The following is a 141213-nucleotide window of genomic DNA, read 5'->3' on the forward strand; positions in this document are numbered from 1 at the left end:
ACTAGCAGTGTGGGTATGCTGGGGTTGTCCAACTACAGTCAGCAGATGAGGGCTGAGCTTCCAGTTGTGGTCCCTGTATAGAGAATGTCAGGGGATCCTGCTGCCAGTGAGAGGGTCCAAAGAGCCCCCAGGGTGATCTCTGTGGCTAATTATCCAAAACAAACAAACAAACAAATAAACAAACAAACAAGGTTTCATACCGCTCAGGCTGGTCTCAAACTTCTGATGACTTTGAACCCATAACCCTGCTGTTTCTACTAGAGTTACAGGTGTGCGCCACCACACCCGTTTCTGTGGTCCTGGGGACGGAAGTCAGGGTTGTGTACTTGCTCCACCGACTGAGTGACATCCTCAGCCTAACGTGTCTGGTCTTTGGGGCCTTCGATAGCTTGATACCCAGATCTCTAGTTGATCGGAACTGTATGTCTAGTTTTACCCATCAAGTGGCATGCCCAACGTCAGGGTGACATCCCCTGGTGCTTCCTTAGATGGTGGCACTTTCTGTCCATCAGAGGCCCTGGATAGTGCATGGACACAGCCCCCAGTCCCACCCTGCATACCCACAGAGGACACATGGCACTTGCAAACTTTCCACTCTACTTGCTTTATTGTGGTCGCATACATATAACACAAACATCACCGTTTTTAAGTGTACCAGTGCATCCCACACCACCCGTCTCGGGAAGGCTTTCGTATTTCAGGATGAAGCTCTAGCAGTGATACCCTCACTTGCCATTCTCCCCATTCAGGCCCAGGTAGGTAGCCAGGATTCTACTTTGCCTGCACAGATTTGGCTCTTCCAGGTACCTCGTGTAAACAGGACCATGCAGCATGTGCGTCTGTGACCGGCTTATTTCACTCAGCATGATGTCCTCAAGGTTTCGCCCATGCTGAAGCACAGGTCAGAATTTCCTCTTCAAGCCTCAAAACTATCCCGGTTGTATATACAACATGATTACCCATTCATCTATTTGCGGGCGGACAGGTTTGCGGATTCGGGTTGCTCCTGTTTTGTGGCTACTGAAAATAGTCATAAACACTGGTATACCGACACTCCACGTCTCTGCTTTTAATCCTGTTTGTTTGAGACAGGTCTCCCTGTGTAGCTCTGGCTACCCTGGAACTCACTATGTAGATCAGATTGACTTCAAATTGTCAGCCATCCTCCTGCCTCTGCTTCTAGAGTACTGGCATTAGGGACATGTGCCACCACACCTGGCTTGCTTTCAGTTCTTTTGGACATACAGCTAACAGTGGAATTTCGGAGTCGCACGGTTACCCTGCATTTAACTTTTTGAGGAGTCACCAAACTGTCATAGAACTTGGTGGTTTTAAGTCACAGAGATTTGGGGGTGTCTGGTATTATAGGGATAACCTTTTCTATTGGAAGCAGTGCTGCATCTTAACCCAGAATGTCGAGGACCAAAGCAGTGTGTTCACTGCTTTTCTGTTGTGATGAATACCTCACAGAAGCATCCTAGAGGAGGAAAGCTGGACTTTGGTTCACGGTTTCTGAGGGTTCAGTCTGTGCACGTGGGCCAACTGCGGGCTAAACACTATGGTGGCAGGTGCAGGTGGCAGAGAAGGCTGCCTGTCTCATAGCAGCCGGGACACAAGGCAAGAGCCAGACTGCGGCCAGGGCAAGATGTAACTTCCAAGGACGTGCCCTCAGTGACCTACTTCCTCCAGCCAGGCCTCATGTCCTGCAGGTTCCAGAACCTCTCAAAACAGCACCACCAAGCTGGGTGTGGTGGAGCACACCTTTAGTCTTAGCACTCAGGAGGCAGAAGCAGGCAGATCTCTGTGAGTTTGAGGCCAGCCTGGTCTACATGGGGAGCTCCAGGTTAGTCAGATCTGCATAATGTCTCAAACATAACCAAACAAAAAAACCCAACAGCACCTGCAGAGGACCAACCCTTTAACGTACAAGCCTTTATGGAGGGACACTTCATATTCAAACTATAACAGAGCCTAAAGGCTACACCTATTTGAGCTGAACCTAGTTGTAGCGTGAAGAGGGTCATCCAGCATTGATGTGCTACCTCTCTGGACCAAAGACATCAGCGCTGGCATCTAGAATCAACAGCAGAGCTGCGTGACCGCTTCTCACTGGTCACAACTCCCCTACCTTGGTTACTGTGGGTCTCATGACACTAGCAACCCAGGCATCCAAGGCCACACGCTTTTAAGGCTCCCAGTGGCATCACCATTGGTACTGAACACAGACTTCACATTTGGCCCTCTTGGTGAATTTTGGCTTCTTGGGGGGCAACTGTGATATGCCAACCTGAGTCAAACAAACCCGGCCTTAACTCTTACTCTGCCAGGCTTAAAAAAGATGGGGGCTGGAGAGGTGGCTCAGCGGTTAAGAGCACTGGCTGCTCTTCCAAAGGACTCGAGTTCAATTCCGTGCACCCACATGGCAGCTCACAACTGTCTGTAACTCCAGTTTCCAGGGGATTCAGTGCTCTCATGCAGACATATATGCAGGCAAAAACACCAATGCAAATGAAGTAAAAAATAAATAAATCATTAAAAAAAAAGATGATGTGTATGGATGCTTTACCTGCACCCATGTCTGTGGACCATGTGGCATGCAGCGTCATCAGAAGCAAGGTGTCGAACATTCCCTGGAACTGGAGTTAATAAACAATTGTGGGCTGCCGTGTGGCTGCTGGGAATTGAACCCAGGTCCTCTGGAAGAGCAGACCTCTTAACTGCTGAGCCATCTCTCCAGCCTCAGGCTGGGCTTTTTGTTTGTAGTATTGAAGACTGAACCTAAGACCTGGCGATTACCAGGCAAATTCTCTACCACCAAGTTTCACCCCCAAGTCTAGGCATGGGCTTCTTCACTGGGAAGCAGGGACAATACAAACCACTTGACAGGGTGGCATGGACAAGGGAGAGGTGTCGTGTCTGCTGGGCTGCTCTTTGGGGGTAGTGCCATGTAACTCTTGAGGACGTTAAAGCCTTTCTCTAAAACAGCCTTGTCCTTAGTCAAGCCGGAAGCACCATTTGGAGGGGCTGTGGATTTGGATTTGGATGAAGGGGGCCTGCAGTTCATACTGTCATTCAACCAACATTTATGAGGACATAGCATGTACAGGTGCTACACCGATGACAAATGGTGTCCTTGTCGTCACAGGGCATGGCGAGTCTTAGCACCGGCCAGGTGAAAGACCATGTGTAGAAGAAAGGATTAGCTTGGGGGTGGGCATGGGGCAAGAGGTAGGGTGACATTAGGAAAGGTTAGGACAGTTGCCTGGGTGTGGTGAAGACTGGAGAGAAAGGTGCCCTGCAATAAGGAAGGTGGTTCTGCGTCCCAAGGAATTAGGCAACTGTCCCCGTGACCCTCAGTGGGGTGTGTGGTGTGGGGACCTGCTTCAGCATTGAGGGTCTGCACATAAGTGTGACGCTAAGTGTGGGAGACGCAGCCCGGGACACTGGGGCACAGCTGAAGGTCTGGATGGATGGGGCTGTCCAGTGGCAGGAGGGAGGAGCCAGACGAGGAGGCTGGGAGTCAGGGGATCCAGCGCCAAGCTCCAGTGATGGTAGCTGGAGGAGATGTAAGCACTACAGACCCGGAGCCCTGAGAGCACCCCCACCTTGAGGGATCCAGGTCTAGGGCAGGTCTGCGGAGAATCTGGCCGCTGGAAGAGGTCTTCAATGTCATTTAGTTCAACCTCCCACCTCTTCAGATCTTTCCAGAGCCCACCTGAGGGCATCCAACTCTTCTCGGGCACATCAAGGTACGGGAAGCTCGCTCCCTTCTAGGCAGCCCACCCCCACGGCGGTGCCCGAGCCCCTAGGGTGGCCTCGAGGCGCCAGGCGCTCCGACCTTGGCCGTGTGCAGCCGTCTGGCCACCGCGGCACCTGGCTGGGGGTGGCGACGCGGCTGGGCAGGCGCTGCTGTCCCCAGCCCCAGTGCTGAGGCGCGCAGAGCGCAGTGGGCTCTGGTGGAGGTCGGGAGAACTGCAGGGCGAAGGCCGCCGGGGGCTCCGCGGGCGGCAGGGGGGAGGCACTTGACACCGGCCGGGGAGAGGAGGGGCCGCTGTCCCTGCGGCCAGTGCTGGATGCGGGGACCCAGCGCAGAAGCTGCGCCAGGTAGAGGGGCGTCGCGCGGTGGGGAGGCTGAGGCCAGGCGGCGACTCGAGGGGCATCGGGCAACCCGGAGCTCAGCCCCGGCGGGGTGCCTGGCCCGGAGCGCTACGGCCGGGGCGCGGCGGGGTCCCGAACCCGTTCCTCCCGCCGGGGGCGCTAGGACCGCCCGCCGCCCGGGCCGCTCCCGCCGCGGCGCCCCGGGGGCCCCCGGTGCTGCCTCCCGGGCGGCTCCGCAGCGCCGGGGCCGGAGCCAGCGCGGCCACGGGGGGCGAGCGGCGGGCGGAGGCCTGGGCGGCGGGCGGCCGGAGGGAGGGAAGGAGGAAGGCGGAGAGAAGGGGCGGGCGGGGGGGACCCGGCGGAGGAGGCGGAGAGAGGGAGCGCGACAGCGACGGAGGGAGGGAGCGCGGCAGGCAGCGGGCGGGCCGGGAGGCGGCGCGGGCGGCGGCGCGAGCAGAGGACGAGCCGGGACGCGGCGCCGCGGCAGCAGGGCGAGCCGGGCCGCCCGACCCGCCGGGCCACACGGTAACCAGCGCAGCCCGCGGCCCCGGAGCTGGGAGGGCGGGCGGGCGGGTGGGCGCAGCGGGGCGGTGGGGAGCGCGGCTCGGACCCTGCAACTCGGTGCGCGGCGCGCGGGGCCGGCGCTGCGGGCGCGGACGGCCCGGGCCGAGGGTTTGTTTATGTCCCCCCTCGGCTCGCCCGCCGCCCCTCTCCTGCGCGCCGCCTCCACCGCGGACGCCCCTCGGCGCCCCCGCCCGGCCCGGGCTCAAGTTCAAGTCCGTACAATGCCGCGGGGGGCCTCCGCCGGCCTGCGCGCTGCCGCAGGGCCCCGCCGCCTCCGCCTTCCGGGCTCTGCCCCCGCCCCGGGCCCTGGCAGGGCCTGGGGCCGTGCGCTGCGGGGCGCGGACCCGATCCGGAATCGGGAGGCGGGAGGAGAGGGGGGGGAGGAGGGGGAGGGGGCGCGGGCGAGCGGGCAGGCGGGCGGCCGGCCGGGGAGCGCCGTGGCCACGGCAGAAAATGGCAGCCTGGCACGACCCGGGCCCCGCGCCCCGCCCCGCCCCTCCCCCGGCCTGGAGGCCCCGCGCGGCGGGGGGACCCTGGAGGCCCCCGGCAGGGCCGAGGGGACGGTCGGGGCCCGCGCCGGGGAGCGCGGCGTCGCGATCTTCCCGCGGCCACCTGTGGCTTGGGGGGTGCGGGGCGCCGGCGGGCCTGGGAGGGGCGCGCGCGCGTGGGGGAGCGTGCCCGTGCGGGGGGCGCACGCTCCCGCGGAGGCCAGGCGGCACGGCGTGGGGGGGCGTCGAGCCCGGCTCCTCCCTGCCCCCGCTGCGGGCCGTGGGAGCGGGGTGGCGGCGGTGGCGGCGGTGGCGGCGGCGGCGGCGCCGCAGTGTGGGGGCGGGGCGGGAGTGGGCGAGGATCCCCGGGCCCCGGGGCCGCGGAGGACTGGAAGGTGCGGGGGCGGGAGCGGCAAGGCTGGAAATGACTGCGGTGGGGATGCCGGGGTCGCCCCCCCCTGCAGCAGACGCCCCCTCCCTGCACACACTCACACGCACCCCCGCCGGGCCGGTGTAGACGTGTCCTTGAAAGCTTCGCATCTGCACAGTGAAGGACGAGGCCTCGCGGAGGCTGCGGATCGGGGGGTCGCCGTCCCCACGTTGCCCCACACCTCAGGAGACCCCCCGAGCCTCCGAGCGGCGCCGGCCGCGGTCCGTGTCCCGCCCTCACCCGGGCTCCCCACTCCAGGCCGTCATGCCCTCCCTCCTCGTTGGCGCGGACCGAGCTGGCATGCGTCCAGGGCCCGCCCCCGGCCTCCCCCCCAGCCCCTCTTCGCGGGGCCCGCGGCCCTATGGCTGCCAAACTTCATTTTGCTTTCCTGGAGCCTGTCTTCTTGGGGGCACCCTCTCCCTACGCTCCCCCCCCCCACCCTCGGTGGCTTCCCCCTGTCTCTGCATCCCCTCCTCTCCTCTTCTCCTGCAGAGCCAGCTGAGTAGGTGTGGGCGCCCTGGGTGGGAGAAGGTTCCCACTAGGTCTTAGGGCTCCCTTCCCGGGCTCCCCAAGGGGAGCCCTCTGTGGCTGCACCTTGACCCAAGATGGCGTCTTCTTGCACCCAGCTGGGCAGTTCTGGCCTTCGGAGGGCTGGGGATGAAGGGAGGGCTGGGGGGAACCTCACGACTGCACCCTCTCGAACTAGAGGGGACAGGAGCCTTCGGGGAGGAGTATCCTCCGCCGGGTGACCCAGCTTGCCCCTCGATGCCGTGCCCAGAGACTGCCATCAGCATCCCCTGGGGACAGGTCGGTCTTCATGTTTCACCCGGGGCTGCCAGCGGCTGAACCTCCTCCTGGGCAGGCGGGCGGGCGGGCGGGCAAGCTGCGCAGGGATTCTGGGATCAGGTGCTGCTCCGCTGTGCCTCCTCCTCCTCCCTCCCAGGCAGATGTGACAGCTGCAGCCTGGGGAAGCTGTTCTTGCGTTGCTGGGGTGTTAGGGCTGGCCTGGGGGATTCGGGAAGCCCAGCTGCCAGGCAGACCCTCTTTGCACTGTCCCTAGGTTGGCGGGGGTGGGAGGGTGGCATTTGCAGGTAGTTAGGGCAGTCGCTTGCCTTTGGCTGGTTGGGTTGTGGAAGCTCCTGTGGGCTTTGGGGGGCGGGGGCAAGCTGACTAGTCTCCTCTGCCTCTGGGGTCCATGAAAGGCCCAGGCGGAGCTGTTGACAGGTAATCCTGTCGAAGTGTGCGTTTGTGTGTGTGTGGGGGGGCCAGGGGTAGGTAGAGGCCCCAGGCCAAATTGTGTCATAGATCTGACACCTGCCTGCTTACCTTCTTACAGCCCCCTTCTCCTCCAGGCCCTGGTGCCTTAATCTTCTACTCCCTTCTCCACTCCCACCCACCCCCATCAGATCTGCAGCTCCTGATTTCCTGGGCTCAGGATGGCCCAGGCTTCTCCTTGTTACCTGGCCCAGGCTCTCTGGTGCTTGCCTGGAGCCTAACCTGAGGGAAGGTGACTCCCCCCCTTCAGACTCAAGGAATGAGCATCCCAAATGCAAGGGCCGCCTTCCTTCCGCACTAGAGGAGACTAGAGAGACGCCAGTGGCCATCTGTCAGTCTGTCTGCAGGCGGGATTCCTCTGTGGCTGGGGTTTGAAGGCCCGTGCCACCTTTGAAATGCTATGGCTCCAGTTTTCCTGGTGGAGTTTCAGACCTAGACTGGGGATAGGGTGCTCTGTGTGTCCCGCCACCACGGTAGTGGTGATGGAGGAGGTGGGAGAGAGTAAGGGCCTGCCAGGGGGTGGGCCTCGGCGGAGAGGGGAGGGATGCTGTGTTGGTGTAAAACACAGGTTCCATGCAGCCTTCACACTTGGGGCTCTCCTGAAGGTGTGTGTGTGTGTGTGTGTGGAAATCTGTGTGTGGGTAATTTGCAAGGGTCTTTCCCCGGCCGATCTGTTACAAGTCCCCCAGGCCTTAAGGATATGTCACTATCGTTTTTTTGAAACCAGCGAGGGACAAGATGAGCCGAAGGCTCCTTGTCCAGCATCTCTGGGTGGGAGGAATTGAGGATGATCTGCCCTCTGGGGAATTCTGGGTGTTCTGTTGGACATTTAGTGGGGCTCCCATGAGGGGGTAGCTTGATCAGGTTCCCCACTCTCCCAGGATGTTGCTCTCTGTCTCAGTCCCGTGGCCATTATCTGTGTATAGGCCACCTGGAGAGGTCACATCTCCCAAGTTCTTTCCCAGATCCCCCCAGGACTCCCGTTTTAGGGAGCCAGATAGAAAGGGGGAGGAGTCTCAGCACAGCCTTGCCTGTCAGAGGTGGGGACCCCCTTCTAAGATGTTACCATTAAGGCTCCAGCCCTCGGGATTGTGGCTGGGCAGAGAGAGCTGAGGGCGTCTAAGAGCCGGGGGTGGGGGGGCTTTGTGGGAGAGGGCAAGCCCAGGTCCTCACAAGGTTGGCCCTGCTTCCCCCGGGGCCTGAGGCAGAAGGGCCCCTGGGCACGCACTTACGGCCTCCTCCTCCAGTTTGCTGGCCGAGGGTCTCCCCCACCTCCTTCCCACTGATGGCTGAGTGCGTCTGGCTTGTACAAGTGCGAGCTTCAGTGTGGTCTTTGGGGGAGCTGCGTCTACCTCCATTTTAGTATCTGGTGGGTACCAGAAGCCACCCGCGTTCTCAGCAAGGCTGGGTTTCCGCAAGGGCTTTGATGCTCTGGACCAGGGCTCTGATAGTAAATTTAAAAGGTGCCAGGTTCCTTTCCACGCCCCCCCCCCCCCCCCCCCCCCCGCTGCCTGCCCCCCTCGGAGATCAGGTCTTGCTGTGTAGTCCAGGCTGGCCTGGAATTGATCTTCCAGCCTCCGCCTCCCAAGTGTTGGTATTATAAGGAGGTTACTTTGTAAACTTTAAAGGCTTGTTTGGGGTCATTTGTCTTGTTTGTTTTATTTTTGAAATCACTCTTAACCCATACTGGTCCTAAGTCCTGCACTCAGCCTCCCCCCCCCCCCCCACCTTGGGTCTGGCCTCATTTGTCTTGTTGTTTATAGTATTTTTCCCCTAAGACTTGAAGTTGAGTTCCAAAAAAATGCGGCCCTTTCCCTGGGATCTGTGTGGTGTCCGAGCTGCCTCCCTCTGGCTAATTGTGTGGGTGAGATGGGGTCCGTGCCGTGTGCATGTCTGCATACTTGTGCAGATGTGTGTGGACTGACAGGCTTGCTTTTCCTGAGCCTGTGTTCTGCACAGTGTAAGCAAGGGTATCGGAGTTAGGAGGAGGAGGAGGTATCTGTTGACTCGGCCTAGCGGCAGGACTCCCAGGATGTGTGGAAGAGTCACCACCTTAGCCAGGGGTCGGTGAACGTGGGTGTGGGTTGCTGTCTCTGCCCTCTGCATGTGGGTCTGCGAGTGGGGGGGGGGCGTGCATTTGAGGAGCCCCACCCACTTTCCTGCCTCTTTTTACAAAACCTTGGTTGGGTGAGGAGGACAGTGCTGACGACGACGACGCTTGAAAATCTTGGCAGTCTGTCCCCAAGTCTCACAAATGGCTTTGTCAACAGGTTGTCCAAGCACCTCCAAGTCCCTGGAGTTAGTTCCAACAGTTTTCTTCTTACTCTGCCTCCTTGAGTCCGGTAGCATTTTAGTTTCCCTCTGGGTTGGCTTCCTCTTGTCTGAGATTTTATTTGCAGGGTATTTCCTGTGAGCAGGGCCCTGTGCCCGCTTGGAGGGGAAGCTGTATTGTGGAGTACCCAACTAATTAAAACTGCAGGCTGCTGGAGAGGGAGGCCACTGCCAACTGAGGGGTCAGGCTTCTAGGAGGAAGGGGCAGGACCGAGTGGTCCCAGAGCCCAGGAGTGGCGCACGGGGGGGGGGGGGCGAGGGGGGGGGAGGATGCAGATCATCTGGGGCAGCTGCAGTGTGGTGGACCTGGCCTGGGAGGTGCTGGAATCTTGGCTAAGGCTTCCCGGTAGTTTGGAGAGAGGGTCCCTGCACTTGGTAACTGCTGTGTGTGCTCATGGTGAAATGCCCTAAACCTCCTGTGGGGGGGGGGGTTGGAGGGAGGGGGAGGCAGTCTGGGCCAGCTGAGCCCAGGTGGTACAGGATCTGTAGACTGGGGCTTAAGAGCTCAGACGTGGGACAGGAAAGCAAGAGTTCAGGTTGCCTAGCCCCAGGGGGTCTTGGCAACAAAGGGCAGGCCAAGCCAAGGCCCCCCAATGCTGCCACTGATGGCAACAGCCGTGTGGATTGCAGGCAGAAGTCCCTGTTCTGGTGCCCCAGAGGTCTCCACGTGCCCTGTTGCCCATCTCCAGGCAGAGACCCTCCAGCAGGTTTTAACTCTAGAGTTCTGCCTTGTCCTCCCCTCCCTTCCCTATACCACGGAGATGTCTAGACAGGTCCGGGTGCTGCCCCTCAGTCAGTAGGGGCCCACAGCCCCACCCCAAACCAGATCTCCTTGCTGACCACAGCAGGCCACCAGCCTGACTGGATGACAGGAGGAAGTGTGGATACTGGGCCTTTCCTAGCTGAACTGACTATCGTGTGATCCTTTTTCAATAGTGGCTGTTGCTCTGTACTGCCCTCTGTCCTTCTGTGGTCCTCTCTGACCCCCTAAGGCTTCCCAGCCTTATTCAAACACTGGACCAGCTTCCCATTTTCTCTCGCCTGTGGTCATCCCTATTGATCCTGCCTCTGTGTTTCAAACGTCAAGGTCATTTTTAATTCTGAGCCTGTTAACCGGCCCATCTGGGTACCCAGATGGGATGAACAGGTGGCCGGCCATCTTACAGCCAGTGATGGGACTGCGGTTGGGGTCTCCTGAATCTTAACCCAGTGTTCCCTTTTGGTTTGGTTTGGGTGTTTGAGGCCATGTCTCACTGTATCCGAGGCCAGTGCCGTACTCACAGCCATCTTCCCACTGTGGCCCGTAGAGTGCTGGGATTGCAGATGTGAACCTCTGTACGCGGCCCCAGTGCTCTCCTTACCCTGGATGGGGGGAGGCTGGTGCAGAAGACCGTTCAGACCTGACAGGTCAGCGAGTTCCAGTAACCATTCTGAAAAATGACATGAAATACTTAGAGTGCTGACAGAGAGACCGAGGGGTCAGGCTTGTGGGCTGAGCTGTTGGCTGGATGTGGACTGCATCATTGAGACTGTCTGTGGGTGGCCATGACCTTGAAGCATGCCTTCTCTGTTTCCCAAAGGACTCTGGGAAAGTGCCAGTGTGCGCTGCCCATGCCAGGCGGAGACATCCTCTAACATTCCAGCAGGCAGAAGCTTGGAGAGGAGGCTTGCCAATGGTGTGGGCCTGTGTGGTTAGTACAGTGTCTGAAAGGATGAACTTACAAATACAGAGATCTGCGTAGCCCTGTGAGCACGGGAGGGTGTCTGTTCTGATTGGTCGAGTGTCTGTGAGGTGCTGTTGGGTTACCCCAAATTGCAATGTGCTTAGTGTAATCGCTTGCCTATTGTAGACCAAGCTAACTTGGACCTCTCCGTCCTTCTCTGCTTTCCAAGGGCTAGACGTATAACTCACTGTTTAAAACTCTTTAAAATTTTATTTTATTAGATTTGGAGTATGTGTGTGTGTGGTAGACACACGCATGACAAGCGTGTGGAGGTCAAAGGTCAACTCTGGGAGTCTTCCTCCTACCATGTGGGTCAAGTTTAATAAAGAAAAGAAAAGCCGGTGTAGTGGTACACATCTTTAATCCCAGCATTCAAGGGTCAAGGCAGGCAAATCTCTTGTGAGTTCAAGGCCAGCCAGGACTACAGTGACACCATATCTCAAAGAAAAAAAAATTAATTATTCACACTTATAGGTTAGTGGATGCATAGAAAAGATTGCCCTCTAAGTTTACACACCAGCCTGTGGAGAATATGGGTTTTTTTTTCTTATTTCATATTCATGTTTTTATTGTTTGAAAAATGTCAATGAATTTATAATGACAACAAGAAGAAAATAAACTCAGACTTGAAAGGAGGTGGGGTAGGAAAGAGTCCGCCGTGTAGAGGGCTTCGTGCTCCGTAAGCTGGGACCGAGGGGAATCCAGGCCTAGGGGCATGGCTGGAGGCAAGGGGTAAAAATAACTAACGGAAGCCAAGCATCGAGGCCCAAGCCCGTGACCTCGGCACTCACGAGGCTGAAGCAGGAAAGCGGCTGAGAGTCTAGGGCCAGCCTGGGCTCCAGAGTGAGACCCTATCTCCAAACAAAACCAAAAGCTGGACTTTGTAGTGCACACATTTGGGGGGCAGAGGCAGGAGGATCGGGAGTTCAAGGGCATCCTCTTCTACATGGTGAATTTGAGGGCAGCCTGGGCTATGTGATACTGTTGAAAAGCAGGTCCCTGAAAGGAACCCTCAGACGTGGGGCTTTTGCAGAGCAGGTTTCATAGGAGTCCCGTTGAAGGCAGGCCAGGGGCAGTGGATGAGATTTTGAGAGGTCTGCCAACAAAGGAAAATCATACTTGAAAACTTGTGGATAGAATATGGAGCAGGGTAGTGGTGGTGCACACCTTTAATCCCAGCACTCAGGAGGCAGAGGCAGGTGGATCTCTGTGAGTTCGAGGACAACCTGGTCTGCAGAGTGAGTTCCAGGATAGCCAGGGCTACACAGAGAAACCCTGTCTCAAAAAACAAACAAACAAATAATATGGAAACAACAATAACAAAATAAAAGCCAGAGAGAAAGCCAGGTGGTGGCGCACACCTTTGATCCCAGCCCTCGGGAGGCAGAGGCAGGAGGATCTCTGTGAGTTCTGGGCCAGCCTGGGCTACAGAGTAAGAGCTCCAGGAAAGGCTCCAAAGCTACACAGAGAAACCCTGTCTCATCGGGGGGGGGGGGGGGGGGGGGGGCTCAGTGGGAAAACATGCGTGCAAGACAAGCCTGATGATCAGGGTTTAATCCCCAGGAACCCACATAAAGGGGAGTGTGTGCCTTTAATCCTAGCACTTGGGAAACAGAGACAGGAAGATCTGTATGAGTTCGAGTCCAGCCAAGTCTACATAAACGATTTCAAATAAACAAAACAAAATTACAAATAAATAAATGGTAAGAAATGGCTTAGGGCTGGAGAGATGGCCCAGCCATTAAAGGCTAGGCTCACAACCAAAAATATAAGAAATGACTTAAAGACTGGGGGTCAGGTGACTCAGTGTGTGCAGGAAGAGGCCCAGATCAGGAAGGGCTGGGTGCAGGGGAGCTGCTTGTACTCGGATTCCAGGGACAGTGAACAGGCGAGCTTTGTAGGACTATGACTGGACCAGGATGGGGGGTGGGGGCGGGGGAATCATTGAAATGCTCCGAAAGGCATCACTGCAGTGGAGTACTGTCCCCAGATTGTCCCCTGGGAGTGGAAGACATAACTAAAGATCCAGCCAGAGGTGGAGGGCTTGTCTCCCAGCCCAAGTCCGTACAGAGCACCCGGAGAGGCCACACTCAAGCAGGAGACAGTGGCCTTGCCACTTCAGAAGGCCTTGCCATAGAAAGCAGTATCTGTAGAGTTCACCTGGTATGTGGGCTCAAGCTGTGTCCAGCTCTGGTCCAGGAAGTCCTGAGGAGCTAGGTGACAGTCAGCTGGGTGACCGCAGAGAAAGAAAGGGGTAAGGAAGGGAACATAAAAATTCCTCTTCCTGGTCACCTTGCTGTCCTGGGAAGCTCAGGGCCAGCTGTTGAGCAATGGTACCGTACCCACCTTGCCTTCCTCAGCCCCTTTCCCAGCACTGGTCATGGCTGCCTCTTGGATCCATGTCCCTGTTGGAGACATGGCTGGAATAGATAAGGCAGGGAGAAAAAAAGAACCCAGCATGGAGATAAGCCCAGGGCCTGTCCATCTGCTGATCAGACCCTTAGTTCCAGGCTCTTGGTGACAGATGTGCAGGATAAAAAGGGAACTGGGGAGGGGGAATCAGGCAGCCCCCCTACGGGAGGGGGGGGTGTTAGCATCTCAGCTGCTAAGACTCATTGGCTGCCTGGCTGCCAGCAGCTTTGAGTTGCAGGCTTTCTCTGTAAACTGTCTAAGGACAGAGTCCCTATCTTATAACTGCACATAGTGGGTACCCAGAAAGGAGGCGCCCCTTTTCTGAAAGTGGGGGTCATTATACAATGGTCCATGAATAAGGAGGGCGCTCATGAAGGCCTTGTGGTGTGAGAGCCTACAAAATGCCTGTCTCATCACCCTGAGGATGAAGGGAAAGGGTCACTTTGGTCATTGTATATCTGGATGGAGAGAGAGAGAGAGAGAGGCAGGCACATGTGTGGAGGTCAGGAGAACCTGCTGTGAGGTATCTATTCTCTCCTTCCCCCATGTGGGTCCTGGGCATCAAACTCCAGTGACTGGGTTTGGCAGCAGACACCTCCATTTCCTGAGCTACCTTGATGGCCTCTGGGAATTGGCTGTAGAGGCTCCCGCCCAAGTGGTATGGCACGAGGCCTGCCCCTGAGCTCCCTCCCTGCCCCCTGGTCTCCTGTACGTTCTGGTCTTGCTGGCACTCCTGGCCTTGCCCATAGCCTAGAGCATGGGAGGGTCCAGACCATAATAAGCAGCTTGGCAACCGGCATCGCAATGGCTTCTAATGGTTTTATCGCCAGCAACCGTGTGGCTGGCGCCTGTTGCCATCCAGAGGCCTGTGGTTCCCAGCCTGGCTGGTGGTCGTGGTGGCCGGAGGGCCCTGCCTGCCCCTGGAAACTCATCTCAAAGCCCAGTGGGGCTGGGCAGTGCCTCTATATTTTTCTCCCTCCCAGTCGCCTGGCGTCTGAAACCCGGGCCTCAAGGTGGCTAGTCTCGCAGCCTTTCGGCTTTCTCTCTGGAGGTCCCTTGCTCCAGGTGCATAGTGCCCCTATTCACCTCTGAAACACCTCCAGGGTGTCACGTGTTGGTGACTCAGATGAAGACCCAAGGACCCTGCAGCTTCAGGTGGAGCTGGGTAACGAGAAAACAACAACAACAAAAACCCGGAAGGGGGCTCCTGTCTTTACTGGGGTTAGATAAGGGAAACCTAGTCACTAGGAGGGAATGTCCTGAAGGGATTTCTGCCGGATGTGCCGCCTAAGCTGAGGGGAAGGGCACAGAGTAGTTAGTTAGCTACGGTGTCAAGGGCATTTTCAACTCAAGGGGGCTAGAGGGTGGGGCCTGGCCAGGCTGTGGAGAGCTGCGATGTTATCCCCAGATGAGGGTGAGTGTTAGTTAGACTTGGAGTCCGAGGCACCCCCCGGGGACATCCGAGAAAGGTTATTCTGGGCCACCAAAGAAGAGAGATGCAGGTAGAGAGCCAGTGTAGACATGTAGGGGACAGCCGCGCAGCGGAGGAGGGTCTGTACCGAGGGTCTGTGTGCTGAAGGGAGCGAGGGGCGGAATAGTGACCCTCTCCTCTCTCTACATGCGCAGGACAGCCCATGAGGGCTGTGGAGCGTTGCCTCCTGGGAGGCACTGGAGCTGTGGCTCACGTTGATTTCCTTGGGAGAGCCTGGGCCCGGGCCAGGCCCGCAGAAGGAGGCGAGAGCATGCGTCAGAGGGCCTGAAGGGGGCGTCCGTAGGATGGGTGACAAAGCATGGCCATTGCTTTCATCGGTGCTAGGCGGCCCTGCAGATGTGTGAGGGAGTTGGTGACTTCACCAGGCGTGTGCCACAGGCATCCGCGATGCTGGTGCTTGGGATTGGAACTGGGATGTCTGCTTCTTGGTAAACCCTCCCCTACCCCACCAGAGATGAGCTGCCAGGCCTAGCCCTCCACTCCCAGGCTGCTCCACTTGGGTAAGTATCATTGAGAATGTCCTTGGACTTGAGTGAAGCTGTCTTCTCTATGGGGGGTGGGGGTGGGGTGGGGGCACAGGTCTGCCCAAGTAGGAGGGAGCAAGCCGGGCCCAGCCTTTTTGGTAAGAGAACAAGAAAAGGAACAAGACCCAAAGGAGTCTCCAGTGTTTCACGAGGTAGACTCAGAAGGCTGTTCCCAAAGAATTCTGGGATAAGGACATGAACCGTGTTGGTCTTGCTGAACTCAGGCAGAGGCGGTGTGGCAGCGTGCCACGGCCACCAGACTTGGCACCGGGCGGATGGGGGTTTGACCTTGGCTCTGCTACTTCCTTGGCGTGTGTCCTTGAGCGGGTCACCCAGCCTCTGCCCACCTTGGTGTTACCATCTGCAGAGTGGATGTATACGGTCAGGCTCTCTCACACTGTTTGTCTGTCTGCCTTGTGTGTGCCTCTTGCTCCAAGCCTGGCTATTCTCTTTCCCTCGTCGCTTCAAAGACTCCTTAGGCAGTTGGCTTCACAGGTGTTGGAGGATTTAAATCCAGCCATGTGTGTTCCTGGTTTGGCACAGGGAAAGCGCGTCCGCACATGCCTGCTTCCCCTTCCGTCTTGGGAGCTGAGCAGCCGACTCCGCACCTCCCGCTCTCTGTAGCTGTGACGGTCTCAATCAGGTGCCAGAGACTTCCTTGTGGCTAGGTCTTTGCCACCAGCCTGGGTCACCCCAGTACACTTGAGAGGCTACTGAGTGTGGGAACTGAGGGGATCAGAGAGGGGGAGGGAGGTGACCGTCATGGAGGTGATGAGGTCTGGACCTGGGTGGGCTGCCCTTCTTGCAGAGCCAGAGCTCTGGAGACAAGTGAGTCCAGGTTCCCATGGGGGCATTTGACTGTGTTGTGAGCCTGGGACCCTCGCCTACGGCCTCTGGTAGACATTTGAAGATCCTTTGTATCCCTTTGGCTTTGGCCAAAGATGGCTTCTCATCAGGGATGCATGCTGATGATGTTGGCCAGAAGGGCCAGGCAAGCCTTAGGCTGTCCCTGGCCAGCAGCAGTAAGACTGGGTGTGGCTTGCTATGGATCTGCTCCGGAACCTTGCAAGGAAGGGCCTTGACCCTGGCCTGGCCCTGGGGAGGCTGGGCCTCTGTGAACTCAGGGTGTGGAGGTGTAATCACATGAAACATACAGCATAATTAATCCTGTATGCTCTTAATGATATGCATAATTGTGCTGCATGGTAATTAGGTGTAAATGGTAAGCAGTTCACATAAATGTTTTTGTAATTGGTATTAATTTTGCAGAGGCAAACCAAGTTTATGTGGTTTTCTTCCTCCTTCTTGCTCTGTTAGTTTTCTGGTACAGACAATTCCCAGCTTTTGGAGGGTTCTATTGCAAGTGTTTGTTTCTAGGGCAATGGTTTATATTTTCTTGCAGAACAATGTTGTGAATGGTTATGAGCTTCCCAAGCTGGTTTCCAAATGCCTCTTTGGCCCACACAGTAGGTGAAATGTGCAAACTGCCATCTGTGTGGGGGTGGCTTCGGGTCCCCTGTTCCAGGTGTCCCCCCGGGGTCTACAGCTCCTGGAGGGCCCATGCCTGTGGGTCACCGTTAGAACCTTCCTGTGTCTGGGTCTGTGTGCTCATCTGTGACTGTTTATGTGACTCTGTGCATCCATCTGGGTGTCTCTGTGTGCATGTCTGTATCTTTCATGTGGGTGTCATTATCTCTATGTCTGGGTGCCTCTGTATGTGTATCTGTGTTAGTAGGGATGTGTTTGTGAGCCTGTGTGTGAATCTGCGTGTATACATCCACGTCTCTGTGTGGCTCTGTGCATGCTTGTGATGGTGTCTGTGTATTTGTGTTTTGTGTTTCTCTCTGTGCATGTGAGCGTGTGTGTGTGTGTGTGTGTGTGTGTGTGTGTGTGTGTGTGTGTGCGCGTGCGCACGCATCTGAGTTTTTGTGTGTGTTTGGCCTTTGTGTGTGCATTTGTTGGTGTGCATACATCTGGGCCTGTGTGACTAACAGATATTTCTAAGGCCACCCTGGAAGGAAGGAAGTTGTGACCCTGAGTCAGGCTGCAGCAGACACCTAGGAGTGTGGGCTAGCGCTTCTGAGTGGGACTTAGCATACAGTCGAGGTGACCTGGCCCTTTATCCTGAGTCACAGAATAGTTTTTAAAATGACCATCTGCTGAACTTCTCCCATATACGCCGGGCACCGCGACACACATCTGACTCAGATGTTCTCATAGCTCGAGATACAGGCTGGGGGTTCTCATTCATCCCACTTGACTGATTAGGGAGCTGTGCCCCACACCTCTACGGGGTCTGAGATATGGTCTGGTGAGCCACTGAAGCTGGGCTTCTGTGGAGGGGCTGGGGGTTCTGGGACGTGGGCTTCCTTCTGTTCTCCTCAACCCTTTCCACCCATGATGAGGGTAGGGAGACAGAGCAGACGCACCAGGTGTTAGAACTGCCCCTTTCTGTCTTGTGGTCTGAGGAGAAGTTGACTCCACCCCACACCTCCCAGGTCCTGGAGACCCTAGGGCAGTTCCCACTTCTGACCTAGGAGGGGTCAGCTCCGTAGTTATTGGCATGCTTGGTGGAGAAAGGGGAGGATAGAGTAGGCCTGGGGGAAGCTTGGCTGTGGACACTGTCTGTGGTCAAGAGGAGTTGCAGGCAGCCAGTTTCCAAGGGTCCCAAGGGGTGGGAGGCCTGCCCCTTTCTGGACTCCTTGTGATCCCCTCACCTGGGCATCAGGGGACAGGAAGACCTGCAGGACCCATGGCAGGTGTCACTTTTGGCCTGGGGATGGTGGACTAGAGCCTCAGCTCCATGTGACCTTTCCATGTCTTCCAAGCGACCCCTAGAACGAGGATGGGGGGGGTCACTAGGCAGTGCCCCACTGTGCCGGGGATGCTGCAGCTGCCTGGGAGTGACTTCCCACAGTCCTCTCTACTCAAGGGTCACCTAGAACAGGGCAGAGGCCAGCCCCAGCTGTGGGCTGGGCGGCCGGATAGGAAAGAACAAGACGTGAACCTTGACCTCCTATGTTTGGGCAAACTAGACACATCTATATACATGTGCAGTGTGACATGACCACCCACAGGCACTGTTAAAGCCCCTGGGTAGGAGGTCAGGGGAGGATGAAGGAAGGAGATATGTCAGCCTGAAGGATGGGGTGAGGGGATGTCAGGGGGCTTGGGAGGGGCTCCCCTTTCAGAGGAGATTGGTGTGAACAGACTGTGGAGACAGCGTATTAGCTGAGGACATGACCAGACATGGAGTGATGGGGTCAGCTGGGAGAGGGGAGGGGAGGTCAGAGCAAGCATCGAAGTGGTGTGTGGCCAGCTGTCAGGGTGAGATCGGATCAGTGAGGTTTTATCACGTGTGGAAACCGTGGGCACCTCGCAGCTGGGGGAGTCCGCTTTAGCAAGATGGAATTTGCATTCTGTACAGTCCACCCTTGTAAAGTGTACAGTGGGATTGTCGTAAATACCCCCCCAGGACTGCGTCCATCACCGCAGTCGTAAACTTCTCGTAGGCATCAGGTTTGGCTCGAGGGAAGCCTATGTGGACATTCTGCTGAGAAAAAAAAAAAAGCAAAACTCCAGTGAATACAGAAGTAGCGGCTATGAGAACAGCTAATGCCCCTGTAGTCGCCAGAGTACCAGGGAAGACGCTGCCCTGGATGGAGAGGGTGTGGCCATGGTTCCCTAAATGGCAGAGGCGTCACGAGTGCCGTGTGGATGAATCTTAGCAGAAGTCTGCATCCTGGACTATCTGGGTCTAGAGGAGGCATCTTCCTTCGAGGTTCGTTCGCTGCTCAGCTCCCCAGGGGATTGCTGGGAAGCTGCTGGCTGCCGCCCTTGTGCCCTGCTGGAGCCAGAGAAGCTGTAACAGAACCGAGTGCTGGGAAGTCTGGGCTGCTATGAGAGCTTGATGCTAGAAAGCGTCCATTCTGAGAGCCGGATGCTGAAGAAGTTCTGTATGGTAAAGGAACCTTCAAGACAGCACACTGGTCCAGGAAGGTCAGCTTCCCCCTTGAGTGTCTCTCTCCAGAGCTGCCGCAGCCTCTTCCTCCTCCCACTATGGTTTTTTTTTTTTTTTTTGAGACAGGATTTCTCGGTGTAGCGCTGGCTGTCCTAGAACTCGCTCTGTAGACCAGGCTGGCCTCGAACTCAGAGATCCACTCTGCTTCCTGAGTGCTGGGATTAAAGGGCTCGCCGGTGCCTTCTAAGTTTTACATTGTGCCAGCCAGCAAAGGAGAAATAAAGGGCCCATCTGTCCTTTCACAGAAGGCGGCGGTAAAGGGCGCTAGCACCTGGTACAGTTTAGCCCTTCAGTTACATGGCTTCCGAGTGAACCTCTCTTACCCATCTGACCTCCCACGCAGCAGCAGAATAACTGGGCACCTGTCTACCTGTCCAGACTTATCCTTGCAAAGTTCTTAATCCTGGCTAATCATGGTGGCACGGATCTGTAACCTCAGCATTTGAGAGGTAGAGGCTAGAGATCAAGAATTCAAGGTCAGGCGCCGGAGAGATGGCTCAGCAGTTGAGAGCACTTGCTGCTCTTCTGGAGGACCCGAGTTCGGTTCTTAGCGCACACACACATCAGCTGGCCCACGATTGCCTGTAACCCAAGTTACGGAAACCCCACAAGAGTCCTGGTTTCTGCGTTTGTTCACATTTTTGATCTCGTTAACCAGTTCTGTTTTAACCCTGCTCACAGCCTGGTGAGCCTCGGCAGGTCCTGCTTCACTAGTGAACCTGACGGAGCCAAATCCTCCACGGCCCTCACTTGGGAGCATGGAAATTCTAGGATCCCCTGGAGGGATTTCTCTCCCTTCTAATCTGGTCTTCCTGGGGTCCTGCACACCAGCAATGCTTACTAAGAGGACCAGTCATTCCAGACATTGTAGTAACTGTTTGCAGACAGTTGAGTCAGTGGCCCCGGGGGCCCAAAAGAGCCAGGCAGATGTCTCACCTCCTTACAGACCCATTTGGAGGTCTGCTGGTGAAAGCTTTCTTTGGGGATTAAGTGTGTCTCCGGTGACTAGAAAGGTATGTGTGGGGAGGGGAGCAGGAGCCAGATGAACTGGGTAGAGAAGGGACTAAAGAGACCTTGCAGTTGGCAAGTGTGGCCCGTTCTTGAGAGAAATACCCAGCTCTGGTTCAGGGGCCACCTCCTCAAGAGGGTAGGAGCTGCCACAGAGCTCCTCAGGGACCTTCAAGCTTGGCCCACCCCGTAGTCCTTACTCAGACCCTGGCAAGTTGGTTGCCACAACGCACAGCCTGAGGAGATGGCCTTTTGTGCCCCACACCCCGCAACGGGCGCTCCTTTATGGGAGTCTGTGGCGGCTCCCGTTGACTCCCGAGAACAATCCCAGCTCTTTCGCGGCATCTATTTTGGGCACAGACCTTTTATTCTCTCTGCTTTAGGGGCTGTGTCATGGTAACCATTAGCGCAAGCAAAGGAGTGTATGATTCAGACCCCTCCCCTCCCCGGTGGCTGCCATGGTGGCGGGAGGTGCGTGTGTGGATGCTTCTGATGGTGGAGCTATGGTTTCTGGGGAGTCTGAGATCCTTCCATGATGACTCCTGAGTCAGCTGGGCTCAGAAGTGAGGACAGCATGGTAGGACTGTTGGTCTTCTGTGGGCAGCTGGTGGGCTGGGTGAAAGTGACGCTCCGGAAGGTGGGAGCCAATGGGACGATGATGTCACCTTACCCAAAAGTGGAACCAAGACCTCCTCCGGTCCCTTCTACCCAGCCTCAGCCTTATGACCCAGGGAGGCTTTTGGTAGGAGGTGGGGGAACCCCTGATGTCCCACTCAGCTTTCTGCTTGGACCACTCTCGTGGATGATGGGGTGATGTGAGTGGGGGACAGGCCCACCCTCCACAGGAGTCCCCTCTACCTCTTTCCCACCTCAGATAGGAAACTCAGCCATGTGGCCATTGTGCAGGAGCTAGGGTCCCCGGGGTCACTGGCTTTGACACTGGGGTCTAGGCTTAGCATGCCCTGCTGGGTGCCTCCCTGTTTCCAGGGCTGTGGAGTAGGCTGGACCTGGATCCGTGATCCTGCCCTGGACTGCCACAGCTCCTTAGGATCCTCCGTTCTTCCAAAACATGGAGAGCCACCGGACCTGCTTAGGTTTGTTAGAAGGACTGAGTGCAGCAGTTTACACACCCTCAAGCACAGTGCTTGTCATGTGACAGGCGTGCAGCAAAGAGCTGAATGAATAAGTGAACTCCTCCATCGGGCACAGCACTACAGTAGAAGACTGTGGTGTGTCCCACCACGACCAGCCCCCCAAACTGAACCAGGAGTCAGAGGGGCTGGAAACTGTTTCCTGGCCTGCCTGTGCCCTAGGTGAATATAGCTGCAGAAGTCCCGAGCTAAGTACAAGAGATGGTGATGGACAGGACGGCCTTTGAGCCGTGGTCCTCCGACTATGACCTTGGGGCAGTTTGGGAACCTGCCCAGACTTCATTTTCCTCATCTGGGAAATGGGGATAAAAATAGTTCTTCACTCCAGATGGTGGGGGTGCTGTGTGAGAGTTAATGAGATGTTGACATCGTAAAGCTCTATTCACAAGCGTGGCGTGGCGTAGGAGCTTAATACACACAGCTTCTGGTTGAGCGACGTCCACTTGTGGGCACTCCAGGGATTTTGAGAAAGGAGAGAATCTGTGGGTGGATGAGTCAGACTAATAATTGTGAAGATTTATCGATGTTTTTCTCAGTGCCAGGCACTCTAGGAAACATTTTTAATTCATTACTTTTTGAGTCTCTCCACAGTTGTGAGAGGCAAGTTCTGTTACTCCCTCTATTTACAGCTGAGGAACCCGGGGCCAACCTGATTCAAAGGGAAAAGGTCAAGGTTTGGACCAGCCTGGCTTCCTGGAGGGCTTCCCAGAGCTGGAGACCAGCTCCTGAGTCAGGCTGCCTCCTATCAGCCTCCTCCGACTCACTCACACAGTACAGGAAGTTCCCTCACCTCAGGTGGGCCAGTGCCCTGGCCAGACAATTATTACCTTTGATTCCTTCTCTACATCCATTGGCTCTTTGTTCTGGGCCCTACTCATCCCATGTGGCCTCCAGACAGTGGCTGGCAGCCCCCTGACTCACTTTCGGCTTATCTCATCTTTCTGTAGTATCAGTTAAAAAAAAATTCCAGGTAACGCCTCTGATTGGCTCTGTCGGGTCACATGGTCACGCTGCACCAGGGTGGGTCTGGGAGGCGGGGGCGGCAGAATGCAAGCACAATCCAAACTTTCAGAAATCTCCAGAAGACTGGAGGTGAGGCGGGAGGGACTTTGGGGCTCTGACCTTGGGACTGTTCAGGTAGGACAAGGATTCGGGTCTGTGGGTGCTGATGGGGTTATTTTGGTAAGTGGGAGCACAAGAGGAGCTGAGACCCAAGGCATCCTTCTGAGCTGTTGAGGAGGTTGAGGCTGGACAGGAAGGTGGAGATGGTGTCGGGGACAGTGGGTGGGACCCAACTTGAGGCCCCAGAAGGAGGCTGGATTGTGGGGCTTTGATCTGACGTGTCTGGCTGTGGTTGGGATGTGTTCAGCATCGACACCCCCAGTTTTGGGAGTGACGAAAATGAGGTGATATCATGGGCTGAAGGACTGGATACTTCATGAAGGACAGGGTGCATGCTGGGAGGGAGGTGGCTGGTGACGGAACTGTGTAGGTGTGACAAGCTGAGGTTGGTGGCTCTGTGGGACGTGATGATTTCACCAATCAGCCGGAGGGGAATGGCTCCTCTCCTGTTTCTGGAGGAGAGACTGAGGCCACACACCATCAGTGGCCGAGGTGGAGTTGAAGGCCTTTTCCCCACGCCGGGTCCCTCCTGGTAAATCATCTCTCCTAACGGTCTAGGAAGCAGAATACCAACGATGAGGCAGGTGGCCTTTGCCTGGTCCTCTGCCTTCTGAGGGGCAGCTACTATTGATCCTTTTAGATGTGTCCACCAGCCATCTTTATTTACTTCTGCACATAATAATCCCTCTCTATAGATACTTTTCATTGATTTTCTGTTCAATAGATTCTCTTGAATCATTATTACATCGTATTGTGTGTGTGTTGAGGGGGTACACACACCCTGGCATGTGTGTAGAGGTCATCTTGCAGGGGTCACTTTTCCCCCCTCAATGGTATTAAACTCAGGTCATCAGGCTTGGTGGCAAGCCCCTTTATCCACTGAATCACCCTAAATAATTTGTAGTAGGCTTACTATTAACAATACCCTTCCAATAGTCATTCAGAAATGTCTATGCTTATGTTCACATATGTAGTTGCCTGCTTCTAACAGGCGTAATAAAAATGGCCATGTTCTAATTCCCTGAACCTATGGATATGTTACCTCACGTGATCAAAGAGACTCGGCAGATGTGATTAAATTAAAGACCTTGAAAATGGAGAGATTATCCTGGATTATCTGAATCCATCATTGTAACCATGAGGGCCCTTAGAAATGAACCAAGAAGGCAGGAACAGAGTGTCAAAACATGATGAGAGGGACCGATGACCACAGATAGCTTTGGAGATGGAAGGGGCTGTGAGCCCAGGAGAGGAGTCAACCTCTAGAAGCTGGGACAAGTGGGGAAGCAGATGCTCCCTAGAATCTGTAGGAAGGGAATGCAGCCCTGCCAGCACCTTGACCTTAGCGTTAGGGGGAACCACTGTGACTTCTAATGTGCAGGGTTGCTAGGTAAGAAATCTGTTGTTGTAGGCCGCTAATTTTGTGTTACATAAAATGTTTGTGCCATGTGTGTAGATGTGTGTGTGTGTGTGTGTGTGTGTGTAAGCACCTTTGTTAAACCAACATAATATTTGCGTTATTGTGTCAATGTAACTTATTCACAGCTGAGCCTTTTTATTTTCCCTGTAGTTAGTGGTTGCCTTGTGTTTTGCTTGCCTTGTCTTTTTTCTTTCCTTCCTTCTTTCCTTCTTCTCTCTCTCTCTTTCTGGTTTTAAGAGACGGGGTTTCTCTGTTTAGCCTTGGCCATCCTGGAACCGTCTCTGTAGACTAAGTTGACCTCAAACTCAGAGATTTCCCCCTGCCTCTGCCTCCCGGTGCTGGGATTAAAGGCGTGCGCCACCACCCACCGTCCGGCTAGCCACGTTTTCTTTGTACCTGTTGCTAATTCCTTCTGCTCTCCTGAGAACCTTTAGGATGGTTTGCATCGAGACAGTAACAGTGGGTTGAAAATATCTCTGGCCACTTTTTGGGGTCTGTACTCCTGCTGGGTCCACGAGGCAGGTGGCTGTGGTGGGTGACATTCCTGATGGTCCTTTGTGGTGATCCTTGGAACTCTTTCTCTCTACCTGTGGGTTGTGACTGCTTTTGTGCCCTCTTGCTCAGTTCACTCCCCTGGTTGGAGCATGTCCTCTAGGACAGGTGACGGAGTATCCAAATCCAGATAGCACCTGGGTTCTGGCCATAGACTGGGACTAGAAGATGTCCCCGCCACTTGTCAGGTCCAGCAGCAGATGGCAGGGCCTGGCAGGCCTGTACCATGAGTCAGGGCGTCACTGCATAGACGCTTTTCAGCTTCACAACAAAGATCCCTTTCCCTCGTCTCATGGGCTGTATTATAGATATTATAATAGATTATAGATGTGCTGGATTATAGGTATTTTCCCCAGCTTCCTACCAATAGAGTGTGAGATCTTGTGTGCCTGAAAGTGTCTTTATTCTAGTCTCACATTTAAAGGACAATGTGACGGGGTAAAGCACCCTGCCAGGAGAGGTGAGGTCTGTTTCCTTTTGTCCCCAGTTAGTATCTTACCACATAGTCTTGACTGACCTGAAATTTGCTGTATAGACCAGGCTGCTTTTAAACTCATAGCAAGCCTCCTGTCTCAGCCTCCCAAGTAGCTGGGATGACAGTTTCACGCATAATCATGTCCATCTTTTTTTTCTTTTAAACAAAACACTTCTATTAATTTTTTAATAGAAATTTTAATAAAATATTAATTTTTCTACTATATGCAGGTTTTGGTGCACATTGTCAGGTATTTTTGCAAGTGGGTGCACGTGGGTACATGGTTTTGTGTGTGTGCGTGAGTGTATGTTTGAGTGTGTATGTGTGCGTGTGTGTGAGTGTACACATGTGCGTGTGCGTGCGTGCGTGCGTGCGTGCGTGCGTGTGCGTGTGTGTGTGTGTGTGTGTGTGTAACACTACTCTATCTGACCAGCAGGCGTCTGGTGGTTCTCTGGTCTCCATCTGCATCTTCCAGGATGTGAGTGAGTGGGGATTACAGACTTGTGTATTCCGGCACCTGCCCAGCTTTTTTGTGGATTCTTGGGATCTGAACTCTCTGCTGTGCCTGTACAACAAGTAGACACACACGCACGCACGCACGCACGCACGCACGCACGCACGCACGCATGCACACAGTCCCTCTCCTGCCTGCACTTGGTATTTCAGTACTTCTGTGTATCATGCTCATCAGGGTGTTAGGGGAACCCTTACTCAAATGTCAATCATTTCTTTGTGTTAGGAACAAACTCCTCTTCATTGCTCTCCTGGGCTGCAGAGCATGAAAGTTACTCCTTCAGGAAGTTGGAAAGATGGCTCAGCAATTGCAGAGGGCCTGAGTTCTGTTCCCAGCACCCATAGGTGCCCTGGGATCCATTTCCTGGGGATACAGCGCCCCCCTCTGGCCTCTGAGGGAACCCACACATGTGATACACACAGTCACATACATACAATACACATTTTAAAAAAAGAACTTTAAAAAAAAGTTATTACGTGTACCTAGCTGTGCCCCTGTACCCATTAACCATCTTTTCTCACCCTCTCACCCTCTCACATCCCTTCCCTTCCTCTGGTAACTGCCAGTCTATACTTTTTTTTCTGTGAGACCGACATGTAAAACAGCTTTCTCCTCCTCCTCTTCCCTGAGGCAGGGTCTCACTCTGTAGCTCTGGCAGGCTTGGAACTTGCTCCATAGACCAGACTGTCCTTAAACTCACAGATCTGCCGGTCTCTGCCTCCCAAATGCTGGGAGACGTGTGCCACCATCCCTGGCCAAACTTTTATATGTAAATAAAGTCATGTGATGTTTGTCTTCCCATGCCTGCTTTCTTTTTCTTTCTTTGGTTGTTTTGTTTGTTTTTGATACAGGGTTTCTCTGTCTAACAGCTCTGGCTGTCCTGGATCTTGCTCTGTAGACCAGGCTGGCCTTGAACTCACAGAAATCCATCTATCTCTGCCTCCCAAATGCTAGGATTAAAGATGTGTGCCACCACTGCCCGGTGACTTATTTCTTAATCTAAGGTGCTCCCAGCCCCTCCCTGTGGCTGCAAATGGCAGTTTCTTGGTTTTGTAACTGAACAATACTTGATTGGGCATACATCCCATCTTCTCTTTATTTGGTCGTCTGTTGGTGGATTCCCTGTCGCAAACAGCACCTCAGTAAATAAGTACAGATGTCTCTTTGACATCTTTCAACTCTTTTGGATATGTGTTGGTATGATAGTGGGCTAATGAGATCCTGGATCATATGATAAATCATTTTATTTCTAGTTAGCCACCGAGTTTTGTATTTCTACAACCATGATTTTGTAGTTCTACAAGTTCCTTTTTTTTTTAAAAAAAAAAAAAAAAAAGATGCATTTATGTTTTAGCGATGTGTATGCCTGCCTGTCTGTGTATATGAATGTAGATACACAAGAATCCAGAGGTGTCACATTCCCAGAAACTAGAGTTACAGGTGATTATAAGCCAGTTGATGTGAGTGCTGTGTGGGTGGGGTTTTCTGTCCTGCCAGCCTGCTCCCAAATAACCACACAGGGACTTATTATTAATTATAAATGCTCGGCCAATAGCTTAGGTTTGTTACTAACTAGCTCGTTCAACTTAAATCAACCATATTTCTTATCTTCACTCTACTGCAGGGTGGTACCTTTTTCAGCACGGCACATTCATCTCCTGTTTCCTGTGCATCTGGCTGGTGACTCCGCCCTTCTTCTTCCCAGCCTCTCTTTTTGTCCGCAAGTCCCGCCTAACCTCTACCTGCCTAGCTATTAGCCATTTATTAAACAATGAGAGCAGGGCTGAAGAGATGGCTCAGAGGTTAAGAGCACTGGCTGCTCTTCCAGAGGTCCTGAGTTCAATTCCCAGCAACCACATGGTGACTCACAGCCATCTGTCATGAGATCTGGTGCCCTCTTCTGGCGGGCAGGGATACATGCAGACAGGACATTATATATAGTGTGTAATAAATAAATTTAAAAAGGAAAAAACAAGGGCTGGAGAGATGGCTCAGAGGTTAAGAGCACTGGCTGCTCTTCCAGAGGTCCTGAGTTCAATTCCCAGCAACCACATGGTGGCTCACAACCATCTGTAATGAGATCTGGTGCCCTCTTCTATATACATAATAAATAAATAAATACCCTCTTCTGTATACATAGTAAATAAATAAATAAATCAACAACAACAACTACATGAAGAAACCCTGTCTTGAAAAAAATAATAAAATAAAAAATAAAAAAAAATTATTTAAAAAAAAAAAAGAAGAAAAAACAAAAAGACAATGAGAGCAACAGATATTCACAGTGTACCAAAAGGTTGTCGCACAACATGCCGGGAGCTGGATTCTGTCCTTAAGAGCGGTGTGCACTCTTAGCCCCCATGCGTCTCTCCAGTCCCCAGAAGTTCTTTCCTGTTCTCTAACTTTTCTTTTTCAGTAGCATCACGTTCTTGTTTTGCGGCTATAGAAACATCTTCTCTGTATCTAGCGTTTGTTTCGCCAACTTCCTGTTACCATCCTTGTGCTTTGTCCCAGTTGGTTTGATGTTATTTATTCTGGTCCCTGTCTTCCAAGTTAGACGCTTTCCTTTAAAAACATCTATTGGCCCTTGGTTGACCTTTCTAGACTAAGAACAGGGGATTGCAGGACGCAGAAGCAGGCAGAGCTCTGAGTTATAAGCCAGCCTGGTCTATGTAGCAAGTTCTAGGCCAGCCAGGGCTACGTAGTGAGATCCTTTCTCTAAATAAATAAGTAAGCAATGAATGGGGGACTGGCCAGGTGTGATGATTCATGCCGGAAATCACCGCTCACATGGTAGAAGCAGGAAAATCTTTAGTTTGAGGTCATCCTAGGCTACACGGAAAGTTCCACGCCATCCTGGGTGCTATAATAAGATCCTGTCTCAGAAAATAAACAAACAAACAAAAAAAAAAACAAAACAAACAACTGAAACCAACTAACCCAGAGAAGTTGTTTGGAAGCCCTCGGCCTGAAGGCTCAGATCCACACTGGTGGACCAGACAGGCAGTCCTGGCCCCGTTGTGGTGCTGATGTGCGTGCTGCCTCCTTAGGCCTTTGCTCTAGAGGAAATCTGGGCCTGGCTGCCACGGTTTCCCAGTCCAGTGGGGAAAGAACTCACATCAGCACTGAAACGGACTGCCTGGCTGGGCTGTGGCCCCTCTCCCCCAGCCATCTTGCCCTCCAGAGAACCCGAAGTTGTGACTTGAGGAGAAGCAGGTGTCGGGAGGGTTCTCCAGCCAGCCTCTTTATCCTCACATGTGTGTCCTCTTCAGTCTAGTCCCACAGGTGCCTGGTGCCGTGGAGACAAGTGTCTGTTAAGGACTGGGCGTTGTAATCAGCTTTTCTATGCCGGCCTCTGATTTGGCTGTTGCTTTCCCAATCTTGAAATTTTGTTGGTAATGTCTTTTCCCTTGTTCAGCCCATTCCTGTCACTTCACATCTTCTTTAAAAAAAAAACCTGTCTGGAGGGTGAAGGTGGTACAATGTGGAGACTAGATGGTATTGCACCTTTCATGAGGCGTGGTGGCACATGCCTGTAATCTCGGCTCGTGGCAGGTGGAGGCAGGGGGATCAGGAATTCAAGTTCTCAGCTCTATAGCAAGTGTGTGGGCAGCCTGGTCTGTGAGACCCTCGCAGGAAACCAAAGTCAACAAAAGCGGCTGTCGGGGTGGTTCACTTAGTGGGGTTCTTGGCAAACACGAGGCCCTGGGGTTCATCCCCAGCACCACAGAGGTCAGGCGCGGTGGACACGCTGATAAATCCCAGTCCGCAGAAGGCAGAGGCAGGAGGATCAGGAGTTCAAGGATGAGCATTTCCTCACTAAAGATGACTTTTTATTGTGTGTGTGTGTGTGTGTGTGCATGTGTGTGTGTGTGTGTGTGTGTGTGTGTGCGCGCGCGCGCGCATGCATGTGTGTGTATGTGTGTGAGCGTGTACCATATGTGTGCCAGTGCCTGTGGAGGCCAGAAGAGGATGTCAAATCTGGAGCTAGAGTGGCGGTTAGGAGCCAGGGTCCTCTGGAAGAGCAGCAAGCACTCTTAACCAGTGAGCCATCTCTCCAGCCCTAAGTTTGTTTGTTTTCGAGACAGAGTTTCTCTGTGTAGCTTTTCGCCTTTCCTGGAACTTGCTCTGTAGACCAGGCTGCCCTGGAACTCACAGAGATCCGCCTGCCTCTGCCTCCACCTCCACCTCCTGAGTGCTGGGATTAAAGGCATGAGCCACCACTGCCCAGCTCAAGGATGGACATTTTTATGCTGTTCTTACACACATTATTCAGGGTGACTATGGACATGAAGAATTATTGAGGAGAAGATAAAAACATGGCTGGGCTCGTGGTGAGGATTCCGGTTATGCAGCCTTGGCCTCAGTGAGGAGGATGCTGTTAGTGCTGGGGTCTGCTGGATCCTGAGGTGGGCTCTGTGCCGGCTGCCAGCTTGGGAATGTGCTCCAGGATCTCACTGCTCCCTGTAGCCAGGGTAGCTTGAGAGAAGAATGTGGCTCTCCAGAGCAGGTGGGCAGTGCTATGCCCAGGCTTGGGGCCTTGGCCACTGAGTGGAACCTTGTCTGGTCACATACTGATGATTTCAGGTAATGCTAAGCAGTTTTGAAGTCTCTGGACAAACACAAAGGGACCTAGGTTTGACCCAGGACCGCTGTTTTCCGTGACGACCTTTCATGAAGCTCACGTGTCAGGGACGTGGGTGGCCCGAGACACATTCCTTCATTTCCATTTCCTGGGTGCCCTCTGCCGTCCTGTTTTTCCTGCCCACTCAGGTCAGAGGCTCCTCTCCCAGAACCCCAATACAGGTTCCCCTGGGTCTCTCTGGACTGTGGCGCAGACAAATTCCCATTGCTTGCTCTGTGCCTGGTCTGTGTCCATTGGAGGACACTCGAAGGTACCTCCTTAGCCTGCTGGCAGCCTCCTCCTGTTGCCTGTGAGACCCCAACTGTGGGGCAGGTGGAGCCAGGTGACATCCTGGCTGGCGATCAGCTGACCCTGTCGGGACCTTATCTGTTGGCTCTGGGTCCAACTTTTTTCTTCTACCAGCTGCGCCTCAGCGCTATCACCCACTTTTCAATCTTTGATGTGGGGTGATTGGAGACGACCGTGGTCACGAAGGGAGAGCTGGGATTTGGGAGGAATCATCACCGATAGCAGCGGGGAAGCCTCTTGGAGGACTGGGTTGGATCACTTTTCCCCTTGTGCTGTGGGGAGCAGTTTCTGTGGGCTTGGGGATAAGGAGGACTTAGCTTCCAAGAGCACACGGGGGCCCCTCAGAGTTCAGTCATGAGATCTGGCTCACACCTCAGACATGTCCCAACTGTCTGAGCCCCAGCCTTAACGGTAAACTGAGAAAGTGTTTGAGCTTTCCAGATGAGATGCGGGGTTCCTGTGTGGAGCCGTGGAGCCTCTGCCTCAGGTATTGGGCGGCCAGCCTTCACAGAACCCAGCACCTCGCCAAGCTAGGGGCTGTAGGGAGTAAGGGGCCTCCTACCCGGAGCGCCCCTTAGATAGGGTGCCCCTGTTGGGCAGAGCCTCTTCAGCGGGCCTTGGTTGTTTAACTTGGGAGGCCCTTTCTCTCCTGACTCCGCCATGGCCCCCTCCAGCTCCGGCTTCCTTTCCGCCGCTGCCAGATCCCAATCTGGGGCACCCACCTCCCAGGCTGTCACCTCCCTGGGGAAGGAACGGGGGCCCCATGGGCAACCCAAGCTAGGCAGTCTCCCGCTCCTGGTTTTCCAGGGAGCCCTGGCAGAGGGGGGCTGGGAGGAAAGGCCCAACTGGGAGGGGAGCTGGGAAGCCGAACAGGGAACTGGAAGGGGAAGGGTGTGGGTGGGCTCCGATCCAGCCTACCTCCTACTCGTCCTCTGCTGCCAATCCCCTCCCGGGCAGGCACACACTCAAGGCAGGGGCTTGGCGCTGTCTCTGGGTGGGGGGAGCAGGGACCGCTGTGTGTCTCTCTCTGGGGGGGGGGAGCGAAGGAGGGTTGATCTGTCGCAGTAACACACCCACCCTGAGCTGTGGCCTGAGGCTCGGGCTTTGTTATTTCACTGGCTTGCGGCCCACACCTGGAGGAGGAAGAAAAACCCCGAGACTTACAGCTGTGTGTGCGCGCGCGTTCGGAAGGGCTCAAGCCCCCCCAGTCCTGACGGCAAATGGGGCCAGGAGAGCGCCTTGCATGCATGCCCGTTCAGTGAGGCCATGGCCTCGGGCCTCACCCCTGGTACCCAGAGAGTCCAGCACACCCGCCTCCCAGCACAGCCTGGGTTAGGGCCGCAGCGTTGTTAGTGGGGTGCGTGCTGGTCCTGGGCAGGCCCAGCAAAGTGACATTCATTTCACTACATCCTGCGGGCGGCTGCTCACTTCCTCCTCCACTGGAGGAGCGGGGTGGGGGTGGGGGTTGGGGGGTCGGGTGAGGACAGATTAGAAGGAAAATGTAGCTGTGCTGGGGGCCCCTGGTGGTGGCTGGGGTTTCCCAGGGACGGGCTCGGGTGGGAGGGAGGGGTTGCGGAAGTGTTCAGAGGGAAGAAAAGCAGAGGAGGGAGGAGCAGGAGGCCTCTGGAAGTCCCAAAAGTGGCGCACACTGTACTACACACCTTTGAGTTCCTGAAAGGGATTGTCACGGCCTCCGGGCTCTCGGAGGCGGTGGGGAGGCTGCCTCAGTTTCTCCCACTCTGGTGCGCTGGCGAGACCGGGAGAAGAGAGGTCAGAGGCCAGGCTGGCCCTGGGCTGGAGACTAGTCCTGGGAGGGAGTGGATTGCGCCCCCCGCTGACCAACTTCTCTTCCCCCCAGGCAGAGCCACCCGAGGGCCAGCACTGGGGCAGCAGAACTCTTCCGAGGGCTTGACATCAAGATCTATGTGTAAGCTTTAACTCTTGCTCACGAAGACCACAGTAACTCCGTCTCTGAAGGCCAGCAGCCCCCCCCAGAGCCCTCGAAGCCCAGACTGCCTCCTACTGCCCAGCTGCCAGCCATGCCCTCCAGCGGCCCCGGGGACACCAGCAGCTCCGCTCTGGAGCGGGAGGATGATCGGAAGGTAAGCAGCCCCGCTTGGCTCTTTAGGGGACCCTGTGGCTGGTATCCGGGGAGGGAGAGGGGCCTGTCGCCACCAGAGGTTAAATTCTGAGGTGACATAGGACTCTGAACCCAGGTAGTCTGGTTCCAGGACCTTCGTTCTAACCTCTGGGTCTTTTCGAGCACAGGCTCCAACTCTAGGCCCTGTAGCTTTGAAGGGTCCTGCTTGCAGGGGAGTCCCCAAAACCCGGATTTCTTTTTGGATCTGTCCTGTACGATCTGTGAGACGTCGGGTGAGCCACTGTATCTCTGTTGGAGCGGCTTCTGCTTCTCTCTTGTATTCAGTAGCTTTCTGGAGCACTCTAGACATGAGGTGAGGAGCCCACGCAGACATTCACACACACGTGGCTGTGTTCAGATGTTCAGGAGCAAGTGACATCATCGACCTTTGGAGATAATGATGTCACCACCCACCCAGGCTCCAAAAGGGAGTGTCACTGGGTAACTTTTGATGTGGCTCTAGGCCGTGGAACCAGTGACTGCTGTTTTTCAGAGTCCCGTGAGAGGTGACTTCCCCCCCACCTTTACTGAACTCCAAGTCCGGATTAAGTTAGTAAAAGGGGATTTCATCAGATGGGTGGGAATCCCAAAAGTCACCTTGGAGTTGTGGCCACACACGCCAATGCTGGCCTCTGTGTCCACACTGCTGGTATGTGAACATCACTGTCCCACCTTTCTCAGCCAATGGGAGAGGTGCGAAGTCTGTTCTTCTGACAAGGGACGGCCACGTGGCTCAGGTGTGGGGCCCTTGAGTCCGCTGAGCAAGGGCAGCAGCTGGGAGCCCTTGTCACCCACACTTGGCTCCTTCCTGCCTCATCCATTCTTTTTTTTTTCTTTCTGGAGCTGAGGACCGAACCCAGGGCCTTGCGCTTGCTAGGCAAGCGCTCTACCACTGAGCTCAATCCCCAACCCATCATCCAGTCTTAATGTGCGTTTCTGTGTACTCAGTGTGTTCCGACCATTGTGCCTTTTGTCCTGGTGACAACCCTTGAAACACGTGAGGTTAAGGCAGGTGGCCCTGGTTTACAGAAGGAGAGGATCCTGAGCTCGGTGGTAAGCCCAGATCGGGGGTCTGGTCTCTTGCCTCCCGGATCTTACCTTCCCATAACCACCCACAGTCTTGATGTAGACAAGGGTCCCACCCCCAGGATACATAGGTGTGCCTACAGGAAGTCCAGGGGCCCAGCCTGGAACCCTGCACAGTGCTCTGTGTGTGTGTGTGTGTGTGTGTGTGTGTGTGTGTGTGTGTGTGTGTGTGTGTTCGTATGACAAGGTGGGAGTCAGGTGTGCCCCCGGACTGGGTTCTTAAGCTCTCAGTTCACCCCCTTCCCCTTTTGGATATGGTCTCATGTAGCCCAGGCTGGCCTTAAATGCCCTATGCAGCAAAGCATAACCTTGAACTTCAGATCCTCCCACCTCCACCTCCTGAGTGCTGGGCCCGGCTTGTGCCACCCCGACTGGCTTATGCAGTGTTCGAACCCAGCCTAGTGTGTGCTCGGCAAACACTGCTCACTGGGCTACATCCCCGGCCCTCCAGCCTCTCCCTTCTGATCCCATGGGAAATGACTCGACAGTCCAAGTTCCCTGTAGGCCTTCTGAATTCTCTTGCTCTGAACTCCAGCAGTGCACAGACCCTGGCCATAGGGCTGAGGATGCACACGGTCTCCTGAATTCTGCCAAGGCCTGGCTCTGTTTCTCTGCTAGACTGGGTGACCCTGAGCCTCCTCTGCCCTGGCTCCATGCTCTGACGGATGCTGACACCCCATCACATACACTTCAGACCGCCCCCTCAGGTGGGGCAGGCTCCTGGGGTCGGCCTGTGCACCCCATCCTGCCCAGCAGCAAGGCAGGCGATCTCTGCATCGTGATAGTTCCGTATGGAGGAGCAGAGGAAGAAACGCTGTACAAGGAGTCAGAAGTCCCCAGGCCCCAGCCCTGGGGCTGCTACGCATGGGGGATGTGACTTCAGGCCATTGGGGCTTGTGTTTGCTCAGCTGGAAAATGGGGATAGTGACTCTCGCCGTGCCTGTCCTATGACAGGGCGCCCGTGGAAGTCAGATGAGGTCACGGGCAGGGAAGTGCCCTGCAGACAGCAAAGTCTGGTCCAATTATGAGGGATTACGATTGCTATTATTATCTACCCATAGTAACTACGCTGGCTCGGGTGGTAACAAACACACACACACACACACACCCAGCCCTAGATCCCGGGACTGATAGAGCAAGCACACTCACATGCTGGCATGGGCCATTATAACCAAAAGATGACAGCGATCTGGAGAGACAAAGGCTGGGGCCTGGCCGGGCCTCCTTTCTAACCACTCACTCCCACAGCACACAGGCTGGCTCACCTGGCATCCTTCCCTGGCACCCATGGACTGGCTCCAGCAGCACCCCAGAGCCACCTGGTAAAGGCAGGTAGAGACACTGACAGTTGCCGTAATGGTCCTTAAAAAGCCAGCCTGGGGCCCAGACATTGTGGAGCTGCCTGTGAGGGACACGGACTTTGCTCTCTAGTCGAAGAGCCTGCTGAGGTGCCACAGACACCTGGCACAATGGAGCCATCTGCTGAGCCTGAGGGAAGGGGTGAGGCTCCTGCTGGCCCCTTTCATTCACCAGCCCCGCCTGCCTGTCTAGCCTTATCCCTGCCGCCTCCAGATACCATTTGAGCCCTGCCTGGGTTTAGGCCTTGTTTTGGCCTCCCCTGTCCTGATGCCTACGTCCTTGATCACCCTCCACTCTGGGAAAGCCCTGGCCGCACGCTCGTGGGTTCCAGTGTGCAGGAGACCAGTGTGACTCGGCTGTGACTCCCAAACCAACCACATCAGCATCCCCCTGCCAACGTGTGGGAACTGCAAGGTGCAAGCCCCTGCCTGACCTACGGAGTTGAGAGAGCTCTGGGGAAGGGACCCTGGGGGTCCGTCGTCACCCACAGCCCAGGAGTGGGGGGTCTACAACCCCTCTCTTACACATACTTCCCCGGGGTCTGCGGTGGCATGAAGTGAGAAGAATGCCATGGAGAGGAGCCAAAAGGCATCAAACTCCACCAGGGTGCCGGGGGCCAGGCAGGTGTGGCAGCATGTAGTTAGAGCGACACTCACAAGGAGCCGTGCTCGCCTCTGAGCGTACACAGAGGGGTCTATGGAACTGAGCTCCATTCTTGCGTCCCGCCATCCATGAGCTAGCTGGGCAGGGGTTGCTGCTTGGGGGGGGGGGGGGGCGAACACAGATGGCTGGTGGGGGGGTTGGGGGCAGTGCTTTGGTAAGTGAGTCTACAGCACAGGGTTGAGGCTCAGAGAGACAAGGAACTCGGGAAATGTAAGTCCGTGCCATCCCTATGGAGGGGAAGGGAGCAGGAACATTCAGGGGCTTCCTCAGGCCCCCACATATGAATTGGAGCCAGCAGGGGTCTGGGCCCCAGGCTATATCCATGACCTTCATGACACCCTTTCCTCTGGCTTCAGATACTTTGTGGCCGAGATGCGTTGAGCGTTGACTGTTTGCTAGACACTCTGCAGTGCATCATTTTATTTCGTATAGTTGTCCCAAAGGCACTGATAGTCTTTTTTTTTTTTTTTTTTTAAGATTTATTTATTTATTATGTATACAGCATGCATGACTGCAGGCCAGAAGAGGGCACCAGATCTCATTACAGATGGTTGTGAGCCACCATGTGGTTGCTGGGAATTGAACTCAGGACCTCTGGAAGAGCAGTCAGTGCTCTTAACCTCTGAGCCATCTCTCCAGCCCGGCACTGATATTCTTACGATGCTCTCTTATTGAGGACTAAATTGAAGCTTGGAGATGCTAAGTCACTGGTCTGAAGTCTCCCAGGGTGTTGTTCCGGGTCCTCCCAGGTGAAGGGGGTGGGGTTAAGGGGGTGGGGTGAAGGGGGTGGGGTGAACAGTGGCTTCCAGCTGTGCCGCCCTGAAGCATTGCCCAGAGTTTCTCCTGCTGCAGACCCAAAGGTTGTTTATTTAGAATGAAAATGGAGGTTTTTGTGGAGCTCTTCCCTTGTGGATGTCGAAGGCACTTCTGATCCAGCAGGAATGCGTGTGTGTGTGTGTGTGTGTGTGTGTGTGTGTGTGTGTGTGTGTGTGTATGCGTGCACATACAGAGTTAAATCTTCCTCATTGAAAACACTACTGTGGGCATCTCACTTCTCTCCACCCCTCACTCTTTGGAAGCACTGTTCTTTTTCTAACCCTGTCTTTCTCCAGACTTCCCCACCTTTTTTGGGGGGGGGGGCTCTCACACAGCTCAGTCCCACAGTCTGCAGGATGAACCAAATGGTCCTGGAGGGCTAGTGAAGGACTCGGGTAGAAGGGTAAGGCCATGCCATGTCATGTCGGTTGGGCTGGTCCTCGGGCAGCATACCCCTCCTGCCCTTCCCGTTGTGGGGTGGAGGAGACTGCAGTAGTGCAGATTTGTGCAGGAGAGCTCAAAAGTGTGTGCGTGTATGGTGTGTGTGTATGTGTGTGTGTGCGCGCATAAATGTAGACTAAGATTGGGGCTCTTTCCTTTCCTCCGTCCTTCAGGTCCAGCCCCGAGGCCTGGCAAGTACAGGTTTCCCTTGGCACTGAGCTCTTCCTCGGTGTGGTACACAGTTCAAGGGCATCCTTGGGTGAGCCCCACCAGCCTCAAGTCCCGGTGCTTTGTTTGAAGAACCACAGGTCTGCAGGAGACAGAGCCTTCTGGGGGTTCTGCCTTTATTGTACTCAGATTTCTCTCCATGCTCACTTAAGGCTGGCAGGTCATTAGGGGCTCCTCTGAAGAATATCTCCAGAGGAACCTTTGTTTGTTTGTTTGTTTATTTTTGGTGTTTTGCTTGCATGTATGTCTTTGTGAGAGCATTGGATCCCTTGGAACTGGAGTTACAGACAGTTGTGAGCTGCTATATGGGTGCTGGGAATTGAACCCAGGTCCTCTGGGAGAGCAGCTAGTGTTCTTAACCACTGAGCCATCTCTCCAGCCCCATTTATTTAAAAATTTTAAAAATCATTTATTTTAAACGTGTGTGTGTGTGTGTGTGTGTGTGTGTGTGTGTGTGTGTGTGTGTGTCTGTGGAGGCTAGAGGTGCCAGGTGCTCTGGAGCTGTACTTACACCTGGGTGTGAGTTGCCGATGTGGGTGCTGGCAATAAAACTCAGGTCCTCTGAAAAAGCAATGCACACTTTTAACCACTGAGCCCTCTCTCGCCAGTCCCTCACCCCCAGTCCCTCACCCCCATCCCTATAGGATTTTCAAATAGAGAAAAGCTGTTTTTTTTTTTTTTTTCCCTTTCCACATGGTAATGACATGTACGTTTCTACTTAGTGGAGTAATTGAATGCTTGGCGCTTGCGGCAGGCTTCTGATGGACATGGCCCACTAGAGCTGACCAGGACCCAGGCTTGGGCTTATGTTGTCTAAAATTCTTTAAAGTTAGATGCTGTGAACCGTCAAGTTTAGCCATGCTGTCAGAACGGCTGTGGGTGGGGCCGACCAGGCTCTAGACACAGACCTGGATTTGCATCAGGGCTTTTCTGCATGACTCAGCGGCCGAGACAGCACCCTGTCTGCCTGGGATGTGTGTGTGAGTGATTGATTAACTTAGGGACCTGCTACATAGTAAGCTAGCCTCATTAATCTAGATTTTGTTTTGTTTTCTGAGACAGGGTTTCTTTGTGTAACAATCCTAACTATCCTGGAACTCACTTTGTAGACCAGGCTGGCCTCGAACTCACAGAGGTCCACTTGCTTCTGCCTCCCCAGTGCTGGGAATCAAAGGCATGCACCACTGCCGCTCGGCTTAATCTAGATTTTGGATAACTATCACTTATCCCTCTGCTTATTTGCCTGCCTGCCTCCCAAACCTACCAGTCTGCCTGCCCCTCTCTGGGGATGGGCCACTAGGGGCTATGAGGGAAGGGAGCCAGGATGGGGTGTGTTGAATGCGGCCTTGAGTCCTCTCTGAGCCAGGAGGCCTGTGAAGAGAAGCTCTTCTCCAGGTCTTCAGGCCCCAAAGGCCTGAGGGACAGAAGGGAAACCAAGTCAGATGGCAGTGAGATCTTCTGCCTGCTGTGGCTAGCGCCAGGAGCCTGCACAGAGCCTAAAGCCAGGACTACGGTCTCTTGGGTCCTTCCTGCTGTAAATGATAAGGTGAGGATCGGAGCTCAGCCCTGTTAGGAAAGCAGGTTCCCTAGCTAGGGTAAGTGTAGGGAAGACTGGACTCAACAATGTAGAGGAGACATGGAGAGCTGAGTTTAGCATCCCAGGACAGGAAATGACCTCTTCTGCCCTGGTACCTGGCCTGGGCCCAGGAGGCCTGGTTGTGCCTGTGGCCACCTTTGCAGAACCACGGGACAGTTAAGGTGTCAGCCATAGGTTGTATTGTGTGGCAGGTTACTCAGGCATCTCTCGATGCACAGTTGTTCCAGGTGACCTGGGAGATGCCCACTCCCTTTATCCCCATTCCACAGGTGGGAACCAAAGGAGGCTAGGGACCTTGGCATAGGTCAGGTGGCTGCAAAGTGGTTTCATCTAGCCTCACTCCTTCTGTACATCAGGGCAAGCCCAGAGCCATGATGGCTGATGCGCTGCCGAGGGAGCAGCAGGAGTGGGTGGGCTTGGTGCCCACGGGGTTGGCCGCCAGCAGAGCACTGGGAACATTCCACTCTGGCCCTCAAGACTGAGTTCCATTTGTGTCCCGTACACAGTAGGTACCCAGTGGATATTTTCATCATAACCCTGTTGCCTGGCCTGCTGGTGGGGGGTGAGGTCCAGCACACTGGGCTTGCGTTGTGTTTTGTTTTTTCTTTGTTTGTTTGTTTTTGGTTTTTCGAGACAGGGTTTCTCTGTGTAGCTTTGCGCCTTTCCTGGAACTCCCCTCTGTAGTCCAGGCTGGCCTCGAACTCACAGAGATCTGCCTGCCTCTGCCTCCCAAGTGCTGGGATTAAAGGTGTGCACCACCTGTGCTTGTGTTTGTTCCGGGAGTAGGTGAGGCAGGCAGCTTGTGGAGGCAGCCTGGATGCCCTGGCAGGCAGAACTATTTCTAATCCTTTAACATGTATGAAGCACCTGCTACGTACAAATACCATGATCTGCAGGGGACCCCAAAGGGACACTAGGACATGGCTCCTGTCTCTGGGGATGTGGCCTTTGGCTAGGAGGGATGATTTCCATCAGTAATTGCCCTATGAAGCCACCGGATGTTTGCCCACCACTGTTGAATTACTGAAATGAAGGTGACTGTTGGAGTATCCCCAGCAATTCTTGGGTCCTCAGCCTTTGTCCCTGGCTGTGTGGCAAGAACTACCTCTGCAGGGGGACGAGGCATGTCTGCATGTGGGAGCTGTGCATGTTTTGAACTGGTCTGAGATGCCCTGTGATAGGGTGCTCTGACAGCCCCGGGCAGGGCTTCGCCTCCTGCAGAGGGCAGTTCTTTCATCAAATGCCCCGGCCACAGACAGTCCCTGGGAGACCAGCCAGCTGGCAAAGGCTGTACATGCTTATTGTCCTAGGAGGCCTGGGCAGGTAGATGGCTGGATCTGGCAAGTTCATCCCCTTGACTCAAACACCAACTTGAGGCGTCTGATCAGCAGATTCTGGGTCAGTGGCTTCTGGTCTAAAGCACTGACAGGAACATGGATGTCTTTCTGTTTTGAGAAAGGGCTTCAGGCAAAATATCTGTTTGTGGGGCAAGGATGCCTACATCTAGGGATGGAGAGGGAAGTGTAAGTGCGTATGTGTGCCAGTGAATGTCAGGTGTGCTCTCAGTGTGCATTGCTTGTGTGTAGAACATGGCATGGGGGGTGGAGAATAGAGGCAGCTGCATTGGAAAGACCCACAGGCTGGGAATGAGACGGTGGAACTGTTTGAAGGCCTCCTCGCCTGCCTCCACCTTCCAAGAGTTTCATAGTCTCTTTGAACTTCAGTCTGCTACCTGTGTCGTGGGAAAACATGACACTACTCTGGTGTCTGTAAATCAGAAGATTAAAATTAAATAGAGCCTGACATGGTAGCTCGGGCCTATAATCCCAGCGCTCAGGGGGTAGAGGAAAGGGGATCAGAGGTTCAAGGCCAGCCTCGAGTTCTTAAGAGCCTATTTCAAAACCCAACCACCAAAAGGAGTATATGGAAATGCTTTCTTGATTCTGCTGTGCTGTTCAAACGCGAGCGGTTATTGTTGCCATAGCCAAGCTTGTCAGAAGGCAACGTTGTGTGTGGCTTAAAATAATCCATCCAGTGAGCTGTGCTAAAATGTAGGTCAACTCATAGCCTCCAAAGTTTAGAGAGAGGCTGATGGGGACCACTGAATCTAGCAGCCCCCCTCCCCAGCTTCAGGTGCCCACAGAGCTGTAAAGACTTCCAGAAATGGAAAGTGGCAATGGTGTAGAAGATATATTTTAGGTTGGGGGTTGTGGCGCATGCCTGTAATCCTGACACTTGGGAGTTGAAGGCGGGACCACCATGAACTCATGGACAGCCTGAGTCACACAGTGAGGGCCTCCCTCAACAAACAATAACAGAAGAAAAAGAACACAGGTGTGGTGGCTCATGTCCATTATCAGCACACAAGAGGGCAAGGCAGGAGGATTATTGTAGTTGGAGCCAGCCCAGGCTACATAGTGAGTTTTAGACCAGGCTGGGCTAAAACCATCATACTCCTGTTTGTGACTGTGGAGACATAATGATCTGTGTGACTCTGGAGTCCTGTGCACTGTGTATTTGCACAGGTTTGTAAGTGTGTCTCATTTGCATATGTGGCCTCTATTCTTTACTGAGTGTCCACTGGGTGATAGTCACTCATTTAAGGGTTTTCCAGTGTCTGTCTTGTGCCGGGTACATCAGTCCAGGCTTTTATTCTTTTTTGTTTTGGGGTTTTGAAGGCTCTCAAGTACTCTAAGCTAGCCTAGAACTTCTGATCCTCCTGCCTCCCCCTCCCAAGAAGTCCCTATTGGCCAAGCACAGTAGTACATGTCTGTAATCCTAGCACTGGGAGGCTGAGGCAGGAGGATTGCAAGTTTGAGACCAGCCTGAAATTCATAGTGAGCCTTTGCCTCCAAAAACAAAAATAAACAACAGCCCTGGTCGCTTCCTTCAGGAAGCTCATAGCCTAGTCAGCATGATGCCCAAGGCTGGACTCCTGGGTGGTAGGCATCACAGGGAGGGTGTCTATCAGGATCTACCCATTCAGTTAGGCAGAAGACAAGAAAAGGAGGACCCGGGAAGCAAGCCCAGGACCCAAGGCTGGGAAGCCTTCAGGAGAGGTGGGCTAGGCAGGGGAATGGCTGTGCCTAGATGCCTGGGAAGCAGCTGCTCTTGCACCTGCTGCATGCCTATGTCGGGGCCCTGGGATGCAAAGGAGGCACAGGCATTCCAGCAAGAGGCCAGGGAACCTTTGCATGAACCAGGAGCTGGGTTGGATCCTGCAGGCCCCCGGGCTTCCCCTCAGAGAAGGTTGAAGCTCTGTAGAAGGACATAATCCACCAGGCGATTTGGAGAAGTCGGGGAGCCCAGCATCCGCATAGCTCACCATAGCAACGGCAGCGGCCAGATGTTGGGATCTGTCTGCTGGTGAGTGATGGCTGCACATGGAAGGGAGAGAGCTGGGATTTGCTGGAGGCCAGGAGGGGTGGGGGCGGGGTGCTGGGGATGCTGGCCTGTGTGAAACATTCTAGTCAGGCTGTATGGAGGCAGGAGGAAGTGAGCAGTTCCCCGGTGACTGTCACATGTTCATCTGTCCCCTTACTTATTTCTCATGCTGTCACTGTGAAGTAAGCATGGTCCCCGTGTTATGGATGAGGGAAGCAAGCTGCAGAGAAGATATAGTGAGTTTGAAGTGATGAGTAAATATAGAGCACAGCGGAAGTCCGCGCTCACCCCAGCCCTGCGCTTTCTAACCCCCTGTCTATAATGTCTGCCCCCCCCCACAGATCTTTTTTTGTAAAACATAAAAACAGGTTATCATTCCAAAGTCCAGGGTTATTTGAAACTGGAAAGTATTTTCTCTGTAGAAAGTAGTAAAAATGATAACATTTCCCAATAAGCCCTTTTAAGCCAAATAATAGCTGAATTGTACACATAAATATTGATTAGATTCTGGGATACAGAGGAAACCTATCTTCATCTGTTCAGAGAGCTATGTTTTACTTAAGTTGTGTAAGTGAGATTCCTATTCATCTTCCCCTTCACTGTTTGATTTATGGCAGACATTTTTCTGTAGGCTAATCCATAATCTAAAAAGATTTTAGCCTCCCCTCCTGAAAGTACAGCCAGCATATCCTTTCATCAGCTTAATAGAGTACAAATTCTTATCCTAATAGTGAAATGTTTCACTAAAGCTTGCCCAGTGATTGGGCAAAACCAAAACTTATTATAAGCCACAGTCATCCTAAGGTTCTCCCTGCTAGGTAGCCTCCCAGGATCTGCCCCACAGCTCTTGAAGTGACTGACTGAGTCTCCTAACTTGACAGATGAAGAGGCCCGCCTGGACTCTAATCTGTTCCCATTAAATGTGTTGCTGTTTCCACATGCTCAGGTTACTGCAGCTCAAATCCTTGCATTTCAGATGCCCCTTCATTCAGTGCTGCTTGCAGACTTGAGAAGCAATAACCCACATTCCTTTGCATAACCCATGAGCACAGACCCAGCGTAAAACAGGCCCCTGACAGATGCAAGCATAAGCCACTTGATACACTTCCCTGGAGTCACTGAGGGCATGGCCCAGACCATCTGTTCCCCCGACTCAGTGTATCAGCCCCCTGCCCGGCAGCATGAACCACGGGCGGGCCCAGAGCGGAATGCATGCCCTCCATTTTAGAATGATATGTTGACAACTTGCTTTCCATAAAGCTGTCCTTCTGAGCCACATGGGAAGGTGGAAGCCAAACCTACCTGAAGACCGGGAGGTCTGCACATACCTTGCTTCATGCTGGGCGTGGGTTTGAGCCTGGCACATAGCTGCCTGCCTGGTACTCTCCATGTTGGGGAGAGGTGGCCCCTTCTTCCTGGGCTGGGTTACCTTGAATTGAATCTAGCAGGGACAGAAGTGTGTTGAGTGTGTGTAGCATGCCTGGACAGCTTGCATGGGGGTAAAGCAAGGGACCACAACCATATGGCATAGTGTTTTACGGTCAGAGACGCTCTCCCATGGGATTCATGAGAACGGGGGCTTGTCTGTACTGAAAGTGTCTTTGGTTTGGGTCATCCTTTTCTGTTTTGGTCAAGGCCTCCGGTGGTTTTGAACCCTCCATTTAGTCATGAGTAACCTTCAATTTAAGATCTCCCGTTTCTGCCCTCCGTGTGCCGGGATTATGGGCTGCCATGCCTGGTTTGTGCTGCTGGGGTTCTAGGGCAAATTCAAGCACGCTAGGTAAGACTTCTACCAATCTAGCACAAGAGGCTTTGTTTTTCTGTCGTTGATATGTGGTGGCCATCTTTTCTTCCTGATTAAAGACCAGATTGGCTTTCACCCTTTGATTTTTCCAAATGAAATCTAGAAGGTCAAACCCCAAACAAGTAACTAATCAGTATAGTTTGCTAAAGAAATAGTTCAAATCCCAGGTAGTGTAGTTCTTACAGGATCCACCCTAGGCTCTGAGGTAGAAACAGGGAACAAATCAGACAACAGACCTGCCATTTGTTTACTTTAGAAACCTGAAAGGCTCCGTCCGGGTGGTGGTGGTGGTGGTGGTGGTGGTGGTGGTGGTGGTGGTGGTGCACACCTTTAATCCCAGCACTCCCAGAGGCCAGCCTGGTCTACAGAGTGAGTTCCAGGACAGCCAGAGCTGTTACACAGAGAAGCCCTGTCTCAACTGCTCCCCCCCCCTCCCCGCAAAGAAACCCGAGAGGCAGGCGGAATGGCCATGTTCTTACCTCATCTCGTGAATGAAGGAACCTGAGGCTCAGAGAGGTGGATTCCATGATGAGAAACAGGAGCTCTGGATGTGCTTTCGTCAACTACAGGTCCTGTGCCATCTCTACGACCTCTTCATAGTTTTATGAATATGGTAGAATCAAGTCAACAGCAATACCTCACTCCCAAAGTTGCTATCCTATAACGACCTTCACACTCTGAGCTGCGTGGGTCAGATTTGGTCTGTGTGTCCCCGGTAGTCCTTTCTTGCAGGGGCATCCTTAGAACCTTGGGAGACAGCTCTGAGCCAACAGCCTGGCTCCCTTGGGCATGTGTCCTTGGGCTACCCATGGCAGGTCCTTTGAGGTATTCCCCACCCAGTCCCCTTTCTGATGCCTGTCTCCCCGGAGCCTTCTATCACCTCTTCTTCATCAGCCTCCCCTAAAAGGAGCCCCCACACCGGAGCCTCCTCTGCACGATGGCTCCACCTTTATGGCTTACACGGTCCTCTCCAGCCCTTCTCCAACCCCTTGTCCTCAGGCCATTGTGTGTTGCCCAGTGGCAGTGCCCTCCGAAGCCAGCTCTGATGACCCCTAGCCAAGTCTCCTTGACCTCACTGCATCTGCTCTCTTGCCTAGCAAACGTCCTTCCTTGTTCCTGCAATGCACCTGAGACCTCGTCTGTACCTCTGTCTATTCTGTCTCCTTTGCAAGCTGGACTGCCCCCACCCATGGGTGTCACCTCCACTCACTGTCTCTTCAGAGGCCTCTTAGAACTGGAGCTGTGATTGTCTGCTTCCCAGACACGCCTTGAGTAGATGGATGGATGGGCAGACGGACAAAAAGGTCAAGGATGCTCTTACTGGCTGTCAGATGTCTGTGATTGGTCACAGTAGGTCTTCACTGCATGCCCTACCAGTACCTGAAAATTAATGTGGTGAACCACAGACTATTTTGAAATCACAGAAAATGAAAGCTGAGTGGGATGTGGGGGACCATCTCAAATCTCCAGGAAACCTGAGCACCCTCGCCTTCTCTGTCCATGGTACCGGTGTCTCTGCAGCTTGGCTCCTCCAGTGAGATCTGTGAAGCCAATTTCAGCTCCCAATATCAGGTGGGGCTTGGGGGCCAGCCTGCCACCCTTGAGCTGGGTCCAGGGCACTTTCCCCTTCCCCAACATGGTTTCTGCCACTGGTTAGTCATGCTGGAGTCTGCTGAGTCAAAAGAGACTTGTGGGTGGTTTGTGGCCGGGCTGGAGCAGTGAAGCAGGACTTTCTAGGCATGCGACTCTGCCCCAGGAGTAAAGCCCAGAGGTCTCAGCCCTAGGTGGGTTTTGATGAACAGGAACAAAGCAAACAGAACTCTGGGAGTGAGAAGGATCTAGGGGTGCCATGGTCCCCAAGACACTTCTATGGAGCCATGGCACATCCGAGCCAGAGCCACATGGACCAGGCTCCAGGGTAGAGGTGTTTGCAGCCTGAATGAAATTCCTGCATTCTGCACAGAGGCCTGCATTTCAAATATGGCATGCATTTTAAACAACATCACTAATTGACCATTTCTCTTCATGTTATTTTGTTGTCGATAAAGATTCATTAACTTATTCCTTGAATGTTTGTTTCTGTATAGATTTTTTTTTTCTTCGTATAAATAAAACTTACTGTGGTCTGGGATGATGGCTCCGTGGTGGAGCATGTCCACAGCACGTGGGAAACCCTGGGTCCCAAACCAAAGAGACTCAGAAATAGATCCATTACCAGAGCCTTGTGTTACGGTCTTGTAGTTAGGAAAATATGAGGGCTGGAGAGATGACTCGGTGGGTAGAGTTCTTGCTATGCAAGCATGAACACCCAAGGTCAGATTCCCCAGCACCCATGTAACTGCTGGGTGAGGGGGTGCATCTCTGGAACACCAGTGCTGGGGTGACAGAGTCAGGAAGACCCTGGGACTTGCCAGCCACTTTAGCTAAGCCATTGAGTTCAGTGAGAAGACCCTGTCTCAGAAGATAAGGTTCAGGGTTGGTGATACGCAGAGTTCAGTGGATAAAGTCACTTGGCCCAAAGCCTGACCACCTGAGTTCAACTCCCAAGACCCACAAGGTAGAGAGAATTGACTGAGAGGTCTCTGACCTTTTCGTGTGTACTGTGGTACATGTGTGTGCATGCACATATCCACAAATGATATGTGTAATAACTTTTCTGTTGTTTGTTTTTCAAGACAGGGTTTCTCTGTGTAGCTTTGTGCCTTTCCTGGATCTCCCTCTGTAGACCAGGTTGACCTCAAACTCACAGAGATCCGCCTGCCTCTGCCTCCCAAGTGCTGGGATTAAAGGCATGTACCACCACCACCTGGCCCTATATGTAATAACCCTTAAATTATTTCTTAAAAGGTGGAGAGCAATTGAAGAAAACACTCAAGATCTCCACATGTACACATGCACCCATACACACAGAAAGAAAAAGAGTGTGGTTAAAGCCAAGTATGGTGGCTCATGCCCAGCACCCAGAGATGGAGGTAGTAGTTCAACGTCATCCTTGGCCACATCAGGAGTTTGAGCCTACTCTGAGCTAAATGAGATCTTGTCTTAAAAATCAAAAGAGAAGCCAGGTGGTAATGGCATACGCTTTTAATCCCAGCACTTGGGAAGCACAGAGAGGATGATCTCTGCGTTTTGAGGGTCCAGCCTGGTCTACACGCCAGCCAGGGCTACACAGAGAAACCCTGTTAAAGAAAAGAAAAAAAAATCAAAAAGAAGCTTAGTGTGGGGCAAGCACCTTTAATCCTGGCACTCAGGAGGCAGAAGTAGATGGTTTCTTTTGAGGCCTGGTCTACATAGCAAGTTCAAGGTCATCTAGGGTTATATCGTGAGACCTATCTAAAAATAAATAAAACGCACACTCAATGTAGTCATCAGAGGGTGTAATACCTGCTGGAAGAGTGGGGTCCCGCCGGGCAGTGGTGGCGCATGCCTTTAATCCCAGCACTCGGGAGGCAGAGCCAGTCGGATCTCTGTGAGTTCGAGGCCAGCCTGAGCTACCAAGTGAGTCCCAGGAAAGGCGCAAAGCTACACAGAGAAACCCTGTCTCGAAAAACCAAAAAAAAAAAAAAAAAAAAAAGAGTGGGGTCCCTGCTGGGGGAGTGGGGTCCCTGCTGGGGAATTGGGGTCCCTGCTGGAGGAGTGGGGTCCCCGCTGGAAGAGTGGGGTCCCTGCTGGGGGAGTGGGGTCCCTGCTGGGGGAGTGAGGTCCCTGCTGGGGGAGTGGGGTCCCTGAAGGCCCTTTAGGACTTAGGTAACCAACTTTTTTTATTTGGTCAGTGCTGGGGGCTGAGCCTAGGGTCTTGTGCCTGCCAGGCAAATGCTGTCACTGAAGCTGCACCCCAGCCCTCCGGATGTATTCAGATGGGGCTCAGCTTTACCATACAGGAAGGGTGGGGACGGCATGGCACGGCCCTGGACGTGTGACTTGTGGAAGTAGGGCAGGAGGAGGCCAATGCCGGTCCCGCTAGCCTGGAACACAGTGAGTGCCTCTTGGGTCAGCCCTGGCTTACAGGGTGTGTCTGTGCCCACAGGAAGGAGAGGAACAGGAGGAGAATCGTGGCAAAGAGGAGCGCCAGGAGCCCAGCACCACGGCCCGGAAGGTGGGGAGGCCTGGCCGGAAGCGCAAGCACCCACCGGTGAGTGTCCTCTCGCACAGGACCCGTGCCTGTGCCCGTACCGTGGACAGCAGTGATGTGTGTCTAAGGCCTTGGGGAGATTAAGGCCAGCTGCGAGACTTTGCTAGATTCTCCATTCTTTGAGTTCCCTTTCCCTGTTCGCTCCAGTTTTGAACTAGAGGCCAGGGAACTTGGCTGGTGGCTGTGGGAGCCGAGATTTCCACCCGGCTCTGACCCCTGGCTTCCCTCCGGAAGGGCACTAAGAGAGCTGGCCAGACTCTCCAGCTGGACTGAGAGCCTCTGAGTCTGGCCATGCGGGCCGCTGCCACAGAGTCTTACACTAGCCATGAGTCCTCTGCTCCCGGGAGGGGAGACTTTCAGGAAAGGACCTGAGGCCAGAGCCTGATTCCAGAGAAAGGAAGACATGCCGAGCTTCTGCAAGGGAGGTGCAGGTCCTGCGGACCGCCTGCAAGATGGAGGCCGGCGGGGCAGCTGGCCCCCAAGCTCCTTCTCCGGGGAGCCATGCTGCGGAGGTCTTGGGGAGCTCTGGGTCTGCTCAAGATGGAGAGAGCTGGGGGTGTGGCGAGGCTGTGGGCTGGAAGAGCCTGCCTGCCTTCCTCCCGCCTAATTATTTCCCAGCAGAGGGCCAGCTGGTTCTTTTCTCTTAGCCCTTCCAGAAGAGAACGGTGAACTTGGAGCAGGAGCCCTGCATTGGTAACTCAGACGTGCATGGCAGCTGGGCAGGGAGCGGCAGCTTTTGCACAGCCCGGGGAAGGGAGGTGGGTCCAGAGAGGCCTGGGAACCTGGTGGGCGCTAACCCGCGTCCGATTGGCTTGCTGTGGAGGGAAGAGCGGAAGTCAGCTAACTAGCTGGTAAGTCACGGAGGGCGTTTTAATAATAAAGCACACATGGATATTTTATGGCCTGCAATGAAAAATGCACTTGACAATGGAGGGATGAAATGAGAGTTCAGAAGAATTTCCGCTTTGGAGCGGGCTGCACTGGCAGATTCCGCCCCCCCCCCCGGGGGGGGGGCTCCTGCCCCACGTTCACCTAAGAGCACCTTGAGGGGTGAAGGGGGAGCTGGCCCCGTTTGCCTGCAGCATATCCCTGCCCCCTGAGGCCCCTCAGCCTGTAATCTGCCGAGCAAATTTCTCCACTCCGGTTGCTAAGGACCCAGAGTCACCACCTGTAACAAATAAAGAGTCAGTGACCCTTTGACTCCAATTTGTCGGTCTGAAATCAAAAGGAAGGCAGAGCCCTGAGAGAGGGTGAGAGTCTGGGGTCAGAGGGTAAATATAAGGAAACAACCTGCGGAATTGGGGCTGGGAGGGAGCCGTTCAGCCCTGGCCTGGATTCCCACTTCGGGGCAGGAAGAAAAAAACCTGTCTTTGGAGTCCAGCAGACCTGGGTTCAAATACCAGCTTCACCATTCACCATCTTTCTGAGCTTGAACAAGTCACTGACAACCACAGCTTCCCTCTAGAGTGCTGTGACAGGGTGGATTCGGTCTCTACCAGCTGGTGCTGAGCAAGCGCACCACAGTTTGACGGGAGAAAACTCCTGTGTTTGATGCTCCCGCGCTGTGTGACGGGGCAGTTGTGGGACGGGGCAGTTATTTAGCCCCGTGAACACCCGCGAATGACTCCTGGGGTGCTTGCAAACAGCACAGGGGAGCCCAGATGGGCAGTGCTGGCCAGATTATAAACTTGCGTAATTTCAGTGGCCAGTGGCCACAGACCGGAGTGCAGGCCTTTGGGGTGGGGTCCAACCCTGACCTCCGAGCAGCCCCCATGGGAGGCAGTGGACGTCATGCAAAGAGCATCATGTGGATATGGTCCAGCTGTGTCCTGGGTGACATGTCAGCCACCTGGATGCGGAGGAGGGACCTTTGGAGAGCTGGCGCGGTCTGAGGAGTCTGGGGTGTGAGGTGTTAGAAGGAAGCCTTGTGGTCCAGGAATGTGCCTTGGTTGGTAGAGTACTTGCCTTGCATGCACGAATCCCTGGGTTTGAATACCATATAATACTGAGTATGGCACCACACATCTGTATTCTTAGCACTTGAGTGTGGAAGCAGGAGGATTAGAAGTTCAAGGTCATCCTCAGCTAAATAGTGAGTTCGAAGCCAGCCAGTGAGACCCTGACTAGAAAATTAGGTTAAAAACTTTTTCTTTTTCTTTTTCTTTTTTTTTTTTTTTTGGTAAGGGGCTAGAGAGTTGGTTTAGCAGTTTGGAGCACTTGTTGCTCTTACAGAGGGTCTGGGGTTTGACTCCCAGTAACTAACTATCTGATGGCTCACAACCATACATAACTCCAGTTCCAGGAAATCCGATGCTCTCTTTCTGACCTCTAAGGGCACCAGGCATGAATGTGGAACCCAGACACACAAGCAGGTGATACACTCATACATTTAAATACACACACACACACACACACACACACAAACACACACACATTGGAGGAAATAGAGAAAATCAGCTCAGAAAATGCGGTTTTTTCTGGGAGACCGCCTGGGCATGCTGCTTCCGGTTGTTACTGCGGGGCAGCCGGCAGCCTCAGGCTAGGTTTTTTGCTCTTGTGGGGCAGGTGTGGGCCGGGCTTCCTCTTCTCTCCTGGGGTCTCTATCTCCTTCTCAGCAGGAGCTCTGCCGGCTTCTCTGGGATCTGCAGTGCCTGGGGCTAGATTCCCTCGGAGCATTAGAGACCCAGTTTGTCTCCTGGCTAGCCTGTGGAGGGCGGGGAGGGAGAGGAGAGGAGGCCGGGGACTTCCTTCAGGAAGGTTTGACTCTGCAGGGCTCACTGCACAGGGAGGTTCAAGTACCCCAAGTGCTCCTCCTCCCCAGCCCCCCCATGGCTTCCTCCTCAGTTTGTCCCCAGGCCTTTCTTGCTTTGTCATCCTCAGATATCTGTCCTTGGGTGCTGCTGTGTTAGCCTCCTCCATCCCACCAGCCAGGGATGCCCAGGCTAGCTCACTTTGCAGACAACCCGCCCCCCCCCCATTCCCTCTGGCCCTTCACATGGGAAGAAGCAATTTATCTTCCAATCTAGTATACTGTAGAGGAGAGGTGTAAGTCACAGTAATATACTGCTTGGCAGGTCTCTGTTCTTGAGACTGTTGAGGGCAGCAGTTCCCAACCTTCCTCCCGCTTCGACCTTTTCATCCAGTTCCTCATGCTGTGGTGACCGCCCCCCACAACCATAAAATGGTTTTATATATATATATATTTACGTTGGTATCTTGCTTATATGTTTGTCTGTGTGAGAGTGTCAGATCCCCTGGATTTGTGTTACAGAGCTGTGAGCTGCCATGTGGGTGCTGGGAATTGAACCCGGGTCCTTTGGAAAAGCAGCCATCTCTCCAGCCCCCCAAAACTGTTTTCATTGCCACTTCATAATTGTAATTTTGCGACTGTTGTGAATCTTAATGTAAATATCTGTGTTTTCCAGTGGTCATAGGAAATCCCTGTGAAACCGTCAGTCGATCCCCGAGGGGGCCGCAACCCACAGGTTGAGAACCACTGCTTGAGGACCTCCCTTCTCCCCCACCCCACCCCCCTTTTTTGTTGTTGTTTTGTTTTTTTGAGACAGGGTTTCTCTGTGTAGTTTTGGTGCCTGTCCTGGATCTCACTCTGTAGACCAGGCTGGCCTCGAACTCACAGAGACCCACCTGGCTCTGCCTGGGATTAAAGACGTGCGCCATGCACTGCCCGGTCCCCTTTTCTGTCACAGGGCCTCACTCTGTAGCCCTGGCTGACCTGGAACTCACTGTATAAACCAGGTTGGCCTTCTGGAGCCCTGGGATTAAAGGTGTGTGGTGTGTGCCACCCCACGGAGCCCAGCGGGCGTGAGCTGCTGTGTGGGTTCTGGGAATCTGGGACCTGGGTCCTCTGGAAGAGCAGCCAGTGCTCTGAATGGTTGAAGCATCTCTGCAGCCCCAGGGCTCCGTTTCTTATAAGACAAGATCCAGAACATTGTACCTGACGCTCCAGCACCTTACCATGTCACTTTCCTCCCAACCCCCCCGGCCCCCCCCACTTGCCCCTCTTGGACAGAAGAACCTCCTCTTCCTGCTGCTCCACAGAACACCTCAGGCTCATTTTCCACTTGTGCTCAAAGCCCTACTTGCCTTCTCCCTTGGAGCCGCATCCCCATCAAGCCTTGCTTGAAGACCTAGGGCCAGGGAGGTGGTTCAGCAAGCAAAGGTACCTGGACTCCCTGCACATAGCTGGCAGCCTGCGTTCAGTCCCCAGAACCCGTGAAAGGGAAGACCAAGAGGACCGGCCCTACGACGTTGTCCTGGGACCTCCACACCCACGCTGTGGCGTGTGCACTCCCCCATGTAACACACACACACACACACACACACACACACACACATACACACAGAGTTACATTTTAACTAAAAATTAAAATAAGAAAAAAAATTAAGAACCCAGTTTGGCCCCTTGAGATAGTCAAGTCCCTTCTTGACCTGGTTGTAAAACCAATCCTGGTGAAGAATTAAGAAACCAGATGAGCTGGGGGGGGGGGGGATGCACACCTTTAATCCCAGCACTCAGGAGACAGAGCCAGGCGGATCTCTGTGAGTTCCAGGCCAGCCTGGTCTATAGAGATCTAGGACAGGCACCAAAACAACACAGAGAAACCCTGTCTCGAAAAAAGCAAAAACCAGATGAACTGCAGGCCTCACTTCCAAAAACATGGTTGCTGCTTGTCCTCAGAGAGCTCCAGAATCAGTGTCTAGGAGCTTGAGGTTTTTGAAACTGCAATTTAATTTATTTACTTATTTACATACTTACTCAGGGGTACTTAAACCTAGTCTATACATCTTCTGCAAGTGCTCAGCCCCTGAGCCACGCCCCCAGCCCTGGCCTGAGCCACGCCCCCAGCCCTGGGATCATCCATCCTCATCCTCCTCATCCTCCTCCTCCCTACCCCCTCCTCCCACCTCTTCTTTAATTGAGTTAGATTATCGCGTCCAGGTGCCTGTTTTTGTTTTTATAATGATACGGTTTCTTAGTAAATAGAGAACTTAAAATCCAGCCCCATCTCAGCGCCCCCAATCCACACCCCAAATCTTGGATTGGCCTTTAATCCCGGATGAGGAGAGAGCCTGTCCCTGCAGTGGTCTAGTTTTGGTTTAGTTTGGGGGTTGGGGGTTTTGTTTGGCTGTGGTGGTAGGGAACCTGCTAAGCATCTGAGGTGGCCCTAGTCTACCGATTCTCCTGCCTCCACCATGTCTCGGGTACTGGGATGACAGGCGTGAACTCCCACCACACACCTAGCTGGTTTGGGGTGTGTGTTGGCTGATTGTTTTTTGAGACAGTCTCACTTTGTGGCCCTGGCTGTCCTTGAACTTGCCACAATCCCCTTGCCTCTTGACTCCATTAGTTTGACCCTTGGTACCATCTCCTTGGCATGACTGCCAAGGGGAGCTCATTCCATTCCCCACCACCGAGGACCGAGACCAAGAGTAACAGCCAGGAGCACAGGCCTTGTTGCCTACAAAGGCCCCTTTAAAGGCTTACCTCAGGCTAGGGAGATGGCGTAGGTGAAAGCCTGAAGAATCCACAGGGAATGGAAACAACCAGCTCCCAAGAGGTGTCCTCTGACCCTGACAAGAGTGCCATGAACACACACACGCACGCACGCACACATGCACACACGCATGCACGCACGCACGCAGGCACGCATGCATGCACGCACATGCACGCACACACCCCACACTTGCGCGCGCGCACCCCAATCACAGTAATTAATTAGAAGCTTCACCACTTGGATTCCCTGTGAAACCCTGTGCTTCCCTTCTCACTAATGTATACTAGGCCTGGGAGCCTGGGTCCCCAAAGACTCTTACTTAAGTTAATATATGAATGCAGGGCCGTTTGAAAACGTGTGCAAACCGTTTCAGAAAACATACGAAGAAAACTGAAGTCTGGGGGTGTGGCTCAGTGGGTAGAGTGCCTGCCATGCGTGCACCAGCACTGGGTTTGAGTCTCAGCCCTGCATAAACATGCCTGTGTAATGGCAGCACCTGGGATATGGAGGATCGGAAGTTCAAGGTCATCCTTAGCTAGAATTCAAAGCTAGCCTTGGTCGTAGGAGACCCTGACTCAAAATAATAATAATAATAATAATAATAATAATAATAATAATAATAAAAACTAAAAAGAAAAGAACTATAATTGAGGGAGGGGTTTGATGCAGGTCTCGGGGATGCAGGTATTACTGGGGGAGCCGGAGTGGTCCACGGACTGGGAAGCGAGCCGGCTTCCGAGTAGGCATTGGCGTGCTTCGCTGGCAGCTTTGCGACGGTGAGAGCCAAGATAGCTCCGGCAACAGGAAACAGGAAGCCAGCTGCGGGGCTAGGAGGGGCTTAGGAAGGGAGCTGGCACCTGGGCCAGGGCCTGTGGGGTTGCCCAGTGCCCATGCAGGGGAGGAGACCAGCATGGGAAATCAGGCCTGTGCGTGTATCCCCGGGGGTGAAAGAAAAGGCCGTTTCCCCGTCCACCAGCCCCTGAAGACATTGCAGTGTGACAAGTAGGGCTGTGTAAGGCTGGTTCCTGCCTGGTCACAAGCCCAGACCGTTCTGCAAAGGTCTTTGTTCTTTGTGGGTGGTTCCAGCCGGGGCATCAGAGGGACAGTTTCTGCCTCGGCCCACCAGACCCTGGGGTTGGGGTGAGAGGGTGGCGGCGACCTGTCCTGCAAGGGTCTACACCACCGTGTGCTAGCTGCATGCATATCAGTGGGGATTTATACCCACCAACTTCCTCCAGGGTTATTTTTGCTTGGAGGGAGCATTCTGAGGTCACTCTTGCTAAGAATAACCCAGCAAGGGCGGGAGGAGGAGTGGGTGGGAGCTGGCGCTGAGCTCAGCGGAGCCAGGCTGGGCTCCTTACTCCTTAGCAGCCTCCTGCACAGCCAGGAGGCAGTGGGTTCCAGAGGGCAGCAATGCAGGGCGGAAGGGCAGAGGCTAGGGGAAGCCAGGGAGCTTCGGGGCCGACTCTCAGCAGGCTGGGCAGTTTTACTCAGCTCCGAGGGCTTCGGAGTGTTGATTCTTCTCCAACAGAATACCCTCCTTGTCTCCGGACCAGAACTGCTCTTTGCTAGCTCTTTAACCCCAGCAAGCAGGAGGAAGATAGAGCTGTGATAGGGGATGCTGAGCTCCAGGCATTTAACCCTTCCCTGAAGATTTGTCCTCCTGAGCACTCACGTAAACTCTGAGGGAGTCCACTGCGGAGGGGCCTGGTCAGTTGTAGGGACCTCGAGGGTCATGGAAGCCAGGGAAAACTTGCTGGGACATGTGGGCCTTGCCTGGCCCTTCAAGGGGGGAAGGGACCAGCCAAGGGGAAAGTGGCAGGCTCTGCTGAGGCCTTGCGAGCAGGTGTGTTGTGCAGAGACTAAGAGGCAGGTCCTGAGCCTACCAGCCTGTCTGTGGACTAGGGTTTCATTAAAAACGGGTCTTACCTGGGCTGGAAAGGTAGTGTGCAGGTAGCCTAAGGGGTTTTATTCTTTTTTATTTTTGAGTGAGAGTGTCCTGAAATTCACTGTGTAGACCAGGCTAGCCTCAAACTCACAGAGTTCCACCTGCCTCTGCCTCCCAAGTATAGGGATTATAAAGGCGTGCGCCACCACACCCAGCTTCTTTTATTTTTGAGACAGGGTCATATTGTGTATCCCAGACTTGTCTCCAACTGGCAATCCTCCTGCCTCAGCCTCCAAAGTGCTGGGTTTATAGGCATGCACAATCATCACCTGGTGTTTTCACTCTGTGTCCTTTGAGACATGGGGAGAGAGGGAGCATGGGGCAAGAAGCAAGAGCCTGGTGAGAGTGGAAAAAAACAGTGCTGGCCCCTGATCAGATGAAGGGGCAAAAGGAGATGCCACAGGCCCCACAGTGGTACAGGGGGAAAATGTCAGGAGATGCCACAGACCCCACAGTGGTACGGGGGACAGTGTCAGGAGATGCCACAGGCCCCACAATGGTACAGGGGGACAGTGTCAGGAGATGCCACAGACCCCACAGTGGTATGGGGGACAGTGTCAGGAGATGCCACAGACCCCACAGTGGTACAGCAGGACAGTGTCGGGAGATGTCACAGGCCCCACAGTGGTACGGGGGACAGTGTCAGGAGATGCCACAGACCCCACAGTGGTACAGGGGGACAGTGTCAGGAGATGCCACAGGCCCCACAGTGGTACAGGGGGACAGTGTCAGGAGATGCCACAGGCCCCACAGTGGTACGGGGGACAGTGTCAGGAGATGCCACAGACCCCACAGTGGTACAGCGGGACAGTGTCAGGAGATGCCACAGGCCCCACAGTGGTACAGGGGACAGTGTCAGGAGATGCCACAGACCCCACAGTGGTACGGGGGACAGTGTCAGGAGATGCCACAGACCCCACAGTGGTACAGGGGGACAGTGTCAGGAGATGCCACAGACCCCACAGTGGTACAGGGGGACAGTGTCAGGAGATGCCACAGACCCCACAGTGGTACAGCGGGAAAATGTCAGGAGATGCCACAGACCCCACAATGGTACAGGGGGACAGTGTCAGGAGATGCCACAGGCCCCACAGTGGTACAGGGGGACAGTGTCAGGAGATGCCACAGGTTCCCACAATGGCACAACAGGGACAATATCAGGGCCGTTGTCGGAGACCAAGGCTTCTGAAACAGAGTCAGTAGAGATTGCTGTCAATAGCTGGTCATAGCATTGGAGGTGTAGTTCAGTGGTGAGCACTTGTCAAGCATGCTGGGTTCCACACCAACATTGGGGGACATTAAAAAAATGGTGGGAGGCTATCCGGTATTATTGGGGGGACTTTCCAGTGAATTTAAAAGAATAACAAAAACCCACCTGCCTTCGTGCCCCGTCTTGACTCCTCCCCGGAATCACACGTTTTAGGACCACTTCCGATAAGCATCTCACGTGCATCGGTCTCAGTTGCTGGGCCCTCCCCGAGGTCCAGTCACACCAGCCTCTCTCCCACCATGCCGCAATGGCCAGCGCATGGATCCCAGGGGAGCCGAGGACCTGAGTCTCCTTTCCTCCACCTCACCCGTGGTGTTGTGTGCATGTGATGCTTCACATTGACCGCCAACTTGACGAGATCGAGACTCACCCAAGAGACAGACCTCTGGGTACGTCTGTGGGGAGAGGCGCTAGTTCGGGTTCACTGAATGTAGGAGGTGCCATTCCACGGGCTGAGATCCTGACCTCGGTGAAAAGGAGAAAGCCAGCTGAGCAGCAGGGTTCATTGCTGCTTCCTGAACTGTGGGGCAGTGTGAGCAGCTGCCCGCCCCTCCCACTGCTATGATGGACGGCATCCTGGAACAAAACTTTCCTTTCTTAAGTCGGCTCTGTCGGGTTTTGTTTTGTTTTTTTAATTTTTATTTTTTAGTAAGAAAAGCAACAGATGGCAGCTCTTTCCACCCCAGGAAAGACATCAGCAAGCTGGGACGCCTGGGAAGGGCAGCGAGTGACCAGGGGGAGGTGACAGCACTAAGCTGGTTATGGCTTCCCAGAGAGTGACAGAGACTCTGTGAGCTGGGGTATGATGGAGGCTCTGGAGTCATGCTAGGTGCAGTAGGATGAACACAGCGCTAAGATTGAGGGGGGACCCGAGACGCCACTTCCTAGGGTGGCAGTGCCTTTCCCAGCTCACCACCTGTGGGCTAGCAGAGGGGGGAGAGTCGATGCTGTGATTTCTCAGTGTTATTGACTTTAGGTGTATGGGTGTTTTACCTGTGTGTGTGTCTGCATCACGTGCGTTCCTGGTGCCTTCAGATACCAGGAGAGAGCATCAGATCCCCCCCGGACTAGAGTTAAGATGGTTGTGAACCACCATGTGAGTCTGGGAATTGAACTGGTTCCTGTGGAAGAACAGCTAACGTTCTTTACTGCTGAGCCGTCTTTCAATCCCTCAGAAGTGGCTCTAAGGGGACTTCCTTTCTTATGTGACTGTCCTATATACAATGCTTCCTTCAAAGAACCTTCCAGTTCCCCTGGAGCCTTTTCAAAAATTTGCCCATAGCCAAGCGGCGGTGGCGCACGCCTTTAATCGCAGCACTTGGGAGGCAGAGGCAGGAGGATCTCTGTGAGTTTGAGGTCTGGCCTACAGAGTGAGTTCCAAGACAGCCATGACTGTTACACAGAGAAACCCTGTCTTGGGGCGAGGGGAGAAAAAAGCTTTGGGGTGTGTGTGTGTGTTTTGCCTGCATATATGTCTGTGTACCACATGTGTGCCTAGTGCTCAGAGGTACCAGAAAAGGGCACTGGATACCCTGGGACTGGAGTTATAGATGGTTGTGAGCCCCACCATATGGGAACTGAACCCGGGTCCTTTGCGAGAGGAGCAAGTGCTCGTAACCACTTCGCCACGTCTCCAGCCCCACCCCAAACCCTTTGCAGCTGTCCTTCAAAGAGCCCAGCTAGGCCCCCATGCAGGTGGACAGGTATCCCTGCTGGACTGGTATGTCACCGGATTGGCTATCACTGGACATGCCTGTCCTCAGACCCCGTTGGCATGGCTTGGGATAGCCTAGTAGTTACTTCTTGGCTGAGTCCACACAAGGAACGGCCTCGGGGGAAGCAGCAGAGCCGGGCAGAAGTCATGAGGAGAACCTGGAAGGCCTTGAGGTGGGCAATAGCCAGGCCTGGGCCGGGGATTCTAGAATAACCCTCCTTGTTCACCGTCCTGCCGGCCCTGTCCACACCGATGACGCTTTTAGCTAGTCTACTGGGTAGGAGACAGTCGGAGGAGACCTGGTTCTAAAGCCATGGCATGTGGCTGTTCCAGGAAGGCCGAGCAAGGGGACCTGGGGAGCCTCTTATGGAAGAGCATGGGGTGTGGCCTCCCTGGCCCTCCTGCTACCATAGGCTTCTTAGGAGCTGCAAACAGTAGGGGGCTGTCAGGGAAAGGGCTGGGGGGAGGCAGTCATGGCCCAGGGCCAGCCCTTCCCCGGGCAGCTGCCCTCCTACTCAGACATCCAACTGATTCCTAAAACTAGAGTCAACCTGGGAAAACCCAGGCTAGGCCTGCACTGTCGGGACGAGTTAGGAAAGGGGCCGAGCTGACACACTTCTGTTCCCATCACCCCTTGCATCCGAGGGATCCAGCCACCGCTGAGGTAGTTAGTTGGCCAGCGACTGCTCTGCCTTGCTGGGGTGAACCCGTGTCTGTGCGGACGTACGTAACTGTCAAGAGCCCATGACGGACCAGGGTTCCTAGATGGCCCGGCACTGCCAAGGCCTTGAAGGCCTTCAAGGCACAACAGCAGGCACTAAGAATGCAAAGGGGTCTTGGTGGCTCCCAGTGGAAGGGGCTAGGGAGGAAACGGAAGGGAGCTAGCTGCCTTGCCTCTCCCTCCCCCTCCCCACCCCGGTGAACACCGTGGGCACTTGGGCTCCATTTCTCCCATGTCTTCGCCCACTCCTCCTGTAAACCTGGTTGGGGGCTTTTAACTAGAAACATAGTTATAACAAAGAATTTTAATAAACTGTGTCCCCCATGGGGATTGTGACGTGTCACTTTCTGTTTGAGAGCCACGGCCCTCACCTGGGGCAGGGCCCGTCAGAGTGACGCTGTAGCGGAGTTCACTAGAGAGGAAGGGTGGGTGACAGGGGACTCCAGACGGGTTGGAGTCTGGCCAGGCCCCTGCGGAAGGCTCCTCGGTTGACCCCTGGTTCCTCCTTGAGCGGGCAGCTGCCCTTCTTTTCACTGTAAAGCTATTTTCCTGTACGGGAGACTCCGCCAGGAAGGTGGCTGTCCTTCAGAAGCCCCTCGTGTCCTTGAGGCAACCCGGGAGCTTTGCTGAGGAGTACGAGGATGTGTGCGAGCCGGGGCCAGCCTGGGAGCCGTCTTCCTCAGACAAGCTCGGACTCCACCTACTGCCCCAGGATCCTCGGGATGATTAAGTTTATTGGTTTTATAAGTGAATGGAGGCCAGGTCCTTTGCTGGGTGCTGGGGAGCTGGGGTTAGAGAGAAAGGAAAAGATCACTGAGGCACAGTCCAGAAGGGAGGCATACAATAAACAAGCCATTAGGCCCAGCATGGGGAATACTCAAATGAGAGAGTGGGATCTCTGTAAACAGTGTGGCCTGCCATGGGACGGAGGAGGGAAGGGCACAGTGGACTCCACCAGTCCTCAGGGCGAGGCTGGGCCCAGCAGCTGTCCACATCTGCCATCTACATGCGGAGGACTGTGGAGCTGTGCATAGGCTGAGGGTTCCGAAGATCACAGATCACGGCCTATCCCAAGACCTCCCGGGGCATCCGCGGTGTCCCTTAGATGAACAGTGATTATTGGGCGGAGGGAGTTACTGTTTCGGGGTACAGAGCTGTGTGGGATGATGGTGATGGTCACAGAACATGAACATAGTTGATGTATACTTGAAAATGGTTAAAATGGCAAAGTTTGTATATACTTTATCATAGATTTGGGGGGATTGTTTTATTTATTTTTGAGACAGGGTCTCCCTGTATAGCCCAGACCAGCCTTGAAGGTGTATCAATCCTCTTGTGTCCATTTCCCAAGTGCTGGGATTACAAGGTATGGATCACCACAGCCCCAGCTACCACAGAGTTTTTGTTGTTGTTATGTATTTTTTTTTAAATGTATCCCTTAAGACCAGACGTGGTTGATGGTGAGGTATGCAGCCGCATCCTTGACCTGTATCCACCAGCTGCCAGCATGTGACATGTGACACTAAAATGAACTCCAGCCACATTGCCAAATGTCCTGAGGGGACCAGTAGTGTTTCCCTAGCCAGAAACCACTGGTGAACTCTGCTCAGAATGTGTTGCCCCAAGCAGAGGCCGAGGGGGGTGCTGGGTGGCGAGGAAGCAGGGGAAAGTTGTCTTGAGACAGGGATAGATAGGGTCTTGTCAGGCAGGGGGACAAAGGCCAGCAAACTCTGAGAACTTGTAGAGGTGAGTGCCTCAGTGGACCCCACCGGTCCCCAGGATGAGGTTGGGCCCAGCAGCTGTCCACATCTGCCATCTATGTGACGAGGGCTTTGGGAGCTGGGCCTAGGCTGTGGGCGGGGCTTACAGACCCAGAATGGGGCATGCTGGGTGGAGGAGACGGGCCATGGCAAAGGGACCCAGTTTGACTGAAATCTGGGGTCTCAGTGTCACCATTTCCAGAGTGCTCCCTCCCCAGTTCTGCAGGGAAGGAGAAGGGGGACTCCATGCTGCTGTTGCCGCTCTGGGCAGTGCCTCCCGAGGTGGCCAGCAGTGACCAGTGGAATGTCCGTCTCAGGGGCCGCGCTGTCTTCTTCTGCGGCACTGTCGAACGAAAGCAAACAGAAACAGCTGGTGTGACATTTGCATCTGACGTGGCAGCCCAGGGGCCAGAGCTCCCTCTGGGCTCACAAGGAGCTGTGCCTTTGCCCTTTTAACCTGGTCTTTGCCATTCATGAAGCGATTGGGAGTATTTATGGAGCGCTGTTGGGGTCCTGCTCCGTGTCCAACTGGCTCAAACCAAGTCCCCGGGGGTGGGGGTGGGGGCTGATAGGAACAGAGGAAGGAAGGAAGCTCAGGCCAGATAAGCAGGTCTGGCTCTTAAAAATGCCCCTTTTCGTGAGCCCCTAGCTCCCCCCAGAAACTGGACACCTACTTCAGTTCATTGACCTGATTCCTTCCTCTGGGTAGTTCCTGTAGGTGGATTTCCCTGCCCAGTTACCCAGGTCCCAAGAGCCCAGGGTTCTGGTGGGTAAGGAGAAGCAGGGGTTTGCTACGATGTGTAGGAGTCATGCGTTCACTTGAATCCAGGTCGGTGGCTGAGTGATCACCCATCAGAACCGGAAAAGGAAAAGAAGTGATCTGGGGACATAGCTCAGTGGGTAGTGCTGGCCTAGCGTGCCCGAAGCCCTGGGGTCCCCCCCCCCAGCGTTGCATAAACTAAGCACGCTTGTCACCTCAGCACTCAATAGGGTGGGTGGCGGGGGAGGTAAGGATCAGGAGTTCAAAACTAGCCTGGACTAAGTGAAACCAATCTCAAGAACAAAACAAAACAAAACCAAGATAGGAGCCAAAGAGTCGAACCATTAGAGGGTAGAGTGGTTAGGAAGAGAGCTTTGGGGGCGGGAATGGGGCTGGAGATATGGCTCCTTGGCGGCATTTGCCTAATACATGCAAGGAAGACTCTGGGCTTAATCCCGGCGGGGTGGAGGGGTGTGGACCGAGAGGAAGAAGTAGACCCTCAGCCACTGAGCTGATCCTAGGCTTACAGCTGTGTGGTAGGTTCCCACTTCTGGGTATATCTGATACTACTCCCGAAGAGGGTCCTTAGGGCAGGGCTGGTGGAGAAGTACCAATGTGGGGTGATTGAAAGATTGTGTGGCCAGGCAGAGAACCCCCTTGGGCTAGGCTGGGTCCCAGAGCTGGCACTCCTGGCTTCCTAGGCCATGGAGCTGGCAGCAACCGGAAGTGAGTCCTTGGGGGAGGAGGCCACGTGGTTCCCCAGGCAGGAAGTAAGCCTCTGTGGGATGATCTCACACAGCTCCGTAGGGCAGCAAGGAGCTCAAAGAGAGAGAGCAACCCTGAGAGACTGGCTCTATTCAAGTGTGCCCCGTGCCCACCTCCCTGTAGCGCGCGTTGGCCTTGTGGTACCCGGCACCACTGGTTCCTAGAAAGTGTCTACGGGGGCAGCGAGGCATGGCCTTCTCTCATGCATGACTCCGCCTCGCAGGGGGACAGACTGACACAAGGTGCAGTCTCAGCCCTGGGGTGGGTCAGACACGTGGCATGGGGGCTTAAGTCAGTGGGTGGTCATCTGTTGGCTGGCTCCCCTTTCCTTCCTATAGCTGCCCAGCAGCTGAGCGGCCTGGCAAGGCCAGTGGAGGCCTTCTCCTTCCCACCAAGGCACTTCCTCTTCCGGAACTCCCAGCTGCTGAGGCCTGCAGTAATGAAGCTCCTCACCACTTTCTCTTTCCCAGATGAAGAGCCCGCAGCAGAGCCTGGGAGACCAGGGGAAAAGGCAGCCACGGGGCCAGCTGCCGGGCTCCTCAGAGGGGTGGCCTAGTCAGGGGACACTGGGTTTGCTGTTCTTTCCCAAGGCTTTGGTCGCTGTTATCACCTCAGGTTTCTCACCAGGTGGCTCACCGTTCCCATCCTAGACCCAAAAGGGAGGCTGTGAGGCACAGTTCCCATCCTAGGGAGGCTGTGAGGTTAGGGGCCAGCAGTTGGTGCCTCTCGGGCTATGTGCGGGTGCTGTAGCCTTTTGGAATTTTGGAGTTTGGCGTTTCTCTCTATACTGAGCCCAGCCAATCCTCTGGGGACTGCCCTGCAGAGAGGCTTGGCTATGGAGAACTGGAAGTAACTCACTGTAGCTCACTACAGCAGGAAACGGATCAGCCCCAGTACCGACGACGGCTGGCGTGAGTCACAGAGCATCCGCCAAGCAGGAGGCAGAGCCATATGCACGGTTGTGGAGAGATGCCACTGTACTTATCAGGGGAGAAGGGAGCTGTGGAACATTACGGGGCAGCATGATAAAACACGGTCTCGGATCTCGTTATGTGTGGGACTCTGTGGATAAATGCGTAACTTACATGTGACTGCGAAAAGTCTAAAAAGGAAGTCCAGCCCTTTGGCACATGCCTGTAATCCCAGCACTTGGCATGCGAAAGCAAGAAGATCAGGAGTTCAAGGCCAGCCTCAGATACATAGTTTGTTTGAAGCCAGCCTAGCCTACATGAAACCTTGTTATAGTTCATTCTTAAAATTATTTTATGTATATGAGTGCTTTTGCTGGCCTGTGTGTTTGATCACCATGTACATGCCTGGTGCTTGTGGATGCCAGAAGAGAGACTAGACCCCCTGGGACTGGAGTTACGGTTGTAAGCCACCATGTGGTTGTTAGCAATAGAACCTAGGTCCTCTGCAAGAACCGTTAGCCGCTGAGCCATCTCTCCAGCCTGTGAATGAAACAGAAAACCTAAAAAGGCCGAGCAGGCTCCCATACACTAAACCTGGTACTCAGGAAGTGAAGGCACATGGATCTCTGAGTTCCAGGTCATCCAGAGCTCCATGGTTTTCTCTGTTTTCTGGAGGGTGGGGATGAGGACTGAAAAGGACATCTGCCAAGCTGCTAATAATGATTCTCAGGGAGGAAGTAACTTGGGGTGTTAATATCGGAGTTCTAACTTTTTGCTTGTTTTTTTGTTTTTCAAGACTGTGAAGCTCTGGCTATCCTGGAACTCGATTTGTAGACCAGGCTGGCTTCGAACTCACAGAGATCCACCTGCCTCTGCCTCCCAAGTGCTGGGACTAAAGGCGTGCACCACCATGCCTGGCTGGGGTTTTAACCTTAAAACTATTTTCTTTAAAATTTTTTGTTTACATTTATTTATTTGGTTTGTGCGTGCGTGCGTGCGTGCGTGCGTGCGTGCGATATGGGGAGAGGGACAGAGGAAGAGAGAAACTGACTGACTTGTGTGGAGGTCAGAGGACAACTTGCAGGAGTTGGTTCTCCCCTTCCATCTTGTGGGTCCTGGACATCAAACTCGGGCCGTTAGGCTTGGCAGCAATCGAGTTATCTGCTGAGCCATCTTGCCAGCTCAGGTTTTCTCTTTTGACATTTTGGTTTGTGCAATTCAAATTTTTATGGGGCTGGGATTTTGGATTAGCGGGTAGAGCACTTGTCTAGAAGTACAAGGCCCTGGGTTCACTTTCCAACACCACGTAAACTGGGTGTGTTGGCACATGCCTAGAACCCTCCATTCCTCAGAGGGAGGCAGGAAGATCGGAGTTCAAGGTGATCCTTACCTACATAGCAAGTTTGAGGCCAGCCTGGGATAAACGTCTTTCTTTCTCTCTCTCTCTCTCTCTCTCTCTCTCTCTCTCTCTCTCTCTCTTTCTCTCTCTCACACACACAACTGTGTGATGTATGTCTGATTTTTTATTTCTAATTAAATTTATAAATTTATTTTTGTTTTGTTGAGAGACTCTCATTATGTTGTCCGGGCTGACCTAGCACTCAAGAAATCTGCTTGCATTCGGGCAGTGGTGGCGCACGCCTTTAATCCCAGCACTTGGGAGGCAGAGGCAGGCGGATCTCTGTGAGTTCTTTTGAGGCCAGCCTTGTCTACAGAGCGAGATCCAGGAAAAACGCAAAACTACACAGAGAAACCCTGTCTCAAAAAACAAACAAATCTGCTTGCCTCTGTCTCTGTGCCACCATGCCTGACCCATTACTTTTATAATAGAAAAAAAAAAAATCCAGGCAAGGTGACGCATGCCTGTCAAGTGCACCACACAGGAGGCAAAGACAGCATGGTCAGGCGTGCAGGGTCAGCCTTACCTCTATAATGAGTTCAAGGCCAGCCTGGACCACGTGAAGCCAAGAACAGCAAAGCCTCGGGTGAAGTATTCATTGATCAGCTGTAATCACCTTACCTGACAGGAGAGGAGGGGAGCCTTCTTTTGGTTTGATTGCTTTGGGTTTTTGAGACTGAGTCTCCTGTACCGAGGTTGGCCTCAAACTCACTCTGTAGCTAAGGGTGACCTCGAACTCCTGATCCTTTTGTCTCTACCTCCCAGATGCTGGGCTTCCTGGCATGGCCACCATGCTTGGCTCAGGTCTCACCTGGGGCTTGCTGAGCCGATTCTACCCCTGCTCTGCACATCCTGGCCCTGAGCAGTTTCTAACTGTAGGGTTGCTGAGCACACCTTAGCCTGAGAAGGTAGCAGTGTCTGCCTGAGACAGGGACCCTGAGCCAAGCACCTCCAGTCTGCCAAGATCTCCTGACCTCTTGCCTCCTGATGAGCAAGAACAGAGAGCGCGCGCGCGCGCGCGCGCGCACACACACACACACACACACACACACACACACACACACACACACACACACCCTACCCTTGTACAGGGACATGTGAGGACAGCCCGAGTGAGTGAATCTTGATTTGATTTCCACCAATTGGAGCCTCAGCAGGTTCTGACCTCAGGCCCCAGGGGATGAAGCAGTCTGCTGCCTTTCCAGGCAGACCTATGCCCAAGGCAGGTGCAGCTCAGGCTGGAGACGGCTTAGGGCCTTGGTGAGCCTGGGTCTGAGACCCTAGGGGGGCCTGATTTGGGGACAGAGCACTGTGAGGCTAGCTCAGGTCCAGAGAATGCTTCTTAGTGGGGACTTCTTTGACACCCCTGCCCCTCCCCCCACCGTGAGGGCAGAGGAGGAAGTCTCTGAGAACTGAAGCCAGGCCAGCCTCGGGGCCTCTGAAGTTGATCTAGTGACGTTCATTGGAATTTTCCAAGGATGGGTCCAGTTTCAATGATGGAGCATGAGGAAAATTTTTGTTTTGTTTTTGTTTTTTGTTATATATATATTTTTTAATTTTTATTTTATGTACATTGGTGTTTTGGCTGCATATATGTGTGTGTGAGGATGTTAGATCCCCTGGAACTGGAGTTACAGACAGTAGTGAGCTGCCATGTGGGTGCTGGGAATTGAACCCTGGTCCTTTAGAAGAAAAGTCTGCTTTTAACCGCTGAGCCATCTCTCCAGCCCTCTTGTTATATTTTTATTTATTATGGTCATCTATGTAGGGAACACACACACACACACACACACACACACACACACAGTGTGTGTGTGGACGTCAGAGGACAACTTTGCCGAATGGGTTCTCTCCACTATGGGAATTGAACTCAGGTAACCAGGCTTGCATAGCAAACATCTTTATCTACGGAGCCACCTTGCCAGCTTTTAGTCTTAAGGCAGAGAGAGTCTCATGTAGCCCTGGCTGCTCTCAAACCCAGGATGTAGCTGAGGATGGTCCCCCAGCCATCCCCTGCTGAGTGCTGGGATTACAGGCGCACACCGCTCTGTCTGCTTTACACAGTGCTGGGTATCGAACCCAGGGCTTCATGCATGCTAGACAAGCGCTCTATCCGCTGGGCTACATCCCGAGCTGCAGGATTGTTGGTTTAGAAGTGGGAAGCCAGAGGAGTCTGAGTGAGTTGGGCTGCAGTGTGGTATCCCTGGGGTGGTGGGACCAGGCCCGCCTGCTTGATTTCCACGGTTCCCTGGAGCCTCTGATGGTGCCAGCCAACCTGTGACTCCATCTCCTGGTGTGGAGACTCGCGTAACCGCCCGGCACTCACGCCTGTCATTAGAAAGTGAGGACCTAACCCTTACATTTATTTGTCTGTTTTCACCTGTCCAGGTGGAAACCAGTGACACCCCCAAGGACCCCGCAGTGACCAGCAAGTCTCAGCCCATGGCCCAGGACTCTGGCTCCTCAGATCTGTTACCCAATGGAGACTTGGAAAAGCGGAGTGAACCCCAGCCTGAGGAGGGGAGCCCGGCCGCAGGGCAGAAGGGTGGGGCCCCAGCTGAAGGAGAGGGAACGGAGACCCCGCCGGAATCCTCCCGAGCCGTGGAGAATGGCTGCTGTACCACCAAGGAAGGCCGCGGAGCCTCTGCGGAAGAGGGTGAGTCCCAGCCTGAGGGAAACCTCTTCCGGGCCCTCTGAGCCCCTGAGAGTCACAGGCTCGGGTCTGTGGCGGGTTCCAGGACGATGGGCAAAGGTGGAAGCTGACCACCTGCTTGCCAAGGCAGTGGTCTAGAAGCTACGGGATGAATACAGCCTGTGTCCATGTTCACTTGGCCCACCCAGTGTGCTAAACAGTTAAACATTAGTTGCCAGTCTTTTTTTTTTTTAAAAAAAAAAAATCAAGAAATTCCACATGAAAATCTGGAGTTTTGGCTCTTCGTGGGGAGAAGAAAAGCTGGCTTTTGCACCAGGCAACGGTGGGTTTGCATAATGTCAAGGGATGCTAAGCTGGGGTAATAAGTGCCCCCCCTCTTCTTTCTATGCTGGTTGTGTGCCTCAGTTTCCCTCCACTGCCAGCTGGCCTGCTGGCTTCCTCTTACCCATGACCTGCCTAGGCTCATGAGGACCACCCCAGGCCATGCTGCCCTGTCCCGGTGCAGAGAGCCAGCCTGGCACACGGTGGTTTGGATGACTCCGTGGTAAACTGCCACCATGTCAGTTGTGACAGCGGGCGCCGAGGAGGGGAGGGCCGAAGGAGGCCGCCTGCGCGCTGCCCTGCTCGGACCTCTCCATCTGGGGGACTCGGTGGCCCGGGCCCTGGAATTTTGGAAAGTTGCCCACTTTTCTCTTTCAGGTTAAGCCAGAGATTTCAGGGCCAGGCAAGCTGTAAACAAGTGAGTAATGAGGACAGCTAGCATTTGTCCCGGGCTTCACAGTTTACACAGCACCTCCTCCTCCATTATCACATTGATACCCAGGGGCCCTGCCAGGTTGTTTTGCATATGTACATTTTAATTTCAGAAAGTCTCCCCTTCCAAGTGTGTATGATGGCATGAGCAAATTGATTAATTGGCATAACTTATTTTGCATGACTCCAAACCTAATATTTATGCAGAAGAGGGAATATTTCCAGAAAAAAAAAAGAGGTTTCCAAACTTATTTTGGAATTTCTTCCACTCGTTATTCAGCAAATATTTGCGATGCTCCGCCATGTGCAAAGCACGCTCTACGTTTCGTTCTGTTTACTCTTCCAAATGGTCTTGTTCAAGAGGTGTTACAAGCCCATCCTAAGTCCAGGAAGAAAGTACAGCTTAGAAGGTGACCCTTGTTCATGCCTCCAAACCTGGCCTCTGGCCTTTGGTGCTTATTTTTTTTTTTATTCTTTCAAAGGGTCTCACTATGTAACACTGGCTGGCCTAGAAATCACTATGTAGACCAGGCTGGCCTCCAACTCAGATATTGCCTCCCTCTGCTTCCTGAGTGCTGGCCTTAAAGGTGTAGGCTATCATTGTCTGGCCCCAACCTTGAACTTGATCCTGCTTCCTGTACCTCCTGAGTTCTGGGATCACACAACCGTGTGCCCCATGCCTATTTTAATTAACTACTTGTGTGTGTGTGTGTGTGTGTGTGTGTGTGTGTGTGTGTGTGTGACACTTGAGCGTGCCATAGCATACATATGGAGGTCAGAGGACACCTTGATTCTGTTCTCTCCTTCCAGCATGTAAATCCCTGGGCTGGAGTTCAAACTCACATTGTTAGATTTGGCCACAGGCTCCTTTATCTGATGAGCAATCTTGGCTGCCCATGCCTGTTTCTATGTAGTTCTGGGGATTGGGCCCAGGGCACTGGACTTCACACATGCTGGCCAAGCCTTGTACCAACTGAACTAACCCTCCAACTGGTCAAGTTCTGCTACTGAGCTTCTGCTCTGCTCTGGTGCCCTGTGCTGTGTGGCTCTCAGAGGAGTGTTGGGAGAGCTGGAGAGGAGAGAGAGAGGAGGAGAGTGCCCCCTCCCCCCTCCCCCGCCCCCTGCACCCCCTGCAGTTCACAATGGCAGATATGCAGGAGAGCTCAGCCAGCTCACTACCCTTCCTAGCCAGACAGTGTGCTCCTGTGACTCACCTCCGGAGTGCTGGATCACACCAAGGCAGGTGCCCAGAGCCAGGGCCAAGGCAGGCCCTCCTGCTAGGCAGGATAGAGCCAGAGTTCCAAGGCTGCTTGCTCTTTGACCTTGAGGGTTTGTTTAAGGCTTTCCCTGCCTGTATTCTGGTTCTTAGGCACACACTCAGCCAACAAGTGTTCACTAAACATGTGTGGTGTGTGCCAGGTCCTGTGCCTGCCTGTGGAGACCATCCTGAACAGAAACCTGGCTCTTGTCCTCAAGGACCTCGCAGTTGGTAGAGACTCTGCCCTTTCAAATGTGTTATTAGAACTGGACATGTAGCCCTGGCCTTAACTCCCAGCACTGCATTAACTGGTACAGTGTCCAAATCTCAGGATTTGGGAAAAGCACGGAAAGTCAGGAGTTCAAGGTCATTCTCTGCCCATCAATTTTTAGGCCAGCCTCCTCTCTCAAAAGCAAAACAAATTAATAACAAAATCAAATGCGCGGTTGTGTACAGAGGACCGTGCTCCTGGGGTAAGGGAATACAGGGCCGTGAGGAGCTAGGACCTCAGGACCTAAACTGGCCCCGGTTATTCTGTCTTAATGGAGGGATGTACTGGAGCCTGTCACGTGAGGGCTGTGGGGAGGAGAGAGTGAGAACAGACTGATTCCAAGGTGAGAGAATGAGGCAAGGAGGAAGGATGTGGGCAGGGAGTGGGCGGCAGGTGGCCAAACCAGGCTTTCCTAGCTGCCTTCTCGGGACCGACCTGACAGGCTGTGATTGGAAAAGATGACTTTCCATGTAGATTCCCCAACAGTTCAAAGGGGCTGGGAAGTGGGGTGGGAAGTCAGGGGGCTGCTGCAGGTGTGGGGAGGGAGCAGTCTGCCCTGAGAAGCAAAATGGATGGAGGGAGGTGAGCAAAGGCTGCCGTCTAAGAGGTAAAGAAATAGCGGAGTTGATAAGCTGGGTTGGGAACTTTCAGACAAGTCCGCACGTGATAGCCACAAACACCCTGAGTCTCGGCTTCCATTTGACCTTGGGGGCACTCCTGAGTGACCCTGGATATCCAAGAGAGGTGTGCAGCGGCCTCCTGGCAGCTCTGGCCTGTGTGTTGGTGTGTGGAGGCTGGTCCCTGCTCCAGCAGTGGGCTGACAGTGTATGCCCAGCCAAGGACTTCAAACGAGAAAGGAGGAGACTCAGCCACAGCCCCCCACCTTCCAAGACTCTTTTCAGAGAGTTATAGATGGATTTGTCTTTGGACCTCCAGCTTACACACACACACACACACACACACACACACAAAGACACAGACTTATTATTAATTATGAAAACTCGGCCTATAGCTTAGGCTTGTTTCTAACTAGCTCTGATAACTGAAATCAACCTATTTCTATTCCTCTACGTGCTGCTGCGTGGGTTGTGGCTTTTACCTCTCCTCTTGTGTGTCTTGCTCCCTCTGAGTCTGGCTGGTAACTCTGCCTTTCTTCTTCCCAGAGCTCTCTCTGTCCAGAAGTTCCTGCTATACCTCCTGCCTAGCTGATGGCCATTTAGTCTTCTATTAAACCAGTCACAGTGACATATCTTTATACAGTGTAATCAAATATCTCACAGCAGAGTTCCATCTATCCTTCCTGGAAACCCATGGCGCCTGCCTATACGGCATGACGCGCTGTACCCTCACTGCCCAGTGGTCCATGGTCCAGCTGTGTCAATAGTAACTGGGAAGCCAAGGTGCAGGCTCTGTAGGTCCTTATACTGTTTGAGAAACTGCTCATATCCGTCTTGTGCCCTGTGAGGAAGACCTTATTGTCTCAGGAAGCCAGATGTACAAGCACACACTTGTAGTCTCAGAACTTGGTAGGTGGACGCCAAAGGATCAGAAATTCAAGGTCCTCCTCAGCTACTTAAAGCCCCCGGCGTCCAGACTGGGACACAGGAAGCCTGGTAACAGACAGAGGAATGGCTGGGGGTCAGCATAAGGCTGCTCTGCTCAGGCTGAGCATGGGGACAAACATGGTCCAGTAGCAGTGCTTATATAAGTCTAGCATCTGTCCTGTCACCGGGATATTGTCTCATTGTGAAGAGAACTTGGGGATGGTCCTTGCTGGATCTACTTGAGGCCCCTGACCTCTCCTGTCCCCAGGACCCGAGGTGTCTTGGGGTCATGTTCCTATCCTCCAGGGCCACTCTGGAAGGCACACTTGGCCCTGGGACCCTGGGTCTGCAGAGGGAGCCCTCAGACAGAGAGCAGAGAGCCAGTGACTGCCCAGCATTCTGTGACAGCCAATCTGATGTGCTGGCCAGGCTGGAGAGAGGAAGAGAGTGCATGTCTGCGTGCATGCGTGCATGCGTGCGTGCGTGCGCGCGCACGCGCGCGCGGCTGAGAGAACGATCAATCACTAGCATGGGCATGCGCAGTCTGTCGGGGAGAAAATTCCAGAAAGAAGCCAGTTGGAAACTGTTTCAGGAAGTTTCCATTTGGGAGACCTTGGGGGCCGGAGACCTGGCAAAGAAAACATGGAACAGGGCAGTGGTAGCGCACTTGGGAGTCAGGAGCCCCGAAGTCGGATTACAGCTCTGCTCACCCGGCCTCAGTTTCCTCGGGTGAAACATGGAGCAAACTCAACCACATCTTCTTTTCAGCTCAGCTTTTCTTGTATTCTAATAAACAAATCACTCCTAGTAAACATAATCCAAAGCCACTGGATTGGGGTTGGGGGAGGGGAGTATTCAGGAAACTCCCAGGTCCAGTAGACAGTTCAAAATCGCGTGGGCCAGCTTGGGGGCCTCACTCACCACCCTCAGCTTGCTGCATGGCTGCTGCAAGCTGTTGCAGCTTCAGCAGGAGGAGCATGGAATGCCAGCCAGGGCAGGCGCCCCCTCCTGGCGGCCTGGGCCCTGGGCCGAGCACCGAGGTCTGAGGGAGGGGCCGGTCCCAGAGGTGGGAGCCCCCCCCCCCCGGGGAAGGCGCATGAGGGGGAACCCCGTGGAAAGTGGGGAGCTGACTGCGGTGGGAGAGAGGTCGTGGAGGAAGAGATGGAGATGGGTGTGACGGGTGAGACAGGCCTTAAAAGGCCAACCACAGACCCTGTGCTGGGAGGGGCGCACGCCCCCACCCCCATGCCCCCCCACGGGTGACAGCCACCACGCTCCTCCCACGCACCGCCTCCACGGGGGGCCCAGCAGCGACACGCCCCCCACCCACAGGGTCCACAGCCCACGGGGTGTCCCGCAGGGGCTCTGCTCTCCCTGCCTCCTCCCCACCCACCCCTGTGGATGGGAGCAAGGCACACGTGGCCGTGGGGCGCTCTGCCAGGTGCAGAGAGGAACCCCAGGTCGCGTCTGGTAACCAGAGGGAAACGTCCAGGCTCAGAATTCAGAGCCGTAAATGCTGCGGGTGGTTTCCGCTCCTGAGCTAGGCGATGCAGCAGGGGCTGTTTTTTCCGTTTGGGGCTCTTTGTCTCCCGTACCCCCCTCCTCCTCCTCCCCGTACCCACCAAGCGACGTGAGTGAGCCAGCCTTAGTGACCTTCCTGCTGGGGGGGGGGGGGGCCGAGCCCTGTATTTTCTCAGCCTCAGAAAAAGGCGTTCAGGCACCCAGGGGAAAGGTGGCCCAAGTCTCCCCAGTTGGTAGGAAAAGCCATCCAGCTGGCTGCAGCCGGGCTGGCTGGGAGAGGAGCTGGGCAGGCAGGCAGGCCGGCCGAGGCGGAAAGGAAGGTTGTGGCTGCCCGCAGGTCGGGCCTCGAGAAGCCCAGAGCCCTCCCTAAAGATGGCGCTGTGGGGACTGCTGCTCCCAGCCCAGATGTCCCTCCCTGGAACTGGAATCGGTGCCCAGTCCAGGAACTTGGAGGAAAGCCAGAAAAACAGGGAAGGAGGAGTCCCTTGGGGCAGAGGCATGCCGACACATATTGAGCGCCTACTGTATGCCAAGCCCTGCTCCATGCACTAGTTGCTCACACGCCAATCTTTAGCTCACACGTCTCACTTTGTTGGTGAGGAAACAGCGGAGGTTAGGGAGGTCATCCCGGGGCAGTTAGAATCCAGACTTGATCTCGATGACCCGAGAGTGGGCCAGGAATGGAGGGCAGTTGACATGTTAGTAATGGGGCCGTACTATGTAGAACTGTTGACAGTGAAGAGAGACTCTCGAAAGATGGCGCTGCTTCACTTGGGTCTGGGCCAGCTGACCCATTGCCCACGGCTGGGCACCTTTTCCTACCTCACACAAAGAGGTGAACAGCCTGGCTTCTTCAGTCCAACCCCGCGCTGCCCCTCCACCCTCCTGTTCCTTGCTTTGAAGGAGCGGATGGTGGCTGCTTCAAAGTCCTTTTTTATGAACTTGGGACCAGGGTCCGTGGGCCAGAAACCAGGCCCGCGACTTTTTTCTTATTCCTATGTTCTTGGGCCTGGAATCCGGGCCAGGACCTCTCTGCTCCAGACATCTTCTGGGTCCTTGGAGCCAGCCTGGCACCTGGTAGGCCAGCATGGATGGCACATGCAAGGAGCCTCCCCCCACCCCCACCCCCACCCCTCAGGCTCCTCTGAGCCACGCGTGAGTTGGTCGACAGCCTCCTTGTGCTTCCCTTTCCACAGGCAAAGAACAGAAGCAGACCAACATCGAATCCATGAAAATGGAGGCAAGTGTTTTCCTCACCCCCAGGGGCTCTGGATCCTGATTCTAGAAGAAAGCCACCTCTCTGACGGACTGTGGCGAGTGTGTGTGAGGGGGGCCCGAGGGTGGGTCTCTGCCCCTTCTTTGGTGTCCCTTTGTGAGAAGGAGAGGAAGTGGGGGGTGGAGGTTGGAAGTTCCCTAGCCAGGCAGCCAGCTCATCCCCCTCCGGAGATCAAGCACTTCCCCTTGGCAGCGGGGTTCACGTGTGGCTACCGACTTCGAATCCCTCCTTCCATATTCTGGGGTCAACCCCCTCTGGCCAGGAGCCAGAATTCCTGTAGTCTGTGTGGGATGAGTGACCCCTCTCCGTTTCCCCTCTAGGAGGGGCAAACCCTGCAGAGGTGCCTCCGCCTGCCTTAACGTCCGTCTGTCTGTCTTCTGTCCTAGGGATCCCGGGGACGGCTGCGGGGTGGTCTGGGCTGGGAGTCCAGCCTCCGTCAGCGGCCCATGCCAAGACTCACCTTCCAGGCAGGGGACCCCTACTACATCAGCAAACGGAAACGGGACGAGTGGCTGGCACGTTGGAAAAGGGAGGTGAGGCGCCTTCTGTCCCCGGTGCCGAGTGTGAGAGCGGCAAACCAGAATTCAGTTCTAGCCGCTCCCATCAGGCGGGAGCTGAGGCTGTCAACTCCGAGAATTCCCAGAAACCTGCTACCTGGCAGTGGTGGTGGGGGGGGTTCATTTGTCCTCCCGTGTTTTGGGGATGCTAGCTGTGGATGAGGTAGCGTGTGCCTATGGCGGCGTTCCTGCCCGTGTGGAGTCGATGCTCTGATGGGCAAGGGGGACAGAACCGAAGGGGGTTGAAGGCTCGGCGACACCCAGGTAGCATCTCCATTCTCAAGAGTGTGCAGATGTGGACAGTGTCCGTGGAGAGAAATGAATCTGGTGCAGGGGGCAGCGGTGGAGACAGGGCAGCTTTGGCTGCATTCTGGTGATAGGCTCCAGGGCGTGTTGACGGAAAGGCCAGAGAGACACTGTCAGCTGTGGCCTGGACACACAGGGGGATGACCGTGTTTGCTCTGGTGGGAGGACGAGTTGTTGGGATCGAGAGCTCAGTGCCAAGGAGCTGGAAGCTGGACGTCGGGCTGCAGGTGCCAAGGTGCAAACAAAACAAGGTCTGCGGAGCCTGCGCAGTAGAGGGCAGAGAGGCAGAGTCTCAGAATTCCCTGTGCAGGAATGGAGAGGTTTGGAGAGCCACCGGAGACCTGGGGAGAAAGTGTGTCTGGGAGAGCTGGTTTGTCTAGACAATGGCTGCGCTGGGTGGGGGCGTGCCCCCACGCTGCGCAAGCCTGAGGGAGCTGGTACTTTTCCTGAGGAGCCTCTGGGGGATCTAGGAGAGAGCTGGAAGCAGCCCAGGGCTGCCAAGGGAAAGGAGGTGGGAAGTCAGATAAAGACCTAGGCAGCCTCAATCCTCTAAGATCAGCTGTGGGAAGGAGGGTTGTGGGTACCACTTCCACCAGGAGGGAGAGGAAGCAGGGTCTTGACCTCAGGCTATCTGACAGTATGTGCCAGTAGGCCCTAGAGAAAGTTCCAAACAAGTGGGAGGGGACATGGTCCTGGCTGCTTTGTTTTCTAGTTCCTTTGGGATCCAGGAAGGCAGAAATCATCCTTCTGAGAGGGGCACCTTCAGCCCTGAGTGCTAAGACCAGGGTGCCCCTTCAGAAAGTGCGCTGTTCTCTCTCTTCTTCTGGGGCTCTGGGACTCAGGCTCTGTGTGCCATGCTCCTGAGCCGTGAGTCGGAGGTGCTGAGGGGGTGACCTGGGTCTGATCTCCTTCCTTAAGCAGCGCATGGAGGTCACAGGAAGAAGGGTTTTTCCCACTCCTAGAAAATGAAGGTCCGTTTTTTATCAATTGTAAGTTTCAGCTAAAATTTTTACAAGATTTGAGTGGTCAAGTTGGGCCCAGCCAGTTAGAGAATTTGTCGCTTGAGTTTAGTCTCCAGGACTGACACAGAAAAGAACCAACTCCTCCATCCTCCTCACAGGTGCTGTACACACACACACACACACACACACACACACACACACAAACAGACAAATGTAGGTAAGAGTTTTAAAATTTAACCTCAGAGCATGTAAGATAGGTGTGATGGTATACACCTATCACACCTGTAATTTCAGCATTTGAGAGAATTGAAGAAGGAAGATAAAATTTGAAGCTAGCTTGGTCTGTATGTCACCACATAGTTCAAGCACCACCACCCCCAACACATACACACAGCAAGCCCCGATACCCCCAAAACAAAAATAGTAACAAGTTAGGAGCCAGGCGGTGGTGACTCACACTTAATCCCAGCACTCGGGAGGCAGAGGCAGGCGGATCTCTGTGAGTTTGAGGCCAGCCTGATCTACAGAGCGAGATCCAGGACAGCTAAGGCTTTTACACAGTGAAACCCTTGTAGTTGTTGGTATTTTACTCTTTGGCTCTTTACTCTTTGCTCTTTTGGGGGTCCACCACCCAGTTCTCAAATAAATCACACACAGAGGCTTATTCTTAATTATAAATGCCTGGCCTTAGCTTGGCTTGTTTCTTGCCAGCTTTTCTTTATTTATCCCTTCTACCTTTTGCCTCTGGGCTTTTTATCTTTATCCCATATACCTTTCTTTACTTCTTACTCCGGGGCTTGCTGTGTAGCTGGGTGGCTGGCCCCTGGAGTCCTCCTCCTTCTCTTGCTCCTCAATCCTCTTTCCCCAGATTACTCCTGTTTATTCTCTCTGCCTGCCAGCCCCACCTATCCTTTCTCCTGCCTTGCTATTGGCCATTCAGCTCTTGATTAGACCAATCAGGTGTTTTAGACAGGTAAAGTAACACAGCTTCACAGAGTTAAACAAATGCAATATAAAAGAATGCAACACATTGTTGCATCATTAAACAGATATTCCACAGCATAAACAAATGTAACACATCTCATACTAATATTCCGCAACAAACTCTGTCTTGAAAAAGAACAAAAGAAAAGTTAGGAACATTGGCCACATGTGGTGGCTCATGTCTTTAATCCAACAATCAAGAGGCAGAGTACAGTGGGTTTTCTCTGAGTTCAAGGGCAGCCTCATCTACCTAGGGTGTTCCAGGCCAGCCAGAGCTACATAGTGAGACTCTGTCTCAGAAAGAAAAAAAAAGAAAAGAAAAGAAAAGAAATATTTGCTAATATACACAAAAGTAGAACGAGAAATTTATTATATAATATATGCATATATCTATACATACATATATATCTACATCTATCTATATCAGTATCTCTCTATATACCTGTATCTGTCACCTACTTCAGCAATTATCAAAAGCTTTTCTAGTGAGTCTGCCACAACTGGGCATTTGCTTTCTTACCCCAACCAACACAGGCACCATTGGTCACTAAGTGTTAACAGAAAAGTGGAAAACATTGATTCAGTTTGAACTGTTGGAGGTGCCTATGACCTCAGAACAAAATCTGCTTCCTAGCAATGAAATGAACTCTGTGACTTCTAGTGCTGCTAGGTCCATGAGTCTTTTTAAGTTGTAACTACACATCCCTCGATCCTTGACTGGCCACAGACCCCCAGGACAGGTGGGGGATGGGGCCAGAATGCAATTAAGAATTTAGGTTTCTTAAGAGTTTAGCTCTAAGTGCCACACCCGGATAGGGGACAGGGTAGGATTAACTGCTGGGAAAACACAGTTGCTTTCCAGACTACGGAGCAGAATCTGATGCGATTGAGCCCGATTTCTTTTTCTTTTCTTTCCTTTTAGATTTATTTAATGTGCATGACTGTTTTGCCTCATATGCGTGTCTGGTGCCCACAGAGGTCAGAGGAGGGTGTGGGATCCCCTGGAACTAGAGTTATGGATGGTTATAAGAGTTATAAGCCACCATGAGGGTGCTGGGAACCGAACCTGGGCCTTCGAGAACCGAACCTGGGCCTTCAAGGACCTCGTGACTGCTAAGCTAGCTCTCCAGCACTACCACCACCCCAAAACACACACACCTGCTTCTAAGGCTCACCTTAGCTCCTTAGCCTTTGACCTTTGCTTCTGATATTGTTTCCTTGGGCCTTCCTGGTGCCCCTGAATTTTATACTTCCTGCATTTCTCAGAAGCATATTTTGTCCCCCTTTACTCGGGTATCCTCGGGTCCCCTCTTCTTGACCTACTTACCTGCATTTCTTGGTTTGGGGGGTTGGTTGGGGGAGGGGTTATTTATTTATTTTCTTTGCTGTGTAGCTAAAGCTGACATTGAACACCTGATCTTCCCGCATCCACCTCCAGAGTACTGGGATCACATTTGTGCCTCCGAACCCACCTTCATTTCCCGAATATAGCAGATTGACTAGAAAGGCTTTCGTAGATCTAACTCCCCACTCCTAACCACACACCCCCACCCCTACCCTCCACGCCTCTACCGCCACAAGGGCACCTGCATCCCAGGCAATGCCACCAGCTGGCATTTGCTACATGGATGGGATGCAATAGTTACCCCTGCTTTGAAACTTCCTTCAGGCACGTTTTGAACCCTTTGCCTGAAGCCCTGTGAGCTCAGTGACCTACAGAAAGTACACGGCTCTGAACCCGGCCTCAGACTAAATTCATCAGCAAGAGGCCGAGTTGGGCTTTTAGAGGACGAACTGGAATTTTGGGAGGAGAGAGGGAAGCATTTCGAAAGGGATGACTTCATCTGTGAAGTTCCCAGGATTTTTCAGGAATGGAAGTGTGTGGCTCAAGCCTGAAGGGCTTGTGTGGCTTGCTGGAAGCTTCCATTGGCTCCCCACCCTAAAAGTCCCTCTCCTAGGGCTAGGGGTGTAGCCTAGTGGGAGAGCGCTTGCCTTGGCTTGGGTCCCAGTGCCATACACAAGTAAGAAGCTCCCTTTGTCAATCAACAGCTCGTGGATCCAGTTTCACCTGCCCAGCATTAACTCAGGAAGGTGGCCTGTGCCTTTAATCCCAGCATTCCGGAGGTCAAGGCTGGTGGGTCTCTGAATTCAAAGGCCATCCCTGGTCTACGTAGCAAATGAGACCTGTCTTTTATTTTATTTTTCTCACTAATTTTTTTAAATTTAATTTTACATATCAGCCACGTATTCCCTTGTTCTCCCCCCTCCCACCCACCCCCAGACCTGTCTTTTAAAAAAATAACTTAAATTGTACAAATGAAATACACTTCAAATAGGTGATAAGGAAAACTGGCCATTTCCTTCATCTCTGAATGGGACTTCCTGATGGAAAGGGGAAGGCTGCTGTCTTCTGTGTGCCAGCCCTGCTGTATGTAGTAAATGACTGAGTTCTGCTACAGAACCCATGGCGGCTCCCTAGTGCCCGCAACCCAACCCAACACATAGACAGATTTTGGCTGTTTCCCAATGTTTCAACCCTGTGACCTCCGAAATCAGCCCAGTGATTGGACTCTGTGGTGGATGTTAGGACTCACCCTGGCGATCCTAAATCACTTCCAGGCAGGCCTCCCATTTTCCAGGCTCTAGGGTATCTCCTATCTTCTCTGGCTCCCAGCTGGAAGGTTGGGCCCTGGCTCCTGCATCCTTATGTTTATCAGATAATATTGCATTGTGATAGTAACAATCTGTGGTCTGGCCAAAGAATCCCAGTCTCCCCTCCCCGCTCCGCCCTTAGGTGCACCCTGCCCCCACCCTAGGCTGTCCATTACATTCCTGAGGTGGGGGGGCTTTGTCCCTAGGCCTCAGGGGGCATTGTGCAAATGCGGGGGTTTTAGACTTCAACACCAGGCCCTCCCCTTGGACGGACTTGCCTGAAGTGGGCTGCATGAGGAAAGACTCCTAAACACAGAAGTATATGGATTAATAAAGAACATACAGCCTTTACGGCTCTTCTTAGAGTTGGCATGGACAGGAACTTGTTTGCTGTTTGTTATTTTGAGACATGGTCTCTCTATGTAGACCAGGCTAGCCTTGAACTCACAGAGATCCACCTGCTTCTGCCTCCCAGGTGCTCAGATTAAAGGTGTGTGCCACCACTTCCCCATGCAAATGAGTTTATGTGTACATGTGTGTGCTATGGAGTGCATGTAGACCTGTAGCAACCTTGTGGATCTGATCACCCACCCTCCCACAGGCCCCAGGTTCAGCTCCTCAAGCTTGGCTGGTGGATGCTCCATCCAGCTGAGCCATCTTGCTGTCTCCTCTTTTTATCAGTTTCTGAGACAGAACTCTGTAAAACAGTCCAGGCTGGCCTTGAACATTTGCAGTCTCCTGCCTACTTCCCCAGGGTTAGGATTCTAGGTATGAATCCTAGAATTATTATTATTATTATTATTATTATTATTATTATTATTATATAAATTATGTAAGTATCACACAAGCACATTCTTATTTTCAAACAGGTCCCCCCCCCCGTACAATTTTAATTCTTTGAATATGCTCTAGAGCTGGACATAATAGTGCAGCCTGAGATCAGAGCAGTACTCAGAAGGCAGAGGCAGGAGGATGACTACAGGTTCAAAGCCAGAATGCGTTGCCTAGTGAGCTCCAGGCTAGCTTGGGCTACAGTGTAAGGTACTGCCTCAGAAATCACACACACACACACACACACACACACACACACACACACACACACCAAAATACTTTGAGAGGTCTTCGATACTGTCTGGTGCATACATGCCAATTTTTTCTGTTTGTATGTCTAAACATGTAACACTGATTCACAATTTTGTGTTTTATGAGTGAAAACATTCTGTAGTTTCATTTTACAGTTTGGTTTTTTTCACTTACAATAAGGTGGCCAGTTTAGCCACATAATGACTATTATATTTCCACTGTATGAATTGCCATGATTTTATTTAACCAGACTCTTACTGCTGGCCATTTATGCCACTGTATTTTGCTATCCAGGCATCCTGTGGCAGTAAAACATCCTTGGTATGTGTGAGGATGGTCTCGGGTAGCCCAGGCTGGCCTCAACCCTGGTGTGTAGTTGAAGATGAGTTTAGCAAGCGTTAGCCCTGTCTGCCTTCACTTCCTAGGTGTCTGGATTATAGCTGTACGTCTCCAGACCAGTTTATGCGGTGCTGGGAACTGAAGCAAGGTCTGCATGTGTGCTAGGCTTAGCCTGCTTCTGTGTGCTTCTGTGTTTCCGCAAGACAAACCCATAGAAAGAGAAGTCCGAGTGGAAAGAGTGTGCATTTTGCATTTTACAAAATCTGTCCAATTGCTAGAAAAGGCCACGCTTACACCACAGCTAGCTAGCTGCTGTACCCCGCTAATAGACTGGGTAGGAAAGCGGTGTCCTGTTATGATTCTAATTGTCATTTCCCAAATAACAAGTGAGGCTAAGTTATCTTTTCATATGTTTATTGACCATTTGTGGTGCTGCTGCTGCTGTTGTTTCTGGGGGTTTTTAACAAGTGTGGCTTCCGTTGTTGGCTTTACAACTTGTGGTTGTGACAGACTGCTATCTGTGTGTCCCGGAAGAACAGCCTGCGAGTGTCTAGAGGGTCACCTCTTGCCGGGCCATATGCCATTTAATAAGCAATCACTCTGCACCCCCTGAGTTGGGGGAGGGGGGACTTGTGTGAGAGGCTGTGGAAGATGAGGTGAGTAAGCTGTGATCTCCTGAGCAGTTTCCAATGGAGACCAATAAAGTTCAGTGCAGGGGAGCAGCCCCATGGTGTGGGTGCTACTTGACCGGATGTTGCTCACGCTTGCCACACCCAACTTTTGCTTTTTGGGGCAGTGCCTGACCACCCTGGAGAGCATAGGAACATTTGCAGCTGCGACAGCTTTACCAAAACGTTACCAAAAAGCTGAGGGCATTTTAAAGGGGCTCCCGTGAAGGCCATAATCAGAAATAGGCTCCTAGGTTGGCCCTCGCCCCTGGGCTGTGGAAAATGTCAAAAAGGGACTGTCACTGTGATAAGTGGATGGCCGGGGCGGTGTTTGGTATTTGTCTTGAGACAGGGTTTCAGTTAACCCAGGGTGGCCTTGAAACTTGACTCTTGGAGTTGTGAACTCTTTGATCCTTCTGTTACCATCTCTGAAATGCTGGGATTACAGGTGCAAAAGACTTAGCTTTGGTCTGGGCCGGTTTGTTTGTTTATTTTGAGCCAGGGTCTCCCACTGTAGCCCAAGCTGGACTCCAGCTCAGGGTATGAGATTGCACACTGGAGAATTCACTCACTTCTGGGCACAGAAGGAGTCGCTTTCTGAACAGCCCCCACTTTTTAGTAATGAGAAAATAGGTGAGGGGTAGTGTGTGTATGTATCCAGGGTACAGCTGCTGGCTCCAGCCAAGAATGACCTCGGGGGAGGGGGCGAGCCTCACTGACCTCCAGCCTGTGCCCACAGCGTTAACTTCACCGCAGACCTGAAGCATATCCCGACATGGGTTATGTTTGGCTTGATACTTGGGGCGGAGCCCAGTGTCCCCTACATGTGCACTCTAAGCACATGCTCTACCACTCAACTGAACCCCCAGTTCTATAAGAAATTTCTTTATCAGGACAGCAAGATGGTTCCGGGTGACGGACTTGCCACCAAGCCTGATGACCTGAGTTTGGTACCTAGAACTCCCGGTGAAGGGAGAGATCCAATTCCTTTGAGTTGTCCTCTGACCTCCACATACCTACAGAGAGAGAGAGAGAGAAAGTGAGAGAGCGCAAAGATGTCCCAAGTTAGTTAGAACAGAGCCATAAATGGCCTTAGGAGGGTCCCCTGGCCAAAACCAACTCCTGTTCTCAGGCTACTTCCAGCCTGGTTCTCCTAGTTTTCTCTGGTGCATCGTCTTCAAGGCCAGGCCTGAATCCAGAAGGGAGGCCTCTAGTTTGCTGCTCTCCCTAGGTCCTGTTATCTGGGCTGACCCTCAGGGCCATCTTTGTGGACTCAGACCCGTCCCACAGCACCGCCGCCCCCACCCCCCACCCCGTGCCCTTGCCCCGCCCTTGACTTGCTGTGCCCTCAAGACTGTGTCTGAGGTTGTTAAACCGGATTAGGATAATGTTGGAATGAAATTCTGGAAGCCTGGTTTCCAGTCTTTTCTGCTCCAGATTAGTCAATGGGTTTCCTGATTTATAATGTGATAGAAGTAGATTGCCCAACCCCAGGAATTCTAGACATTTATTATTGCATCCACCTGCACATTCACACACATAATTGAAAAATAAAAATAACTAAAATCCCAAAAGAAGGCCAGGGGAAGAAGCACTGGCTTCTCTTCCAAGAGGACCCAAGTTCGATTCTCAGCACCCACATGACAGCTCACAACAGTCTGTAACTCCAGTCCCAAGGGAGCTGGCACCCTCTCTGGCTCCCATGGGCACTGCATGCATGTGGTGCACAGATAGATGCATAGTAAAACACCCAGAAAAGAAAGTGGGTGGGGGAGGGGAGGTGGTGTGGCTCAGTGGGTAGAACGCTTGCCTATTATACAGGAAGCCCTGGGGTTTATTCCCAGGGATGCAGAAACCAAGAATGATGGTGCCCACTTTTAATTCTCTCACTTGGGAGGTAAAGGCAGCCTGAGCTGCAGGAGACTCTCAGACACCCAGGCATGGTGATGCACACTGCCCTGCAACCCCAGCAGAGACAAGAGGAGCATTGCAAGTTCTAGGCCAGCCTGGTCTACCTTGAGTTCTAGGCCAAGTGAGACTGTTTACAAAAAAAAAAAAACAAAAAAACAAAAAAACAAAACAAAACAAAACAAAAACAAAATGAACAACCAGGAAAAAAAAAGCTACAAAAACCAAAACCAAACCACAAGTTTTTGCCCACTGACCAGAGAGGTCCCAGTAATGTCTGCTCCTGTTGGGAGAGGGTGCTTGGACTCTGTAGCTCCCCAAGGGACTCAGGTTCTTGTAGGGGGAGTTAAGGGACCTTAACTCAGTATTGACTAAAGATAGAGCTTATTGTGCTGGTGGCCAGGGAGACAAATTGACTCAGTCCCTGTCTCAGAGACACACTGTTTGGTGGAGGAGGCCGGAAGGCTCTGAGCAAGGCTGTGTTAGGTAGACCAGATCTGACTGGTGCTCTGTCCGCAGAGCTCAGAGGAGGACGACCACAGCTTCCTGGGGGATGTGAGGAAAACTTCCTGGAGAAGGCTTCCGTGGAGAATATCCCCAAGTCTAATTTAAGGCGATTCAGAAAAGGAACCACCATGGGCAAAGAGAGGAAGACAACAAGAAACAGGCAGTACAGGGTTAGGGAGGGTATGTGAGAAGAGATGCAACAGAGGAAGCTGCTGGTTAGATCACAGAGACCTTCCTGCCACGGTGAGAAATCAGGCGCAGTCTGCAGCTGGGGGCTGAGAGAACCTGGCATGCGTTTTAACATGCCACCCCTTGGTGTGGTGTAAGGGGGCTCCATGAGACGTGTTCAGGAGCAGGGCCAGTAGGAGGGTACCACGTGTGACCTTTACCAAGGGTCAGGTAGGAAAGGCAGAGTTGAGAGAACTACCAGCCTGGGCTGCAGAGTGAGTTCCAGGCCAGCCTGGGCTACAGAATGATGCCCAGGTACAACAAAATAAAACACACAAAAAGGTGGGAAGGAAAGGAGAAATAATGATATGCAGGGAGGTGAGATCAGAGTCTTGGAGGAAGGCAGGTTCAGGGCCTGATGCGGGAGGCTCCATTTAAGGAAAGTCCAACTCATTTTTTTTCCTTTGGTTCCTGTGATGGGGGGGGGGTTACCTCTAGGCTTTCTATGGAAGGGGTACTTTTTGCTTGGTCTGGGGCAAGCTGTTGTTGAGCAGCTAACATAAGCCGTGAGTGACCATGGGGGAACAACAGAAATAGACAGACAGACAGACAGACCCAAAGCAAGACCAAGACAGGATGATCTGCTTCCAGCCAACATGTCGGCTTCCCTGAGAACTTCCTGGGCCAGCCAGAGAGCATCCCTTCATTTGTTTTTGTTTATTCTGAGGCAGGGTCTCTTGTCAGTTCAGGCTGGCCTTGAACTCATTATATAGATGCGGGTGACATCGGACTCTTGATCTTCCCGCCTCCACCTCTAAAGTGCCAGGCTTACCGGGTGTGAGCCACCACCCACCCCGACTGAGTCCCCTTCTGGGCTGGCCTCAGAGCTCTGCTGCCTAACTTCAGCCCCTCACCCTGACCTTCCAGGCTCCCCACCTCCCCTCGGCTGCAAAGGAGAGGAGTTTTGTTGTTTACACTGCTCCGGCACTCCACGTCGCCACGTGACCGCCACGTGACCGCCACCTACCCCGCCTGTATCAGCCAGCAGGCAGCACCTGTCTATCCGCACGCCAGCTCAGATGGATGGGCTGGACCGAAAAGAACAATTCAGCCCTCTGTATATTTAAATCTCGCTGCCGTCTGCAAGGAAATTTGGGGGTGAGGATTTCAGACGGGGAGCGTGCAGTTAATAAACTTACTTTATACATCTTGAGGGTGCTGTCCATCCCACAGGCCCAGTGCCAGCCTGAGGTGGGAGGATTAACCTGAGCCCAGAAGGTGAGGTCCGCTCGGACGGGAGTGCTGTTCTAACAGCCGCCGCCACCACCACCACCACCACCGGTGTGTTAAAGTGTGTGCTGCCCTCAGTCACCTCGCAGGCATCCAGAGCCAGGCTTCTGGACCTTTTCTGAGTCACTGAAGCTCTAGTCTCTGGGGTCGTGGCCAGCAGGCTGGGTATCAACCTCAAACCCCGGGGGACGGGCTTACGAATGTTTGAGAAGCACTCAGCCTCGGGTCCGAACAGGACTAAAGCTAGCCAGAGCCCCGAATGCTGCATCACTTGCACCCGCCGGCCTCACCGAGCACCAGGGTCACCTGGAGCTGTTTGTTTAAACATCACTGCCTGGGGCGGATTAATCGCGTTGGGGGATTGAGTGACAGCTCGGGTCTTCCGGGTGATTGGAAGGTTCACTGCGGCTGCGGCTCTCACTTTCCAGCCCTGGGGGTAGGAAGACCGGAAAGGACTGAAGGCTTTGATTTAAATGTTCTCTTTCGGATGGAGATGGAGGCCAGCCTATTGTTTTCAGCGGTAGCCAAGCTAGTCTGCTCAGGCTCCTCCCCTCTTCTTTGGACCCTGAAAACTCTGCATGCCTGAATCAGAATGGTGGTCCCTCTGCCTCTTTCGCTGAACTTCCTGGAGGAAGGGGTGGGGGGAGGGTAGCGTACGGGGGTTCCTCTTGACCCACTCTCCCTGCTGAGTGTGATTAACACCTCTTGGCGGCCTCAGGTTTCTCCAAGGTGACAACATCCACCACTTGAGCAAATTTGCCCTGAGTCTTTCAGCCCCTCGGGCTTCCTTTGATCCCATCTACATTGAGCGGATGATGCCCTGGAGTCCCCTAAGACTGGTTAGAGAAGCTAGGCGGCCACTTAGGAGCCTGTCATCACTGTCACACCCCATCCAGTCTCAGACCCCACGCACCTCCTGTTGATTTTTTTTCTGGTGGGGGGAGGGACACGGGGGGGGGGGCCGTGTAGCTCAGCCTCCCCTTGTCCCTGCAGTCTCTTGCCCGGGTCCTTGGACGCAGACCAAAGTGGAACCGCAGACCCAGCAGCCTGGCGACGTCAGGTCACAGTGCCAGGAAAGGAGGCTGGTCTGGGGACTGGCTCCAGAGCTGCACGGGAAAGTAGGCAGAGGTCTGGCCAGGGAGGGGTGGGGAAGACGAAAGCAGGAGCCCACAGGCGAGTGTAGGAATGTCCGAGAGGATCGGGAGTGAGGGAGGCCTCAGGTATGGATGCCTGGGCTAAACCAGGATGTTTCTAGCCTCGGTTAAACGCTGCTAATGAGAATTCCCTCAAGTACAGCAGCCCTAGGCCACTGTTCCTCTCCCAGGAGAGATGTATATGGCTAACGCCGTGCCCCTCACATCTTCCCTCCATCCGCTACCAGGAAGATCGTACCATTGCAGGTGACCTCCAGACCTGCCCGTCCTGCCCTAAAAGCTTAGAGGTTCTGTCTGTTCCTGGTATACATCCCTGGAATCTTCCTGCCTGTGCTGGTTCTGGCAGCCTCTGATTTCCCTCAGCACATGTAGGAAGCATCACTACCACATAATTTACCATCTAATTGCATGCTGTCTTGAATGAGGGCTGTGGTTTATGTGTGGTGGGTCCTGGGCACACAATTAGACTGTGAGTAACAGGCGCATGGCAGCTCATCTCTTCCACCTTCTTGCTCCTCCTCAGGGTCCCTCCCCCTGCCTGGCTATTACAGGTGCCCCAGACTCAACTCCTGGTGTAGGTGTGTTTCAGGCAGGCTCACAGTTGGCTCCAGGAAATGGATCTGGTTAATGGGGGCAGGCTGTGTGGTATTGGGGCCAAATGGCTGTTGTTCTGAGCTGGGGACAAGGTTCTGTGGCTGGGCCCAGGTTTGGGCTGGCTATGTTAGCATCAATCAGGCTGGCACCCATGGTTGCCATGGTGACCCTTTTGCTTTACTTTGGAGGATGGATTTCTCTTTGAGCCTGAATCAGCTGCCTGGGCTGCTACCTTTCTGCACTCTGTGGGAAGCAGGCTTCCCAGCCCCCCCACCCTCTGCTCTCTGCCACAGGGAACAGCTTGTCCATTGCTTTGATTTCAACTCAGGACCTAGTCAGACATTGACCAGAGGAAAAGGCCCAGGAGGTGTGGTGGCCCTCCTGGGACACCTCACACCTCATTGAGGTGAGGGAGTGCCCTTCCTTCCTAGATCACTCCCAACCCCCCCCTTCGAGACAGGGTTTCTCTGTATAGTTTTGGTGCCTGTCCTGGATCTCGCTCTGTAGACCAGGCTGGCCTCAAACTCACAGAGATCCGCCTGGCTCTGCCTCCCGAGTGCTGAGTGCCACCACCGCCTGGTGACCACTTCCTTCTTAGGTGGTGGCTCTGACTCTTCTGGCGGGCTTCTTAAGGACTCAGTTGCTCACATGTAACCCACAGTCTGGGCTTTCTGAGGTCCACACACTTGGCTGATATTAGAATCACACACAGTGGTTTGAAGAGTCCTGGCTCCCATCCATGCCTGCTGATCCACATCAGCAGGGCCTAGACATCTGTATTTTTAAATCTCCCTCCAGGCCTCTTCTGGCAGGGTCACCTGGGAAAGACCCACTGGCCTTCCTGGGCTCCCAGGAGCCTCTGGAGCTGCTGGCTGCCTAGTCGTGTCGGGAAGCCAGTGTTTCCTGGTCCCGGTGGTTAATCTAAGTCTTGACCCCCACCTCATCCTCGGGAGAAGCCAGGAGGGAGAGAATGACAGGAAAGGGGGGATGTTGCTATAACAACCAGCTCCAGGCAGAGGCCTCCCTTCCAGGGGCTGGTACTTTACCCCAGTCCTGGTGGTTGCCATGGAGATGAGGTACTGAGGGACAGGGGGGGATATTTATCCCCGACTTGAACAGTAGTCAGGGGCTGCCAGAAGGCAGACCATCTCTGGGTGGGAGCATTGGACCCCTGTCAACGCTGAGTCCCCCAGCCCAGCCTTTTGCTCTCCCGGTGAATGTCTGACACCTTCTCCTGCTTGGTTGCTCTCTCGGTGGCTGTCTCCTTAGCAACAAGTCCTGCTAACTCCATGCTGTTGGCTCCGAGGCTATTTTTAGCTCCACTGCCAGCAGCCAGGTCCTGGTCATTTACTTGCAGCCTCCATATGGGTTGCAGGGGAAACGGACATTTCCTGGCAGCTTTGGAGAGCCCTAAACCAGGACCCTCCTGGCAGTCATTAGAATGTCTGCTGTGGACAGAATCGGCCTGTAGCCTGGAATTGGGGATGGCGGTAGATGACGGTCCTGAGGCAGTGTTGCATTCTGTTCGGCCAACACTGCATTATTCCTCCATTGTTAGCAAGGTGTTCCGTCCATAGTTTCCACAGGAAGCTGAGGAAGATCCATCCCATGCCTGCCCTCTAGGGAGCTGTAATCTTCCTGGAGATGAGTCCAGTCCTCTTCCTAAGAGGCAAAGCTGATAGTCTGTGAGATTTTTACAGTGGAATGGCTGGGCACAGGAAAGGACTGCGAGATAAAGAACAGTAGAGGGAGATAAGGGTCAGAGCAGCCCTATCTAGAACTTTCTGTGATAATGGGATTTTCTGCACCATGCACCCAAAATAGTAGTTCTTGGACATGTAGAATGTGGCTAAGGTAACGGAGGAACTGCAGTTTAATTTTTACTTCGTTTTGATTAATTTAACTAGCTGCATACAGCTAGCAGCCCAGGGTTAGAGGAACTGTGTCGGTCGAGGGAGGGAACTGGTCAGCTGGCATAGAAGACTAGCCAGGGTTCTGGTGGAGGCTGAAAGGGAAGGACACTGTGGAAAAAAAGAAGAGATTGTGGAGATGTATGCTGTTCTTAGGGAGACTTCCGGAGAGTGTGTGTGTGTGTGGGGCTTGAATGTCATTTGGAGTGTTGTCGGCTTCTGTGGACTGAAGGGCAAGTTCAGAGCCGACATCCATCCTGACCTCATAGCCCTTGTCCTAGGTAAGGTCTCCCTGTCTGGGATCAGTGTAGACAGGTGTATAGAAGAAAAGATGTAGTGATTTCCTCGGTGTGGCTCCTGTCCTGTGTGTGAAGGAGGCAACAACCCCCCCCCTCCCGGGGAGGGGGCATCGCATGCTGCAGGTGCTGAACCCAGGGCCCCGGCTTGTCAAACAGGGGTGGCTCTGACCATTGACCCCCACACAGCCCTGCTCTCTCTCTCCCTCCGCTTGGTGACCTGGCCTGGCGGCCCATCTTATTTCTGTGCCACTGGAGAACCAAGGTCACACGCTTCTCATATTATGTTCCAATGACCCAGGAAAGTGATGCACAGCGGAACATGGGCTTGCCATTCGGGGCACACCACCTGTCCCGGTGTTTTCTGGCAGATTACTGGTATGAGTATCCCTGGAAAAATGTAATTAAAACGAAGTTTGACTGATGACTGCAGCATCAGGGCTGAGAGGCAGATGTCCTTTAAGAGGTGTTTTATCAGCTCCGGTGGCTTTTTGAGTCCCAACTGTCTTGTGTTCAAGACGGAACATGCACTGTGTTGAGGTCACCTTCTCTGCTGGATGGCAGATCCACCCCCCACCCCCCCACCCTCCACCCCCGCCCCCCACTCACCCACCCACCCACAGCCTCTTCCATGTTCTTGACATCCACCACACCTTCTAGGAGCGTACTCTGAAAGCAGTTTCAGGGACATGGCTTGTCTTGCCTCATGCTATTGTAGGTTGACTAGCTTCATCTCGGTCGAAAGACCTCCTCATGGGCACCGCCTAACTTTGGGAAGTCCAAGAGAATCTGCCTTGTGTGTGGGCCAAGAAGAATGGCTCGGTTCCTTTCCGGGGGGCCTGGCCAGCTGCATGGAAAGGTGTCTGTCTGAAGAAGCTGAAGATGTCCACCGGGTAGACCTAAGGTAGTCAGCCACATTATGAGGGAAGGCGAGCCATGAAGACTCTGAAAGCCAGGTGTGCACCCCTGGAGGGAGATGAGTTCAAGGCTAGCCTTGGCTACACACTGAGTTAGAAGCCCAGCATGGTTTGCATCTGAAAAGAGCGGCCAAGCCAGAAAGCAAGAACTTCTTTGGGAGAGGTCTGGGGTGTTTTGTGCCTGGAGAGGGTGCAGCGAGCAAGTCTTTCACAGTCCTCCATGTCTTAAAGGTCAGGGGGCAGCAAGAGGCATCAATTCAGGACTTCCTTCCTTGGGAGAGGGGGTGTGTGCTAGGGAGCAAACCAGGGCTTGAACATGTGGTCTACCATGGAGCTACACCCCGCCCCACACTCTTGGCTTCTCCTCACAGCTTTGGCTGGTCTGAAGAGCTGGCCCGAATATCATGATGGTGTTGAAAGGTGTGCTAGATAGCAGAGGACCTCGAGAGTTTCCTGAGGCAGGAGGGAAATGGCTTCCTCCTTTTTCTCGTAGCGGAAGTTTGTACTCCTAAGGTTTCTGTTGTTTTTTGACACAGAGTCTCACTCTGTGGCCCAGGCTGGCCTCCAACTTGAAGTGATCTTCCAATCTCCCTGCTTCCTAAATGCTGGGGTTAGAAGTGTGCACTACAGGCCTGACCCTGTCCCCATGAGGCTTTCCATGGAGAAAGCTCTTTCAGATGCCCGCTTGCTCTGATGGTGAGCTGGAGGGGTAAGCTGGTCCTTCGTAGTTCATCCCTCCACCTCATTATACCCTTACCTGTTCCAGCTGGTATGTGCTAGCTCGCTAACTAGGAGCCAGGCACCTGGGGAGTTAGTTACCTCATTGTCTTTAGGGTGCAGGTTTTCCAGGGCTACAGAGGGCTGATGTCATCATGCCTGTTTTGCAGATGAGAAAAACAGACTTCTTGGGGTTTCAGTGGCGTGGGTCAAGGTTATGGTAGTGGGATCAGAACTCAAGTCCAGATCTTTGCGCAAGTGTACCAGCCACACAGCAGTCTCCTGCTGAGAGCATTCCCCTTCAGTTCTTTGTTCTGATTCATCTTGCAGACCGAATCCTGGCTAATCTTTGTAAAACACGCATTCACCTTGTTTTTCCAGAACATCTGCCTGCGACAGTGTCTAGCTTCATTCCCATGATCAACCCGGTTCCCACTGTCCAACCTCACCTTTTCCTGTGCCGTTTAGCTTCAGTCAAAATTGAGAGAGAGGGTGGGAGAGAGTCTCCTTCCTTGCCATCTGACTTACCCAGCCTACCTGCTCTCCTCCAATTCCTGTTCGTCTTCTGATCTGCTCTGCCTCATCTATCCCCCACACCCTTCATTTCATGCTGAAGTCTGCCATCTGCTTGGTGGTTTGGGTAGTTATCGACACAGGGGTTTGCTTTCAGTGATTCCCCGCCCCCAGCTCCCCAAGTCTAGTGGAATCTATTAACTTGGGAGCAGGAACAAGTGTCCACCCTGTACCTGATGCTTCAATCCCCTTAATGGGGCTGGCAGTGTTTGTCTTGGGGTGTGGTGCTTTTGCTTAGGAGTGACTTGAAATGGCCTAAACTGCACCTGGTGGTTCCAGGAGATATCGTGTGTGTGTGTGTGTGTGTGTGTGTGTGTGTGTGTGTGTGTGTGTGTGTGGTGTGTGTGCACGCCTGTGTCTCCATCCCATTCTTGTTGAGACAGAGTTTCATAATATCCAGGCTGGTCTTGAACTTGCGTTAGTCAAGGATGACCTTGAACTCCCGATCCTCCTGTCTCCCAAGTGCTAGGATTACAGGCATACTTCACCAACACAGGTTTTAAATAGCTCATTGAGCTGCAGATGTCTTGGCTGGGAATGAAGGCACTGCTTCTTAAGACCCCCGGGACTGGGCCGGGAAGAAGTTTTCAAAGTCTGACTTGTCGGCCATGCTTTTAAAGCACCCAACCCCATTCACCTGTAGCGTGGAACGGAGCGGGTGGGGTCGCTTGTGCCCCACAGCAGTTCTGTGCTGGGGCGCCCCAACAACCTGCGTGCGATCCCTTCTGTCCCCTGGTGTCTACTAGAGTCCCGCTTTCCCTAAACTGCAGTTTCCTGCAACTCCAGGCCTCATCTCTAATCCGTAAACTTGCTCGCGTGCGCGCTCCCTCTCTCTCTCTTTTTTTTTTCCTATGTTCGTGCTTCTGTGAAACTCACTCACTTTCTACAACTTTCTCCCGGCACTCTCAGGCTGTCTGAAGCCAGGGCTCCTGTCCCACGGCGGCTGCTCGGGGGTCCCCCCCCCTCCCTCCGCGGCCGGCACACAGCCCGCCTCCCCTAGGGCCCCCATCCTTTCCCCATAGCCCCCCAATCCCCAGAGTTGGGGAGGGGAGGGGGCAGGGCAGGCCGCCCGCAGGAGCCGGCAGGCGGGGCGGGGCCCTGGGAACGGACCGGCCAGCCTCGCCCCCAGGCCCCCTGCGCCCCTCGGGCCGGGGTGAGGGGCTGGCCCAGCGCCAGCGTAGGAGGCCGGCCCCCTCCCCCGGCCCGCGCGTAGCCAACCAGGAACTCCAGCGGGGCCCACGTGACCTGGAGTTCTAGACAAAGAAAATGTTCCCTCCCTCCCCCCCAGCGCCCCCTCCCCTCCCTCTGGCCCCTCCGCCCCCAGCCCCAGCGCCCCCTGCCCCTCCCCCCGACGGGCAGCTATTTACAGAGCTCCGGGCCGCGGCTCACACCTGAGCCGGACCGCAGAGGGGCTGCACCTGGCCTTATGGGTAGGTTCCTGGACGGAGCCCTGGGGATACTGGGGAGGGGGGGGCGGGGAGGTGGCAGGGCCGGTGGGAGGGTCCCCCGCAGCCCCTCAGTGTTGTTGCAAAGAGTCAAGTCAGCCTGCCTGGCCCACCTGAGCTCCGGGGTTGCTCACTGGGGTCGTCCCACTCACTTTCCGTGTCGAGGAGCTTCAAGGCCCCACTCTTGACTGGTCTCATGTGTCACCCCTGCTCAGGGGACTGGGAGATCGGCCCCCCGGCAGTGGTAACTGCGAGCTGGGAGCGGACGGCCCTGCTGAAAGGCTGGGAAGAGTTGAGTTGGAAGCAGCCTGGGCCGTAGCTGTTGGCAGATGGATGCCTGGCAGGTCTCGATGAGCCTGTGTGTGCCTTCTTGGGGTACCATGTTGGCCTCCAGGCCCTAACTAACTCTAGGACTCTGGAGAGGGACAGTTTCCTCCCAGAATACACCCCCCAATCGTCCTGTATCACTAGGCCAGCATCCAGAAAGAAGTGGTGGGTAATGGCAGAGAGTGGAGCCACCGAGTCCGAGAAGGGTAGCCTGGTGTCTTGTGACACTGGGATAGCCCAAAGCCGCATGGGCTTGGGGGAAGAGGCAGTTAGACCTCTGACCTTTGGAATGGGAGTCGCCGAGGGAGGTGGAGCCGGTACAGCTGCCTGAGGAGGTGGGACCGGACAGGGAAGCTGGAGGCAGTGGAGTCACCAGCAGCTCTCCAGGGCCGGAGGAACTCGAGGCCAAGTGGCTTTCTTGAGCCCTGGGTATTAGGGATTGGTGTTGTGTCCCCTCTTGGACCCTGCCCAGTCTCGGGGCTTGGAGACCAAAGGCTAGAGCCCCTGGTTAACCCTTCCCTTCCCTATTGTCTGCTTTAGGGGGAGTAGGGGTAGTAGTGAACGTGGGAAGAGAGGGTGGCTCTCTCTACCACCCGGCTCACTATTCTAATGAGCCCCTCCCCCACCGGCCACGCCGCCCCCTCTTCCCCTTTCCTTCCCTCTGGCCTCCTGCTGCTAACCCCCTCTGCTGTGCGGGTCCTGGGGGGAGGCCCCCTTCCTCCTGTACCAGCCCAAGCTGTGCCGGGCACATGTCCTGGGCTGGCGGATCATCGCGGGGTGCTCAGCAGCTATGGGTATCTGACTAACTAACCGGGGGAAGTTGTGGGGCAAGACGGATTTTTCACGAAGTGTGGTGAAGGGGGGTGAGGAGAAAGACAAAGGCGTGATGGGGGAATGAATGGTTGGGGTGGTGGCAGGCACGACTGCTCCCTTAGAGACCTGGCAGCCTGGGGAGGAGCCTTCGCCTACCAGCTCTTCCTTGCTGTGGGAAATGGTCCACGACCTCTCCCCTCCCTCGGCAAGCTGCATGCATGCCTCATGCGGGCTGAGGAGCCTCACCAGGCCTGCCCACCTGGTCTTTGGATCATTGGAGGCAGCCGCCACCCAAGCTGGGTCTTGTCATGACTGTCAGAAGTTCTAGAAGGCGTGGTGGGAAGAGAGAGGCAACATCCGGGCAGGTGTGTGTGTGTGTGTGTAACTTTTGCAGATAGTGATTCCAGAAGAGGAGAGGTGGCTTCCAAGAGAAGGGAAGACTCACCCAGAGGGGAGGTGATCGCTAATTAATTGGTAGAAGGAGGGGAAAAGCAGCCCTGGCCAGGTGAGGCTGAGGCTGGGGAAAGTAAATAATTGCCCAGCAGTCTTTCCTCCCCAGCCTGGAGCTGGTTTCTCCCAGCCGTTATCATTCCGCTTGGGGTTTGTTGAACCAAAGGCAAGCACTCAAAATCACCCCCCCGCTCTGTGTTTCAGGGTTCACCGGAAGAAAAGGGGTTGGGTTGTTGCCCTGAGGCAAAAACATGGAGATTGGAATAAAATAACGCTCGATGGCTCACCTTCAAGGTGACCCTGTGAGCAGCTTTGCGTGCACGTGGTGCGTTGACAGCCTTTGGGAGCATCCTTGGAGTCTTTTGACGTATACCCGTTTCAGGCGGTCATCAGGTCAAGAAAAGTGACCAGAAAACCTTGAAGGCTGAAGGTTTAGGTTGGAACAACCCACAGGGAAAGACTGGGCCAGTCAGCTGCTGCTGGGTTTCCATGCCAACAGAGGGTACCTGGGCACTCAAGCTCCCAGCTGGCCTTTTTTTTTTAAAGAGAGATTTCAAGGTAGCCCAGGCTGGCCTCCCAAGGAGCCGCTGTACTGCTTGTGCTCAGATTATAGGTGTGCACGCTGCACCTGGCTCCCAAGTTTTCCGATCTTTGAAAAAAAAATAACACTGACTTGATTGTGCTTCCTCCTCCCGCCCACATGGCGTGAATGTGGAGACGACAGGGACAGCTTGCTGGATCTGGTTCTCCTACCAAGTGAGTCCTGAGGCGCAAGTTCAAGTCAGTAAGCAGCGCCTTCACCTGCTTAGCCAGCCACCCCCCCCCCTTTTTTTTTTAATCTTAATAGTGGCTTAGCTGTCATAGCTCCAGGTTCTTGGGGAAAGCTATGTAGAAAACGGTGTGGGGGGAGGGGGCTTTGGTAGAGCATGTGCAGAGCTGTGCACAAGGCTCCAGGTTCAGTTCTCAGCCTCGATTTAAAACAGGTTGGGCCCTGGCATGCCAGCGCACACCAGTGCACGCCTTTGATCCCAGCATTGGGAAGCAGAGGCAGGCGGCTCTCTGAGTTCCGGTGAGGCCAGCCTGGTCTACAGAGTGAGTTCAGCCACGGCTACACAGATGAACTCTGTCTCAACAACAAAATAAACAAAAAAGCAGAGGAAAGTCATGGTCCCTCTCCCTACTCTCTCTGTTCCCAGCTGATAAGGTGAAAATAGGTACAGATCCTTGAATTTTGTGGATGCGTGCTCTAGATTTACTGGTGGAGGTGAGCTGGAAGGTCCCGAGAACTTGGTATCAAGCCTACCTTCATAGGAATCTTTGGGCAGTAGTGTTTTGTTTTGTTTTTGTTGTGAGACAAGGTCTGTCTAATAGGTGTGACTCTGGCCATCCTGGAGCTCGCTGTGTAGACCAGGCTGGCTTCAGACTCTCAAAAGATCCACCTGCCTCTGCCTCCTGAGTATTGAAGTATCCTCCCTGGGATTGAAGGTGTGTACCAGCGTGCCTGGCTCTGAGGAGGTCTTGAGAAGGAATTGGGCTCGAGGTGTCCCTTAGTGTCGAAAGTGTGATAGACAGAGAGGATGCGGACTGTTCAGTTAGAGGTTCAGTGAGGGTGGCTGGTCTGTTGGCCATGTGGCAGAGACGGGTCCTTATGGGTGTGCTCACCAAATAACCGAATGAGCACACCTGTGGATGGTCAAGTGCACCTGTAACAGCACACAGTATGCTGGCTGGGTGATGAGTGAACTTTAGTGTCCTCTGCATGGGGACAGGCGTTTATAGAGCTTCCTGTTACAGTGCCGGAGGAGAAACATGGGGTTGTAACTCTTTAATAGAGGCGTCGCACAGTTGTGGTCTGGAAACTAGGTGGGAAGGATTTGGTTGCCAAAAAGAGGAACGTGGAAAGCTGACTTCTCAGTTGGGAAGATCCCTGCCTGAACAGTGATGCGCAATTAATATTCGAGACGCTGGCCCTTGTGGTGTGAGCCTGGGACCCTAGCATTTTAAGAGGGAGAGGCAGGGGGATCAAGAGTTCAGGATCATCGTAAGCTACAAGCATGTTTGAAGCTAGCCTGGGCTACGTGAGATCCTGTGTCAAAAAAGGCGAGAGGGTAGACGCGTGGCGAAGAGGGGGGTCTCCTGGAGGCAGGAGGGGAGAGTTGTGTAGACCTTCCAACTTGAGCCGTTCATCTTGCCATGGGGAGCCGCTTGGGCTGACGAGAGAAAAGCTGCTCTCTCCAGACCCCCCCCCCCATGGGTTGAAGAGGCTCCGTGTGTCACGTGGCCTTGCTCATTCCTGGAGGGGTCACGGTGACTTCCTGTCCCCATTTCCCCAGGCTGAGAAGAAAGCCAAGGTCATTGCAGTAATGAATGCGGTGGAAGAAAACCAGGCCTCTGGAGAGCCTCAGAAGGTAGAGGAGGCTAGCCCTCCCGCTGTGCAGCAGCCCACCGACCCTGCGTCCCCTACTGTGGCCACCACCCCTGAGCCAGTGGGGGCTGATGCTGGGGACAAGAATGCCACCAAAGCAGCCGACGATGAGCCCGAGTATGAGGTGAGCCGGTTGCTTCTCTGGTAGCCTTGGCTAGCTCTCTCCTGGGGTCTGTCACTACCAGCTCCTCCCTCCCTCTCTCCTGCTGCATTCTCCTGGGGGCTTTCTCCTTCCCACATGTCCAGGGCTGGGGTTGTGCTCTGGGAGGTTTCGGGGTGGCTGTAGTTTTGGTGCCTGTCCTGGATCTCGCTCTGTAGCCCAGGCTGGCCTCGAACTCACAGAGATCCGCCTGGCTCTGCCTCCCGAGTGCTGGGATAAGAGGCGTGCGCCACCGCCGCCGCCTGGCGTGACTACTGTTTATATGACTTTTGCTCCTTGGGGCTCCAGGACGGCCGTGGCTTTGGCATTGGAGAGCTGGTGTGGGGGAAGCTCCGGGGCTTCTCCTGGTGGCCAGGCCGGATCGTGTCTTGGTGGATGACAGGCCGGAGCCGGGCCGCTGAAGGCACTCGCTGGGTCATGTGGTTCGGAGATGGCAAGTTCTCGGTGGTGAGTTGGACTTGGTGGTCAGGAGGTGGAGGGGGAGAATAAGGGGTCTTGGTCCGGTGGCCTAGATTCTGCTAGGTGGTCTAGAATAAGGGCATTAAAAATACTCTCTGTTTGCCCACCTATGTGGGGTCAGTGGAAGAAGCTGTGGTTATCATTGAGCTGAGTAGAAAGACTGCTGGCCCGTCAGCTGCCAGGGCCCCTTCAGATATTTTTCCCACTCACGATCTGGGCTCCTCTCTTACTGTTTGTCATTTTTGTCAATGCCTCTGGTTCCCCAAGGGCCCCCAGACTCTTGGTTTTTCGAGACAGGGTTTCTCTGTGTGGTTTTGGTGCCTGTCCTGGATCTCGCACTGTAGACCAGGCTGGCCTCGAACTCACAGAGATCCACCTGGCTCTGCCTCCTGAGTGCTGGGATTAAAGGCGTGCGCCACCACCGCCGCCCAGCAAGCCCCCAGACTCTTAATGTTCCTCATGCGTAACAGCTACAAGGCACGTGGCTTAGCCGTGTAGGGAACACCTGGGTGTGGTTCACCTCCTGAAACCGGAGAATCACAAGTTCAAGACCAACCACCTGACTGACTTACATAGTGAGCGCCAGGCCACTGCAGGCTGTCGAGTTGAGACCACGCCCCCACGGGCGGAACAAACTGAGGGTGGCTTGGTCCCTAGGTGTGCGTCGAGAAGCTCATGCCCCTGAGCTCCTTCTGCAGCGCCTTCCACCAGGCCACCTACAACAAGCAGCCCATGTACCGCAAAGCCATCTACGAAGTCCTCCAGGTGAGCGCGTCCCCGGCAGCTCCGGGGGAAGTTGGAGCTGGCGGGGCTGCCAGGAATGCCTGGAAGTTGGAGCCCGGTCAGCCCGGACTTGAGGCCCTGGGGTGGTGGTGGTGACCTTCGCTCTCCTCCCCGGCCGTTCTCCTGCCTGCTGCCTGCCTGCCCGTCTGTCTTGGCTGCTCGGACGAGTTGGGCGTCTTCCCCTGTCATCTCATCGGTCCCCGCCCTCGTCCCCTTCCTTCCAGGTGGCCAGCAGCCGTGCTGGGAAGCTGTTTCCAGCCTGCCACGACAGTGACGAAAGCGACACCGGGAAGGCGGTGGAGGTGCAGAACAAGCAGATGATCGAATGGGCCCTCGGGGGCTTCCAGCCCTCGGGTCCCAAGGGCCTGGAGCCACCGGAAGGTAAATGTGGCCAATGGGGGCTGGTCCATCCAGTGCGGCTTGGACTGGGAAAAGCCGCACTTGGGGACGCTGCAGAGGCCCCCCACAGTGGGGCAGATAGAAATGGGCCTCCCAGGCTTCTGTCACCCCACGGGCCTGCTGCTCTGCAATTCCAAAGTAGCCTGTCATCCATTGGCACCCCAGAAACTGGGAGGCGGGGAGCAGCTGGGCCGTGGGGGTGCCCCACGGTGGGCACTACGCTAGGGATCGGCCTGTAACCCGGTGTGGTCCGCCTGCCTTCTTGGTGCAGAGGAGAAGAATCCATACAAGGAGGTCTACACGGACATGTGGGTTGAGCCCGAGGCGGCTGCCTATGCCCCACCCCCACCAGCCAAGAAACCCAGAAAGAGCACAGCAGAAAAGCCTAAGGTCAAGGAGATCATCGACGAGCGCACAAGAGGTAGGAGCCGGGCCCTGGAGAGGAGAGGATCGGGAGCCCTGAGGGGGGCAGAAGGCATCTTATCTGGGTGCCTGTCCTGAGCCGTCTGGACAGCCTCCTCATGTGGGCTTTTCATCCTCGGCAGAGCGGCTGGTGTATGAGGTGCGGCAGAAGTGTCGGAACATCGAGGGTGAGTGTTGCCTGGGAGGTGGCTGGGCTTGCCCCTCACGCAGCCCAGAGGGTGGCCGTAGCTGTGGAGGGGCGTGGGTTCTTAGGAAGGCTGGGGTAACATGGGCCCAGGGGCCTAGCTGCACACACCCCATCACAGTTGGGTGCTCCTATTCCTTTAGGGTATGGGAACACCCCCATGATTTCAGAGAAGGTGGTCCTTGTGGCCGCAGTGGAACTTGACCGAAGTTGACCTTGCCATTTTTTTTTTTTTTTTTTTTTTGTTGTCGTTGTTTTTCAAGAAACAGGGTTTCTCTGTGTGGTTTTGGAGCCTGTCCTGGATCTCGCTCTGGAGACCAGGCTGGCCTCGAACTCACAGAGATCCGCCTGCCTCTGCCTCCCGAGTGCTGGGATTGAAGGCGCGCGCCACCACCGCCGCCCGGCCGACCTTGCCATTTTCAATCTTCACTTTCTCAAAGCCAGTATCCACCTTCCCTGGTCCTGTGGTAATGATCTGACCACAGGATCTTGGGTCTAGAAACATTAGGAATTGGACTGGGGGACTGCCCGAGGAATCCCTCCGGGGCAGCTTGAACCCGGACCCTGTTCTCGTGAATGTTTTTATTGTCCCCATGTCACCCTATTCCTGGGCGGTGCTATAGCTGAAAGAGATGAGTGGGCGTCTGAGATTAACGTCTGCCTTTACACAGAACTGTGTGGGAGGTCTGTGAACAAGCACACATGCATGTGTGTACGCGTGTGTGTGTGTGGAGGGCATAGACCGACGTCAGGTGTCTTCCTCGGTTGCTCTCCACTTTATTGCATGGGACAGGGTGTCTCACTAAACCTGGAGCTCATACATTTCACCTAAGCTGGATGGCCAGTGAACCCTCTCCCCCCCCCCCCAAGAATCTAGCCATCTCCCGCCCTCCCCAGCACTGGGATCCCACGGCCATGCCTGGCTTTTTTCTTCTTTTTTTAGCTTGGAACACTTTGTATGTGCATACAATGTATCTTGATGATGTTTACCCCCCACCTCCCCCCAACTCCCACTGGGGTCTGGCTACAACATGGTCCTTTCTTCATGCCCAGCTTTTCATGTGGGTGCTGGGAATCTGAACTTGGACCCTCATGCTTCCTTGAACTACCTGTCTCCGCAGACCTTTGCTGGTTTTTGCTTTGTCTTGGGACAGAATCGCCTGTCGCTCAGGCTTGCCTTGAACCCACTTTGTCGTCCGGGCTGGTCTTTGATTTTTCTCAGCCTCTCAAGCGCTGAGACTATGGACGTGAGCTACCAGTGTTGACTGATGTTCTGACAGACACTTGGGTGGATGTTGTCTTCCCTGGGCTCTAGCCCCAGGTGGACAGGAACTCCAGGGGATGGATGCTCATGGCATCTTGTTCTCTTACAGACATTTGTATCTCATGTGGAAGCCTCAACGTCACCCTGGAGCACCCACTCTTCACTGGTGGAATGTGCCAGAACTGTAAGGTAGGGAACACAACCCACCTCAAGAGGTGACCTCTTCACTGTTACTTGGTGTTGGGAACCAACAACCAACCAGATGTGGTGTGGACCCTTGAGTGCACTCCAAAGATTGAGGAGTCATGAAAGATCCTTGCATGCTGGCATCTTGGACCTGCATGGGCAGGAATGGGACTTAGCAATGGGTGAAGGGTGGGGGGCAGGGGCAGGGGCCGGGGGGCTGACTGATAGGTGGGTTGCCACTCCCTCGGGAGCGAGCCCCTGTAGAAGGCAATCGGACAGGACTGTTGGTGGGCAGATCCCAGCCTCGCCTGTCCGGTTCAGGGCCTATGTACACTCGGCTGTGCCCGGCCCCTCACTGGTGCTTCTGACCCTCCCCGCGTTCTCCCTAGAACTGCTTCTTGGAGTGCGCCTACCAGTATGACGATGATGGGTACCAATCATACTGCACCATCTGCTGTGGGGGGCGTGAAGTGCTCATGTGTGGGAACAATAACTGCTGCAGGTGAGGCCCCTGGCCCCTCCCCGCAGAGGTCCTTCCTGGGTCCTCACTGCCCACCGGTCACGACTGTCCCCCCAGCCAGCGCTTCAGACTGGGTCCGAGACTCCGCCCTCTTCCCTGGGCTGTCTTCCAGGTGCTTTTGTGTCGAGTGTGTGGATCTCCTGGTGGGGCCAGGAGCTGCCCAAGCGGCCATCAAGGAAGACCCCTGGAACTGCTATATGTGTGGGCACAAGGGCACCTATGGACTGCTGCGGAGACGGGAAGACTGGCCTTCCAGGCTCCAGATGTTCTTTGCCAATAACCATGACCAGGAATTTGTAAGTGCCGGGCCCTGGCTGTGGTCTCCCACTGGTCCTCCGTGAGGGCGCTTGGGTGGGCTGTGGGGTCTGGGCGGGCAGCAGAAGGGGAGTGAGGTGTGTGTGTGTGAGTTGTGCAGATCTATCTGGAAGGCCTGTAGTTCTCAGCTGGGGGGATCAGCATCACAGGATGGGGAGCTGGGACAGTCCCAGGCATGGACCTGACCAGTGGTGTTCACTACTTAGGATCCCCCAAAGGTTTACCCACCTGTTCCGGCTGAGAAGAGGAAGCCTATCCGGGTGCTATCTCTCTTTGATGGAATTGCTACAGGTGAGTGGCATGGGTTCTGAGGAACTGGCCTGCTTTTCTCTGGAGAGTAGAGTAGTTTGTTTTTGTGTAGCTGATAAAACTAAGTGACTTAAGTACGATAGTGCACACATCATTTCAGTACTTGGACAGAGGCAAGGGGATCAGGATTTAATTCACCCTAGGCTGCACAGCTAGTTCAAGGCCACCTTGGGTTATGTCTCAACAATAAAACAGTAGCAGAATGATTATTGCTTGTTAGAGCTGGGCATGATGTGCACACCTTTAATCTCAGCACTCAGGAGGCAGAGGCAAGTAGAGCTGAGTTCGAGGCCAGCCTGGTCTACAGAGCGAGTTCTATCCAGCCAGCTGAGGATACATAGTGAGGCCTTGTCTAAAAAACTTAAACAATCACTCGGGCTGGAGAGACGGCTCAGCGGTTAAGAGCACTGGCTGTTCTTCCAGAGGTCCCGAGTTCAGTTCCCAGTAACCACATGGTGGCTCACGACCATCTACAGTGAGATCTGGTGCCCTCTTCTGGCCTGCAGATGTACATGCAGATAGAACACCATATACATAAAATAAATAAATCTTTAAAAAAAATAAAGTAATGAATCACGTTCCACCTAAGAAGCTCGCCGCGGAGACCTGGTGGGACTGTAGAAATGGTGCCACTGTCTGTCAATTTTTGTGTCTCCTCCCTGGATGCGTTACTGCTTTCCTGCATCAATAGGCAGCCCTCTGGGGGGCGGGGGAGCTGGTTAAGAGAAAGAGCAATGAAGGGACCCTGACATGGGCAATCCAAGATTGGGAACATAAAGTGAGGCCGAGAGATGCCAAGTGCTTGAACGCCTGGCCATGGAGAATGGTTCCGGAGGACTGCTGGGGAGCTGGGCCAGTGTCGTTCTCGGCTGGGAGGGTTCAACACAGGATGGCGATCTGGGACAGTCCCGGGCATGGACCTGACCAACGGTGTTCACTACTTAGGACCCCCTTTCTTAGAGCAGGTGTGGTTCTCTTGTGTCACGTGACGGCATAGAATTTCAACAGGAAGTAATAGGTAGTCAGTCAGGACCACAGTGTGGGCATGGGAACTATGAGAAGGCCACCAAAGGAGCGGCTGTTCTCTGTGGATCTGAAAGCATCTGCTGTCTTGGTTAGTCTTGCCTGGCTTTGGCCACCTTCCACATAGGCAGAACTGATGCACAGCCATATTGCTTGTCTTGTGCCGAACTGCTTTGATTGGGAAGAGATACCAGAGAGCTTCGTGCACGTGGGCAAGGGGAACCTTGGGGCCTACAGGTGACCCCCTTAAGACCCAAGTGTCAGGTTGAGGGCTCTGGGTGATAGCGCTTGCTCTCCGCTGGCTGGCACAGGGCTCCTGGTGCTAAAGGACCTGGGCATCCAAGTGGACCGCTACATCGCTTCAGAGGTGTGTGAGGACTCCATCACTGTGGGCATGGTGCGGCACCAAGGAAAGATCATGTACGTCGGGGACGTCCGCAGCGTCACACAGAAGCATGTATGTCCGTTCTCGGGGATGCCCGGTTTTCCCCCAGTGCCGCAGCGGGGGGGGGGGGGGGGGGTGTGCTGCCACCCTCTCCTGTCATTCTGTCCCTGTTTCCTTCCCGCCCTCTCCTCCAGCCTTCCTTCCTTGTTTTCCAATTCACTTCCATGGCTTGTGAAGGGGGGTGGGGGTGGGGATGAGCAGATTGGAAATGGGAAGTTGGGAGCCGGAGGTAGAATTGTAGGACTCTTGTCCAGAGGAGGGCCTGCAGCCCTGGTTCAGTCCCCAGCCTGTGTGAAATGGGGTGCTTGCTGTCCGGGGCTCCAGCTGTTCTCTGGTGGTTTCGGGGCTCTTTGTGGTAATGTGTTCTGGATGGGAAAAAAAAAGGTCTCTGTCATCTAGGTGTTTCTGGCAAATTCTTTTCCTGGTCTCCATTTCAGGGGGTTAAGGGAAGGCTGGTAGTCTTCCCCTTAGAGCCTGTGTATAGATCCATCTCTGCAATCTCATGTTCACATGACAACCAGCAATTCCTCCCCACCTTGGGGAAGGCTATCTTTTTTTTTTTTTTTGCTTGGCCTCTCCTGGGCTCCTTGATGGGTCTGTTTGCTCACCAAGAAGACAAGCCTCAGTGACTGTTGTTAGACTCACAGAACTTTCCGCGAGCGGACCCATCACGTGACCTTTGTCCTCCCAGATCCAGGAGTGGGGCCCATTCGATCTGGTGATTGGGGGCAGTCCCTGCAATGACCTCTCCATCGTCAACCCTGCCCGGAAGGGACTTTACGGTAGGTGCCCATTTTGCTCCCTCTGCTTCCTGAGCTGGTCCTTCTTCACCTGGGTCTTAGGTGTTGTCCTCTTTGGACATGTCTGCCCTGGCAGCTCCTCCAGTGACTCTTTTCCCTCACCCTCCCCGGGCCCGGGCCTCCCCCCTGTCTGGTGCACACAGCCCCAGCTGATGACTTTCTCTCTCTTCCGACCTCTCAGAGGGTACCGGCCGGCTCTTCTTTGAGTTCTACCGCCTCCTCCATGATGCGCGGCCCAAGGAGGGAGATGACCGCCCCTTCTTCTGGCTCTTTGAGAACGTGGTGGCCATGGGCGTGAGCGACAAGAGGGACATCTCACGATTTCTTGAGGTACAGCCAGCCAGCAACTCGGGTTTGGCCAGCTCACTCACGGCTTCCACCATGGAGTGCCGCTCCATCCCTGTCTTGTCTGCATCGCGGGGCTGGGGGCTGGGGGCTTTGGTTTGCAAGGCGCAGCTTGGGAAAGACTCCCATGGACCCCCTAGAAAGAAAGAGTGTGCTCGCTTAACGCCCAGAGGCGGCATGATGGTAGGTCAAAAGAGCAGGCTGAGGCCAAACTCCTAAGACTTGGGGTTTGGAGAGAACTCAGATTCGTTTTTGTGTGTGTGTGTGTGTGTGTGTGTGTGTGTGTGTGTGTGTGTGTGTGTTTTGTCTCTGACCAGAGTGGCCTGTGCTTACTCCCTTGCACCCCCATGGATGCTTCATGACACCTGAGATGAAATCATGGCTCTCTCTGCTTTTATTTCCTGTGATGTGAGCCCCAGTTCAGCACTGAGCCAAGTATCAGCCTTACACACAGGCCATTGCTGCTGCCCAAGGCATTCTTGGGGTGGGCCGTCAGCCTCTGCTCCCATGATCTCTAACTAGCTCAGTAATACCTCGGGCGTAGTAAGCACCCAGGCATGTCAGAGCTTGCTCTCCTGAGCCTCTTGAGTGGTCTGATGTAGCCACCGGCCTTGTGGCTGTTCTAAGAAGAATGAGCCTCATGTTAATCACAGGGAGACACCCATAGTACACAGTGGCTACTGGAATAATAATCGTTCCTGTCGTTACAGAAAGTTCAGTTGGTCTGTCTGGAATGTTCTAGCAAGCACACGTGGGATGATGTATTTAGGTTTGCTTCTGACTTTTTTGTTGGTCCTTCAGGTCATCCCAGAAAGAAGTGCCTCAGAGGCATTGAGGCTCTCAGCCACCCCAGTCACCCAGCAGCAGGATTTTAGTGACTATTCCTTCTTTGCTCATCATGAAACCGTCTCCTGTTTTACAGTCCAACCCCGTGATGATTGACGCCAAAGAAGTGTCTGCTGCACACAGGGCCCGTTACTTCTGGGGTAACCTTCCTGGCATGAACAGGTTGGTGAGCGCTCTCGGCATGGGGGAGAGGAGAGGAGTCGCTGTGGGCAGGAAGCCCAAGGAGGGGGGAGGGACGCCGAGGGTCCGGCCTAGACCGCCTTTGCTGAGCGGCTGCTGCTCTGTGTGCGTGTTCGCGTGAGTATGTGTGCGTGTGTGTTTAAATCCTTCCTTTCTTTTTTTTTTTTTTTGTTCCGGAGCTGAGGACCAAAACCCAGGGCCTTGCGCTTGCTAGGCAAGCACTCTACCACTGAGCTAAATCCCCAACCCCTCAAAAAAAAAAAATACTTTTTGAGAAAGTGGATATTGCAGATTAAACCTGGCCTTTGTTGCACACAGTAGGCAAATGTTTTCACACTGAGCTACAACCCCAGCCCTGGTGTCTGGGACCGGGTGTCCCTCTGTAGTCTGGTTGGGCCTCGAACTCAGGGAATCCTTGCTTCTTTCCCCTCTTGAGTGTTGGGCGATAGACTGTGTTACTGCACTCAGCTAACTCTTAACCTAGGAAGGGCCTTCACTTCCCTGGGCTGCGCCTGAGATAACGCAGCAGCATAGAATTTTAAAGTGTGCCTTTAAGGCTTATTATTCCAGCCGGCTCCAGCCACCATACCCACCCATGAAATCAATTGCCACAGATCAAGGTACAGGTTGATTTGTAGCAAGGCACTCAAAGCTCAGTGTAATGGATTTTAAAAATGTACTTTTCCGCCGGGCGGTGGTGGCGCACGCCTTTAATCCCAGCACTCGGGAGGCAGAGGCAGGTGGATCTCTGTGAGTTCGAGGCCAGCCTGGTCTCCAAAGCGAGTTCCAGGAAAGGCGCAAAGCTACATAGAGAAACCCTGTCCCGAAAAACCAAAATAAATAAATAAATAAATAAATAAATAAATAAATAAATAAATAAATAAAAATGTACTTTCCCCCTAGGTAGGCATTAACTGCCTAGTGTGAGCTTTGAAACTCCTTTAAAATTTGCCCTTAAGGATTAAGGCTTGTTTGGTTGCTTGTGGGTAGGCGTGTATACAGAGGGTTATGGTGTGTGTGTCTTTTTGGGGTAGAGGGTTTTAGAGCTTCCCTTGAGTCCTGTGGCTGCTGGGGGTTGGCACCTGGAAGGGCCTTTCTTGCTCTGTGCTGCCATGGTGCCTCTTGCTTCCTAGGCCATTGGCATCCACTGTGAATGATAAGCTGGAGCTGCAGGAGTGTCTGGAACACGGCAGAATAGCCAAGGTCAGCCTCAGCACCCAGGACAAGGGTGGGGTGGTAGTTGACGTCAGGATAAGGTAATGCATGGCAGAGCTGTGCGCCATTTGCCCTCTTGGGATGTGCCGGGGGGATGGGCCAAGCCTGCTGACCCTTAACCAACCCCTCCTGCCACTGAAGGGTCTTTAACAGGGTTCTGGGGGGTGCTTGTGTTAGTATTTGTTAGTATAGGTACATGGACATTTTGCCTGCATATTCTCGGCGCCACCACATGTATGCTCATAAAGGCCAGGAAAGGGTGTCGAATGCCCTGGGACCAGAGTTAAAATCCAGTTGTGAGCCTCCCTGTGGGTGCTGGGAATTGGACCTAGGCCCTCTGGCAAAGGAGCCCATGCTCTTAACCTCTGAGCCATCTTCCAGTCTCCGAGCTTTTTAAGTCGGGTGTCTTCCTTACTTCCTAGATCAGTCCCTGTGAGGTTTGGCTTCGGCTGGGTCTACCCCCTTCTGACTCAGAAGGTGCAACTTTTCCATACCCCCCCCCCCACACCCCTTCTTTTTTTTGAATGCTGACTAGGACTCAAGTATGCTTTTTCTGATTCTTTGGGTTTCCTTACTCTGTCTCTAAAGCCTCCCTCCTCGACACGGGGCTGCTTGTCCGCCATGTGTCTGATCTACATGCCAGCTTAAACAGCATGGCATTTTCTCCTTCTCTCCTCCAGGCAGCTGCTGAACATTTCCAGCTTGCCTTTTCTGGAGTTTTTTTCTTTTAAGCGCTAATAAAATTGTTCTTCACTTCAAAAGAAAAGAACAGTTTTTGTTTTGTCCATGTTTTGCCGGGACCTAAGAGGCTGCCGCATGGAGAGCAGCCTCTTCTAATGTAATTTCTCTCTGGAGAACTCTCACGCGAGTGCCTCAGATGTTAGGCTCTGCCCGTACAGTCTGGCGTTCGGGGCTGCAGGTCCCCACAGCGCGCCTTCGAGCTGCTGACTCGTTGGCATCCTCCTGCCTGCCTGCAAGTTGCCCACCCCTGAGAGAGCCAGGGCTTCGGAAGACTGGAGGAGTGAGGTCACCATAGCTGCTGCCTCCCAAGCCTGATTAGAGCGAGAATGCCCACGTGACCTCAGAATGGGAAGGGAAACAAACAGGGACCAGGAAGGAAGGAGGCTTACACTCAGTGACCTGAACGGGCTGGACCAGCCAGCCAGTTATCCGCAAGTGATGCCTGCTCATTCCTCTTCCTCTTCGTCTTCTAGTTCAGCAAAGTGAGGACCATTACCACCAGGTCAAACTCTATAAAGCAGGGCAAAGACCAGCATTTCCCCGTCTTCATGAATGAGAAGGAAGACATCCTCTGGTGCACTGAAATGGAAAGGTAGCTGTGTTGGGGTGCTGGTGTCCGGCTAGGGCTGGGTTTGAAGAAAGGCTCTGCCTTGGCTGCCACGTCCTCGTTTCCCCCAGATTCCTTGTAAGTGAATTTTAACAAACATTGCCTAGCAGGCCAGGCTCCTGGGGAGGACCTGCACATTCCATGGCTGGTCCCTGTTCAGAGGGGTGTTGGAATCACACAAAGAGCCCACTGGAACCCCAAAACACAGTCCATGGGCCTCCTGGACTTGCATCCATAGTTATTTTGTATGGGTTTTGAAAGTCCGTGTAGATGCCTGTGGACCACACCAGATTGCTCCCAGCTGGGTGGGCTCCTCCCTGGATCTGAGTCGGATTTAGCCAGACAAAAAGGCCGTTCACACAGACACTAAGCAGCAGGCATCCCTGTCCCTGGAACTTGCCAAGTCAGAGTCCCACTCTGAGGCCCCTCTCTTCCCAGAAGGGGCATTTAGGGATGAATCTGAGTGTATTCAGACACAAGCTATCTGCAGCCCTCCAGATCTCATGTGCAGGGGATCTGTAGAGCATGTCCAAGAGGCATTTCAGAGGTGTGGGGTTATTTTTGTTTGTTTTTGGTGGATGTGAACCTTAAGGCCGGGATTTCATTACCCATCTTTAAATCCACAGAGTTCCTGGCACGTGGCCGAACTGGCCATAAAGGAGAGGGCAGCCCACCTCAGGCCTGCAGAGTGAGCCCTGGCACCCACACTCACTCAGCCCTTTCTGTCTTCTCCCTCCCACAGGGTGTTCGGCTTCCCTGTCCACTACACAGACGTCTCCAACATGAGCCGCTTGGCGAGGCAGAGACTGCTGGGCCGGTCGTGGAGCGTACCGGTCATCCGCCATCTCTTCGCTCCGCTGAAGGAATATTTTGCTTGTGTGTAAGGGACGTGGGGGCAAACTGAAGTAGTGATGATGATGATGATGATAACAAAGTTAAAACAAACAAACAAACAACAAAAAAAAAAACCACAAAACACCAAGAACGAGAGGATGGAGAGAAGTATCAGCACCCAGAAGAGAAAAAGGAATTTCAAACAAACAGAGGAGGAAATGCCGGAGGGCTTGGCCTTGCAAAAGGGTTGGACATCATCTCCTGAGTTTTCAATGTTAATCTTCAGTCCTATTTAAAAAGCAAAATAGGCCCCTCCCCTTCACCCCCTCCTTTTCCGAGGAGGGGAACCTTTTGTTTTCTGCTCTTTTTCAGAGGGGTTTTCTGTTTGTTTGGGTTTTTGTTTCTTGCTGTGACTTAAACAAGAGGGTTATTATTACAGCAAAATCGGTAACAACAGAAAGTAGTGATACCTTGGACAGGAAAGGGAGAGGGAAAAATTCTATAAAAATTTATATATTGTTTTTTTTTTTTTTTCTATATATCTCTTTGGTTGTCTCTAGCCTGATCAGATAGGAGCACAAACAGGAACAGAATAGAGACCCTCGGGAGGCAGAGTCCCCCTCCCAGCCCCTGAGCAGTCTCCAGAGCACCATTCCTGGTCATGCAGAACAGAACCCAACTAGCAGCAGGGCGCTGAGAACACACCAGACACTTTTCTACAGTATTTCAGGTGCCTACCATACAGGAAACCTTGAAGAAAACCAGTTTCTAGAAGCCGCTGTTACCTCTTGTTTACAGTTTATATATATATGATAGATATGAGATATATATATAAAAGGTACTGTTAACTACTGTACAACCTGACTTCATAATGGTGCTTTCACAACAGCGAGATGAGCGAGAACATCAGCTTCCACCTGGCCTTCTGTGCAAGGGGTTTCAGCCCAGGATGTGGGGGGGGAGAGGGCAGCTGGAGGACTCGCCTCTGAGGGAGAGGGTATCATTTTCCCCTCTTGGTTTTTAACAAGCCAGAGGAGGTACCATATCCCCCCTGACCCATGCCCAGCTTTTCCCTGCCCAAAAGGGGGTCAAGCAGAGGTGGTCTGGACCTGGGGAAGCTGAGTGTGGAATTTCTCCAGACTCGTGCAATAATAACCTTTGAATATCATCTAAAAAATGACTGCCTCGGGAAGGTGGCAACGAGAAAACTTTTCCCCCCCGATTTTGAATTTGTCAGCCACATTGAAGGCTCCTCATGGGATCAGAAATAATCCAGAGTGAGGGAAAGTGATCTGCCATGAACCCCACCTGGAGCAAATAAAAAAACATACAAAATGTACTGGTGCTTTTTGTCTAAGTTGCCTTTTGTGTGTTCTTTTATGAGGCCCCCCACCACCACCCCCTCTGCACAAGGCAGCTCTGGTCCTGGAATGGGATGTTTTTGCTCATCTCTACAGACTGCAGTTTCATACTTGGAAGGCTGATGACACCTTTATTATAATTATTCTTATGGTTCTGGTTATAATTGTTTGTTTTGAGATTTTTCTTTGAGAAAACAGAAACCCAACACCCTTCCCTTTAGGTTTCAAACCAAGGTGCAGGGGGGTGGGGGTGGCAGGTGCTTCTAAGGACCGGTGGCTCTGGTGCCCTGGCTCTCACCCCTCGGGCCAGGTGGGCCACTGGGTAGTACAGCAACAAGCTAAGACGGCCAGGGAGTTCTGAGGCCCACCCTCCGGGCCGGTCACTCTCCTCTTCTTCTTCTTCCCCTCCTCCTGAGTCCGGTGTGTCAGGGCCGGAGGGAGGCCGGGGCAGCCTCTCTCCTCGTGTGTGTGGTTAGAATGGCGTGTGTTTCTTTTCTAGTGTTTGGTCTGATAGCCGCGCTCTCACCTTGGGGCAGCGTCACCTGGGGCCCCACGAGCTCGCACTTTGTCCCGCTTCCTACCCAGGGCAGGCAGCCTGGTGTTGGCAGTGGGAAGAGGAGGTGACGTTGGCCCCAGGGTGAGGGCCCGATTGGGCAGAGCTTGCCTGGATGGATGGAGTGTAGATATGTGGCATATAGAGATATATATTTTATAATGGGAGGGGGGACGGCACCTCCTGGGACCAGCAGGGGCTGGGAGGTGTGCTGTCAAGCACATGGTCCCAAGACCGCATCCCTAGAAAGATGGGGCCTATGATAGGCCCCATATAAATAGATAGGGTCATGTATAAGAAGTATACACCGTGGGGATCGGAGGGAATGGGCTCTGTGTTGAGCCCGCGTCCCTCCCACAGACAGCCCCACGCCAGTCAGTCAGTCAGTCCAACACATGCACAGGAACCTATTTCTGTCTGGATGTACACCAGGGAGCTCCTGGCATGCTTCCTCTCCCCAGGATCAGGAGGCTGGAGTCGGCCCGAGCCGCTCTTGCACCTCTGTGGCCCTGATGACAGGTAGACTCGATCCCGAAGTTGCTAGGTGCTGAAGTCAGGAAGAGGAGGAGGTTCGATCCAAGCAGGTGCTTCCTCTAGCAGGTCTCTTATATACCTTTTGCCCCTGGTGATGTCAAAGATTCTTCTGTTAGCAGCCTGTGGTTACTGACCTGCAACTCTAGGCACCAGTCAAGTGAGCCCTCAGCTCCCCCTACCTATTCTCCCCAACCAAAATCAAATTGAAATCTGACTTGGCCACTGGGCTTCCATTGGGAAAAGGAAAAAAATTTAAAAAAAAAATTTTTTTTGAAATTAAAATGGGACAGGAGACCTCACCTTTGGAGTAATTAGTGATAAACCAAACAAAGGCCTTGGCTCCCTTGCTCACTCCTCAGGAGTGAACCCAGCCGGTGGCTTGTGGTCCTGCCCACCTCTGCTCATTTTCTCTTGGATAGGTTTTTAAGATGACAGTTTGTTCTTGCTGTGGCAGGTAGTGGCTGCGGGGGGCCGGAGCATCTGAGAGAGGGGGATGCTTGCCCCCCTTGGAGTCCCTGTGCTAAATGTGATGTCCTCCTTTGCTCCAGCAGGCCTCCATTCTCAAATCTCTGGAGTCCACCAGCACCGTGCGGGAGGACTCGGGGGGAGGAGGGCTGCCTTAGGCAGTCCAAGGTGCTCCCTCCCCCTCTAGCCAATGCCAAGGTCTTTCCAGCTCTTCCTGTCAGGATGGTCTTCATCTTCTGCTTCTGCCTACTGCTCACGTGAAGAAGCTAGCCTTTCCCAGGAGCCCAGCACCACCTCAGCTGGGCCTGGTGCTCCCCAACCCCTGGGCTTAGTGTGAGGGTGCAAGAGGAGTCTCAGTGGCGAAGGACGTGGCATTCTCAAAGAACTGAGTGCAGGCTTCCAGGTGGCTGACCAATACTGACCTGACAAGTTCCCTAGAACGGATTCCTCATGGGGCATCTGGTGGTTTTCACCGGCTTTCCTTCCAGCCCAGTCTGTGGGCTTGATCTTGCTGTAGTGTGTAGGTACCAGGTAGCCATTGACCATCCCCCCATCTCTCTCTCTCTCTTTGGGGGTCTTTGGGAATGTGCCACCTTGGCAAAGCTGTGATGTCCTTCATCCACCTCTACCCCAAATGGAGAGAGCTAGGGTGCTGCGGTAGTTGAGGTGGGCGTTGTGGGAAGTTTATGCAGTGCACCTAGGAGCTCACTGTAGATGGAGCGGAGGCTGGCGTCAGGTCCTGGGAAGATCCCCAGAGGGGTTCCCTGTGGGGTTTCCTTTCCAAAGAAAAGGCTTGTTTTTCCCTGGAGACTAAGGTGCTAGAGTAACAGCCTGCTTTCTGCAGGTGCCATGTGAAGCCTTGTGCCAAAGATCTGTGGCCCTTGCCCAGGGGAGGTAGCCGGTGCTAGCCAGGGTCACGGAACCAAGGCCTCCTGCGGAGGCGCACATGCCAGCGGGGTCCCAAGCTGGTGCTAATCCCTCCCCATAGGACCCAGTAAGCCTGGGGGCCTGTAGTAGGCTGTTTTTCTGCTGTTGAAGACCCGATTTGAAAGCAAAAGTCCCCTAAAGAGCCTCCTGGACCTCTTCACTTGGGCAGCAGGGCTGTGTGTGGCGGCAGGTAGAGAGACTGCAGGTAAAGATTGCTGTAGCTTTTGGCAAATGACGAGTGTGGATTTGGGAGCAACCGGTAGCAAGGCAGGCCAACATTGAAAGGGCCTACCAGCCCGGCCGCGTCTCTGTTATGGAGATGCTCTGGTCATCCCTCACGTGCTGCGTCCAGGGTAAAGCATCTGGTTTAGGAGTTGGGGAGAGTTAAGCTGAGCCACTTTGAAAGAATATGCTTACAGGAAAACTATAGATTGTTGGTTTCTATATCTTTTTTACTACGCAGTGTGTCCGGAGAGGAAAAGTGAGTTCCCAGCCCTGTGGAGATGGGCACTGAGCTTTTATGGCACTACACGGCCTTCAGGAACTGTCACTGTAGGGGCCTGGGCCCTGTGGCCAGCCGAGCCGAGTTTCCAAGCAGGCCCATGTTCAGATCTGAGTTTGGCCCTTGACTACTCGCAATGCTCGTGATGAGGTGGGGGCACTGAGGTGCCCCGCGTGGCAAGGAACAGCTGGCAGCCTCTCCCCCGCTATAACGGCAAAGGTGGTGTTGCTGAGTGATGAGGTGGAGTTAGAATGGCCCTGTTGACCCTTTCCCAGCCAGTCAGTGTCAACACAAAAGAGCAGCAGTGCTGGGTCAGGGGACCCCTAAGGAAAGGGTTGTGGGGGGCGGGTCATTGTGAGCTCATGCATATGTCTGGTAAGAAAGCTGAGATCTTTGGGGAGTGAGGATCTTGTTCGTAGGCTTCCAAGACCCAGCTAAGGTGGGAGGCTTTGCTTGGAGGCAAGTCTCTAGCTCCAGGCACTGGAGTTTTGGCATTGAGACCAAGAAGCAGGCCCAAAGGGAGAGATATGGAAGGCCCTTAGCTGGTGGGGACGTGGCAGCTTCTCTAGGGGACCCCAGAAACTCCAGTAACTGGCTCCCCTATTGGGGTGCGCTCTATCTGTGGGCTCATAGAGCGGTCCCCCTAAACCCTGCCCAGCACCTGAACCTGAGGACATGAGCAGTGGTCTAAAGTCTCGCCTAGTCCCATTTTACAGACTAATTTGATTGCCCAGCCCTAGAATTCTCTAGAAACAACAACAACAAAAAAAAAAGCTGAAATTCTTCAGAATATGCAGAGGGGAGGGAGAGGTGACTCCACAAGGTGCTAAACACATTTTATTAAAAATATATATTGTTAAATTAAGTCTGCTGTCTGGACAATGATGTTTTGTTTTGTTTTCTTGTAGTGGAGTTTAAAAAGAGACTATTATTTTACTCTGATATATTATTATTAAAAAAAAAAGGCATTTTAACTTTGTACTTGAAAACTTAAGTGAGCGATTTCACGTGTTTTAGCTGAGGCATCGAAGTAGCAGGGTGCTTACTTGTGGGAAATCATGTATTCATACTGCAAAATAAACTCCGTAGCTGATTTGGTAATAACGTTTACTGTTACAGGCGACTTCGCTTTGACCCCCCGTGGCAGAGCCCTTGTACTCCACATTCCACGCAGCTAAATGCGGGACCTTCCAGAATCTTTCCCCCCTCGGCCCACTTTTCGGTTCCTCTTCCTCTCTCTCTCTTTTCCTATTTTTTTTTTCATTGTTGTTTGTTTGTTTTTTTTTTTTTTCCTGGTCCCAGCATCCTCCTTTCTACCACTGTATTTTTTTTTTTTTTTTGGTTAGGGTTGCTTCTCTATTTATTGACAATAATAATGTACATTTCACAGTCTGGTTCTGGGACAGCCAGGAGGGGCGCGGGGGGCCGCACACAGCCTGCTGCACCGCCCGGCGTCCCCTTGTATCTCTGTGTACGTGATGCTTGTGACATATAGCTGTTGATGAAATAATTAAAAAAAAGGTCAATGCGTACAGCAGATGTAGAAAGTCTGTCAGGTCCGCTTTCATCACATTTTTTTTTCTTTTCTTTCTTTTTTTTTTTGTGCCCAGAAGAATATAATAAAGCTCCTTTCTAATGTACTTGTGCTGGAGAACACTTGAATAAATGGACTGTTTTTGTGCAAAAAGAAAAACGGAAAAAAAAAAAAAACAAAGCACCGTCATAAATGTCCTTTTGTCCTGCGTCTCCTTTTCCCCTGACGTGACAACTCACAGTCCTCCAGAGGGCTGAAGTACCCAAGTGGGTGCAGATAACGCAGGGGGGTGCGGGCGGGGAGTGGATCGCTAAAGTATCGCCCGCCCGCGTGGGTGGTCACTAGGGCCTGGGGACCCCAGGACGGGGAGTTTAGAGTTAGACTGAGATGAGGTTGTCTAGAAAGGTAGCTTGACTTCCGGAAACAACAGCTTGAGACCAGAGCAGGAAATAGACCAGCATCCTGGTTAAGTGGCGGTGGGAGGACCCAGTGGAGATGGACCTTACCTACTCCAGGGTCCAAAGGGAGGCAGCCTGGGAGGCAGACAGCTGGAGCTGGGGCTGGGGGAATCCTGGAAAAACCTGGGGTTTAAAGGAGATCTTTGCAAACACTTGACAGGTGACCCAGGGGCCGGGACAAGTGGCCGATAAATAGGGCTATTGCCGGGCTGCTTACAGGCTCCCTGGCAGGGCCTTGGCGGTCTGCGGGGTTGCCCAGCATCCCTGCTGTACCTGTCAAGAGGGGCAGCATGAATGTCTGTGTCCTACATAGATCTCCAGGAGTCCCCAGCAGGCTTGACTCAGGTGTCGCTTAAGGGTTGTTCAGGCCGTTTCTTCCACCAGGCTTTGGGGAGGTTAGAATGGCAAAAGCATTGTGTGGGGGCACTTGAGCGGATGGGAAAAGCCCTGCCGAACAGGGTTTCTCATGGGCACTTTTTCTTGCTTGGTTTTTGTTTTTGTTTTTGTTTTTTTTTCCTTTGACAAGGTTGTAAATGTATATTTGACTTTTACTCTACTTTTTTCTTGATGTTTTTCAATGTTGATGTGGAATCTTACTTTCAAATGGCTGCATGGCATTTTCTTGTTGAATGTTTGTTTATATATATTTTATTTTCGCTATAAATAGAGCTTCAATAAACATCTTTATGTTTTGGCTTCCCCCTTTTTGTATTATCTTTTTTTTTTCCTCCTTGAAATAGATTCCCAGAAATGAGACCAACTGGAGAAAGCGACAGTGGACATTCTGGTTGGCGCCCGATCCCTTCCAAGAGGTCAGCAGACAGGCTGTGGGTTTCAGCTCTGAGATTCTGTCTGGCAAGAAACAGACTGGGCCCTGAGTGAGCAAGGAAGATGCTAATTTAGCTCGCTGTTCTGAAGGCTGGGTCCAGGATCGGGGACCTCTTGCTGTCCTGACAGACAGGGCAGATGAGAGTTCAGACTCCCTTCATATGGAACTCACTTCTCAAAGGTTCTCCAATGCTGCTCCAGAGCTGTAGCGAGAAGACAAGCCACAGGAAACCTGTAGCATACATGTGAATCCCAGTAGGGAAGTGTGTGTGTGTGTGTGTGTGTGTGTGTGTGTGTGTGTGTGTGTGTGTGTGTGTGTGTGTGTGTTTGCACATGCGCAGACACATGACTAGAAGTCACCAGCCCAACGCTGGGTGTGATAAAAGCATCTTGACTGCCTCTACCCACTACCCCCACAGTGTACCCATTCCCAGCGCTGGGATGTGCAACCACACCTGGCTTTCTACACAGGTTCTTGGGATTGAATTCAGGTCCTTACACTTACACAGCAAGCGGGCTTACCCACTGAACCATCTCCCCAGCCCAAGACTATTATAATTCCTGCGAGGCTAGACACTAAGGAGAAGAAGAAGGGGCGGGTGGGCGACAAGTCCTCTTTCCTGGTTGAATCCAGGAAGCCTCAATCTCCAAGACTGACTCTAAAGCTCGGGAGAGAGGGGAAGACAAGGGGAGGTGGGGGAGAGCTAGGTGGAGACATCCTTGGTTCTGAAAGCTGTGCTTAAATGTCGAATGGCCATCCTAGCCAGGATCGGGAGAGCTCACTCAAGGCAAGGCACTGCCCGCCATTTGGTTAGTAAAAACCGATCCATAGGAGCTCTGTGAATTTGAGGCCAGCCTGGTCTTCAGAGTTCCAGGACAGCCAGGGCTGCACAGAGAAACCCTGTCTCAAAAAAAAAAAAAACCAAAGAAAAAAGAAAAAGACACACAACAACAACAACAACCCCCCCCCCAAAAAAAAAAAGCCTTGGCGGTGGTGGCGCACGCCTTTAATCCCAGCACTGAGGAGGCAGAAGCAGGCGGATCTCTGTGAGTTCGAGGCCAGCCTGGGGTACAGAGTGAGTTCTAGGAAAGGCGGAAAGCTACACAGAGAAACCCTGACTTGAAAAACAACAACAGCAACAAACCCAAAACCTATTGGTGAAGCTCCTGTGTCCCTTGATGATTCAGGGTTTGGAGGAACAGGGTTGGAGGCACAGAGCCAGGGCTGACAGAATCAAGCAATATATTTGTGAAACAAGCCATGGAGTTGAGTGGCACCCCCATACCTAGGTGGTGTAGGTGGGGTGGGGTGCATACACTCTGCTACCTAGGCTGAATTTCAGCTTCTGCTAAGGGGACTGACTGGTGGTGGGTCTCCCGAACAGAAGAAGTGGGACGAGGGGCGGCCACAGCTGGTCACGAGGGAGGGTGAATGCATACAGCAGAGCTGGTGTGGCCTCTGGTGTAATCTCTGGGCGTGTGTGTGTGTGTGCATGTGTGTGTGTGTGTGTGTGTGTGTGTGTGTGTGTGTGTGCTTGATGGAGGCCTGCAGTGATGTAAGAAAATGGGGGCCGGGCCGTGGTGGTGCACGCCTTTAATCCCAGCACTCGGGAGGCAGAGCCAGGCAGATCTCTGTGAGTTCGAGGCCAGCCTGGTCTACAGAGCGAGAGCCAGGACAGGTACCAAAAAACTATACAGAGAAACCCTGTCTCGAAAAACAAAAACAAACAAACAAACAAAAAAAACCCAAACAAACAAAAAAATCACCATAATGTGACATTCTGCCTTTGACTTACTGCGGCAGAGTCTCAGAGGGCCATCCTTGCGCATGTGTGTGCCACTGTGGGTTTCCCCGCTCTCCCCTACAGGCAGCCTGCCCAGACTTCCGGTTCACAGGGCCATCCCTTCCCTTCACGAAGTGTCCGGTACGCCCACCCGGCGCACATCCTCACTCTGGGCAGCCAAGGTCACCCTGAGACCCAGACTCTGGGGCTGCAGTTGGGTGCAGTTAGCAGCCACCGAGGGTCGTAGGGCCCGAGACCCTTAGCGACTTCTTGGTGAGACGGTGCCACCTTGCCCAGGCCATGTGACCGTGCGGATGGCAGAAGGCCAAGGCTGCAGGTCTAGAGAACTCTAGTTGTTGGCTGCCCGGGACTGCACCCCGGTGCCAACATGACATTGCCCTCACTGCTCTGAGGATTGGCTCAGGCCCGGTGTGGGGACCAGACTCCGAGGAGCAGAGACCCAGGTGTGTTTGGGAATTCAGTGAATCTACGCAGAAGAAATCAGACCAGTTCAAAGCCTGGCTAGGTTTTCCTATCTGTGAAATGGGTACAATGAATAACCACCATGCCCCCACGCCCCCACCCGGGGTGTGTTGAGTTCTGAAAAATGGGCACCACCTTCTGGTATTAGTGTTGGGCCGTTGTTTGTCCCAGTGCTAGAACTCAGCCCTGGGCAGCCAGGAAGGAGCCCCAGCCATCCAAGAAGGCAGGCAGGCCTCCATCATTTTGAGGGCTCGCTTCCCACCTTCCCTGCAGACTACCCTGTATCATCCCGACATTATAGGGATTTAGACTATCCATAGAATGGCCTGGAGCCCAGCTGCAGGAACCAGGGCAGGGAGCCAGGAAGAAGGTTCTAGAACGCAGCTCTCTGGCCTTCTGGGCTGTGTCCCACCACTTCCTTTACCAGCTCGGGTTTTTTTTTTTTTTAAGATTTATTTATTTATTATGTATACAGAAGAGGGCACCAGATCTCATTACAGATGGTTGTGAGCCACCATGTGAGTGCTGGGAATTGAACTCAGGACCTCTGGAAGAGCAGTTGGTACTCCTAACCTCTGAGCCATCTCTCCAGCCCCACCAGCTCGTTTTTTGTTTTTCCCTCTGACTTCCCAGCCTCAGGTCCGACTCGGAGCACCTGTCAGTTCCACACTGGCATGCTCCGTCTCTGGCTCCTCACCAGGTTCCTGTGACCTCTGGCCTCTGGCTGCTCAGAGCCGACCGCAGGGTCACCCTGGTCTAGTGAGCTGTGACAGAGGTGTGTGTGTGTGTGTTGAAATTCAGACACCTGCCTTTTCCAGTGGTAGCTGGGTTTTTCTTCTAAGAGGCGCTGGCCTGGTCCCCTAGCAAAGGCCACACTGGGGGCCATCCAACCTAGGCTCTCTGGTGAGCTGTAGCCTGGGCTACATTATGCCATTTCAAAGACACCCCCCCCACACACACACACAAAACAACCAACAACAATAAACAAAACTCCACCCTAACCCTCACAGAAAGAAACCATTGGGACACAGAAGAAGAAGCTTTTAATGGCAAATCTCTCAGGCCCACCATCTCCCTCTACATACAACTAGGTTCATTAAAAGAAGATTCCTGGGGTTGGGGATTTAGCTCAGTGGTAGAGCACTTGCCTAGCAAGCACAAGGCCCTGGGTTCGGTCCTCAGCTCCAGAGGTGGGGCGAGAAAAAAGACGATTCCTTAGGGCCCGTGAAATGGCTCTGTGGGTAAAGGCATTTGCTGCCAATCCCGGTGACCCATTTGCTGCCAATCCTGGTGACCAGAGTTCATTTGCCAGAAGCCACATGGTGGAAAGGGAGAGCTGAGTCCTGCTGGTTGTCCTCTGACATCCACATGTTGTGCATTCATGTGCCCATGTGCACACAAACACATGATAAGTAAATGTAAAAAAAAAAAAAAAAAGAAAAAGAAAAAGAAAGAAAGACAGACAATTCTACCATGATAAATGTAGAATCACGCTGACCCATGCTTGGAGATTGGAGGGGATGGGCTAAGGCTACTGCCTGTATCCTGGTTGCGGGAGCTTTTAGGCAAATGTCTCCATTGTAGATACAATGAGAGAGTCATGGAAGAGGTGGAGACATGAGGATTGGTAGTTCAAGCCCAGTCTTGGTTACATGTCTAGTTTGAGGCCATGCAGGGTGACATGAGACCTTGCCACAAAAATCCCCCAAAAGACAAAACAACAAAAATCCCCAACCCCTAACCCATAAATATCATTTTTTCCATTAAGAGAAAAAGCAAGGTTAGGGAGATGGCTCAGTGTGTCAAGTGTGAGTGCCCACGTGGACACTCGAGTGCACATACATACACACACACACACACACACACACACACACACACACACACTCTATACACTCTAAATTTTAAAAGAGGAAGGGAAGACCTGGGCAGTGATGGCGCACGCCTTTAATCCCAGCACTCGGGAGGCAGAGCCAGGCGGAGCTCTGTGGGTTCGAAGGCCAGCCTGGGCTACAGAATGAGGTCCAGGAAAGGCGCAAAGCTACACAGAGAAACCCTGTCTCGAAAATAACCAAAAAAAAAAAAAAAAAAAAAAAAAGGAATCGACTCCACTACCACTTAGAGCATTCACCAGGTTAGATCAGCCATGGCTGGTTACAGAGCTGGTCTACAGCTCTGTAACAGCTCACAATTAACTCTTGCTTCTCGGCTTCCAGCCAGGCCTCTGAGTGCGCATGCTCACACTACATGTGTTCCTGAGAGCGCTTGCGTTAGGGTAAAATGCCCGAAGTGGGGTTGCCGGGCATCCGCTTAGGGCCTTTTTGTGTTTTGGATTCCGCATTTTTCACCTGATGTCAGAGTGCGTGCGTGTACACACACACACACACACACACACACACACACACACACACACACACACACTGCACAGGCTGGCTTTCCTCGCAGCCACCAAAAGTTCCCTGCCCGCCTCTTAGCACTCACTTCGGCAGGGAAGAACATGGAAGCCCCCACCTGTTCCTACCCACACAGTGTCACGCCTGGGATCTGAGTGGCAGAATGACAGGCAGCCAGGAGCCCGAAGCTGCTGGAGGGAGGAGCCGTCACGGCTGTCACCATCCTCTGGGGGCCTCCCGGGACACACCAGGTGAAGATAACGCCTCCGGCTCCTCTGCGAAGCCACATGGCAGGGACAGGAAGGGACCTGCAGAACAGGGCGGTGCTCTGTGTCCCTGCAGGCCCAGGGCACAGGCCGGGCTTCCTGCTGGTGATGGCCGGCACTGGAGTGTCTGCAGCCTCCGTGGCATCGGAGGCCTCTGCGGCTGGTCCAGGGTGAGCGCTGCAAGCCTGGGGGGCGGAGACGGGGATGGACCCAAGACAGGAGGACCCTGACCCAGGACCAGCTGAGAGAAACAGCCTCCCGTTTCACTCGGGTTTCAGTTAGTTTACGTTTTCATTTTAGTCACTAAATTTTCAATTTTTATTTTAAAAATTAAGACCTCAAGGACAGCCAAGGCTACCCGGAGAAACCCTGTTTTGAAAAGAAAAAAAAAATTATTTTAGCGACTATTAATTTAATGCTTACTTTTTGTTTTATTGTTTACTTTTGTTTTTGCTTAGAGAGACAGTATCTCCAAATTGTTATCTAATCCAAAATAACCTGAGAATGACCTTGAACTCCTGATTCTCCAGCCTCTGCCTCCTGAGAGTAGGCTTGTAGGCCTGAATCACCACTCTGTTTATGTGCCCAAAGAAACCAGGCCTTTGTGAAAGTGAGGTCTACCCAAGGAACCACATTCCAGCCCATAGGTTCTGTTCTTAGTTTGTAGTACTTTATTGCATTTGTGTACTTATTTGTGTGTGTATGCGTGTGCGTGTGCGTGTGCGTGTGCGTGTGTGTGTGTTTGTGAGAACTCGAAGGCCAGAAGAAAGTATAGGGTGTTCTCTTCTATCACTTTCCACCTATTTCTTTGAGGCGGGGGCTCTCTTGCTCTCTCTTTTTCCCCCCCAGCAAAACCCAGCAATCCTGTTGGTTCCCCTCAAAACTAGGGCTACAGGGCGTGTTGGCTTGTTAGGTGGCTGCAGGGATCCAAACTCTGGCCCTTGGGATGATGCAGAACACCCCTTAACTGCCAAGGAGACATCTCTCCAGCTCCCCTGGGCTGGACTCTCGACTCGCCTACCTCCATCTCCCAAGGGTCGAGATGATGTGTGCCACTCTGCCTGGCTTCTGAGAGCTCTTTAAACACCCATAGCAGCAGCCACAACACTCTGCTAACACAGAGCGGGCTGGCAAGATGCCTCAGCTGGTAAAGGTGCTTGCCACCAAGGTTGACAGCCCAAGTTCAACCCCCGGAACTCACAGAATAGGAGAAAGCCGACTCCTGTAATTGTCCTCTGCCTTCCACATACCTGCCATGGCCAAGTTGTACCCTCCATAGACACATACTCTTTCTTTCTTTTCTTTTTTGGTTTTTTGAGACAGGTTTTCTCTGTAGTTTTGGTGCCTTTCCTGGATCTGGCTCTGTAGCCCAGGCTGGCCTCGAACTCACAGAGATCCACCTGCCTCTGCCTCCCGAGTGCTGGGATTAAAGGCGTGCGCCACCACCGCCCAGCAATTTTTTTTTTAAAGACAGGGTCTCCCTGGAGCTGTGTAGAACAGTTTGGCCATTAAAGGTGCGCGCACACACACACACACACACACACACACACACAACACACACACACACACACAACACACACACACACAACACACACACACACAACGATCCCATCTGGATCAATAAAGAAATGTGTTTTGTTTTATTTTTAGAAGGCGAGGGACAGGACAGCTCCCAAACATCCAGGGGACCTGACTCCCTCTTTGAGCCTCCTTGGGGGTGCCAGGCATGTACGCAGTGCGCTTACATATAAAAGAAATATTAAATATGAGTCTCTTCTATCAAATACTATAAAATGTGTGTTCAGGACAGGAAACCCAAACTATTTATCTCCCCCACCTTTGGAGACTTTTATGCAAATGTTTTACCCCTCTCCCCTCCAGCCAACCCTTTGTTTGCACAAAGGGCCACAGCATTCCAGGAATTTGATGGCCTGAGCAGTGGCCAGTCCCCTTTCCTCCTTCATTTCCTGGGCCGCCATTCTTTTAGGATTAGCCAGTCGATAAGACTGTGAGGGCAGAGGGCAGCCATTGGGGAAAGACAGTCACCTGGGTCGGAATAAAAGGCAGCTGCCGTTCCTGGCTCTGTGATCACTCTTGGGAGCACACCACCTTTGTTTGTTTTGGTTTTTTGAGACACAGTCTCACTATGTAGTTAGCCCTGGCTGTCCTGGAATTCATTAAGTAGACCTGGCCGGCCTCCAACTCAGAGATCTGCCTGCCTCTGCCTCCCGATGCTGGAATTTAAGGCTCGCACCTGCCACTCCCGGCTTGAGCCACACCCTCCGGATCAGGAGTAAACTTTTGCTGTGTTCAGACACTTCCGTTGAAGTGGTGGTCTCTTTCTCTTTGATCTTAAACTTATTTCTAACACATACATGCAGGTAAACTACTCATATGCATAAAATTTTTAAAAATCTTTATTTTTGAAAAGGTTCAAGGGAGCTGGAGGGAGCTCCGTGGTTAAGAGCGCCCGTGTGTGCTCTTTCAGGGGGACCGGAGTTCAGATCCCAATACCGGAGTTGAGCATCTTATAAACCACATGTAACTCCAGTTCTCGGGGACGCAAGGCCATCTTCTAGGCCTCATGGCAGATACCCACAAACACAAACACCACACACCCAAATTGAAGTTTTATATATATACACACACACATATATATAATATAATATATAAATTCATATATATATATATATATGAAAAAAGAAATCCCCATAGCCTGGAGCCAACTCACTTTATTATCCCCATCCAATATTTTTCAAGCACATAGAAACATAGATGTTCATCTCTGTGTAACCATTGCATGTACATGTATAGTTACACTAATGTATCTGTATGCAGCTTTAGCAAGACCAGCCCAGCTCTCAGCGCCTCGTTCTCTTGCAAGCAGGCGCCAGAGTTTTTCCAAATCACCCACCATGCAGGCTGCCACCCTCTGCCCTAGCCGCCCTCCTTCCTAGCTTTTTTTTCCCCTCCTTGAGAAAATGCTGCAGAGAAATCAATCCTTGGAAGTAGCCTGGCCCGCGGCTTCACCGGCGTGTGCAGTTAAACCGTTGATGGCTTCTGTTAAATCACCGCCCTTAGAGGCTCCGGCAATTTCCATTTCCACAAATACTCTCGCCCTCAAGAGCACTTCCCGGTGTCTTTGCTAATCATTGGACACTTTCCTCTCGTCTTAATTTGTGTTTTAACAGTCAAGAGTTGACATGGGCTTTCCACGTGTCTATCCTGCATCGATTCTCTCTTCACTCAGCCTCTCTACTGGGGTCACTCAGGGCGCTTCATGGATTTCTAATCCTTCTTCTTCTTCTTCGTTAAGGATATTAGTATATTGTCTCATGTCTCGGTGCAAACATTTTCCCCCGATTTATCTATCGTCTAGCTGTATTTTTGCCACCAGGGAGCTTTACATTTTAAAAATTCAGATTAATACACGTATATCCCTCCCCACCCCCACCATAAGCTCTATGGTTCCATTTTGAGGGTTCCGTTTTGAACCCACCTGCAATTAATTCTGATGTGAAGGAAAAGGTTTGGATCCGTATTTAACTGCTCTCTGAATGGCTACCTTTCTCCTGTGCTATTTACTGACTAGACCATTTCCCCGCTGGGGTAGCGCCATTTTGAGAGTATTTGAAATGTCCGCATACAGTGGGTCCCCTTCTGGTCCGGTGTGTCTAATGGAGTTTTCTGCTTGCTTAGGAGCTTGGGCCAAGTCGCCTCATTTACCCCAGCTTTACGCTATACTTTTACAATCTCGTAAGATGACCTGTTAGGAGGTTTATTGCCTCCTGTCGTTTATTTTCCAGATGACTCTTAGTGGTGTCTTCTTAGCCTCATGGGAGAGCAACATCAAACATGCAAAAGAATCACATTGGCATGTGCTCTGCAGAGAGAGTGTGTCCTGGGGTGGGAAACCGGAGGACACAACAGAAGATTTTGTCAGCTATGAAAATACCAGGCTTTTTCTTTTGGGCCACCAACCAGCTCGGCCTAGCTTGGGCTCATTTCTGGCTAGCTTTTTTTAATTTGGTGCCTGTCCTGGATCTAGCACTGTAGACCAGGCTAGCTTCGAACTCACAGAGATCCGCCTGCCTCTGCCTCCCGAGTGCTGGGATTAAAGGCGTGCGCCACCACCGCCCGGCTTAACCTGTTTCTCTTTATTTACCTTTTGCCTCAGCTTTTTCTTTCTTCCTCCTGCACGTCTTACGTTCATGGCTTCTCGCGTCTGTCTGGCAGCTGCCTGGCTTCTTGCCCCAGGGGTGTCTCTCTCTGTCTTGGTCTCTCCTAATTTATTCTCTCTGCCCATCAGCCCCGCCTGTCCTTTCTCCTGCCTAGCTATCGGCCTTTCAGCTTTTAATGAGACCCATCGGGTGCCTTGGGCAGGCAAGGTGAAACAGATGCAACACATCTTTACACAATGAAACGCACGTCCTTACATCCTTGAACAAATGCAGCCTAAACCAAAGTAACACACTCTTACACAGTTAGAGTCATAGTCCACAGCACAAACAACTGTAACACATCTTGGCCCAGTTAAAGTAGTATCCATAACAATACAAAGCTGGCAAATTAATTTAGGGAAATTACGTTTTCTCATGCATACCATTCTCCTTTAACAGTGCTCTCACTGTGTAGACCACACCGACTTCCAGCAAGCCCAAAGAGATCCCCCGCCTCTGTCTCCCAAGCTCTGGGATTAAATACATACACCACCATGCCCTTTATTCAAGATAGAATCTCCTGTAGGCCCGGCTGGCCTCCAGTACTCTATGTGGCCAAAGATGACCGTGAACTCCCAATCCTCCACCTACCTCCAAAATACTAGGATCACACACTTGCCTCCTGAATTACTGAGATTGCCCTGGCAGCTTCTGCCAGGGACGTGGATCCTTGGTTAAGTCAGGCTCTGAATACCTTCCTGCCGGTTACTGCTCTGTTCCTAGCAAGGGCCCTGGCAGGTGTCTGCGTCGAGAGGACTCTGGTGCTGTGACTTTTGTCATTGGAACTCTCAGGTGTGGGGCAGGTGTCTGTGTTGAGAGGACTCTGGTATTGGGTGCTGTGGTTTTGCTGTTGGAACTCTCGGGCATGGGGCAGAGGCTACGGAGGCAGTAATGACCATCTTGAGCTCTCTCCTGCAGAGACTAAACACTCATCATTCGGCCTCATTCTGATCTGAAGAAACAGCCACTTATGGAGGCTGTTTACTAGACAAATGGCTGAGGGTATTCACTCAGTGGCTGCCTGTGGCCGTTAAGCGATGATTTTCCTGCCAAGTATGAGGCAATATAGTTTATGACATGGAATAAAGATTTCAGGGCAGAAAAGCCCAGGGTGATTACAACCAGGGCAGAAAGGAGCTGCATACTAAGTTTTATCCATTCTGCTCCTAGCTGGTGCCTGCAAGGTGGTAGGTGCTCTGTATATACTTCATGGAACAGAGGACCTGGTAACAAAATTCAGTGGAAACTCCAGGAGCATGAGGATTATAAAAATGATCTAAACAGGGCCAAGTGTAGTGGCGCATACCTTAATCCCAGCACTTGGGAGGCAGAGATAGGATCTCTGTGAGTTCGAGGCCAGCCTGGTCTACAAAGTGAGTTCAGGATACCCAGGGCCGTTACACAGAGAAACCCTGTCTCATAAAACAACAACAAACCACCAAAAAAAAAAAAAAAAAAAAAAAAAACCACTAAATAAATAGAACCTCCAATCTCCACCAAAGGAAAATGGAGATGGCTCAGAGGATCAACATGTCTGCATGAGCCTGACATGTCCAAGTTCCCTCTCTGTCCCTGAAACCCATGATTAAAGTGTTGATGTGGGGGCTGGACCTGTTACCCCAGCTTCTACATTGGGATGGGAGGGGGAGACCTGAGACTGTGGAAGTTCATGTTCTCTGACCACACAAGCGTGGGGGCACATTCATGCTGGAGAGTGCTTGCCCTCAAGTAAACAAACAAATCTTCAAAAGATGATTTGATTTTTTTATGTGTGTGTGGTTGTTTTTAATGTGTGTGTGTGTGTGTGTGTGTGTGTGTGTGTGTGTGTGTGTGTGTGTGGTGTGTGTGTACAGGAGGCCAGGAGAAGGTGTTCAGTCCCCAGCAGCTGGAGTTATAGGCACATGCCCTTTCATTGGGGTGCTTGGAACTGAACTCGGGTCCTCTGGAAGAGCAGCAAGCACTCTTAACCACTGAACTATCTCTCCAGCCCTTACGTTTTGTTTTGTTTGTATTTTGATATATATTTTTTTAAGACAGGGTTTTTTCTATTATGTAGCTCTGGCTATTCTGGAACTTACTGTGTAGACCAGGCTGTCCTCAAATTCACAGAGACCCACCTGCCTCTGCCTCCCAAATGCTGGGATTAAAGGTGTGCTCCATAATGGCCCTATCATATTTTGAGACAGGGTCTTGCTATATAGCCTTGTATGACCTGGAACTCATATATAAAACAGGCTGGCCTTAAGCCTGCTGCAGATCTGCTTCTGCCTCCTGAGTTCTGGGCTTTGTGCACATCACACCTAGATAATGAGATCACTATAACTATTGTTCTCTCTCTTTTGAGACAGGGTCTCATGTAGCCCAATCTGGCCTTGAACTCACTATGTAGCCTGGGCAAGCTGGCCTTGAACTCCTGATCATCCTGCCTCAGCCTCTCTAGTGTTGGAGTTACAGGCATTCATTCCAACACCTAGTAATGTATTTTTTTCTAAGTCCCATATGTTATGTCTTCTAAAATGTCCATATGGAAGCTAGGTTAAGCAGAAGAGAATCCCTGCCTCCTTTTTGGCCCGAGTCCCGAGGAGGCGCTGCCCTATATGACCACCAGGGGGCAGGGTTGTTCTACTGTGGGGGGATTGCAATCGCCTGATCAAGTTCTAAACAGAGTTTTGCAGTCCTGTGGAACCACCTGCCTGAGACCTTCAAGGAGTTAAGAATCAACCTGCTTCTCCTCACTCAAACCACAGCTCCCGGTCTGGGGACCCGAGGCACAAGCATGTCTTTCTGCTTCTTGTGTGATGATCACAGCCCGACACTGGGCCACATACCTTCTCTGAACTCACAGGAGACCTTCAGTGGGAAAGCCATGTCTTCTCTCTAGGGCACGCATTAGGCTCTGCTAACCTCCAGACTGATGCAGAAGAGTATGTCCCCAGCAGGTCTTGAATGCCGGATCTGAACAGTTCTTCCTGCTGTGAAGCTCACGGTTTGGTGTGTGTGTGTGTGTGTGTGTGTGTGTGTGTGTGTGTGTGTGTGTACACGGATGGATGAAAGATACATAAACATGTAATGTGGGCTGTGATAAGTACTGTGAAGAAAATAAATTAGGACAAGGGACCTGAGAGACAAAGGCTGGGAGTTCTATTCTTAGTGCCTTTGTGTGTGCGCGTGTGTGTATGTGTGCTTGTGTGCTTGCCGCCAGACATGTATGAACATGCATGGGGAGACCAGAGTCGAGAAGCCAGGAGTCTCTCTCCATCATTCTCCACTTGATTGACTGAGATAGGGTCTCTCACTGAAACTGGAACCCAGCAATTTGGCTAGGTTGCCTGACCAGTGACGTCCAGGGATCAACTTGTCTCTGCCTCCCCAGAGTGAGGGGACACAGGCACCCCCTATCTGCCACATACAGCTTTTACGTGGTGTCTAAACTCACACTTGCATGGCAAGCCCTTCTCTGAACTGTCTCCCCAGCCCCGGGGAGTGCTATTTTATACAAAGGCCAGGGAAATCTCTGATGAGGTTAACTTTGGACAGAGACTTCAAGGAAGACCAAGGGGAAGGCTACAGTTATGACCACGCAGTAGAGCGCTTGGCTAGCACGCACAAAGCCTGGGTTAGACCCCCAGAACTCTGAAATAAAATGCAGAGCTCATTAAAACAAGACAACAAGGGGGCTGGAGCGGTGGCTCCGCGGTTAAGAGCACTGGCTGTTCTTCCAGAGGACCCGGGTTCAATTCCCAGCACCCATATGGCAGCTCGCAACTGTCTGTAACTTCAGTTCCCCGGACATCCATGGCAAAACACTAATGCACATAAAATTAAAAGCAAAGCAAAACAAAACAAAAACCCCACAAATCAACAGTGATAACACTGGGGGAGAAGTTAGGCCAGACTGTGCTAAGGCCATGTGGCCGCAGAGTGTTGTGTGGATTGCGTATTCAGGGGTGAGGGTACAGAACCTGCAGGGGTGTAAGACTCCGGGTCCCTTGGGCCACTGGGGATGGTGCCTCTTGGTCTTTTTGCTCAGTTAATTACTGTATGGAGAACCTGCTCACAGAGGTTGGAAGCCTGGCCAGGAATCTCCTGCAATTATCCATGTGAAAGAGGAAGGTGGCTTTGTACTCAGGATACTCAGGAAGTGCTTGCATGATTGAATTGAGCTGTTTTGTTTCAAACCTGTTGAAATCAGGCCCTCCCAGCCCCTTCCGGAGCATGAAGGAGACCCCCCTCCATTAGAAACAAAAACCTCCACAGGAAAAGCCATCTGGATTAGGGAGGTTGGGATTCACAGAGAATCCTGTTTTCTGCCAGGAACCGTGGAGTTCGAAGCCAGAAATGCCCACAGGATGTTGAATTCCAGATCTGAAGGTAGGCAGTGATGCGACTCATCCCAGGCCACATGGCAGCAACTCCGTAGCTTCTAGAACGAGGGCTTGCTCAGCTCATCCTCCTGACTGGCTATTCCCACTCTGTACCCACCATCCTGATGGTATCCCTGGGTTGCAGCAGAGATATGCCTCTGGCCACAGGCCAGGCCAGCCAGCAGGCCAGCTTGGCAATGCCACACACACAACCCATACTCTGCCTTGCTTGCCCAGACCTCTGAGGCAGCTCTGGCTTCTCAGCGCTTGGCAGCTCCTCTATCCTCTCACTCACCACCCAGATCAGAAATAGATGCTGGCTGAGACCCATGCTTGTGTTCAATGCTGATGAGAGGCAAAGTCAGAATGCCTGTCAAGATCCTGAGTGTCCATGCACTGTGTGGTCCAGTGCTTTCTGCTCCAGGATGCAGCCCACAGCATTGCATTCAGATTCCAGGATGCAGCCCACAGCATTGCATGCAGATTCAGGATGCAGCCCATAGCATTGCATTCAGATTCCAGGATGCAGCCCACAGCATTGCATGCAGATTCAGGATGCAGCCCATAGCATTGCATTCAGATTCCAGGATGCAGCCCACAGCATTGCATGCAGATTCCAGGATGCAGCCCATAGCATTGCATTCAGATTCCAGGATGCAGCCCACAACATTGCATGCAGATTCCAGGATGCAGCCCACAGCATTGCATGCAGATTTCAGGATGCAGCCCACAGCATTGCATTCAGATTCCAGGATGCAGCCCACAGCATTGCATGCAGATTTCAGGATGCAGCCCCCAGCATTGCATGCAGATTCAGGATGCAGCCCACAGCATTGTATGTGGATTTATGCACTGGGATCACAACAAAGAACAGAAGGCTTGTTTATGTGTATGTGTGTGCCTGGATGAGTTTACACGCACCATGTACGTGCAGGTGACTGGGGAGGCCAGAGGGTGTTGGGTCCTCTGGAACTGGAGTCACACAGATGGTTGTGTGAACCACCTGACACGGGTGCTGGGAACCAAACCCAGGTCCTGTGCAAGGGCAGTAAGTGCCCTTAACCACCGAGTCATCTCTCCAACCCTGAGCGATAGGCTTTAAGGGAATTTTTTTTTTTTCAGGATGGGGTTTCTCTGTGTAACAGTCCTGGCTGTCCTAGAACTCTGTGCTGGGATTGAAGGCGTGCAACACCACTGCCTGGCTTTAAGGGAAATTTGCACGTGTGCGTGTATACTATAGCTACTATACTTTTGTTTTGTTTTGTTTTGTTTTTCAAGACAGGGTTTCTCTGTGTAGCCCTGGCTGTCCTGGAACTCACTCTGTATACCAGGCTGGCCTCGAACTCACAGAGATCCGCCTGCCTCTGCCTCCCGAGTACTGGGATTAAAGGTGTGCACCACCACTCCCCGGCTACCTTCAATAAAATCTAGAGAAGAACACCATCACCAACCAGCATTAGGCACAGATGCATACACCTCTAGTCCTAACTTTTGGGAGGCAGAGGCAGGTTGATCTCTGTGAGTTCGAGGTCAGGCAGGGCTACAGAGTAAGAATGTGTCTCCAAAAAAGAGGAGAAGGAGGTGAGGGAGTTGAAGAGAGGGTTCCACAGGTAAGGTCGAGCAGCACACTTGCTGTGGACCTGAGTTCAGTTCTCAGGCCAGGAGGCTCCCAGCTGCCTCTGATTCCTGCTCCTGGGCATCTGATGATTCCTTCTGGTTTCTAAGGGCCTTGACGCTCAGGCACATTCCTGCACACAATAATTAAGAATAAAATTTAAATATTTAAAAATCTTCAGAGGGGAAAAAAGTAAAGCTCAGAGTCATCACATGAGCTATTGCACTTCTGGGCATAAACCCAAGAGAACCAATTAACATTTACACAAAAAACTCAGCATGAACGCTCAGAGCAGCGCTCCTCATAACAGCTAAATGAAGAACAGCTCAGATATATGAATAAAATATGCCATGCAATGAAGTTTTATTCAGATATGAAAAAGAACGAAGGGGCTGGGGCGTAGCTTAGTTGCTAGGGTGTTTAGCATGCCCCAAATCCTTCGTTCATGCCCAGCACAGTGTACACCCATCATGATGAACCCTGGGTTCATACCCAGCACAGTGTACACCCATCATGGTGGACCCTGGGTTCATACCCAGCACAGTGTAAACCCATCATGGTGAGGCAGCCATGAAATCCTAGCACTTGGGAAATGAAGACAGGAAAGTCAGAGGTTCAAGGCCATGTTTGGTTACTTACGGTGTTCAAGGTTGGCCTGGACTTGCAGCTCTCCCAAGAGGACAGGTCCAGTCCCCAGCACTCACATGGTAGCTGACAACCATCTGTATCTCCAGTCCCAGGGGGTCCAACACCCTCTTCTGATCTCAGAGGGCACCGGGTACATAAACATACAAGCAGGCAAAACATCCATACATGTAAAATAAACAAATCTTAAAAAAACAAAAAAACAAAAAAAAACCCTGGGGGCTGGAGAGATGGCTCAGTGGTTAAGAGCACTGGGTGCTCTTCTAGAAGTCCTGAGTTCAATTCCCAGCAACTACATGATGGCTCACAACCATCTATAATGGGATCTGATGCCTTCTTCCGGCATTAAGGCATACATGCAGATAGAGCACTCATATACATAAAAAATAAATAAATAAAAATTAAAAAAAAACTGAAACAAAAAAATTTCCCCATCCTATCTTTCAAACAATTACATTTATGTATGTGCGTATATGTCTGCGTGCATGCATGCATGCATGCAGTGAGGGAACATGTGCCACGGCATGTGCGTTGGGACAGAGGACAACTTGCAGGCATCAGCTCCCCGCTTCCACAAGCTGAGTTCCAGGGTTGAACTCAAGTTGTTGGGTTTAATGGCACGCACCTTTCTCCACCAATCTGGTCTCTCGACTCTGGTCTCTCGGCTCTGTGCCGGCCCTGCTCGCCTGCTTTTGTACATCGTATTTACCACTCTACGACACTGTGTAGATTTCCGAGTTGGTTGTTTGGGGCTGTTACATTTACTTCTGAGTTTCTAGTGCCTGGGTTAGGGCCTGGCAACAAAGTAGCAGTACACAGGCAGAAACAAAGAGTGAACCGCAAGCTTCACTATTCCCTGCCTTGACCCCCACCCCCCACTCCCCCGCCCCCCCCACCACTCAGTGCTCTTTATTGGAGGGAATCATTTCTCAGGGTATCTAGCTCAGTTTCTCTAAATAACATGCTACTGTTGCAAACTTTTGTTTTCTGTTGTTATTTTGTTTTATTTTGAGATAGGGGCTCACTAATTGCTAAGTAGCACAGACTGGCGTACCATTGCTCTGCCTCTGCCTCCCCAGTGCTGGGACTATAGGCATGTACCACAACACGTTGTTTGCAATGTTTAAAAATTTATTTGATGCGTTTTACCCCTCTACTGACTTTTCTAGAACTCTTCAATTAGGTAATGGGTAATCTGTTACCTCCAAACTGACACTTTACATTTAGTTAAACCATTATGACTATGTAAATACTGTTCACAGCAAAGACAAATTCCCACACTGATTATATTTCTTTCCACACAGTTTTTGCTCTTCCCAGAGCACCTAATTGCCTGTTTCATTACCTGAAATGCTTATTATTATTATCATAATCCTGATAATTTTCCAGTATTACACCATGTTAGAGATTCTTGGGAGTTTTCTTTTTTTCTCCCATGGTACTTATCATACATTGCAACTGTGCATTTATTTCGTTATTTATTTTCTTGTCTGTCTTATTTACTCACTGAAACATAAGCGTCTAGAGGCAAAGCCTGTTGTTTCCAGAACATTCTCAGCACCTGACACCTGCTCCTTGTCTGACACCTGGGATCTGGAGCCTGACAATTAGGCTATACTGCTGGGAAGTGGTCCAAGGGATTGTGATGGATATTTTTGGTTGTCAACTTGACTACATCTGGAATTAAATAAACCCCAAACTGGGGTACACCTGTGAGGGATTTTTGCTAAATTCGAGGTGGAAAGATCCACCTCTAATTTGGACCTTTGAGGTGGGAAGACACACCTTTTACCCAGATCTTCTGAGGTGGGAAGACCTGCCTCTAAATCTGGGCCACACCTTCTTCTGGAAAGTCTATGTAAGGATGTGGAAGAAGGAAGTTTTGCTCTCAGCCTGCTTGTTCTCGACTCACTAGCAAGTCCGTTCCTTCCCTGGCATTAGAACCTAATTCTTGCACATTCCAGTGTATACTGAAGACCAGCTGAGACTTCCAGCCTCATGGACTGAACAATTACTAGATTCTTGGACCTTCCATTCAAAAGCAGTCGTTGGTGGATTAGCTGGACCACAGCCTGCAAATCATTCTAATAAACCCCTTTCTATAGAGAGAGATTCATTCTATAACTTCTGTGACAGTAGAGAACCCTGACTAATACAGATATCCTCCTGTTTCTGCCTCTCCAGTGTTGGGATGTGGGGCATGTACCACTGTACCCAGCTTTTTACCTGGGTGACAAACACTTTACTGACTGAGCCATTGTCCTAGCCCCTCCCTTTGTGTTTTGAGACTTCACTACGTAGCTAATGTTGGCCTTGAACCCCTGATCTTCCCATCTCCACTCTGAGTGCCAAGATCAAAGGCATGTATCTCCACGCCCAGCTTTCTGTGGATTTTGTTTATCTTGTTTAACTCTAGCTGGCTTGGGAATTTACTATGTAGACCAGTGTTCTCAACCTTTGGGTCAAGATCCCTTTGGGAATCACATATCAGATATTTACATTAGAATTCACAACAGTAGCAAAATTACAGTTATGAAGTAGCAACAAAATAATCTTATGGTTGGGGGGGTCATCACAACATGAGGAACTGTATGAAAGGGTCACCACATTAGGAAAATTGAGAACCACTGATATAGACCAATTTGACCTCAAATTTATGGTGATTTTAACAGGGCCTTAGTACCCCACCCCCACCCCCCACCCCAGACCTTAGCACAACTGGCTCCATGATGGAAGTGCTATTCGGGCCATAAAACTCAGCACATAGACAGCACCATTTGCCAAAATGAAAACAAAGACCTAACCCATCAGAGTCCACAGTTCTGGGAAAGTCTCTGAATGTACTAACCCTGCTTTTTGGCTTCTGTAGTTCTGCTTCTGGCTAACTGCTCTTGTTAACTGAAGTGTGTCAACACAGACTATGTTTTTTTTGTGTGTGTGTTTAAAAGCTCACCCTGGGAAAGGCTCGGGGTTACACTGAGATCCTAAATGGCCAACGTAGTGGCCGGCTGGCTAATAAAGACTTTCTATTGGCTTAGACCCATGTCCAAGCAGTCTTCTCTGGTGGATACCCCAGACACCATGAGGATTTATTACTGTAAAAAGACACCATGACTACAACAACTTTTTTTTATTTTAATTAATTAATTAATTAATTAATTAATTAATTTTTTGTTTTTTCGAGACAGGATTTCTCTATGTAACAGTCCTGGTTGTCCTGAAACTCTCTTTGTAGACCAGGCTAGTCTTGAACTCATTGAGATCCACCTGCATCTGCCTCCCAAGTGCTGGGATTAAAGGTGTGCACTACCACTGCCTGGCTTTATTTTTTTTTTTTTAAAGATTATTTTAGTTTTATGGGTATGAGTGCTTTGTCTGTATGTATGCATATGAGTGTGAGAGTGTGTGTGTGTGTGTGTGTCTGAGCGTACACACATTTACTACCTACAGAGGCCAAAAGAGGGAATCAGATTCCTTAGAACTAGAGTTAATAATGATTGTAAGTGGGGCTGGAGAGATGGCTCAGAGGTTAAGAGCACTGGCTGATCTTCCAGAGGTGCTGAGTTCAATTCCCAGCAACCATATGGTGGCTCACAACCATCTGTAATGAGATCTGGTGCCCTCTTCTGGTATGCAGGGATACATGCAGGCAGAGCACTGTATAATAAATTATACAAAGTAATAATAAATCTTTAAAAAAGAACGATTGTAAGTAAGCTGGGACCTGAACTTGGGTCCTGTGCAAGAACAGCAAATGCTCTTAACCACTGAGCATCTCTAACTTTTATTTTTTTCTTTTCTTTTAATGATCCACCAAGTCCAATCCACCATAACCCGGCAAGCCTACACTGTCAAAAACAAACAGGCTCCCTCCCCCAACAGCCATCAAAGTGTAAATAACTCCTTAGCTAAGGGTGGGGCCTTGGGAGCTCCTCCTCCACCCACGCTAGAATGTTGGCAGGCTTGATCTAGTGCAGGTAACCACAGCCGCTGGGAGTCCGTGAGTGCAATGGGCATGCCATTTCCAAAGGCAGTGTTTACAATATTCCTCCCCACTCTCCAGCTCTTGTTTACTTTCCGCTCCTTCTGTGATGTCCCCTGAGCCTTAGGGCAGTTAACACAGATGTCCCACGTAGAGCTGAGCGCTTACGATCCCTTATTCTCAGCACTTGGATGTGTTATGATTCTCTTTGTTAACCACTGCCCACTTCAAAAAAAGGGGCTTCTTCTGGCCAAGGCTGAGTGCACACTATTTCATAGGGAGAAACAAATATTTAGAAGGCATTTTGACAACATGTTCACTTAGCTAAACAGCAGTATCAGATTCTCCCCTGGGACCTCCGCAGCCATGGCTTTAGAACAGCTAGAGTACCCGGCATGAATTACCTCCTGTGGAGCAGGCCTCAGATTCAATCAGAAATTGATTGGTTACCTCCCAAACAGTCACGCTGCTGGTTCACCAACAGTGGCCGCATGTGGCCTAGCAGTTCAGTAGCATTCAGGGTCCACTGTCAACACCGTCCAAAAATGCAGTTGTGTAAGGTGTTGGTTTCAATGCGGCGGACGGCGCTGTTATTCATTAAGCGGCGTTGTTACCGTGAGAGAAAGGCCATGAGGCACGACAAAATCCACTATCAGAGCTCTGTTAGGAGAAGAGAGGGACAGAAGAGAGCGTGACCAGGCCTGTGGAAGACACGTGCAGAGAGAGAAGTCGGGAGAAGGAGAAGTCGGGGAGGAGTCTGTGTCCCGCTTCTTATGGATTCCCCTGCACATGCGCATATGGGTTTACGGAGCTATGCCGCACATGTGCATAGATTGTGTGATCACGCTGTGCACAAATTATGCGATCACACAGTGCACGGATCTGAACTGCTTGGCTACTGAACTGCGCATGTGCGGTCACGTAGGGGCGTGGCCAGGAATTCCAACATAAGGGAGATTCTAAATGCTTATGAGAAAACTCTAAGAAAACAGGAGTCTTATGACCTCAGTTTCTTCAAAACACAAAACTGTTCTTGGATTATGCTTTTGTGCCCCTCCCAAGTAGAGCAGATAGGAGTGAGTTTACTTCAGATTATTTATTACAGCTGGCCATTGTTATTTGTTTACATGCTGCCTCTATGGGAAAGCATATTTTTAGCATGTGAGGCTTACCCTTGTGGTTGGACACTTTACTCATGTGACTCTGCTTAACCCACAGAGTATAAATTGTCTGATGCTCTGAATAAAGTTGGCTACTGCGTGAGACTTTGGTCTGACTCATTTATCAGCTCCGTTCTCCCAGGTCTCACGCCATCTAGAGCAGTAAGCAGTCCACCATACTGATGGCTTTTCTTCCCCCAGCAGCCTGCAAAGCACTATGAGAGCCAGTAACCAAGTAGAAAATTTCCAGGTCAATTCCAACATGCTTTCTCTAAGTCCTGCCTCTGATGTCTTCAGCAATAAGGTCTTAACCATTAGTTGGGAAGACAACTAAGCGATGTGGCATATTTAGCACTCTGCACATCTTAGTGATGGGAAATGATTTCCTAGATGCTGACTTAGTTTCCCTCATGTCTTCAGTTGTTGTTGTTTTGTGTTCTCAGACAGAGTTTCTCTGTGTAGCCCAAGCTGTCATGGAACTCGCTCTGTAGACCAGGCTGGTCTCCAACTCAGAGCTCAGAGATCTACCTGCTTTTGCCTCCTGAGTGCTGGGATTAAAGGTGTGTACCACCATTGCCTGGCTTCTCCTTATGTCTTCTGTAGGATGCAAAAGTCCTAACTCCTACCCGAGTGAGTGGTCGTGGCACACACCTTTAATCGCAGCACTCGGGAGGCAGAGCCAGGTGGATCTCTATGAGTTTGAGACCAGCCTGGTCTACAGAGATCCAGGACAGGCACCAAAACTACACAGAGAAACCCTGTCTTGAAAAACAAAACAAAACAAAACAACAACAACAATAATAATAATAAAACAAAACAAAATTGTCACCCAAGGTGGGCTTTTTGGTGATGTGGCTGCTCTTTTGAGTCTTCCCTGACCCATATACTCCTGTTAGTATCCACCTTGTCACTGTGTTGGACTTTGCAGTCATTACTTAGGTCTGTTGTGGGCTCCCTTTCTGGAATGAGTAGATGTGTGTGTTGCATCTCCCCAGAAGTCTGTCATATGCACCACACCTAGCTTAAGAATATGTTTTAAAGATTTATTTGATATGTTTGGGGTTTTTGCCTGCATGTGTGGAGGTGCATGACCTGGATGTAGAACCTGGGATGGCCAGGAAAGGGCATTAGATCCTCTGGAACTGGAGTCATAGATGATTGGTAGCCATTATGTGGGTGCTGGGAAGTAACCCCGGGGGCCTCTGCCAGAGCAGTAAGTGCTCTTAACTGCTGAGCTCTCTCTCTCTCTCTCTCTCTCTCTCTCCTTTCCACATTTGGCTGTTGTGTGGGTTCCAGGAATCAAACCCAGGTCATCAGACTTGCACGTGCTTTACCCACTGAGCCGTCTAGCAGGCTGTCTTTGTTTGTGAGTCATGCTCTGACACAGCCTGTGCTGGCTCTGAACTCTTTACACAGCTACTTCCCGGGTGCTGGGATCATGGGTATGCCCCCCCCCCACACACACACTCTGTTTACATGGTGCTGGGAAGAAGCCCCAGGATGTGTGCCGGCTAGGCAGCATGGCTGGTGTTTACCATCAACTTGAGAAATCTAGAGTCACCTGGGAGTTCGGCCTCTGGGCACGTGCCCTACTTCCTTTCCTATTGCCGTACAAAACACCACAATCAAGGGACCTTATAAATAAAGGAAAGCATTTGACTGGGCTCATGGTTCCAGAGGATAACAGTGAGGAAAGGCGCAAAGCTACGCAGAGAAACCCTGTCTCAAAAAACAAAAAACAAAACAGAGGATAACAGTGTCCATGACCATCACGATAGGGATCATCGCAACAGGCAGGCAGGCATGGCGCTGCAGCAGTAGGTAAGAGTTTGCATCTGGTCCACAAATATGAGGCAGAGAGAGACTCAACTGGAATACTGTGGGCTTTGGAAACCTCAAAACCCCGTGACACACCTCCTGCAACAAAGCCACACCTTCTAATCCTTCCCAAACAGTTCCACCAACTTGGGACCAAGTGTCCAAATATATGAGCCTATGGGGACCATATGTATACAAACCACCGCAGCGTACCTGTGGGGATTATCTTGGTGTCATGAACTGAGGTGGAAAGAAAGCCCTGTAGGTTGAACCATTCACTGGACCGGATACCGGACTGTATCAAGTGGAGGAAGGGAGCTGAGCAACAGCGTGCATTCATTGTTCTCTGCTTCCTGACCGCAGATACAGGTGGCCGGCTAGTTCAAGGTCTTGCTGTCTTCACTTGAACTTGGAGCCACTATAGACCTTTCTTCCTTAAGCTGCTTTAATTTTTTTTTACAGTTATGTATATGTATGTATGTATGTATTTGGGGTGGGGGTGTGTGTGCGTGCGTGTGTGTGTGTGTGTGTGTGTGTGTGTGTACACGTGCGCGCATGCGTGTGTGTGTGTGTGTGTGTGTGTGTGTGTGTGTGTGTGTGCAGGAGTGTATATGGAAGTCAGTTCTCCCACACACACACACCATGTGGGTCCTAGGGATTGAACTCAGGTCATCAGGCTTGGTGGCAATTGCCTTTGCCTACCGAGTCATCCTGTCAGCTCCTTAAGTTGATTTTGTTAGCATGTTTTATCCCAGCAGTGGGGAAGTAACTAAGACACGAGGCAGGCACCATATTAACTGTTTTTCGAGACAGGGTCTTACGATGTAGCATGGGATGGCTTTGAACTTGGGATCCCCTTGCTTCCTGCCTCAGCCTTCCAAATGCAGGGATTATGGCCGCGAAGCATCCTTGTCTGACTCGTATTTCTAAGTTAATTTCATCTTATGGGTTGGGAATCAAACCTGGGGCTGTGCAAGCTGGACAAGCATTCTTCCACCGTGAGAGAATGAGCTGTGGCCTCAGCCCTCACATTTTTATTATTAATAAAGGCATTTTTTTTAAAAAAAAAAAAAGCACCATATGTTTATTTTAGAAAATTTGGAAAATAGAGACAAAGGAAAACACAAGAGCGTCATGCAGTCCCTCGATGGGCATTATTCACACGAGATGCATGTTTTCCAAAGTTCCTGATACTCTTGTGTATATCGTTTTAAATGGTAAGCGTGGGGTGATGGTATATGTGTCCGTTTTCCACCTGTTTTGGATAACAACATACTTTTGTCGTGTGAACATCGTCACCTGACATCACAGGATTTCCTATGACCCGAAGGTGCCGAATTCCAGCAGTTGGAGGAAGAGCCTTTGGGGGCTCACGTGGGCAGCTCCTTCTCCTTGATGTGTCCTTGAGGTACGTGCTGCATAAGGATGGCCCTGGCTCACCCCTGTGGACGCATGCTCGGGCTAGGCTCAGGAATAGGGACACCTGTGTGCCCTTGTCTCTTCTCTGACTATGGAGGGCACATGTGTGTCTTGGTGCCTGAAGTTAATCCTTTCAGATGGCCCCGCTGGGTCCTGAGTGGGCCGCATAGGAGGCTGGTTGTAGACAAGGCTCCCAGACCCTCTGAGAACTTGTGGAAGTGCCCCCCGACCTTGGCCTCTCCCATTTCCCCTCCAGCCCCCAATCCCTTTGCATCCATTACCCTGCTCTGGCTGTCATTAGTGTCTACCTCATCCACGAGGCCTTGAGTCACTGGGCTCCAGGGCCTTTGTTCCCATCCACTTCTCCAGGAGCACAGTGAGCTGAAGGTCACGGACACAATGGTAAATGGCTCTCCTGCCCGCTGAGGCTCAGGGCGGGCGCTTTCCTGAGAGCCGAGGCCCTCTCCAGTCCTGCTCCCCTCCAGCTCCATCAGAGAAACCTGCCTTTTAGCAAACCACTTCCCCTCTGGCAGCCCCAAGCTTTCTGAAAGAAGGGTAGAAGCTGGAGATGTGACGCGCCCCCTCCCCCACCTTCGCC

At 52.7% G+C, this 141213-nt stretch overlaps 1 protein-coding gene across 5 annotated transcripts; it reads left to right on the forward strand.

Annotated features, from left to right (window-relative positions):
• The first annotated feature begins 3534 nt into the window (after window positions 1-3534).
• On the forward strand, window positions 3535-115355 carry Dnmt3a (DNA methyltransferase 3 alpha). Of its 5 annotated transcripts, none has more exons than XM_028875156.2 (23): window positions 3535-3749; window positions 32393-32636; window positions 48080-48184; window positions 67337-67604; window positions 74145-74188; window positions 74611-74757; window positions 97178-97393; window positions 97718-97876; window positions 98546-98653; window positions 98896-99052; window positions 99342-99491; window positions 99616-99660; window positions 101051-101130; window positions 101517-101629; window positions 101760-101943; window positions 102169-102253; window positions 103606-103751; window positions 104431-104521; window positions 104721-104869; window positions 105807-105892; window positions 107044-107113; window positions 108340-108458; window positions 109216-115355. In XM_028875156.2, the coding sequence occupies exons 2-23, from the start codon at window positions 32574-32576 to the stop codon at window positions 109355-109357; spliced, it is 2727 nt and encodes a 908-aa protein (XP_028730989.1). In that variant the 5' UTR covers window positions 3535-3749; window positions 32393-32573; the 3' UTR covers window positions 109358-115355. The 5 variants fall into 5 exon arrangements, with proteins under 5 accessions (XP_028730989.1, XP_028730993.1, XP_028730977.1 ...); XM_028875160.2 differs by lacking the exon at window positions 3535-3749 and adding an exon at window positions 4033-4104 and having other exon boundaries at window positions 109216-114528; XM_028875144.2 differs by lacking the exon at window positions 3535-3749 and adding an exon at window positions 4531-4623.
• Window positions 115356-141213: the final 25858 nt, after the last annotated feature.

The sequence above is a fragment of the Peromyscus leucopus genome, chromosome 22, assembly GCF_004664715.2.
Source record: "Peromyscus leucopus breed LL Stock chromosome 22, UCI_PerLeu_2.1, whole genome shotgun sequence".
Taxonomy (NCBI): domain Eukaryota; kingdom Metazoa; phylum Chordata; class Mammalia; order Rodentia; family Cricetidae; genus Peromyscus; species Peromyscus leucopus.

Excerpts from the sequence above, each read along its gene's own strand:
- Dnmt3a (XM_028875156.2), top strand. The coding sequence starts at position 32,574 with ATGCCCTCCAGCGGCCCCGGGGACACCAGCAGCTCCGCTCTGGAGCGG. Across the intron at positions 74,189-74,610 it reads TCGAATCCATGAAAATGGAG|GGATCCCGGGGACGGCTGCG; the intron begins GCAAGTGTTTTC and ends CTTCTGTCCTAG. Across the intron at positions 108,459-109,215 it reads TGGTGCACTGAAATGGAAAG|GGTGTTCGGCTTCCCTGTCC; the intron begins GTAGCTGTGTTG and ends TCCCTCCCACAG.